The sequence below is a fragment of the Physella acuta genome, unplaced genomic scaffold (assembly GCF_028476545.2).
Source record: "Physella acuta isolate Inbredline_101_S28 unplaced genomic scaffold, ASM2847654v3 ptg000191l, whole genome shotgun sequence".
Classification (NCBI taxonomy): domain Eukaryota; kingdom Metazoa; phylum Mollusca; class Gastropoda; family Physidae; genus Physella; species Physella acuta.
In genome coordinates, this window is record NW_026731710.1 from 262,081 (window position 1) to 406,259 (window position 144,179).

General features: G+C 34.1%; 1 protein-coding gene and 1 non-coding gene across 2 annotated transcripts; one reads left to right on the plus strand and one right to left on the minus strand.

Moving 5' to 3' along the window:
- Positions 1–7,643: 7,643 nt before the first annotated feature.
- LOC131936849 (myosin-4-like) lies at positions 7,644–102,021 on the minus strand. Its single transcript, XM_059293948.1, has 2 exons — positions 101,467–102,021; positions 7,644–8,953 (listed from the first exon to the last, which is right to left on the minus strand). The coding sequence occupies exons 1-2, from the start codon at positions 102,019–102,021 to the stop codon at positions 8,066–8,068; spliced, it is 1,443 nt and encodes a 480-aa protein (XP_059149931.1). The 3' UTR covers positions 7,644–8,065.
- On the plus strand, positions 100,204–100,397 carry LOC131936860 (U2 spliceosomal RNA). Its single transcript, XR_009386105.1, has one exon. It is a non-coding gene; the product is annotated as a U2 spliceosomal RNA (small nuclear RNA).
- Positions 102,022–144,179: the final 42,158 nt, after the last annotated feature.

The following is a 144,179-nucleotide window of genomic DNA, read 5'->3' on the forward strand; positions in this document are numbered from 1 at the left end:
GAAATATTTGTATGTTTTTAAGTAGGCTTATAAATATTCATTCATATTTAAATCTATTTATTTTAAGGGGGCAGTATCACCCAGACTAAGGGAGGGAAACAAAAACTATCACCAAAACAAAACTATTTGACATTCACATGTCAAAATTTTACAGCAGTGGTAACGCTTCTTCTGCTATAATACAGAATATAAATTGTAGGGTATATGTATAGCAACATGTTTTCAAAAAATTATTTTGTTAATATTTTGATGCATTTTTAATTTGTTTGTAAACAATTTTCCGAAACCATAAGTAAAGTACTTAAAATTTGGTATATATGTTCCTTGCGTTAATGTCTCGGGTAGGAACTAAAATCATAGCATTCTATTGAAGGATAACGGTTTTAGAAATTTTCAACATTTTCTGAAGATGACTACTGTGTTTAATAGCAAATTCACTATCTCGAACAGGTTTGATAAAAATAAATTTCAGGATATTTAAACTGATTTAACCATCAATAATAAAAATGTCAACACCTGTATTACATGATAATCAAGTTGGGAGCTGCCTTTTTTGCCGTATAGCACACAACCAAGAACCAAACTCCAGACTGTTGTATGATAAAAATGACATTGTAGTTTTTAAAGACATTAGGCCAGCATCAGAACATCACTTTCTTGTTGTTCCAAAAAACCATGTAAAAGATCCTAAACAGCTAGGGCCGAAGGATATTAAACTTGTTTAAAATTTAGTTACGGTTGGCAAGGAAATGCTTAATGAAGTAGGAGGTGATCTCTCTGATGTGTGCATAGGCTTTCATTGGCCACCATTCAACACAATTTCCCATCTCCACTTGCATGTTATATCTCCAACCAAAGCCATGGGCTTTATCTAATCTCTTATTTTTAAACCAAGATCCTTGTGGTTTGTCACAGCTGACTGGCTTTTAGAGAGACTTAAGAAAATGGAGAGCAGTTAGAAACTGGCTTCAACTGTTTTATAATGTATTGGTTCTGTATATTAAATAAACAACTTAAGAACTGAGAACATAACTGATAAAGTAATACCAGTTATATAATTTCTGTTTATTTGAGCTATTAAAAGGTAAAAGTTAAAAAAAAAATGTCAAAATTTGTCGCTGTGAATATCTCCTAGTTCCAGACTTAGGCTACCCTGTTATGCATCTCCTAGAGTATTTTCAGCAGGAAGGGCCTAAATGTTGGAAAACCGCAGCCAAAAAAAAATTTTGGTAAAATTATTTATAAAAATTGTTTGCATCATACGTTAACTTTCTTTTATGTGCTGTTTTATAGCTCCTTGATATTTACTATTATGGTAAAAAATGTATGTGTGTATGTATAATAGTTTTTTTTTTGGCAAATGTTTTCGTCAATTTTCAAATGTCTGGGTGATACTGCCCCCTTAAATAAAAATTCAAATGTATGCATCTAATCCTAAACAAATGCCAAAATATTGAATACAATGTTAATGGCTCTTTAAAACTGGGAACTTTTGTAACTTTTCCCTTTTCCGACTAAAAGGGTTGCCGACCCCAGATCTCTATGATTTTTTTAGGTTATAATATATTTGCGTAATCAACGCAAAAAAAAACATATTTCTGAATACTTCCAGAAACCGACAAGAGGAGCGAATCATTGTTAATGTGGAACAATTTTAATAATTAGGGTTAATTATTTAATATATTTATTGTATGAACCATATACACTAACGCTTAAAAAAAGCTTAACTAAATATATATGAGTTTGTTTTAAGTTTTCTTAACATATAAAAATAAAATTATTTTTACCCAATATTTTAATTCATTTTGTTAAAGTGTATTTCAATTTTATTTACATTTCATGACAATTGTAAGCAACTTTAAGGTAGCATCCCTTGTATTAACTCTGACTGTAGAATGGGAAGTAACTAACACTGTGTCTTTTTATTTTTTTTTTAATTTATTCACATATGTAGTTTCTAAACGACTGGTACGTGGTATTTACATACTATGTGCGAAACTGGGAGATACAATAAGCATAACCACATCAATATAGAAAAGAGACCTAAGGGCAAACTGTTTACACATATTTTGTTACTACGCTGCTATTGTTATAAGATCTGAGACTCTAAATTCCTACATAATATATTAAAATAAAATTGTGGAAAAAAGTTAATATATGTGTGTTTAAACAAACAATATTATATTTTAATTGCTTACTATATAAATACTATATTTAATATAAGAAACATGTAAAAAAATTCAAAAGTTACAAGAAAAAAAAATCTTTAACTGTGGAACTTAGACCATTAAATTAAAAGAATGAAATAACCTGCGAAATGCTGATACAATGGAAAGGTCCAATAGAAAAGTTGAAGGAAACTGCACCAGTTGATGGCCTCTACCTTGTCAGTTTTGTTTTATACCAGGCCATAACTCAGGTCATTACGACCCAAATACAAGCATCTTCACTGCACCAGTTGATGGCCTCTACCTTGTCAGTTTTGTTTTATACCAGGCCATAACTCAGGTCATTACGACCCAAATACAAGCATCTTCACTGCACCAGTTGATGGCCTCTACCTTGTCAGTTTTGTTTTATACCAGGCCATAACTCAGGTCATTACGACCCAAATACAAGCATCTTCACTGCACCAGTTGATGGCCTCTACCTTGTCAGTTTTGTTTTATACCAGGCCATAACTCAGGTCATTACGACCCAAATACAAGCATCTTCACTGCACCAGTTGATGGCCTCTACCTTGTCAGTTTTGTTTTATACCAGACTGACAGTGGCGCTTTAAACGATCACGTGATGCCGCAATTCTGCAATAATGAAAAATATGTTGGTGTATTGTGTACTACAAAAGACTATGCTAGTGCTTCAAATATGTGTGTTTTACATATAAAGACTGGGGAGAAATTATTTCTAAAACTGTACAAAACAACAGATTCTGCTATCATATTAGACTATAAAAAATTTTCTTGCTTTCTAATCAGTTATTAAATAATTTGTTAAACCTTTTTACATAAATAAGTATATCACTAGTTTGCCTATATCTAACAATGCGATGTATTGGTCAAGTGTTCAACTGACTTTTCTTGGGTTCAGTTCTTATGTTAGAACAAGCAGGACATACTTGGTTCCACCTAGTGTAAAGGACAACACCGTATATATAGTTATTAAAGAAAATCAATGACGACTTTATCATAGTTTAGATCGCATAGAGACACATGTTAGACTATTTTCCTCCAATAAATTTAAAGTTTAATTGTATATGGATATATATACATTGACTTTAATATACTGACAGCTTGTGTACGTGCATTTGACCTTTGTAAAACACATCTAGTATGTAGCTTGGTAATATAAATAGTGATTGGCGTGTAAAATGGTTGTGGCGCTTCATTAACGTTAAACTAATTAAACTTATTAAATCGATTGCAGTAAGTCATTAATCTATATAGTTAAATACATAATTTATTATTGCACATGTCTGTTAACACTATCGTACCACCACAATAGCAGGAAATTGTTGGCTTTATTTTACTGTTCTATAATTTTAACTAATCCATGTTTTTATAGATAAGTGATTTCTCACAAGTTCATTGAAGCGTTACCTCAAATATACATTTTGTGGTTGTAGGGTCCTAGGACCTTTGACCACAGGTGCTTTGACCATAGGGCTTTTGACCATAGGGGGTTTGACCACAGCGGAGCTTTGACCATAGGGGCTTTAACCATAGGGGGTTTGACCACATCGGGGCTTTGACCATAGCGGTGCTTTGACCATAGGTGGTTTGATCATAGGGGGTTTGACCATAGGGGGTTTGACCACAGGTGTTTTCTCAGCAGAGGGTCTTTGATCACAGGTGGTCTATCAACTGGTGATTGATCACAAGCGCTGTGTCCGGCTTTGATCATAGGTGTTTTGTCCACATAGGGTCTTTGATCTCAGGTGGTTTGTCCAATGCTGTCCATATACGGTAAGGATTTATTCTAAAAGTTGCTAAATTATATTTTAAATTTCGACATGATGTAATAATATGGTCAAACAGATAGCACTTGTTTGTATATTTCTTGAAGACAGTTGTGATTTTATACTTTAAAGATTCGTTAAAGTACACGCAACAACAGTCAAAGTTCACTTTTGTCGTATTATCAAATTAAATTATCTTTTTGTTTGAGCTTTTTTTAATACTATAAAAATACAGTTACAATAACATTATATTAAAGTGTATTATGTTGTTTAATTATCTCACTAGCAGTTACTTCTCGAAAGTATAACATTATTTCTATTATTCAACTTATTGTTTTTATTCTAGATAATTATAACTAAACAAACATAATAGAAAAAAAAATAAGATTTTTTTTTTTAAAAAAAAACATAAATTTAAAATTTGACAACATATAGATGGGTGCATCTTTTATTATAGCATATGCTTTAAACATATGTAAAATTCAATAATGTGGCAAATGATCAGTAACGTGAAGGTTTTGTTAAAATTTGGTATCTAGTGTTGTGTTGTGTCAAGCAGTGGCGTCGCTAGGTTGGGTATCACCTGGTGCGGCACCTCATGGTGTCACCCCCCCCCCCCCCCCCCGAAAAAAATAGATATATAACCCCAAGGTCTATATAGGCCTATATATATATATATATATATATATATATATATATATATATATATATATATATATATATATATATATATATATATATAATAGCCATTGGTCTTACGACCCTCCCATTTTACCTAATGACGTCATTTTGTGCGCACGTTATATTAACAGTTTCCTTCATACATTATTAGATTTCGGTGTCACCCCCTTACCGGTCGTCGGTTGACTTAACAGTTATATAAAATTCTCAGCAAAACATGTTTCTTTGTAAAGTTTATAGTTTTGGTGTTACTGTCCACCCCCCCCCTCTCCCTTCTCCTCCATTGGTGATAGTTTTAAAGTGTGCACAGTTAATGGTTAAGATGTTTATCTGTATTTATATAGGTGGGTTACATCCAATTGACCATTACTTGAACTGGCAAAAAGCATATTTCTTTTATATATTTTGCAACTTTCGCCATGGTGTCACCCCCCTAAATGGTGTCACCCCCCTAAATGGTGTCACCCGGTACGGTCCACAACCCCCCCCCCCCCCCCCCCCCCCCCCGCCCCCGCCTCACAACACCTCTGGTGTCAAGGCATGTTCTGTTTTATCTTAACGTTTTAAAACTCTCGATCACATTTTGAATATACTTGTGTGCTGTAACGAGTAACATATTTATTTCCCCGACACGTATTTTCAGCTTAAGTAGGATCTTTTTTTTTTGATTTGTTAATGAATTGTAAATGTTAGGTTTAAGTTTAATTTGAAATGTTTAATTATAATTCTAAGTTAATAATAATTTGCTTAGGATAAATTGCTTTTTTTTTACAAATGTGCGTTAAGTATATTTAGTACAATGGAATTAAGAAAATAAAACTAATTTGCTTTTTTCATTATTGCTTTGGTTGCTAAAACTATGCTTATCGTTCGATATGTGAGGACTGTTGTAGATTTGCATTGATAGCTATTTCTTTGACTCTCAGGTTTTTAGTTTCGTGAAGTATGAGTTCACTATCTGAAAAATATATTATAAGTCGGAGAAGAGAGAGTTGTGTATGAATACTTGGAGGAGAGGTGAGAGTGGTATACATACCTAAAGGGGAGTTGCGAGGTGGGGTGGGGGGCGGAGAAGTAAAATTGGGGTGCCCTGTCAAATTGGCCCGGGACAAATCGGCCCCGTCAAAACGGCCCCGTTAATTTGACCCCGTCAAATCGACCCCCGACAAAACGACCCAGTCAAAATAGCCCCTTCAAAAAGGGCTCCGACTTATTGGCTCACGTCAAATGGGCTCCCGTCATATTGACTTGCGACATATAGGCTCCCGACAAATGGGCTCCCGATATTTAGGCTCCCGTCAAATGGACTCCCGACATATTAACCCCTGATAAATAGGCTCACGACATATTGACTACCGACAAATGGGCTCCCGACATATTGGCTCCCGGCAATTGGGCTCCCCACATATTTGCTTTTGACAAAATGACTCCCGACATATTGGCTCGAGACCAATGAATGGCATGACCACTATTGACTTAAAAGTAACCATTTTGTCTTACCTCCAATACCACTATAAACTCTTTTAAATGCCCGAATGAAATTGTTTTTCGTGAACCAACATTAATTCACAAACAAATCGAGCCCTTAACAGCTAAATTCCACCAATTCTAAAGTGTTGATTATGTTTAATTTACAACAGAAAAGATCTGTTGCTTAAAAGCGAACACAGAAGTGTAAATGTATGATATACATGATAACAGCATTTTGTTATGATAACCTACAAGCATACTGCAGGTAGGAAGGTACAGCGTGGACCCTTCTCCCCACACACTGAGTTCGAACAGCCTATAACCGACTCATGTATGGAAGTCATAGATAGATGACCCTTAAATTAAAACATACTATATTTTATAATAGATAAACTAATATAAAAATAGTGCCTGTCGAACAAGAGATGCACGCGTTATATTACATAAGAGTGTTGGATAAGCTAACTCTAAAGAATATTGATAAAGGGGTCCCATTGGCAGGTGTCATATTCAATGAGACCGCTTTGCCGGGAGACTTAGTCTCTACAGAAACGGTATTGTCAGTGGCCCTTTTGTCTGGAGCCAAATTGACAGGAGCCTATTTGTCGTGAGGCAAAATGACGCTAGTCGTAATGACGGGGGTTGTTTTGTGGAGAAACTAAATGTCGGGAGCCTATTTGTCGGGAGCCAAAATGACGGGAGCCTATTTGTCAGGAGCCTTATTGACTGGAGCCCTTTTGTCCGGAGCCTATATATCGGTAGCCTATTTGTCTGTAGCCTAAATGACTGGAGCCTATTTGCCGGGAGCCTTATTGACTGGAGCCTATTTGCCGGGAGCCTATATGACGGGGTCCATATGTCGCTGGCCATTTTGACGGGGTCAATTTGACGGGGCCGATTTGTCGGGGCCGATTTGTCGGGGTCGTTTTGACGGGGCCGTTTTGTCATTGGCCGTTTTGACGCCGCACGTAAAATTGACCTTATAAATGTATACAAAGATGTTAGTTTAATTAAATGTGTAAGGTATACTATTCCAGATGTCGGAATGTTGTAACATATTTAAGGGTGACTTTTGAAATAAGAGAGTTAAGAAAAAAAAAACAAAAACAAAAAAAAACATGTCCTTGCATTATGATCACATATCTAGTCAGAAAAAAAAAACAACAGCAGACATTCCATACTACATTAAATTAAATTACAAAGACCAAACTCAACTAACATCGCAAACAACAACACGGAATGTAATCACGCCACAGCTTGACACTACAAACCTCAAACATAACAACTGAACAGCAACCACAGCTAACACCACCACACCAGACGTACCTCATACCAAGGTCACACAACCACAGACTGGTATGGAAACAAAAACAGCAATACCCAAAGTGAACACGTTGTAGCAATGGTTATTACACGTCTTTAAAATAGACGCCTTTGTAAACCAATAGTGATATTGTAGTTACATATATAGATATAAGGTGTCGCATATTTTTTTTTTTTTTTTTTTTTTTGATTTTTACAATAAATCAGTTTATATTACATGAAAAATACAATATTTGAAAACAATGATCAATGAACTTTAATCACATTTGTATGTTAGTTTAATAGAAAGTAAGTAATAACTGTGAATTTCGTCAAAGAATCACATATTGCAAACAAATGCTGCTTTCCTTCAAAATTCAACAGCGATGTGTGTTAATTTCAGCTGCTAAATGTCTGTTTGGTTTAAATTTTTTAATTGAGACTAATATGGTCAATAACTTCAACTTCGTTTTTCAGCTGCTAAATGTCTGTTTGGTTTAAATTTTCTAACTGAGACTAATATGGTCAATAACTTCAACTTCGTTTTCCAGCTGCTAAATGTCTGTTTGGTTTAAATTTTCTAACTGAGACTAATATGGTCAATAACTTCAACTTCGTTTTCCAGCTGCTAAATGTCTGTTTGGTTTACATTTTCTAACTGAGACTAATATGGTCAATAACTTCAACTTCATTTTTCACAGCAGCATTGGGTGGCAAAATATGCTGTAGCGGTAAACTTGAGAAGTGGTTCCTTAAATGCTCCAACCCTCTCTTGGATGCGTTGTGGAGCTTCCTCTCCTCTTGTAGCTCTAGCATCAGATCACGCACCACTTCCTGCAAGTCTTTTATCTCCGCTTCGTACTTAGCGGAGATGTTCCGCTCCAGCAGAGATTTTTCACGTTGCAGATTTTGTTCGGCTTGTAAGAGTTTGGCCTCCAGGTCGTTCCGGATGAGCCGTTCCTTGTCAAGTTCCATGTGGGAACATTTTGTATCTTCCATGGCTTTCACCTTTTCAGCTTGTATCTCATGCCACATGTCTGTGAGGGCTGCCAGTTTGACTTCAAGCACAGCCAAATCATTCTGCAGACTGTCTCTGTGTATGACCAGTCGTTTGTTAGATTTTGAAGCCTCCTTTAGTTTTTCTTTAAGATCTTCTATCTCCAATCGCTGTTTTAACACTGTATCTTGTAAGGAATTACTGTGGGCTGTTTGTTCTCTAAGTGCAACCTCAAGCTTGATGATTTCCCCTTTAGCTGATCTATAGACATTTCGAAGAGTGCTGATTTCATCTGTGTTCCAAATACTTGAACTGCGTGGGTCTATTTTCTTTTCTAGTTCTTTTTCTTTTTTTTCTTGTAAGGCATTAAGCTTTTCCTTTTCTGCCTCGACGATGCGACTATGTACTCGTTCAAAAACTTCCCTTATTGCGACAGGGTCAAGAATGGGGACAGGTTTTATTTTACTTTCCTCTGTTTGGTAACCATCTTTTGCCACTTTGACAATGTCATCAAAGTCATAAAATGGTGTAAACAGTTCCTTGATCTAGTCACCTGCTGCTGGGGTTTTACATTCTTGATTAGCACTCATTTGGCTGCTGTCTTGCCCACTTTTTAATTTATGATTAGGTAAGTCATTTAGATCCATTGAGATTTACCTTGGCAGCAATGCTAGTTTTAAAAATTTCTAGACAATGAAAAAGGTGTCGCATATATATTGAGATCAGTATAATCCAGAATGAACTCTTAATACTGAGTAATGTGCATAATTACTAATGTACATATTATTTAAGAGATATTTCCAATGTTTTCTTTTTATTCAAACATACACATATTTTATTTTTTAATAGTATAAAGCATACATAAATACGTACAACATTACTTTTGAAAGTAAAAATATTAATTTATCCCAGGCATTGTTTTCATAGTTTTAAATAGGAATTATTTTTTTTTCAGTACATGTTAATACGTCTTTTTGTAACTTAAGGTAACGTCCCTTGGAATTACTTTAATGTATACATGGGAAGTAACTAGCACAATGCTAAAATGTTTTTCACACCTCCAATTTAAAACACAAACTTAAAATCAAAACATTTTATGTAGGTTTACAAGCACAGGGTAACATTCTTACATTGTGTATGGGATAAGAAATACAGAATGTATGGCAACATGGCTTTGGAAAGTTGTGAGTTTATTGCAATACAATGACATTAAAAGCTAAATGAGTGTTCTTGGCAGTTTTAGGGGAAACATTGATACATTGTGTGTTAGAATGTACCAGTCACGTCCAAACTTGATTTATCAAAATTAAATGTGTTTCCCGATGGTGGGTGGGGGTCTAATATATGTGCTCAAATAAAACTTTGTTTAAAGATCGTTTTCCCATAGGCCACTTTTCCAAAGGAAGATAGAATGAATGTAAGCTACTTTTCCAAAGGAAGATAGAATGAATGTAAGCTACTTTTCAAACGGACACTTGTCAGACCTACATGGATAATTGCAAACACATAAGGTAAGGATCAAAATCATGGTCTATATTTCGTTGTTAATGAATCTATACATTTTGAATGTATTATTCATACAACAGAAACAAACATGTGTAGTTTAAAGAGGATAGGACATTTTTAAAAAAAAAAAGAATTTATTTTCTTTTTAACTATCAATCGCCAACGTTCTTCATAGACACACAATTCGCTTCAATTTAAAAGTAAATAAAATTAAAATGACTAGATCTATATTATGTAATGACTAATTTCGCAATATATACTTGTGGCTCTCACTGTGATGCATATGTCAAATGACACATACTATAATATACAATACAGAAATTATGGCTTGTTCTAGTAACCAAGAGCTTGGTTCAAAATTAAAACATTGTTTGGATCTAAACCTTTGTTTTCCCTGTCATGTCTAGTACAAGAAAGCTAAATGGTAGACTTAAACAAGTGTATTGTCTTGTAAGCATTTAAAACATTGTTTGATTCTAAAAAAAGTCGGACACAAGAAAGATAAATGTTAGACTTAGGTTTAAAGAGGTAAATAGTCCTGTAAGTCATGTTAGTAGTAAAGCTTAATATTGTGGCAAAACATAGCCAGCTCGTGTGTTGTAGCAAAAGAGGTAGAACTGGTACAGCTTCTCTGATTGATCGACTTATATGTATTCTAGTTACTGCTTGGTTAATGAAGATAAACTCTGAACCAAACACTTGGGTTCAACACATATCCCCCTGACTTTGTCTCAAGTAAAACTTTATAGATAGTTATAATTGTAATACAGTATAAAGACTACTTAATTAGGTAATTGACATGGGACGTTAAGGTTGTATAGTAGAGTATATGACTTCTAAACTGATAGTCTGAAGTTCGAATCGGGATAAGAGTTTCTTTCAGGCATCTCTTCGAGGGGGGGGGGGGGGGGGGAGAAAGTCTACCGCCCCCCCCCCCCCCCCCCCGAACGAAATAAATTTAATTTATATATTTATATAAAGAAAATATATGCTTTTAACAGTGTCCGCCCCCACCCCCCCCCCCCCCTCCCCGAAAATTTCCTGGGTCCCTCGGAGAAAAAAGTCTGGAAGAAACACTGATCGGGATTCAAGTCCGTAGATTTTCCCTGAGTCCACCCAGCTGATTCGAGGTAGAGAAAGTTGTTCGTAAAAAAAAAGAACTGTAGAGCAACAATAATATATATTTTAATAGCATCCTATTTACAATTAACGAAACATTAAAATATATTTATTCATATTTATTGTTTAATTATTAATGAATTACAATGGACAAAATAATTTGAACGATGCTCAACCTACCATCATGGCGGCACACTATATGTTTATAAGAGGAGCATATCAAGTTTATCACATTTAACAGTACACACAAATTTTTAAATCTTTCACAATACATGTAATATTGTAAACAGGTGTGCTGAGTTTTATTTAATGAAATCTCGTCGTCTCTCGCCCTCTAACACTATTGAGACCTTACAAGATGAAATAAAATATAAAAGAAAATTTATATTTTATAATTTATATAATATAAGGGAAAATGTATTAGCTAAGGAAACAATACAGCGAGAGATTCGTCTCGACGTGTTCAAGTGTTATGATAGATTATACATATCTATCATGGTGTCTCCCATTCCCCCCCCCCCCCTTCTTGTTACCCCACAGGTAACGGTACACACCTGAGCCTGAGTCCACCGGTATCGTAAGGCTGACCGGGCCTGGACCTCGGACTGCGGTTATGGGGGCGGAGCCAGTGGCGGAACTAGAAAAAATGGGCCACCCCGCAAAAAAATAATTTTGGGCCCCACTCTTATATATATATATATATATATATATATATATATATATATATATATATATATATATATATATATATATACAAACACATAACTTATAAATTAGATTTTCATTTCTGGCCTGATCGGGTTTTGAAAAACATATTTTTTTATTTTTTTTTATTTAAACAAATTACAACATGTCATGTGTGTTTGTGCATTGGTCTGTTTTGAGTTTATTTTTATTTTTTTTTAAATTTAGAACTAGTTTATTCAATATGTTTGCTGTAATTCAGCCGACCCTCTAATATTGAGCCGGTCAAAAAAAAAAAAAAAAAACGTGAAAGCTTTGTATGTGTAATTGTTTCTCGTGTTATGTTTATTTTTATGTTTTTTTCTATTCATATTATTTGTTTTAAATATATTTCCCTTTTATGCTATGTCAGTCTTTAACTTTTATTCTTTTATTTTTTGTAATAATAATTAAGAGAAGAAATTGCTTTTTAATTTGTTTAGTACAAATATATTAAAAGGAGCTTATGAGTACCCCTATTTAACTATTTAAAAAAGGGACATAAGTCATGGAAGAGTTTTGAACGTTTGCCTATCTTTCACACGACAGATCACACATGTATATTTTTTTACGCAACAGCATGTGTTAGCTACTGTATAACATCACAACTGTAGTAGATCTGTTTGTTATTTACAAAAGCTTTTACCGTCAAGTCAAAAATGCAAGAATTTTTTTTTGGAACTATAAAAAATTTATTATGGTCGGCTATGGGCCCCTAAAATGGCTTAAGCCCCCCCCCCCCCCGCCTCATTGCGGGGTCTGGCGGCACTGTAGTTCCGCCCCTGGGCGGAGCCTGAAGATAGGGACGCCACAGTCCGGTCACTCTACCTTCTCCCCTCTTCGGAGGTACACGTTTTTTTTGGGTGTTAAGGCACTAGCCATTTTAACATTATATTTATTTTGGCGCTACGACACTTGTTCTCCACGGATAAATTAAACGTACGTTTGGCAACGTGTGTAGAGGATTGTGTGGCTTCATTGGAAGGTAATTGACACTTACTTTTGTTTACTGTACTGTTATATATATATATATATATATATATATATATATATATATATATATATATATATATATATATATATTCTAATTAATAAGTATGGGACGCGTATAAAAAATGTATGAATGAAAAATATATTTCTAGTAATGTTTATGCCTTATGTAAAGCTAATGTAAATGTATTCGTAACAATTGTAAAATTGTGTGTGTCTGAAGACTGAATGAATGTGAATATCACACATATGTTAGGAAGATTGTCAAATGTATTTTACAGCCGTTCAGCTTGGGGTGAAGAGACACTACATAGGCCCGTGTGTTAGCAAGTGTGACCACGCCGCCCTGGAGACCAGTCGCCCATTTCAGGCTGATCTGACTAAGTTAAAACGTTGCTCCTATGTCAATTATTCTTTTTAACTTCATGTATTAAAAGTTAAATGATTGTTAAACTGAGTTACTTATTTAATAATAATTTTAAACCTTTTTACTAAGTCAAATATCGGCAATCAGTCAATAATAATAACATAACATTAATAAAGCACAATACTAATATTATTATTAAAGGACGTCTTGTCCAACGAGACAAACCTTAGACTAAACAAGTCATTCTGTAGCTGCGGCTATATATTTATGTGCGGTATGACTCGATAGAGAGTATTTGCCACATCAAGGAGGATCATAATAGTTGCATTCACTATTATTTTCTTCTTTTTTAATTAGTCTTTTTTTTAAATAATTCAAACACAAAATTACATATGTCTTCCCTCTAGAATGTTCTTTTTTGATTGTGGCTTTACTCGAATATACATTCCTGACGTTCCTGAGACCACCCAGCTCTGATGTTATTGCAATTGTGTAAGTCGGCTAAAACAATTAAAAAAAAACATTTCACTTAATTTCAACATTGTAAAATACATTGACGCCTCCATATCCTACCTTCTTCTAATGTATTATATTATTTTAACCCAAGATAAAATAAGTAGAATTAGCAATACTAATTGGAGAGGAAAAGATAACACTAGTTACATATATAAGTAGTTATTTACAAAGACGGTCTGCTTTGTTTGTAAAATCAGAATTTTACCTTAATAGTTAGTGAGAATATCTGTACTTTCGGTTCTGCTAAATTATAATTATGTGAGTTTTTGAGGGGAAAAATTATAGGAAAGGTATTAGAAGCTCAAAACAATTCACGGACTATATCATAATTTTTCAAGATTAAAAGTATAAGAAATAATATATAACTTATCTAAGGTGTTACAATTTAACTATATTTTTAACACACACAAAATAGTTTAAAGAAGTAAAAAAAAAAATTACGTTGATCATACTGATTTTGAAATATTTGTTTTACTTAACATGTTTATAAATGTGTACCTACATAAATGTAAATGGTTTTAATTTGAATAAATAGTTTAATAAATAGGTGTAGGTTGAGTCCCTTGGGTACATTGAAAGCTGAAAGGGAAGTAACACATGCTTGTCATTTATGTCAGGCACCTCTACTTTAGACACCATTCATTAATAGCGACTTTTTTAAAGTTAAGATCACACGGAGACAAATGCTAGTCTATTCCCAACCAACTCCTTTAAAGTTTGATTTAACATGAATCAACTTAATTGACTTCTCAAGATAGATAAGTTTATTATACTGATAGCTTCTATATGTGATTTTGACATTTGTATAACACATCTAGTTTGTAGAGACATTTGGTAATAATAAATTGATTGGCGTGTAAAATGGTAGCGGCGTTTCGCCAACGTTAATCTAATTAAACGGTATTTTCGTTAACTTATTCAATCGATTGATGTAAATCATTAATTTAGAAATTTGGTATTTGGTTCGTGGAAGAAAGCTTTGAATCCCGGTATGCAGTCGTCAAAGAATAAGCCATCTTCATCCATTCTTTGTTTTTGTGTTTTGGCCCCACCAGGACCAAAATACACTCAACAAGTTTCAATTGTTTTTGTTTAGTATGAAAATTTACTTACAAATGAAGTCCACAGGCAGAATTAAAAACACGCAGACTAAATTAAGATAACAAGGGTATCTCGATTCAATCAAAATGAAGTCCACAGGCAGAAATAAAAACACGCAGACTAAGGGTATCTCGATTCAATCACTGTCATTAAAATCCAAATTTTGAAAATAAGAAAATACAAAATTGTCACAAATAATACATTAAAAATGGAAATATACGGAGCACTATTTTCAAACACATGCTACGGCGGCCATTTAAAATTAATATATTAACATAACATAAATTTGTAAAATAATGCCATATCTAATATATAAAGCTCAATTCTGTGTTAAAACAAAGTTATATTTAGAGGAATCGGTAATAAGGCAGAAGCATTACTTAAATCTGAAAAAATAAATTCTTATAAGAAATAATTTGTAATATATATATGAGTTTTAATTTAAGTTTTATATAAATAAATAAATAACCGATTGTAAAAAGTAAAATACACTAACAGTTTTCTTATTAACGTTGACATATTTGTTTTGTTTGTTGTTTTTATAAATGTATAAATATATAAATGGAAATGTCATTTTTTTTAAGAAGAATATTTATAAATACTTTTCGGTTGTATCCCTTGGTTTTTTTTATCGCCATAAGGGAAGCAACAAACGCTGTCATGTTTTCGAAGAAAAAAAATACAACATAAACTTTCTTAATGACATTAAATTTTTTTTTTTTGCTTAGCACTTTTCTAAATGTGTACTTTTGTTGATGGCAATGTGCGTTATTTAAAGAAATAGTTTTTATGTTGGTTTAAGTTGTATTCCTGGGTTATATAGATTGTTATCAGGGAAGTAACACACGCAATGTCAATTGTGTTAGGCACCTCTATTTTAAACACCACAAGTGCAATTACAAGTTATTATATTTTCTGTAGGTGTAAATGCTTAGGACAGGGGTCGGCGGCTCGCTAGCCGCATTCAGCTCTTTTGATGTCACACCATTTTGGGGGTGATGCCAAGTCAAAAATTTAGCAAAATATTGGGACGAAAAATTGCTTTGTTTTGTGAAACATGTGTGTTTTTTTATATGAATAAATATTATTTTAAATTTATGTATCTAATCCTAATCAAATACCATAATATTTGTAGTGTGGTTTAGTTTGATTTTTGCTTTGGGTGGTAATGAGTATGTTGATGGAAATGTGGTAGAAATTTATTTCAATGCAATTAGGGATGGTAGCATTTATTGTGTGTTCTTTTTGTGTGTGTTGTCGATGTTGTTATTTTTACGTTGTGTATTATGTAGCGTGTACAACCCGTGAGTCGAAGTTGTGGTATTGAACTGTTACGCCAAAATCTATCAGATGAGATATAGCAAGTATCTGATGTTCAGTATTTTAATAGCAGAGAATTTTTATGACTTTTGAGTTGTCTAATGGTACGGCCTTGAAGTCTCTGTTGTCCTTATGCCGTGATGTCGACTTGCATGACTAGTGTTGACGCTGTGGTTAAACAAAGATCGTGTGGGTCCATTGGTTTTATTAAGCTCCTCGCTGTGGTTAAACAGAGATCTTGTGGGTCCATTGGTTTTATTAAACTCCTCGAGCTGAGTCTCAAGTGGCTTCTCTCTACAATCTTCTCCAGGGGAAGTATAAGTAAGCATAGCCTTACAAATGCTGGTGTTAATTAATGTTTTGCAGATTTGCTGTTTATGAAGCCATTTCAGAGTGAAAGGAACTCTAGATTGATCAAGGTGTCCCGGTGTCAGGTAGAAAAATAATATATTTTAGATTTGTTCAGTATAAATACATTTGAATTAAGGCTTGTAAGGTTAAAACAACAAACACATTCCTATTCAAAATTAGACAGACACCATAATAATATGTTTTTTGTGTGACATGCATATTTAGTTGATGCCGGTAACATTTATTACACTCGACTAAGATAAACTCAAAAAAAAAATACTTATATAGACAAGCGGATCGTTCTATAAAATATTAAACTATCATGTGTTGTGTTTAATTGGCGTGTTTAAATTGTATAATTTTTTAAAGATGTTTCTATTAAGTTTAAATACTTGTGTAAACTTTGTAAAGTATGTATCTCTTGTATATATATATATTATGCAGTATTGTAGACATCTTATCGACTCCTACCATAACTAAAGCATGACATTCTACTAACACTATCTAACTACACTTAACACTTGACTTCTCCATACACGCTCCCATGACCATCCCTAACACTATCTACATTCTAACTCTCTACATCTTTCTTCTAGCACTACCTATCTCTAACTCAACATTTCAACTCTCTACATCTTTCCTCTAGCACTACCTATCTCTAACTCAACATTTCAACTTTCTACATCTTTCCACTAGCACTACCTATCTCTAACTCAACATTTCAACTCTCTACATCTTTTCTCTAGCGCTACCTATCTCTAACTCAACATTTCAACTATCTACATCTTTCCTCTAGCGCTACCTATCTCTAACTCAATATTTCAACTCTCTTCATCTTTCCTCTAGCACTACCTATCTCTAACTCAACATTTCAACTCTCTACATCTTTCCTCTAGCGCTATCTATCTCTAACTCAACATTTCAACTCTCTACATCTTTCCTCTAGCGCTACCTATCTCTAACTCAACATTTCAACTCTCTACATCTTTCCTCTAGCGCTACTTATCTCTAACTCAACATTACAACTCTCTACATCTTTCCTCTAGCCCTACCTATCTCTAACTCAACATTTCAACTCTCTACATCTTTCCTCTAGCACTACCTATCTCTAACTCAACATTTCAACTATCTACATCTTTCCTCTAGCACTACCTATCTCTAACTCAACATTTCAACTCTCTACATCTTTCCTCTAGCGCTACCTATCTCTAACTCAACATTTCAACTCTCTACATCTTTCCTCTAGCACTACCTATCTCTAACTCAACATTTCAACTCTCTACATCTTTCCTCTAGCGCTACCTATCTCTAACTCAACATTTCAACTCTCTACATCTTTCCTCTAAATAAATTGAAAGGTTGAGGGGGGTGAAAATCGAAAGTTTGAGGGGTGGGGGTGCAAATGGAAATCTCGAGGGTGGGGGTGCAAATCCAAAGTTTGAGGGGGGGGGGGGGGTGCAAATAGAAAAGTTTGTCCCCGGGCGCCGGGAAGGGTAGCTACGCCTCTGTTTTTATCACAGATTAATCCGAATGAATCAAACATCTACTAAAGTAATATTCAGTACAGCATTAGTTTAACATTTAAACTAAAATAAAACAATTGGTTCAGGTCAGGGGTCGGCAACCTGCGGCTCGCGAGCCGCATGCGGCTCTTTTGATATCAAGATGCGGCTCTCCAGCTCTTTGAACAAATACTAATAATCTTAATAAAAAAAAAATATTTGAAATAAAAAAATGTTAGTGGCTCTTTAAAACCAGGGAAATTTTTAAAATTGTAACTTTTGGCTCTTCCGCTTCAAAAGGTTGCCGACCCCTGGTTCAGGTAATCAAAAAGAGCGAAAACAGGAATTAATGATGATTATTTGAATTTTCAAGCATCTATAAATTACACAGTTATTATATCTAATGTATTTATCTGAAAGCAAAATAAAAAAAAAATAAAAAAGACGTTTTGTAAATGCACATAAAATTAATTTTTTCGCATTATCTGTAAAAATTAATTTAAAAAGAGCAAAATAATATCTTTTAAATAAAGTATTCAAGTGTGTTATTATGAACTACTTAGAACACACATCCGAGGTCGTCACATCCATGACGTTAATAAAACTACAGAAATGTATTGTTTACATTTTGGGGCTTTGAGTCAAATACAGACGATTGGTGTAGGTTAAGCTTCCATGAACAGAATCACAGTTTACTGTCTATTCTACATTGTAGTCACCCAACAATGTGATGTTTCCAAGATAGTCTCCATATGGACTGGACCACATAAAACATCAGTCAATGTCACTGGAAAGTGTCGTTACAGCTGAGAAGCGATACAGAAATCTAAACTAAAAAGTAGAACGTTCTTATCAGAAATCTGGTAAATCAGATGCACTGGCATATAATGTTATTAAAAGTTAACGATAATTGGCGTAAAATTATGATTAGATTTTTACAATCTTTAGTTTAAAGTAGATCTTTAAAAATTTATTTTAAAATGGCCATTTAGTTTCGTATTTTATAGTTTTTTTTTTATTAATAACAAATCTAGTAGGTTTATGTGGACATAATGGTTGCATGCAAAAAAAATTAATAATTCCTGACTCACTATTAAGTTTGGCGGTTTAAATTGGTTAAAATAATTATAGGTAAGGAAATCCAGTTTATTGTAACGTTGTAAGTCATCTATAACAGAAAAAGAAAATATCGCATTTGAAACCAAACATTTTGTAACATTAGCACCATTATAAAATATCTAGGCGTCCTCTATTCCTATACGATTGTAATGTGTTAGATGATTAGAAATCTTACTATTTTAAGAAAAGATAAACTAAGTAGAATAAAAAAGAAAAAAGAAACCTAATTCATGAGGAAAGGAAACAACCTATTATATATATTTATATATACATATATATATATATATATATATATATATATATATATATATATATATATATATATATATATATATATATATATATATATATATATATATATATATATATATATATATATGTATATATATATATATATATATATATATATATATATATATATATATATATATATATATATATATATATATATATATATATATATATATATATATATATATATATATATATGTTTATTAAAAAGGAAGCTTTGTGTGCCACTAAAGATCAGCAGTTACTTTAATTGGAAGCCAGAAGCTCTGTACATTTGGTAGTATCAAAAAATAGTTTCTATTCTGAACGCAAAAACAGAAAAATAATTATGAACATCCAATAACCTTTCAACGAGTATAATGGTGGTTTAATTATAAAAAAAAAATCTTCTTAGAAATAATCTGTAATGTATCTTCGAGGTTTCATTTGAATTAAATTTTTAAAAAAATGTTTGCACGAACCAAAAAAAGCACCATAAACTTTCTTACTGCTAATTACATGTTTTGATTGGTTTGCTTGGCATTTTTACTTTCACGTATATACGAAGTATAGAGAAAGTCTTGTAATCGTGCAAAAAAAAATCGAGATTGTTACAAATCTCGACGTTTTATACCTCACTGATACGGAAAAACATAATTTTGCAATCTTGTCCGTAAGTCTGTATGTCTGTCTGTGTTTCTGTGAGTGTGTGTGTAAACACGATAACTTGAGTACCGTTACAGCTAGGTTGATGAAATTTCATATATAAGTATTATATCAAAATCGTAGATCCGTATCAACTTTTGAGCAATTTCTGGTAACCGGAAGTGGTACTTTTTCTACTTTGAATTTTTCAAAAGCCTAAAACTTGAGTACTATTTCAGACAGATAGATGAAAATTCACATTTAAGTAATTTTGAGTAATTTTCGTTGACCGGAAGTACTAATTTACGCTATTTCCGATCTCTTAAAAAAAACGCATGTAAATTTATAAAGTACTAATAATATTGCGCACTATTATGCACATCTTTATTTGGCATTCTCTTGGTGCGCAGTTCTTTTTTTCTACTAGATTCTATTATATTTTAAAAAGTTTATGTAAACAAAAATCATGTCTATATTCCGAGTTGCCATCACACTTAGTGTTATATTAGAATATTCGAGAAAGTTTAAGGGGAGATCACTCCCGGTTTATTTTAAATGTGAACCAACATTCATGTACATTATCTTAATTTGAATAACTAATTTTAGTTAAATAGGTTTAGGCTGCATCCCATAGGAACATTCATTTACAAAAGGGAAGAAACAAAAGATGTGTCGATTTTCTTAGGCACGTCTATTTTAGACGCCAAAAGTTAAATTGCAATGGACTATGTTTGTTGTATTTTTAAAAGATTAGAGCAATATTAATACATTATAATATGGTGATGCAACGCTTAACTAACTGATCCAATTTAGTGTGAAAATAGGTATGATAGTTAAGAATTAGACGCGTATAACAACATTATAAAACTGTCTGTGGAATGAGAAGTATAGAGTGTATCTCAACATTGTAAACATTGGGTGAATATTAAAGTTTTTGGTAACATTATCACATTTGTGAAAGTTAAGAGCAATTTTATAACGCTGGAAGTTGAATAATGTATCCTAGGCAGCATTATAACACATTTTAATTATGATGGTTTATGTAGAAGGTGTTCAGAGGGCTGTATAATCAAATCTTAGTTTGAATAGTGTTTCTATGACAACGTTGTCACATTTTGTTTTAAATGGAATGTACACATCAACACAATATAAATAGCAAAGAAAAAAAATAATTAATGACAACTTTCTAATAGTTTATGTCACAAGAAGACAAATGCTAGACTCTTCTCCACCATTTCCTTATCCCATATTATCCCAAGGTCTCAATTTTTTAAAATTTTTTGATATGGTTTAGCTTTTGGGCACTGAATGAAGGAATGACTATGGATTTTTTTTTTTTTAAATCAATAATTTTTTAAATATCGATTTTTTAAAAAACGTCCCATAAATGGGACGCTAGCAACGAACGGCCCCATGTACATTTATTGAAAAATAAAATCATTTTTCACGAAATATGGCTAATCACGTGAAAATTAAGCTGTGTACTGATTTTGTATTGTTAGACCAATGATTTAATGTTTAGGACAGCTAAAAATACTGATAATGATCAATTGGGTTAGCCATACCATGGTCTAAAATGCAGAAATTATGTTCAAAAGTCTAGTTTTCTTTCAATCTAGCATCCATCAAAGTGAACAACACTTGGAAATAAGTAAAGCTGTGACTAGTACATCTAATTATACACACTTGATCACAAATATTGTTATTATTCATCGAAACTGTAATATAATTAAATATAAATAATTGATTTTTTTTGGGAGGCGTACTTGAAATTTTCAGGGGTGGGGACTTAAATTTCAGGGGAAGGGTGGACATTGGTAAAAGTATGTTTTGTATTTAAATTCCATTTTCTTCTGGGGGCAGAGCCCCCCCCACCCCCCCCCCCCCCTCCCTCCTCCGAAATGATGCCTGAAAGAAACTCTGCCCTTAGTGAAAAAAAAGTGCAAAAGATGTTCCGGTCCAGTCCCAGATGTCATCCAGCCATCTTCTCTTTTGTTGCCCTCGCCATCCCCCCCCCCCCCCACAGGCGTACATTAGGACATCAGACACCTTATTTCTAGGGCACGGATCCGTCTCTGGGGGCTTGTATTGAGTGTTCATGGCTCTCATCCATGTATGCACCTCACTATGCGAACAGCTCCCAATCTAACACCAGGAATCTCCTTAAAAAGTTAACAAAGTAAAACTGGTATTGGGAACCTTTGAAGGGGGAATATTATTGGGGCATGACACTAGTACACAGCTAATTCACATTTCTGCTATATGTAGCTTAAGCTCTCTTATATGAAGAGAGTTAACCAACCCCCATGACTGAATCATTTCACCTAAATCGTGGCCATTGTTATTATTCTGGTTTGTTATAATTTTAATACCACGCACTAGTAAATTTACAGCAATACTAAATTAGTTTGTATTCAATGGTATTAAATACTTCAGTAAGTGTAATTCTGAAAACTTAAAAATAAAATGTAAGTTTTTCAATATTTGCAATTTTTTAATACAATAATATATAAGAAAATATAGCTCAAGGTCATAATTAAATATCTATAAATACCACTTAACACCCCAAAGTCAACAGTTAACAAAGTAAACAATTGTTTCACCATAAATTACCATTTAACATAAATATTTGCATCTGTGTTTCTCGCTAGTGTCCTATAAATGTGACGTTTGTGTAACAATCTGCATAAATGTAGGTCAAGGTCATAATTAAATATATATAAATACTACTTAACACCCCAAAGTCAGCAGTTAACAAAGTCAACAATTGTTTCACCATAAATAACCATTTAACATAAACATTTGCATCTGCGTTTTTCGCTAGTGTCCAATAAATGTGACGTTTGTGTAACAATCTACATGGGGCCATTCGTTATGGGACGCTTGTTGTACACTTGATATAACGAAGTAGTTACTAAAAATTGTTACTCTTAAATTTTTATCAGATAGAAATATGGTACTGCTACAAGTTTCAAATGTATGTTGCACTTAAAATGTTAATATTTTAGAAGATATGCATTTTCCTGAGCGCATGTTTTCTTTTTTCCGCCATTTTGACAAGTCCTGCAAAGCCGGCGCTATAACATTTTTCTAAATTAATTTTTTTCACAAAACACAAACAAATTCAATAGTCTAACCATTTTCAAATACAATGAAACATAATTTGTGTTTTTACTAGTTTTTAATAAATTTTAGCATTTTTTTTTTACAAGCGTCCCAAAGGTGGGACGCTAGCAGAATATGGGTTAATGTCGTCATATTCTCAAGTTGATGTACCAACTTTCTTGTTGAGTGTGGTCAGTGTGTACTCGAATTGGCAAGAAGATGACTGGGGTGAAAACATTGATATACAAACAATGGTTTCTTTTAGACATCTTTGTCTCGGGGGTGGGGGGGTGTCACTTGAAACTATCGAGAGACACTTGAAACCTTCAGTGGGTCAGACACTGGCTAAAGCATATATACACTAATTTTGTTCCTATTTTGTCTCAGGTAGTGGATGGTGTGCAGTGGTCGCACTTTGTATAGAGTTGGCTGAAAGAAACACTGGTACAAACGTACTGGTCATATCCTGGTATTTATGTAGTGACGGAGATTCATTAAGGGATAAGTTAGGGAAATTCAATAAAGCTGAATGTAGCTCAAACTGATTCAATAGAAACTTAGTTTAGACTATGTCGTGTCTAACGAGTGGCTTATTCCTGGGTCACCTGCCATCCTGGTCATTTCCTGGCTGGACTCTACAGAACATTAATCTTTTATTTCTCTTGCAACAACTGTAGCTAGTAATATGCTGGGTAGTGCGGGGTGGTGTGGTGATAGTGGGGGTGGGGTAGGGTAGTCAGCTAAAGACGTGGACAGTGTGATGTGTAGTAAACAAAAAAAAAAAAAATATATCACACACAGGTGAGTCAGTTGAGTTTACACAGCTAATTAGAGATGTTATATGTTTATATTTAGATAACTTTTATTTCATGATAACTAAAATAACACAATAACATGCAGTTAACATTTTAATACTGTGTAAATGTGATAATACTTCGAAATACATATATATATATATATATATATATATATATATATATATATATATATATATATATATATATATATATATATATATATATAGGATCAAAAAGAAGAATGTTATAAAGATAGAGATAGCGTGGTCGTTGTGTACTTATCATGGTGTGGTGGACACTGATGTGAGTATATTTTTCCTATATAAAAGGTAAGAGACGCATGAAAGAAGCTGTGAGATGTACTAACATACAAGCGTGCAAATGCATATCCGACATTAAGTTTAACAAAAATACATACACCCCCCCCACCCTCAATCTTTCGATTTGTTTTTCCAACCCATTTTACCGCCCCCCTACGGGAAGCGCCCTAGGCAACCGCCTAATTCGCCTTATAGGTAGCGCCATCCGTTTCGTTGGTTAAAAAGCTTAGAGCAACATTAGTATTTTTTGTTGCGATGTAACGTTTATGAAACATTCTCACATTTAGTGTGTAAATAGGGCTAATATACAACAGTTATTTTATTCCGTAATAAGAATATCCATACTTTTGGTAAAGTTCAGATAATTTTTCTCTTCTGCACACACACATCTTTTTTTTTTTTCCGTCCACACAGTTTACTCCACTCGAGCAAGGAGTTCACTTTGCGGATAGGTCGCATTTTTATTGCATGAAAGTTACATAAGGTAACAGACATTTACAATCTGTTTTACGTCTTGATTCTTGACTCTTCCTGATGTCTTTACTTTCTTGCCTTTGGACTTCAGTTTCTTTTCTTGAAACTGCTTTTCCGTCTTGATTCTTGTTTCTTCCTGTTTTCAAAAAGTCTTTACTTTCCTTCCCTTTGTCTTTTCTTGCCTTTTAGTATCTTCAATGAGTTTGCTTCTTTTCTTTCTTCTTTTAATTTTGCTTCTATATTTTCTCTTTTGATTTATCATTTCTTTTATTGAGTCCTATAGAGCTTTAAGTATAGGTTCAATGGTGTCGAGACGGAACATCCTACCTAAGATTGCTCCTAGGTAGGCGTCGTTAAGCTGAAAAGATTTGATTATTAGCCACTCGTACATTGAAGCCACCATAGTGCAGGTACTAGGTGGCTCTTCTCGAGAGCTGTGTTGCTAGCCGACCAAATGACTAGGATGTATGTAGTTCCATATCAGATACTACGCTTTGATCTTAGCCAAAAGGCTGAGAAGCGATATGTGGTTGCGTAATCAAACGCAAAAAAAAATACTTGCACCAAAAAGAGGGCCCGTATGGAACATTGATCAGATTAAATAATTATTTTAGTTAGGGTTAATTATTTAATACATTTATTGCGTTAACCATATAAATTAACATTGAAAAAAAATTGAAAAAAAGATGCATGACTTTCTTACAAGATTTCTTTCGAAATAAAAAAATAAGAATTTTACTTTGAACATCTATTTTAAGACGTTTTGTTAAAACATATTTCAATTTGCTTTTCATTTTAAGACAATCAAAAAGAATGTTTAGGTAGTATCCCTTGGATTATTTCTGACTAAAAAATGGGAAGTAACTAACACGATGTATTTTTTTTTCTTTTTTCGCACATGCAATTTCTAAAAAACATTTACATACTATATGCGAAATTGGGAAATAAAATCAGCATACTTGAATCACTAAACAAAAGAGACCTAATGGCAAACTGTTACTATGCTGCTATTGTTCTAAGATCTGAGACATTAAATTCCTAGAACATTAACAAAAATTGTGGAAATAAAAATTAATCTATGCATGTTTAACAAACAGATACACATTTTAATTGCTTACTATCAACTGAGTTATTTTACAAAAGCAGTAACAGTTCATTGAATAACTCAGCTCTTTAAATATATTATAGAAAATTTTGTACTAACATTTATTTCAAGGCTTGTTAGTCTAACAAAAATAGCATGCAATTAGCAGTTTACGACATGTTAGATGGAAAGGGGAAATGGTGGAGAGACAGCTATTGCTAGAGGGGAAGCCTCTTAGTGATAAAACGTGGGGGTTGGTGGGAGGGGCTTGCTAGTGCTAGATGAGTAGCGACTTAGTACTTGATCAGGTGACAGGGAAGCAAGCTGATCTTAATGGAGACACGGACAAGTGCTAGGATCGGACCTAGTTTAAGGCTGAAGATTTCACGTGTTAATTTGTTCCATTACTTAAACATACACAGTTCTCTGTGTTAACCTTAGTATATTATGCTTATATACAGACAGCTCAGACGACACGTCCTGTCTCTGACTCGGCCTTTCGTTAATTGCCTCACACATCCGCTACACATCCGCTACACATCCGCTACACATAAATACTCAGTATACAAGGGACGTCACTACGGTATACCTAATAATATGGGGCATAACGATACTAACAAGACATAACGTAACATTTTCCTGGCTAACGATTTTACTAAAATACATTGTTTTATAGACTTCTGTGAACACATTTTATACATGTGTTCAGCTTGTTTATTCATGAATTTAATCCAAATTGAGAGTCTTCAAAACAAACAGACACAATACACATGTCATCATTAACAACTGACTTTGATTCTGATTCAAATTCTGAAATAGGACAGGCGGGATATAGTGTCTAACACAGCCATGTCTAGCAGGTCAAGATAGGAGAACATGTCAATACAGATAAGAAGATGCTTGGAAAATGCTCACACAATATTTTAACACGACAGGCACTTGCTTGAAGCCTCCAGGGCAGGTCAAATCGGTCACCGAAACTTAGCATAATTGATTTTTGAACTATGTTTGTTTACTTTACTGATTGTATTATGTTTAGTAATAGCCATCAACACAATACAAACCACCAATACAGCTCAGACATTTTTTTTTTTAAATAATTGCACAAGTATTTGTGATGGTTTCTTTATCACTTTGTATATGTTTTATATTAATCACTGCCTCTGAATAATCTCACAACACAAATACAATTAATCGTGTACGCTTTAAAAAACTTTCCAAAGTTCCAACCCCCCCCCCCCCCCCCCCCCCCCCCCCAAAAAAAAAAAAAAAAAAAAAAAACTTTATTCTCTATTTTTTCTCCTCAAAACATAACCAAACACTCATTCTAAAAAATTTTCCTGTCATTTATTTGTGACATTAGAAGAGATAAGTTAATACATGACGGCTACATTCACGAGGGATAGTCGTCCTTCACGAGCTACTGATAGTGTTTTAAAGCGAAATATTTTCACTCGCAGCATTGGTAGTATCAAATTTACAAATTATAAATAACTGTAAAGTATAGAAGATAATAAACCGGCTTATGCTACGCCGCGGTTTGGCTCGTATTACTATATTTGTTTTTTTGTTAGTTGATTCCAATGTGGGCAGTGATTGATCCCTTTTAACCAGCGCATTTTATTCCTAGATAATTTTTAAGCGATCAATGTAATTCTCATCATAAATGTTTGGGATCTACGTTTTAGGGGAAGCACAAATGAAATATATCGTAAATTAAAAAGAAAATTAAACAAATGTATTTAAATACACCAAACGTAAAACTATTTAGGCCTGAAAGATTAAAAAAACAAACTAATGCGGTATAAAAAGAAGAAGAGCACTAATTAATCTAAATGTGTGACATACCTAAACTTATGTATTTGATACCGCTAATAGTTTTTATATTCAACTAGCATACACATTTATAAAATAATCCCATTCAGAGGGGTCGCCAGGCGGGGGCTGGGGGTGCGGACAGCACCAGGTGACACCATTTACGGGGTGACATTTATACAAATAAATTGCAACATATATACAATACTCTTTTGGCCAGTTAAACTAATGATGAAGTACAGTTAAAAAGTATTTTAAGTACATAATGACGATTAAAACAATGGGGGTGGGGGATGATACTTTGATGTAACCTGCTAAATATAGAAAACAATGTTACATTCAGCTGTATTAACAACCGATATTAGATACCATCATTAAATGAAATGTGAACACTTTAAAGCTTTTACCGAGGGGGGGGGGGGGGGGGTGAAACTAACAGCAACATTTTACAGAGAGAAAAAGGCGTTGGATGGGGGGGGGAGGTGACACCTTGAGGTGCCACTGCCATTACAAAATATCTAGGCGCATCCAATTCTTAGCCTTTTATAAGGTGTTATATTTTACGAAATTTACTAATTTAACGAAATATAAAAGAAGTAGAATTTAATTAAAAAGGAAAAGTTAATTGATTAGGCAAGTATAAAGTCTATATGTGCAGGGCTTTACAAAGAATGACTGCTGTGGGCATATAAAGATAAACCGTTAGGTTAATCGGTAGTCAGAATCTCAGTAAATTTAGTTGTGTTAAAATAAAGTTGATTTTTTTTTTTAATTTAATAGATTTCTCTTCCACACAGTTCACTCCAATGTTCATTTCTTTACTTTTCTCTTGTAGTTTTTCTTACAATTCTTATAACGTTTTTGGACCGATTCTTGTGTTTGAAGAATCTTCAGTGGACAGTGGTTGATCTTCGTTGATAGTTGTAATTGAGTCGTTATAAAAGTCTTAAAGTGGTGTTACTTGAGTTTGGGAGTTGGTAGTTGTACTTGAGTGGTTCTGAAGTCTTAAAGTGGTGTTACTTGAGTTTGGGGTATCGATTTGAAGTTGGATTTTTTTTTTGAGTGATCGAGATTTAATTCTTAGCTGGTTGGTGGATGAAGGTTGTGTAATCGTTGGTTGGAAGTCGCACGTTGAAAATGTCAAGTAGAAGCGTTGTCAGTATAATTTATTTGTATATTATGTATAATTAGTCGAGAGATGCATAATTGGGCGATATGAAAATTTGAGTCTTCGAGATTATCGGAAGTTAAAAGTATATTAGTTTAGAGTGTTCGAAAGTTGATTATTTGCTTCTTGATAGATGGCTTAATCGTGTGTTGGAAAACGCTAGTTGAGTGTCACATAGCAATGTTGGTAGGATTTTTTATTTGGGTAATACTTTTAATATACGCTTACTTTTAAAAAGTAAAATAGGTTATTTTGTATTAATTTTTCTAAATTTTAAGTTTAATTATTATACATTAATTATGCATTACCTATAAATCATGTATCAATATTTCTTAGATAGCATCCATTGGTTGTTTTTTTTTTGTCGTTTTACTGGGAAGTAACTACCTAAGTGTCTTTTTCTTTTTTTTTTTTGCGACATTGTGATATTGTAGTACCCATCACATCTTTTTAAGAAAAGAGACCTAAGGGTAAAAGGTTTACAAACATTTTGTTCTCGCACTGCTATTTTTTTATGATAGGAGACCTTTAATTTATTTTTTTTAAAGAATTAAAAGTTGAAATAAATACTAAAATGAAAATGTGTAATGAAATGTTTTTTAATTATTTTTGACTTGTATCAAAATGAATTATTTTTTTTTCTGGCCTCTTGTCGCATTCAGGCAAGTGTCCACTCTGGTGTTTGTTGTCTTCGTGCACGTGTCTATTCTAGAAAACGGCCTAAAGGCACACGTCATTTGGGCAAGTTCCTTGACGTAATTTGTCTTAGAGCCCTTTGCTGACTCTAGCCTAAAATGTTTACACCCAGAAATAATGGTCAGTTATCAGTTCAAACATGTATCAATAATACATCACCATAACACATAAGTTGAGATAATTAGAGAAATATTCTGTAGACGAAAACCTGATAAGAAAAGGAAATGTAGTTTATAATATGTGTTTAACTCTTCTAAAACAATAAAGCAATATCGCACGTAAATCCTAACATTTTTTTTTTACTTCAGAACATTATACAATATATTTGCGCACTCTATTCCTACCCTCTTGTAAGGTGTTATATACTTCTTCATCTTCGTTCTTAAGTTTAGTGTGGGAAGAGATTGCCTCCAACACAGTTAAGTACAAGTGTCAACTGGTTATGCACAATACAGACCATTATTCCGATTGACAGCCTACTTTTCTTTCTGGATTTGCTTCCATAGTCTTTGTCCAACCAAGAATAAACTACAAGACAGAAGTTGTTTGATTTTGGTGTTGTCTCTCCTAGAAGAGTTGCTGTCCCCAGATATCGAGCCTCATCTGCCCGAGAGTTCAAACTCGTGACTTAACAGTTTAGCAACAATAAGCTTTACCGACTCGACCACGCTGATTAAAAGCTTACTAAGTGAAGGAATGATAACATACGTAGAATTAAAGGTACACTTTTTATTGATAAGGAAAAAAAACCAATAACAAATATGAGCATACATTTTTATAAACACGGCCTGCTGTGACCTCTCAACAGTTACTTTAGTCCGTAATAAGAATATCCATACTTTTGGTAATGTTCAAATAATTGTGCGCTTCTGCACACACAAAACAAAAATAATATCCGAATAACTATAGTATACACAGCGTTAGAAAAATTCAAATATTTAACGTCTAAGAAATAATTTGTAACAAATCCAAGGTGTTTTATTTTTATTAATTATTTAATATAAAAATTGATTTTACGAACAAACAAAAATAGTTTCAAAATCTTTCTGAGTAAAAATAATTATTTATTTAATATGTTTATATAATTATACCATCATATATTATGTAAATGACCTCTATTTTAATGCATTGTTTCGTTGATCTGTTAAAATTGTATCCCTTGATTCTATTAATTTGTATAAGGGAAGTAATAACATACATATCAATTTTGTGAGGCGCCTCTATTTTAAACACCACAAGGCATATTGCAAGTTAATATATCTTTCGTAGGTTAAAAAGCTTAGAGCAACATCCGTATATTTTTGGCTATCCAACGTTTATGCAACATTCTCAAATTTATTGTGTAAATAGGGCTGAGAGTTTAGGGTAACTTTATAACGTATGTATAGAATGAGATACTTATTGCAACATTATATAATCAATTTTAATTGATTGAGAGGTACAGAGTGTACTAAACATTTTCAAAACTGTGTGAATCTTTAAAGCTTTTGGTGCCATTGTCACACTTGTGTTGAGTGGAGAGTGTAGCTCAATTTAATAACATTGTATGTGGAGTGGATTATCCTAATCAGCATTTTCACAAAGATTGTATAAGATGGTTAAGACATCTTATCACATTCTATGTTGAAGGAGATCAGATAGATGTATTGTCAATTCTTAGTTTGAATAGTGTTTCTAAGAAAACGTCAGACGGTTTCATAAACTGGAGTGTATAGGACAACACCGTATATATAGTTAAGTAAAGAAAATCAATGACGACTTTATCATAGTTTAGAACGCATAGAGACAGATGTTAGACTATTCTATTACAATTAATTTAAAATTTAATTTATATGCATATATATATATATATATATATATGTATATATATATATATATATATATATATATATATATATATATATATATATATATATATATATATATATATATATATATATATATATATATATAAATTGACTTGTCATGATGAGTTACGTTAAATAAACTTACAGCTTATATATATATATGCTTTGAGTTTGTAGTATGTAGTTTAGTAATAGAAATATTGATTGGCGTGTAAAATGGTTGCGGCACTTCATTAACGTTAAACTAATGAAACTAAATCTTCTTTTTTTACTAATTAAATCGATTGCAGTAAGTCATTAATCTATATAGTTAAATACATAATTTATTATTGCATGTGTCTGTTAACACTATCGTACCACCACAATTGCAGGAAATTGTTGGCTTTATTTAACGATAATGTTTGTATCATTTTAACTAATCCATGTTTTTATAGATAAGTGACTTCTCACAAGTTCATTGAAGCGTAACCTTAAATATACATTATGTGTTCGTAGCACTATTTTTTTTTTCCTGAAGACAGCTGTGATTTTATACTTTAACGAGTCGTTACAGTACAAGCAACATCAGTCAAAGTTCATTTTTGTCGTATTATCAAATTCAATTATCTTTTTGTTTGCATTTGTTGTTTTTTAGTGTTTTTTTTTATACTATAAAAATACAGTTTCAATAACATTATATTAAAGTGTATTATGTTGTTTTATTATTTCGCTAGCAATTACTTTTCGCAAGTATGTAAATCCTTTCTCTTATTCAACTCATTGTTTTTATACTAGATAATTATAACTAAAAATACATAATAGAAAAAAATATACGATATTTTGTTTTATTTTTTTTTAGATATACTTTAATTTAAAATGTGACTGCTTATAGATGAGTTCATCTTTTATTATATCATATGCTTTAGCTTTTTTTTTAAAAAAGTCACGTAAATACTTTACACAATACCGATATATAGATTAAAAAAATTAAAATAAGCATTATTTAACTCCAAAAGAAAAAGGACAAAAAAAAACATTATTTTGGTTAAATCCAATTCAGAAACAAAATGGCTGAACCATTTGTGTTCAAAGCACAATTTATTCCAATTAGTGATCAACGATTTCATTAAAAGAATATTAATCAAATCTCAAATTAAATGGTATGTACTAAAAAGTAGGAAAACAGTTAATATCGCCTTTGAACTCTAACTTACAGGAATCTGAGTTTTTTTAACATTTCGTTGTTCGTCTCCATTAAAAAAAAAAATAAAAAAAAAAAATACGGCGCCTCACAAACCTCGACCCTTTAATCATACATGAATGTGTTCTATGAACAGAGACCTTGCTAGAGAGAGTAATGCGGTAACATTAAATAGTAAATTTATTATTATTAAACGAAACATCGATATTTAAGTGTGTGCATGTATGTGCAAGTTGCTGCTTTATGTGTATGTGCATGTATGTGCAAGATGCTGCATCATGTGTCACTACAAATGGGCAGTAACTGTTTGTGTAAGCCATGTCGTCAAGTACCTACAACAAGAGCCGGCAACCTGCGGCTCACGATCCGCATGCGGTTCTTTTGATATCAAGTTGCGGTTCTCCAGGTCCATTCACAAATCTTAATAATTATATTATTTTATTTTTCAATCTCATTCAAAAATATTATAAAGAAAAACAACTTTAAACAAGATAAAAACACTCATCAGAGAACATTGAGAATAGGTGAGGTAGAAAGTATACGGAAAGCTACAGCCGCTTGGGAACTAGGTCCAGCCCCACAGTCGTGTAGTGACCAGCCCAACAGTCGTGTAGTGACCAGCCCCACAGTCGTGTAGTGACCAGCCCCACAGTCGTGTAGTGACCAGCCCCACAGTCGTGTAGTGACCAGCCCCACAGTCGTGTAGTGACCAGCCCCACAGTCGTGTAGTGACCAGCCCCTCAGTCGTGTAGTGACCAGCCCCACAGTCCTGTAGTGACCAGCCCCGTGGCAACAATTCAATGCTTGCCACTGCCCAAGTGCCGACTTTTTTAATACCGAATGCATCTCTCTCTGTCAGTAATCATTAATTTAACGAATTATTTTTTTAGTTATTACTTCCTACCGTTGAGCCGTGTACTGGACGGTGGGGTACGACTTTACCCTGCGTTCAGTGGGGTGGTAGATAAGCCTGGTGAGAACCAAAGGGCAGAAGCGACAGATACAAGGTCATCAAAGCGATACCCAAGCCAGTTAGTCGGAGTTTGTCGTGTTGAGGGCTGCCTGGCTAGGGAGCCTGAGCCGGTGGTGTCCGTAAAGAAAGATCAAACAGAATTATTGGCTTGTAAAGTGGATCGGGGTAATCACATAGTTTTATGATTTGGTTACTAATTGTATCGCACCTGAGCGAGGTAAAATACTTTAATATGCTTTGTGCGAAATATTTGTATGTTTTTTAAGTAGGCTTATAAATATTCATTCATATTTAAATATATTTATTTTAAATAAAGAATCAAATGTTTGCATCAAATCCTAATCAAATGCCAAAATATTGAATACAATGTTAATGGCTCTTTAAAACTGGGAACTTTTGTAACTTTTCCCTTTTCCGACTAAAAGGGTTGCCGACCCCAGACCTCTATGATTTTTTTAGGTTAAAATATAGTTGCGTAATCAACGCAAAAAAACATATTTCTGAATACTTCCAGAAGCCGGGAAGATGAGCTAAACATTGTAAATATAGAACAATTTTAATAATAAGGATTAATTATTTAATATATTTATTGTGTGAACCATATTCACTAACGCTTAAAAAAAGCTTAACTAAAGATGTATGAGTTTGTTGTAAGTTTTCTTTCCATATAAAAACAAAATTATTTTTATCATATATTTTAATTCATTTTGTTAAAATGTATTTCAATTTTATTTACATTTCATGACAATTGTAAGCAACTTTAAGGTAGCATCCCTTGTATTAACTCTGACTGTGAAATGGGAAGTAACTAACACAGTGTCTTTTTATTTATTTTTATTTATTTACATATGTAGTTTCTAAACGACTGGTACGTGGCATTTACATACCATGTGCGAAACTGGGAAATAAAAGCAGCATAACCACATCACCATAGAAACAAGAGCAAAGGGCAAACTGTTTACAAACATTTTGCTACTACGCTGCTATTGTTTTAAGATCTGAGACTCTAAATTCCTAGATAATGTATTAAAATAAAATTGTGGAAAAAAGTTAATATATGTATGTTTAACAAACAATTTGACATTCTTATTGCTTACTATATCAATACTATATTTAATATAAGAAGCATGGAAAAACATTCATAGGTTACAAGAAAAAAAAATTTCTTTACCTGTAGAGCTTAGACAATTAAATTAAAAGAATGAGATGACCTGCGAAATGCTGATACAATGGAAAGGTCCAATAGAAAAGTTGAAGGAAACTGCACCAGTTGATGGCCTCTACCTTGTCAGTTTTGTTTTATACCAGGCCATAACTCAGGTCATTACGACCCAAATACAAACATCTTCACTGCACCAGTTGATGGCCTCTACCTTGTCAGTTTTGTTTTATACATGGCCATAACTCAGGTCATTACGACCCAAATACAAGCATCTTCACTGCACCAGTTGATGGCCTCTACCTTGTCAGTTTTGTTTTATACCAGGCCATAACTCAGGTCATTACGACCCAAATACAAGCATCTTCACTGCACCAGTTGATGGCCTCTACCTTGTCAGTTTTGTTTTATACCAGGCCATAACTCAGGTCATTACGACCCAAATACAAGCATCTTCACTGCACCAGTTGATGGCCTCTACCTTGTCAGTTTTGTTTTATACCAGGCCATAACTCAGGTCATTACGACCCAAATACAAACATCTTCACTGCACCAGTTGGTGGCCTCTACCTTGTCAGTTTTGTTTTATACCAGGCCATAACTCAGGTCATTACGACCCAAATACAAGCATCTTCACTGCACCAGTTGATGGCCTCTACCTTGTCAGTTTTGTTTTATACCAGGCCATAACGCAGGTCATTACGACCCAAATACATGCATCTTCACTGCACCAGTTGATGGCCTCTACCTTGTCAGTTTTGTTTTATACCAGGCCATAACTCAGGTCATTACGACCCAAATACAATCATCTTCACTGCACCAGTTGATGGCCTCTACCTTGTCAGTTTTGTTTTATACCAGGCTGACAGTGGCGCTTTAAACGTTCACGTGATGCGGCAATTCGGTAATGAGGAAAATATGTAGGTATATTACGTACTATAAATGACTATGCTAGTTCTTCAAATATAAGTGTTTTACATATGAAGACTTGGGAGAAATTATGTCTGAAACTGTACACAAAAACAGAACCTACTAATCATTTTTTTAATTATTTAATACATAATGTGTTAAGCCTTTTTAAATACATAATTATATCCCTAGTTTACCTATATCTAACAATGTGCTGGCATGGTCAAGTGTTCAACTGACTTTTCTTTGTTTCAGTTCTTATGTTAGAACCAGTAGGGCATACTTGATTCTACCTAGCTCTGATAAGCATATGAATAGTGAGTAAAATGGCTGAGCAGTATTAACCGCAAATGTGTATGAAAAAACCATCAACTTGTGTATTGTATTTATCAGCTATTAACAGTTGTAAGTAAATGTTGAATGTTTTGTTTGTTTTTAAACCATAAATCATATAGTAAACTATTATATTACGTTATACGGTTTACTATTGATAAGTTTTATTAACTTGCATTGTGTTAAAAATATTTTACTTAATAAAATAAACCGGGAGTGATCTCCCCTAAACTTTCTGGAATATTCTTATATAAAATAACAGGGGATGGGAACTCGGGCTATAGACATGATTTTAATCCATTTTAAATACTTAAAGTTTTAAAAATAGAATAAAATCTCGTAGACAAATTAATTGCACACCAAGTGAACGCCAAATAAAAAAGCGCATAATAGTGCGCAATATTATTAGTACTTTTAAAATTTACATTAGTTTTTTTGAGAAATCGGAAGTAGCATAAATTACTACTTCCAGTCAACGGAAATTACTCAAAATTTTACAGAAGGTAGAGAATCAGATATTTCACTTACATGTGAAATTTCATTTATCTATCTTAAATAGTACTCAAGTTATAGGCTTTTGAAAAATTCAAAGTAGGAAAAGTACCACTCCGGTTATCGGAAATCGCTCAAAAGTTGATACGGATCTACGATTTTGATAAAATACTTATATATGAAATTTCATCAACCTAGCTGTAACGGTACTCAAGTTATCGTGTTTACACACGGACACACAGACACACAGACACACACACAGACATACGGACAAGATTGCAAAATTATGTTTTTCCGTATCAGTGAGGTGTAAAACGTCGAGATCTGTAAAAATCTCGATTTTTTTTTTTTTTGCACGATTACAATACTTTCTCTATAGTTCGTATATACGAGAAAGTAAAAAAGCATGAATTATTTCTTGTAAAACAAAAATACTTTCAATTAGGGCAATTTTTTTTATCTAAAACACCAACAGTTCATTGAATAACTCAACTCTTCAAATGTGTTATTCGATATAAGAAACGATTGTATGTTTTATTTCGAGTCTTGTTAGACTAACAAAAATAGCATGATATTATCAGTTTACGACATGTGAGGAGGAATGGAGAAATAGTGGTGAGCTAGCTAGTGCTAGAGGGGAAGGCTCTTAATGAGAAAACTTGGGGGGAGGGGGGGTACATTACTTACAGGTTGTTCCGCTTGATAATATGTATGCTAGTTAATGGGAAATAATTACTGATAAAAATGTTTTAAATTTTAGATTTAAATTAAATAAAAATTGCAAATAAAAAACCGACTGTTCAATTTTATTTCTAGAAATAACATTGTTGTAACTAGGGCAGTAGCGTAATTAGGATGTGAAATTGACAAGTTTATGTTAGGACAATTACGTAGCGTTGTTAGCGTAAGAAAGTAGCGTAAAAAGGGTAGGAGAGTAACGTTATTAGATGAAATGTAGTGTAATTACGGTAGGTAAGTAAAGTTTGGAGCATTCTCAAACCTGACGGTCTACGACCTGTTTCTGTGACCTCGGCATATGAAGGGATAGCAGTGTTAGCACTATGCCCAGCCACCTTAACTTTCCCTAACGTGTGAGGTACCCATCAATACTGGGTTCTACTGACTTAAACTCGGATTGGATCTCGAAACTTTCGGGTTAGTTCTCTACCGCTAGGACACCCCGTCCCTGGATACTCCAGGACAGTAACGTAATTAGGTGAAATGTAGCGTAGTTACGGTAGGAAAGTATCGTAGTTTGGTGAACGGATGTTCTGGTTCATTAACACAATAAACCAGGACAGTAGACTTGTGTATTGTAGGTTTTAATCAATTAATTCTTGAGTTAAATAGCAAGTAGTATTTCAGAAAATGACGTCCTATGATTAAGTTGAGCATGGAGCTGAAGAGTCGCATCTTGACATCAAGAGAGCCGCATGCGGCTCGAGAGCCACAAGTTGCCAACCCCTGCATTAGGGCTGTAATACATATTAATCAAACCCGTGAAAATAGGTCAAAATATTTTTTTTTCTTTTGCCGTCTGGCGTTTAATAGTCTTCCTTCCACATGTGGATAGGTTGCATGTTAAAAAATTACAATGTAATACATAGTATGACATTAATAAGATTTACAATGTCTTAATATCCCTTCTGATTTCTTTGTTCCATGTTTCTTTGATTTCTTGGTTCCGATTTCTTCCATTTGATTTCTTGATTTTGTTTCCGGTTTGCTATGACATAAAGTACAGGACAATACAACATGATCGCTTCTCTGTTTTTGGCCGTGCTTCTTGTGATTAATAAGCTCTTGGTTGGGTAGTGGTTGATTCTTAGTTGATATTTGTAGTTTGAGAATGTCAATGAGAGATATTCTGTTGTTGAAAGGGCGAGCTTGTGTCCTGTTGTTGATGGTAGAATGGTGTAGAACTTGGAGAGGGTGGTTGAGGTGGTGTCCTTGCGTTGAAGTATGGTTTTTCCTAGGTTGGTTGAGAGATCGTTCGAAGTGAGTTGCTTTGAAATATTGTGATTTCGAAGAAGAGTGAAGTTGTGGCGTAGTCGAGTAATTGAAGTGGGCGAAATGACGTTGGAGAGTGAAGTTTGCTGATGTTGCTGAGTCGAGGGTTTTGAGTTTGGTGAAGTAGTTGAAGTGAAGCTGTTGACGATTGTTTATTTTAGGTAAGTTGAGTAGTTGGTCTTTGGGAGATAGTTAGTTGCTTTGCTAGTGTTTGACGGAAGCCTCCCACCTAAGATTTCTCCTAGGTGGGTGTCGTCAGAGTGGTAGTGAGTTTGTTGGGAGCGAGGTAGTTGTGTTTGACGTAGTAGATGAGTCGATTGTGACAGACCTCCCATCTAAGATTTCTCCTAGGTGGGTGTCGTCAGGCTGAAAAAAAAGATTGAAAAGTTAGCCACTCGTACATTTGAAGCCACCCAATACAAGTACTGGGTGACTCATCCCGAGGGCATGTGCGTTCGAGGGATGTGTGGGAGCAACCCCACAGCGGTTGTTGGCGAGATTTGCAATTGATTGCGTGAGTTTGAGTAGTAGATTTGACCGCCTCTCGGCCCCGGCAGCCAGCCCTAAAAAGGGCTGACCAACCAAATGGCTAAGAACCATGTAGATCCATAACAGATATTACACTTTGATGTTAGCCAAAAGGCCGAGAAATCTACCAAAAACAATACAATTATGGGTCAATGTTGCGCCATTTTCAAAGATGATACTTTTAAAAAATAATGTATAAAATATTAAATGTGTTTCTATTTAATTATATTTTTAACAAACAAAAAATGGTTTAAAAAAGAAATAAAAAGGTATCACTTTTACTAATAAACAAATATTTATGTTTTGCTTACGTTGTCTATAAATGAGTACCTACATATAGGTCAATGATATTAATTTTAATAAATTTTTTTATAAATAAGTTTAGATTGTATCCCTTGGGTATATTGAAAGCTGAAAGGGAAGTAACAATTTCTTGTAATTTATGTCAGACATGTCTCTATTTTAGACACCACATTCGAGTCAAATTGCAAGTTATTATATTTTTTGTTGGTTTAAAAGCTTAGAACAGCACTACTACAGGTTGTGGTGTTGTAACTCTCACACAACATTATGCAGCTTAGGGCTGAGATTTTAGGATAACTTTATAACGTCTGTTTGGAATAAGGCAACGTTTAGGGCAACATTTTTAAATTAGTCGTGGAATGAGATGTACAGAGTCTAGCGCACCATATTTAAAGAACATGATGAATCTTTTTAAGGTTTTGGTGTTAAGTGGAGAGCTTAGGACCATTTTATAACATTGTATGTGAAATAGAGTATCATAGGCAGCATTATCACAAAGATTAAATAAGATGGTTAAGACAGCTCTATCACATGTATATAGAAGGTGATCAGAGGGCTGTATTATCAATTATTAGTGTGAATAGTGCTTCTAATAAAACAATGTCATATGTTATGTAAAATGGAGTGTATAGGGCAACATAGTATAGGCCTATAAAATTAAGTACGTGATGTTGCAGATCCATCGTTTGTTTCAATCTAAAAATAATTAGAACATCTACGTCAGATCCATCGTGTGTTTAACCTTTAAAGTCTACATAGTGCCATTGCAGATCCATCGTTAGTTTCAATCTAAAAGTCCTCAGTACATCTACGTACTTGCTATTGCAGATCAATAGTTTTTTTTTTCAATCTAAAAGTCTTCAGTACATCTACGTACGTGATATTGAAGATGCATCATTTATTCCAATCTAAAATTGATGTCGCTTACTTCATCAATATTAAACATTGTCAACATGTTTTAGACTTTTATTTTTCGTGTACATTGCTTTTAAAAGTAAAAATATTAATTTAACTAATGATATTTTTATGATTTTCAAATACAAATTCATTTTTACTACTTGTTAATACGTCTTATTGCATTTCCAGGTAGCATCCCTTGGAATAAATGATTATATACATGGGAAGTAACTAGAACCATGTTAAAATGTTTTTCCCACCTCCAATTTAAAAGCACAAGCTTAAAAACAAAACATTTTCTGTAGGTTTACAGGCATAGAGAAACATTGTTACATTGTGTTTGGACAAAGAAATACAGAGTGTAGGGCAAAATGGCTTTGTAACGTTGTGAGTTTATTGCAATATAACGTCAATAAAGCTAATTCGTTTTATTTGAAACTTTGCTACTTTGTATTTCATAATTGAGAGTTTTGAATAGCCCATGATGTTTTGTTTATCTAAGAGCTATTGCTGACATCACCTCACTAGGAAACTTAATAGGCAACATAAACATCTAATTATTTAGTAAACTCATTTAGCATCCCTTGGATTCTTTTCACAGTTAGAATAGGAAGTACTTAGTACTCGATCAGTTGAGAGGAGGCTTGCTAGTGGAGGAGGGGGGGGGGGGGGGATTCAGGCAAATTTTAAGGGAGACATGGTCAAAAGCTTCGGTCAGACCTAGTTGTATGTCTGGAAATTTTACGTTTTTTTTTTCCTGGTCGATGATTTTACTAAAATACTTTGTTTTATAGACTTTTGTGAACACATTTTATAGATATTTTCTCGTTGTTTATGCATATATTAAATCCAAATACAGAGTGTTCGAAACAAGATACATAACATTATTAACGCATATCTTGGAAACAGGGTCGGCAAGGCAATATATTGTCTAACATAGACATGTCTATAAGGAAAAGGCAGGAACCCATGACATTAATGATCAGGAGGAAGTGGCGGTGGGTGGGGCACACATTTAGAAAGTCTCACACACATGTGACATGACAGTCACTCGGGTGGAGCACACATTTAGAAAGTCTCACACACATGTGACATGACAGTCAATCGGGTGGAGCACACATTTAGAAAGTCTCACACACATGTGACATGACAGTCACTCGGGTGGAGCACACATTTAGAAAGTCTCACACACATGTGACATGACATTCACTCGGGTGGAGCACGCATTTAGAAAGTCTCACTAACATGTGACATGACAGTAACTCGGGTCGAGCACACATTTAGAAAGTCTCACACACATGTGACATGACAGTCACTCAAGTAGTGCACACATTTAGAAAGTCTCACACACATGTGACATGACAGTCACTCGGGTGGAGCACACATTTAGAAAGTCTCACACACATGTGACATGACAGTCACTCGGGTGGAGCACACATTTAGAAAGTCTCACACACATGTGACATGACAGTCACTCGGGTGGAGCACACATTTAGAAAGTCTCACACACATGTGACATGACAGTCACTCGGGTGGAGCACACATTTAGAAAGTCTCACACACATGTGACATGACAGTCACTCGGGTGGAGCACATATTTAGAAAGTCTCACACACATGTGACATGACAGTCAGTTGGGTGGAGCACACATTTAGAAAGTCTCACACACATGTGACATGACAGTCAGTTGGGTGGAGCACACATTTAGAAAGTCTCACACACATGTGACATGAGAGTCAGTTGGGTGGAGCACACATTTAGAAAGTCTCACACACATGTGACATGACAGTCACTCGGGTGGAAATAATAGTTGCGTGAAAAAAAAAATTCTAACGCACTATTTATAACGGCGGTTTAAAGTGGTTAAAAATATAGGTAAGGAAATGCTGTTTATGGTAATTTTGCAAGTCATATAAAAACAAGTTGTAAATGGTTTTTTTAGTGTTTGGTTGGGTTGTTTTTTATATCTACATTAGTTTTCGAAGATTGTGTATCTTGTTTGTTGTGTAGTTCAACTATTGTCTTTTCTTGTTTTGGCCTCATAGCTGTCTTTGCTTGTGTATCTTTTGGACTAGACACATCTTACTTCGGTTTGCTGGTGGTCGTTGTCGTTGTGTGGTGTTACTTGTGTGGCTTGTGGTGTCTGGTTGTGTCTTGCTTAGGTTCCCTTTTGTTGCTGACGTTGTAGTTGTACTGTAGTGGTTACTTATAGAGGTGTGTTTGGTTTGGTTGCATTGGTTTGTCCAGTGTTGTGTAGATAAACAATGTTGGAAGGCTTGTTTTCTGTTTATGATGGCTATTAGGATATCCATAAGTGTTAGGTTTAGTATGGAATGTCCAGAGGCGTAGCGACCCTTCCCGGCGCCCGGGGACATACTTTCAATTTGGCGCCCCCTTGGGAGCAAATTTTCGATTTGCACCCCCCCTCGAACTTTTCATTTGCACCCCCCCCCTCAAACTTTCGATTTGCACCCCCCCCCTTCGAACTTTTCATTTGCACCCCCCCCCCCCTCAAACTTTCGATTTGCACCCCCCCCCCCTCGAACTTTTCATTTGCACCCCCCTCAAACTTTCAATTTAGCGCCCCCCTAAGGTCGGCGCCCGGGGACATATGTCCCCCCCGCCCCTCCCCCCCCCCCCCCCTCGCTACGCTACTGGGAATGTCTGATGTTTTTTATTAGTATATGTTAATGTTATCGTTAGTTCTTAAAACAATGGTTAGTTTTAACGTATCCTTTTAACTTTCTTTTTATACAGAGTGTAGAGAAACAAGTGTAATTGTGCACACGAATGTAATCGAAATCAAGTTTTTGACGATTTTTATGCGTGTGTATGTTTGTGTGTGTGTGTGTGTGTGTCTTCGTGTCTATAAAATTAATATGTGATAAAACGTTACACGGTTTAAGTTTTCTAAAAATATAACTAGACGAAATTACTTTCATAGTTTTACTATTTCATTTGTTGAATTCTTTAAAAAATTTAGTCATCTCCGGTGACCAGAATTTGTTGCTTTACGCCATTTCCGATTTCTCAACAAAAGGTAATCATTATTTCTTTTATAAAGTACTAAACCTCCGCTCTATTCTACTTATACAGTTTGTTTTCATTTGGTGGAAATAGTTTTTTTCTGCTCGATTCTATTAGGTTTAAACAAATTAAAGTATTAAAGGAAATAACAAAATTATATATTATGAGGGAAAGTTCGAGAGAGGTCACTCTTGCTTCATTACTCAAGTGCCCTTAGTGATGAGTGTGTTACAATTAATGGTGGTGGGGGTGGGGTGGCTATCATAGCGTTATATCCATTTGGATCTTGTCTTACTTTGCAAAAATGTGTGTGCATGCTCTATATGTCACCGTTCTAGTGTACATCGTGGAGACATCAAACGTATCATGGCTCAAAAACACATGTACCAGATATTCTGTTAATGATGAATTTACTGTCTGATGACCTGGGCTCTAAGATTAGATAAACATCTTGTATTTATATTGACTTACATCGTGTTGTCTGATGGCCTCTAAGATTAGATAAACATCTTGTATTTATATTGACTTACATCGTGTTGTCTGATGGCCTCTAAGATTAGATAAACATCTTGTATTTATATTGACTTGCATCGTGTTGTCTGATGGCCTCTAAGATTAGATAAACATCTTGTATTTATATTGACTTACATCGTGTTGTCTGATGGCCTCTAAGATTAGATAAACATCTTGTATTTATATTGACTTACATCGTGTTGTCTGATGACCTGGCCTCTAAGATTAGATAAACATCTTGTATTTATATAGACTTATATCGTGTTGTCTGATGGCCTCTAAGATTAGATAAACATCTTGTATTTATATTGACTTACATCGTGTTGTCTGATGGCCTCTAAGATTAGATAAACATCTTGTATTTATATAGACTTACATCGTGTTGTATGATGGCCTCTAAGATTAGATGAACATATTGTATTTATATTGACTTACATCGTGTTGTCTGATGGCCTCTAAGATTAGATAAACATCTTGTATTTATATTGACTTACATCGTGTTGTCTGATGACCTGGCCTCTAAGATTAGATAAACATCTTGTATTTATATAGACTTACATCGTGTTGTCTGATGGCCTCTAAGATTAGATAAACATCTTGTATTTATATTGACTTACATCGTGTTGTCTGATGACCTGACCTCTAAGATTAGATAAACATATTGTATTTATATTGACTTACATCGTGTTGTCTGATGACCTGGCCTCTAAGATTAGATAAACATCTTGTATTTATATAGACTTACATCGTGTTGTCTAATGGCCTCTAAGATTAGATAAACATCTTGTATTTATATTGACTTACATCGTGTTGTCTGATGACCTGGCCTCTAAGATTAGATAAACATCTTGTATTTATATAGACTTACATCGTGTTGTCTAATGGCCTCTAAGATTAGATAAACATCTTGTATTTATATTTAATTACATCGTGTTGTCTGATGACCTGGCCTCTAAGATTAGATAAACATCTTGTATTTATATTGACTTACATCGTGTTGTCTGATGGCCTCTAGGATTAGATAAACATCTTGTATTTATATTGACTTACATCGTGTTGTCTGATGACCTGACCTCTAAGATTAGATAAACATCTTGTATTTATATTGACTTACATCGTGTTGTCTGATGACCTGGCCTCTAAGATTAGATGAACATCTTGTATTTATATTGACTTACATCGTGTTGTCTGATGACCTGACCTCTAAGATTAGATAAACATCTTGTATTTATATTGACTTACATCGTGTTGTATGATGGCCTCTAAGATTAGATAAACATCTTGTATTTATATTGACTTACATCGTGTTGTCTGATGGCCTCTAAGATTAGATAAACATCAAGTATTTTTTTTATTGAGTTACATCGTGTTGTCTGATGGCCTCTAAGATTAGATAAACATCAAGTATTTTTTTTATTGAGTTACATCGTGTTGTCTGATGGCCTCTAAGATTAGATAAACATCTTGTATTTATATTGACTTACATCGTGTTGTCTGATGGCCTCTAAGATTAGATAAACATCTTGTATTTATATTGACTTGCATCGTGTTGTCTGATGGCCTCTAAGATTAGATAAACATCTTGTATTTATATTGACTTACATCGTGTTGTCTGATGGCCTCTAAGATTAGATAAACATCTTGTATTTATATTGACTTACATCGTGTTGTCTGATGATCTGGCCTCTAAGATTAGATAAACATCTTGTATTTATATAGACTTATATCGTGTTGTCTGATGGCCTCTAAGATTAGATAAACATCTTGTATTTATATTGACTTACATCGTGTTGTCTGATGGCCTCTAAGATTAGATAAACATCTTGTATTTATATAGACTTACATCGTGTTGTATGATGGCCTCTAAGATTAGATGAACATATTGTATTTATATTGACTTACATCGTGTTGTCTGATGGCCTCTAAGATTAGATAAACATCTTGTATTTATATTGACTTACATCGTGTTGTCTGATGACCTGGCCTCTAAGATTAGATAAACATCTTGTATTTATATAGACTTACATCGTGTTGTCTGATGGCCTCTAAGATTAGATAAACATCTTGTATTTATATTGACTTACATCGTGTTGTCTGATGACCTGACCTCTAAGATTAGATAAACATATTGTATTTATATTGACTTACATCGTGTTGTCTGATGACCTGGCCTCTAAGATTAGATAAACATCTTGTATTTATATAGACTTACATCTTGTTGTCTAATGGCCTCTAAGATTAGATAAACATCTTGTATTTATATTGACTTACATCGTGTTGTCTGATGACCTGGCCTCTAAGATTAGATAAACATCTTGTATTTATATAGACTTACATCGTGTTGTCTAATGGCCTCTAAGATTAGATAAACATCTTGTATTTATATTTAATTACATCGTGTTGTCTGATGACCTGGCCTCTAAGATTAGATAAACATCTTGTATTTATATTGACTTACATCGTGTTGTCTGATGGCCTCTAGGATTAGATAAACATCTTGTATTTATATTGACTTACATCGTGTTGTCTGATGACCTGACCTCTAAGATTAGATAAACATCTTGTATTTATATTGACTTACATCGTGTTGTCTGATGACCTGGCCTCTAAGATTAGATGAACATCTTGTATTTATATTGACTTACATCGTGTTGTCTGATGACCTGACCTCTAAGATTAGATAAACATCTTGTATTTATATTGACTTACATCGTGTTGTATGATGGCCTCTAAGATTAGATAAACATCTTGTATTTATATTGACTTACATCGTGTTGTCTGATGGCCTCTAAGATTAGATAAACATCAAGTATTTTTTTTATTGAGTTACATCGTGTTGTATGATGGCCTCTAAGATTAGATGAACATCTTGTATTTATATTGACTTACATCGTGTTGTCTGATGAGCTGGCCTCTAAGATTAGATAAACATCTTGTATTTATATAGACTTACATCGTGTTGTCTGATGACCTGGCCTCTATGATTAGATAAACATCTTGTATTTATATTGAGTTACATCGTGTTGTCTGATGGCCTCTAAGATTAGATAAACATCTTGTATTTATATTGACTTACATCGTGTTGTATTATAACGAATACAGGTAGTCATGCTCAGAGAGGTCTCAGGTGAATGTAGTTGCTGAATGAGGTTGGGGGGAGGGGGAAGAGAGGGACTAATTTTAATTTAGCTTTTCATTTAATTTTTAATGTTTTTAAAACATTCTTGCGATTGGCGAATTAGAAAAGACAATAGCCGATGTTTATCATGAAATTAGCAATTACATTTAACTAAATATCATACCTATACAAATTATCTAGTAAGTAAAGTTAAAGGTTTCAAGTGTTAATGAAGTTCTTTATATTTTAAATGACGATTACAACATATACAATCTATATATGTCTTCTAAAACAATATATTATTATTCTAATTTTTTTTTAAATATAAGTTTAAATTGCTTAAGTGTAAGGATACACTATTGTTTCTATTTCTTTGTGAACATTAATTATGAGTTGTAACCCCTGTTAAATATTATGTAAGCTAATGGGAACAAATTATAGGTAAAATATGTTTTATTTTTAAGATTGAATTTCAATTTAAAATAAAATATTTAATTGGTTAATTATATTCTAGAAAGGTGAAACATTGTTTTAGTTAGGGAAGTAGCGTAGTTAGGATATGACTGGGCGCATTTATGTTAGGACAGTAGGGTGGCTAGAATATGAGAGTAGCGTTGTTAGCGTAAGAAAATAACGAAACAAGTGTAGGACTGTAACGTGATTAGGTGAAATGTAGCGTAGTTTGGTGAACGGATGTTCTGGTTCATTAACACAATTAGCCAGGACAATAGACATTTGTATTGCATATTTTAATCAATTAATTATTGAGTTAAATAGCAAATAGTAATTCAGAAAATGTCGTCCTATGCTCAAGTTGTTGTACCAGCTTTCTTGGTGAGTGTGGTCAGTGTGTACTCTAATAGGTCAGAAGATGACTGGGACGAACACTTTAATATACATAGTGTAAATCTGGTTGTTTTCAGGACCTTTCTCGTGGGAATTTATATAAAAATACCCCCCCCCCCCGGAGAATAAAAAAAGTCTGAAAGAAAGACTGTATAAAGCCTTCAAGTTTGAAACACTGGTTAAAACTTATATTATACATTTTTTTTGTATTTTGTATGTCAGGATGAGAGGGCGAAAGATACACTGGTACATGCGCACTGGTCATTCATAAACGGATAAGTTAGGAAAACTTGATAAAGTGTGCTATTGTATATCCGACTTTAAGGTTAACAAAAATACACAATATACATAATGTTATAGATTTATGTTTGCATGTTCAAGGTTAAGCTTTATGTGTCACTACTCACAGACATTCCTTTTTGTATAACCGATGTTGTCAAATATCTACATCCTTTGTAATATTTAAAAAAAAACATAAAAGCGTACAAAAACGCTGTAAAAAAAATTATGTACCTTAAAAAAGGTAGTTTCAATACTAAAGTGGTATTTGAAAGGTGATTAAACACAATAATTATAATTTTATAAATTAGTTATTAAATATCTTTAACATTTTTGTTTAAAATTTTGCATAAACAAACTAAGTTTAATTGAGCTAAAAACAAACCTACAAATTTTAATTTTTCAATGTTAGAATGTTTACATCGAAACCTTACTTTTGTATTTTGTGTATAGAAAAGTAATACATTACATTTACTTTGTAATATCTGTTATTGTATTTAATTGGTAGCATCACTTAATAATGTGTATTGTATACATGGAAAGTAACTAAAACAAAGATAATTGTCTATTTTAAGCAAACATATAGGGCAACACTGCAGAATTATGTGTTCACAATTGATAGAACGGTAAATCATGTTTTGTTAGGTAAGAAAAATATCAATGACATTATTGCATTTGTATTGATGGAGGTATTTTAAAGGGAACAGAAACATGTAATCAGTGGCGTAGCGAGGTCGGGTGTCACCCGGTGCGGCACTTAATGGTGTCACCCCCCCAGAGGCATAGAGACCCTTCCCAGGGACAAACTTTCAAATTTTCGATTTGCACCCCCCCCTCAAACTTTTGATTTGCACCCCCCCCTCGAGTTTTTCTCTATATATTTTGCTATTTTTTGCCTTGGTGTCACCCCCCTAAATGGTGTCACCCGGTGCGGTCCGCACCCCCCCGCCCCCCCCCTCGCTACGCCCCTGCATGTAATTAACATCTAATTATTAGTTAAATCATTTAGAAAGCATAATATTAAATATTATATTTCTTTGTCCCACCAAATATTGCAAGTTGATAAATACAGTAGAAATTTTTATTTCCAGTACTCAAACGTTAATGCTGCCTGTAGAGAAGTGGCTTATTTCCGATTCCTCAAAAAAAAAAAAAAAAGAAAGATACGAATACATTTAATTCCCCAAATTGTTTTCCAAAGATCTGTTTTCCAAATTGACCACACCACAAATTCAAATGTTTTCCCAATGGATAATTGCCTGACTACAAAATAAATCAAAAGCCACTTCAAGTGTGGACAGTTCTACTACAATATTTTATTCAAAAGGAAATGTCAAGCAAGTATGATAGCGATATAAATTAGTGAAAAATAATTAGTTGAAAAAAAAAACAATAGTTTTCGTATTTTTATATTGACATCTGTAAAGGCAGAGGATTAGAAAAAAATCATATTAAAAAACAAATGAATCATTAAAAAGTAATAAAACCTCTAGAAAATAACGTTTATTTCTAGTTTTAAATGCTCTGTTATTATTATCTTACATTAATTATTAATTATTTTATTCATGCAAGACGCATTTACTTAAAAGAAAAAAAAAAAGTGACTATATTAAATATCTAAGAGTCGTCTGGCAAACTTCTGGCTCCCAATGCGATACAAAAGTTCAATAACTTGAATGCAGAGTTTCTTCCAGCCATATCTTCGGGGGGGGGGGGGGGCGGTTAGAACCCCCTAAACCAAAGAGAATGTAACCCCTCCCCCCAAACGAAATGACACATATATATATATATATATATATATATATATAATATATATATATATATATATATATATATATATATATGTATATATATATATATATATATATATATATATATATATATATATATATATATATATATATATATATATATATATATATATGTATATATATATATATATATATATATATATATATATATATATATATATATATATATATATATGTATATATATATGTATATATATATATATATATAATATATATATATATATATATTATATATATATATATATATATATTATATATATATATATATATATATAATAAATTAATATATAGGCTACTTTTAACAGTGTCCGCCCCCCCCCCCCGAATAAAGTCTACCGCCCCCCCCCCCCCCCCCCCCCCATAAATATTTCAAGTGCCGCCTCCGGAGAAAAAAAGTCTGGAAGAAACACTGCTTGAATATAGAGAATATATACACTATTGAGTAAAAGGCCTGATCTAGTGACTCGGAGTTTGACTCAAATTTAAATGAGATGTTAATATAAGTCAAGTCTGGTACCAGAAAGTTAACGGTTAGACTTGGTCTTAATGGCCACCCCATGTATATGTGTCCCAATAACTCTATTGTTGAGAAAACGTTACTATTGTATTGATTAAGAATATCCCCTTCCATTATTTCTTTTGCAGTTCTGTTGTTGAGTATTACAAGTTGCTCTCCAACATTGTTGCTGCATGTTGTATTTACATATGTTCGTCATTACATGTTTTTATTGGATATGTGTATTGCTAAATGATGTTGCATGCTGTTAAGGCATATTGTCATAGCATGTTATTGTTGCACTTGTTTTTGCATATTGGTATTGCATAATGGTATTCCCTGCGGTAATTGACTTATGTCATCGCATGTTGCTTTTATGACATTTCGCTATTTTGTAGTATTTGTGTTATATGGTTCTATTAAATTTTGTAAGTGCGTATAAATATACCATTGTATGTTGTCATTGTATGATGTTATTGTATGGTGTTAGTACATGTTGTTATTAAAGTTGTTTAACTCATCTTTGTGTCAAAATGAATAATAATAGATGCTAGTAGATGCTGTTGAATGCTGTATCGATGTCGACTTTGTAGTCGGCTTTGTCTAGTTGTAAAGTGATTTAGTTTGTCTTCACGAAAGCCACTTGCCCGAAAGCCGTTTTCTCTAATGGAGTATCCTACAGTGTGGAGAAAACATTCTCTGAAAGGTGTATACATTACTTCTTTAGAAAATACACATGGACGCCTTAGGTTAGGACAGTAGGTTAATTAGGATATTACGTGTGGGTAGTTATGATAGAACAGTAACATAGGTAGGGTAGGACAGTAGCACATTTAGGCTAAAACTGTAGGTTAGTTAGGGTATGCCAGTTGCGTAGTAATGATAGGACATTATCTAAGTTAGTAGAAACATATGTAAATCTTCAACTTATTCAATCAACGTCCATGTTTATCAGTTCAATTAGCTAAGACAATGGACATGTGTATTGGAGGTTTAAAGTACCATTTACACAGAAGTGCAATAAGTGACGTATCTAAGTGGTGGGAAATAAAGAAACAGCTGCTACTTCCCCTGTAAGTAATTTTAGGACAATCGCACTTTTTTTTTTCTCGAATTTGATTTAATCAAGTAAGATAAGTCAGTGAAGAATAACTAATTTGATTAAAGTAAAATATACATTTTGTTTTTATAGTCAGCGTTTGTATTAGCTATTGCTTAACAAAGGTGCCTATCTTAAATACTTGTAACAGCTTTTGTTACAACTGGGTCTGTTTCCATAGCAGTCTGTAGTTGTGTGAACTTGGTATGAGGACGTCTGGTGTTGTGGTGTTAGCTGTTGTTGCTGTTCAGTTGCTATGTTTGAGGTTTGTGGTGTCAAGCTGTGACGTGATTACATTCCGTGTTGTTGTTTTCGATGTTAGTTGAGCTGTTAAGATTACCTGTTGAGGTGGGTTGATGTATAGTTGGTTACATTGGTTTGTCCAGTGTTGTGTAGATGACCAGTGTAGGCAGGCTTTTTTTTACGTAGGATGGGCGGTAAGATATTTATATATGTAGTTTTGTCTTTGTAATTAAATGTAATGTAGTATGTAAAGTCTGCCGTTTTTATTTTTATTTCTGAATACATTCTAGATATAATTATTATATTGCAAAAATATCTAAAACATTTTTGGAAGTTTGTCGGAACGCTGATTAATAAGACTAATTACAAATGTACAGATTGTTTAAAGGGTATTCCCATTGTTTTATTCAAATAAAGCATACACATATTTTTTTTAAGTTATTATGAATATATAAATAAGTACATGACTTCTTTTGGAAGTAAAAATATTAATTTAACTAAGGCCATTTTTTTCATAATTTGTGAATGAGAATTCACTTTTAAGTACGTGTTAAAACGTCTGATTGCCATTCCAGGTAGCATCCCTTGGCACTTTTTAATTGTGTACATGGGAAGTAACTAGCACCTCCAATGTAAAAACAAGCTTAAAAAAAAACATTTTATGTAGGTTTACATGCACAGGGCAATATTGTAACATTGTGTATGGAAAAAGAAATACAGAATGTAGGACAAATTGGTTTTTATAAAGTTATAAGTATATTGCAATACAATGACATTAAAAGCTAAATGTAGAGTTCTAAGAAGCTTCACAGGAAATGTTGTTATTGTGTATTTCATAATTGAGAGTTTTAAACAGCCCATGATGTTTTGTTTAGGTAAGAGTTTTAGGTGACATCATCATAATAAGTCGTTTATTAGGCATCTAATTAACTCCTAGTTATCTGATGACTTTATTCATCAGGGGAATAAATACAATATGTAAGTTTTTGTTAACCAAAAATCCATATTTAATATACATAATGGATGTGTAGATCGACTGTAAAAATGTGACTTATTTTCTATTCATTTAAAGAAAAAGTGCTTTGAATTTTACCTGCTAAAAATCGTCTATTGCCTTAGAGTGTAATTATTGTTTATTCACCATGTGGGATCCAAACTTGATTTATCAAAATTAAATGCCTTTAGCTATAATGTGATGGGATCTAATATAAATGCTCAAATACAAGTTTGTTTAAGGATCGTTTTCCTAAAGGTCAGTATTCCAAAACATATAAATACATAGAGATTGAAAGTAAGCTACTTCTCGATAGGACACTTGCCCGACCCGTATCAAAAATTGCACACATATAAGATCAAATCAAAGTCTTGGTCTATATTTCGTTAAAAGTGTATCAATGCATTTTGAATTTATTATTTAGAAAACGGAAGCAACAATGTGTACTATAAAGAGGATAGGAAATTAAAAAAAAAAACGAATATAGTTTTATTTTTTAAACAATCAATCGCCTACCAGTGGTGGAACTAGGAAAAAAAGGCTCCCCCGCAAAGAAAAAATTAGGACCCCATATATATATACATATATATATGTATATATATATATATATATATATATATATATATATATATATATATATATATATATATATATATATATATATATATATATATATATATATATATATATATATATATGTATATATATATATGTATATATATATATATATGTATATATATATATATATATATTTATATGTATATATATATATGTATATATATATATATATATATATATATATATATATATATATATATATATATATATATAATATATATATAATCTATATCCTGAGCAATTATTGCAATATATAACCATTCTGAGAGAACAAACCCAAAAAATATTTAATCCAAACTCATTTTGAGCTAGAAACGTAAAAAGTACATGCTGGTTTCTCGCGTTATGTTTATTTTTTTTTATTTTTGGCTTTAATAATATCAATTTTGAAAACATTGATTTTTATAGCTATACTATTGTAAAGTACGTCTTATATAAGTAACCTTCTTTGATGCACATCGTTGTGAACTCCAGCTTCGGAAGATCATTCCTGAAGTACATATTAGCACTTCTTTTATAACGAATAGATTTACATAACTATAAATAAAGCAATGTCACATGTGTAAGTGTGATTATTTTAATTAATGTACTGTAAGAATTTGAACTTATACATCCATAGAATAGTTTATTCAATTTACAAAGCAATCTGAAGAAAAGCTATAGAAATATATCATCCTTTAAAAAAAAAGAAGTCTTTGTCGCTGTTCAACTCTGTCAAAGTTTTATCAAAAGGAATGGCATCATTTCATGTGTATGGTTAGCAAAACGAGTCGACTGACCACTGCATGGTTAGCAAAACAAGTCGACTGACCATGTGTATGGTTGTAAAACAAGTCGACTGACCAGTCCAGATGCTTCCTGCCGTTCAATAAAACAAGTCGACTGACCAGTACATATGCTCCCTGCCGTCCAATAAAACAAGTCGACTGACCAGTACAGATGCTCCCTGCCGTCCAATAAAACAAGTCGACTGACCAGTACAGATGCTCCCTGCCTTCCAATAAAACAAGTCGACTGACCAGTCCAGATGCTCCCTGCCGTCCAAGAAAACAAGTCGACTGACCAGTACAGATGCTCCCTGCCTTCCAATAAAACAAGTCGACTGACCAGTCCAGATGCTTCCTGCCATCCAAGACGTCCTTGACCTCGTCGTAAATCCTCTCCTGGTGCACTGGGCAGAGGCGTAACGACCCTTCCCGGCGCCCGGGGACATACTTCCAATTTGGCGCCCCCCTTGAGAGCAATTTTTCGATTTGCACCCCCCCCCCTCGAACTTTTCATTTGCACCCCCCCCCCCCCCTCAAACTTTCGATTTGCACCCCCCCCCTCGAACTTTTCAATTTGGCGACCCCCCTAAGGTTGGCGCCCGGGGACATATGTCCCCCCCCCCGCCCCCCCCCCCCTCGCTACGCGACTGGCTCTGGGTGTTTGGCCAGCTCGTACAGTGTCCACGTCATCCCGCTGGCCGTCGTGTCGTGGCCTGGTAGATGGAGGGGATACGTAGGTAGATGGAGGGGATACGTGGGTAGATGGAGGGGAGTACATGGGTAGATGGAGGGGATACGTGGGTAGATGGGTAGCCAGTGGCTACATTCTAGCTAGTAGTTGTAGGGGAGTACATGGGTAGATGGAGGGGATACGTGGGTAGATGGGTAGCCAGTGGCTACATTCTAGCTAGTAGTTGTAGGGGAGGTCGTGGGTAACTGGGTAGCCAGTGGCTACCTTATAGTTAGCAGTTGTAAGGATATGTATAAAATGTAGCCATTAGCCTACCCCCAAACAAGAAAGTGTCCACCTCGTTTCGTAGTGGTGTATTATTAAATATTGAAGGCGATTCTTCACCATCCGCCATTTGTATGGAACCCATTTGTTTACTTCCTGTGTCTCTTGATGTACTTCTCTCCTACTTGTCTCCTATAACATCATCTATTTTCCTCTTCAGACGCTGTTCTCCTCACGCCGCGCTAGTGATGATCTCCTTGCTCTTTCTATTAATTTGTATAAGGGAAGTAATAAAATACATGTCAATTTTGTGAGGCACCTCTATTTTATACAACACAAGTTATACTGCAAGTAAATATATCTTTCGTAGGTTAAAAAGCTTAGGACATTATTAGTATATTTTGTGACGATGTAACGTGTATGCAACATTCTCAAATTTAGTGTGTAAATAGGGCTAATATTCAACAGTTACTTTAATCCGTAACAAGAATATCCACAATTTTCGTAGTTTTCAGCATTTTTCGCTTCTGTACACACACAAAAATAAGCATAATAACTCTATTTTTCCCCACACGGCTAATATTTTACATTTTCAAACATTAAACGTCAAAGAAATAATTTGTAACATATCTAAGAGGTTTGATTTGTATTAATTTTTTATGAAAAAATATTGATTTTAGAAACAAAAAAAAAATAGTTTCACGATTTTACTAATATAAAATATGTATTTTGTTTGTCATGTTTATACATTTGTTCCATCATATATTATGTAAATGATCTTTATTTTAATACATAGTTTCGTTGATATGTTCAAGTTGTATCCCCTGGTTCTATTAATTTATCTAAGGTAAGTAATAAAATACATGTCAATTTTGCGAGGCAACTCTATTTAAACAACACAAGTTAATATATCTTTTGTAGGTTACAAAGCTTAGAGCACCATCCGTATATTTTTGGCGATGTAACGTTTATGCAACATTCTCACATTTAGTGTGTAAATAGGGCTGAGAGTTTAGGATAACTTTATAACGTCTGTATAGAATGAGACCCTTATAGCAACGTTGTGCTAAACATTGTCAAAACTGTGTGAATCTTTAAAGCTTTTGATAAATAACATTGTCACACTTGTGTTAAGAGGAGAGTGTAGCTCAATTTAATGACATTGTATGTGGAGTGGATTATCCTAATCAGCAATATCATAAAAAATTATATAAGCGGAATAAGACATCAGTATCACATTTTATGTAGAAGGAGATCAGATAGATGTGTTGTCAATTCTTTGTTTGAATAGTGTTTCTATGAAAATGTCAGATGGTTTTGTAAACTGGAGTGTATAGGGCAAGACCGTATATAATTAGTTAGATAAAGAAAATGAATGACGTCTTTATCATAGTTTAAATCACATGGAGACATTGCTAGACTATTCACCTCCAATTCAATTAGTTTAATTTTATATCGATATGTATATATATATATATATATATATATATATATATATATATATATATATATATATATATATATATATATATATATATATATATATATATATACATTGACTTGTCAAGATGAGTTACGTTTAATATTCTGACAGTTTCTATGTGTGCTTTTAACCTTTATAAAAACACATCTGGTTTGTAGTTTGGTAATAGTAAAATTGCTTAGCGTGTAAAATGGATGTGGCGATTCATTAACGTTAAACTAATTAAACGTTATTTCTTTAGTTTGCTTATTAAATCGATTTCTAAAAGTCGTTGATCTATCGTACCACTACAATTGCACGAAATTGTAGGCTTTATTTAACTGTTCTATAATTTTAACTAATCCATGTTTTTATAGATAAGTGATTTCTCACAAAGTCATTGAAGCGTAACCTAAAATGTGCATTTTGTTGTCGTAGCACTAGTTTGTACGTTTATGTTTCCAGTGAGTTTAGAAAAACAAAAATGTTTCGGTTGAAAGTCAAAAGTTTAATGTAGCCAATGTTTTTTTCCAAAGTAGTTACATATCCATATTATGTTCACGAGTTCATCTCTAGTAGAAAAAAAAACAATTAACAACGCCTCTTTCTTACCCACTCAAAAAAGTGTAACTTGAAATTTTACTGTGATTGTTGAATTATCCCAGACCAAGTTTGTTTGAATACATTGTAATTAGATCACATTTCGAATCCAGTTGGTCTAGAGGCTGTCTACTTGTGTGAGAGATTTGCTGCTTTGTTAAAAATATTTTCTAAAGACAGTTATGATTTTACACTTTAAAGATTAAAGTAAACATTGCATAATTCAAAGTTCACTTTTGTCGTATATTCAACTTAAATTGAAGTCCGTAAATTGTTATCTTTTCGTTGGCATTTTTTTATAATACTATAAAAATACAGGTTCAATGACATCATATTAAAGTGTATTCTGTTTTTTTTTAATTATCTCTATAGGAGTTACTTCTCGCAAGTATGTAGATTTTTTTTTTCTTATTCAAACTCAATGTTTTTATTCCAGTTAAATTATAACTAAAAGGCATAATAGAAAAAAAAATAAGATATTAAAATAATTAAAGTTGATTTGCTTTAGTTTACTTATTACGCCGATTGCTGAAAATCGTTAATCTATATATTCAAATAAATATCATTTTATTATCGCGCATTTATGTTAACACTATCGTACCGCCATAATAGAAAGAAACATGTTGGTGTATGTAACGGCAAATTTTGTATCATTTTAACTAATCCATTTTTTTTCAATAAGTGACTTCTCAGAAATGCAATGAAGCGTTACTTCAAATATACATTTTGTGTTCGTATCACTAGTTTTTTCGCATGTGTTTCAAGCGAGTTTAGAAATATTAGTTTTGGTTTAAAGTCACAACATAGCAAATGTTTTTTTTTTACTATGTTGTCATATACCCATATTATGTTCTCAACATGAGTTCATGTCTACTAGAAAAAAAAATAAATCAACAAAGAAATACTCTTTTCCTATACTCCACAAGAAGACTAAAAATATCATTACGTCTACAATGCTCTTTTCATCCTCATTCAGCAATGTGTCACGTAGAATTCTACTGTGAGTGTTGACATTTTCCAGACCACTTTTCTTTAAATAAATTGTAATTTGATCCAATTTCCAATCCAGGCTGTGTGCGTGACAGATTTGCTGGTTGATCAAAATATTTCCTGAAGAGAGCTAGTACTTTATACTTTAAAGATACGTTATATGTAATATTTGATATTCACACATCACATTAGTCAAACTTCACTTTTTATGTTAAATAAATTGAAGCCTGTAGACTACGAAAACAAAACAGTTGCATTGTTTGTGTTTGTAATTATATTTTATATTTTAAACACTATAAAATATTTTCAAAGAGAAGATATTAAAGCATCTATTTTTTTTCGTGTTTAATTATCTCACTAGACACACAGTACAGAAGCTTGGCCTACAGCTTGTGTAGGGCGTACATTTCATAAACAGAAGCATCAGAGATAGCCCGGATAGCGGCAGCTTGTGTAGGGCGTACATTTCATAAACAGAAGCTTGTGTAGGGCGTACATTTCATAAACAGAAGCTTGTGTAGGGCGTACATTTCATAAACAGAAGCATCAGAGATAGTCCGGATAGCGACAGCTTGTGTAGGGCGTACATTTCATAAACAGAAGCTTGTGTAGGGCGTACATTTCATAAACAGAAGCATCAGAGATAGCCCGGATAGCGGCAGCTTGTGTAGGGCGTACATTTCATAAACAGAAGCATCAGAGATAGTCCGGATAGCGGCAGCTTGTGTAGGGCGTACATTTCATAAACAGAAGCATCGGAGATAGTCTGGATAGCGGCAGCTTGTGTAGGGCGTACATTTCATAAACAGAAGCTTGTGTAGGGCGTACATTTCATAAACAGAAGCATCAGAGATAGCCCGGATAGCGACAGCTTGTGTAGGGCGTACATTTCATTAACAGAAGCTTGTGTAGGGCGTACATTTCATAAACAGAAGCATCAGAGATAGCCCGGATAGCGGCAGCTTGTGTAGGGCGTTCATTTCATAAACAGAAGCATCAGAGATAGTCCGGATAGCGGCAGCTTGTGTAGGGCGTACATTTCATAAACAGAAGCTTGTGTAGGGCGTACATTTCATAAACAGAAGCATCAGAGATAGCCCGGATAGCGGCAGCCTCAACAATGTTCCTGATCACACATTTCTTGAAGGCTTTGTCTTTTGGGACACAGCGTGCACTGTTTGTGCAACGTACATTTTTAACATGGCCTCGACCTTTCTTGTTGCGTCCGTTGTTTCTTCGCTGTACAGTCATATATAAACGCAATAATAAAACTAAAGATTTTAATACCATAAATATTTTAAGTTAGCAACCCTTGATTTGTTTTGACCATTAAAATGGAAAGTAACTGCTTATGTGTCTTCTTGGGAAATAGTAACAACAAAATTACATATTTTGAAAGAAAAAAAAACAATAGGCAAACGCTGCTATTGTTCTAAGATAGGAGAACTTTAACTTCGTGATTTATTAAAAAAAAAAACTTAAAACAAATATTAAAATGAAATTGTGCAATAAAATGTTAAATATTTTATTTAACTCGTATCAAATAGGGATTTGTTTTTCTTCGGGAGACGTCTATAAGGGCATATGTCGCATTCAGGTAAGTGTCCGATCTGGTTTTTTGTCGCATTCAGGTAAGTGTCCGATCTGGTTTTTTTTGCATTCAGGTAAGTGTCTGATCTAGTTTTTGTCGTATTCGGGCAAATGTCAAATCGGGAAAACGGCCATGAGCAAACATTTGGTCAAATGTTTTTCGAGACGTTGTTGTTAAGCTATTTGACGACTCTAGCCTTAAATGTTTGCTCCCTGAAAAATGTGTAAGTACATGTATCGATAACTATGCTAATTAATCAACATATGTGAACTGTTGTAAATTTACATTGATAGCAATTTATTTGACTCTCATATCGAATACATGGAGGGGAGAAGAGGAGTGGGGGTGGGGGTGACATTTGCGGGCAATCTAAATGTAACAATGTATGTTAGTTAAATTAACATTGTGAGATATAATATTTCATATTGTCAGAAGGGTGAACACGAAATAAAGTGTTACTACTGAAATAAGAGAGTTAAGATAATACATGAATAAAGACATATCCTTACGTTCTGATCACCTAAGTGTCTTGATTTATCCCAATTGTTTTATTTATGTTGTTTTTTTTAATTATTATTATTATTGTTAATTACATAATTTGAATTGATTTGGTTAATGTATTTATTCAAAGTTGAAAAATGTCAAAACAATGTTTCTTAGGCCCAATTTTTCATTTAGCAAATAGTTTAAACAATTTTCTTATAATCGTATAATATAATTTCGTCAATGCTAATAGCAAATAATTTATAGAAACGTTGTTCAATCAGAATTATCACACATTATGCAATTACTTATTTAAAATCGCCAAAGTTTTCAACTAAAATGCTTTTAAATTAATTTTTATTATTAATGGACATAGATAAAAAACGTTGTTTTCTTTTTACTTAAATTAAGTATTCATAGTATAAAATATATTCAGTTTTACATTTTTTATTAAATTGAGAATAATATATTGACATGTTTATTTTATTTCTAGAATGATGAAAGATCGCTGTAGTTAAGACGGTAGCGTAGTTAGGAATTAACATAAGCGCACTTAGGTTAGAACAGTGGTGTAGCTAGAATATGAGAGTAGCGTTGTAACCGTAAGAAAGTAACTTAAAAAGGGTAAGGAAGTAACAAAAGTAAGTGAAATGTAGTGTAGTTACGGTAGAACAGTAGCGTTGTTTGATGAACGGATGTTCTCGTTCATCAACACAATAAACCAGGACAATAGACTTGTGTATTGTAGGTTTTAATCACTTAATTCATGAGTTAAATAGCAAGTAATATTTCAGAAAATGTCGTCCTATGCTCAAGTTGATGTATCAGCTTAATTGGTGAGTGTGGTAAGTGTACACTCTGGTTGGTAAGAAAATGACTGAGGTGCAAGCACTGATTTACATATTGCAAGTCATGTTGTTTTCAGGCATTTTTCTCCAAGATACTTGAAACTACCGAGAGACACTCCAAACCATCAGTGGGGCAGACACTGGCTAAAGCATTTAGAAACTTTTTTTTTTATTTTCTTTCTGGGGTGAGGGGGCGGAGTTGATTGAAATAAACACTGGTACAAACGTACTGGTCATATCCTGGTATTTACGTGGAGAGGGAGATTTATTAAGGGAAAAGTTTGGAAAACTCGATAAAGCTGAATGTAGCTCAAACTGATTCAATAGAAACTTAGTTTAGACTATGTCGTGTCAAACGAGTGGCTTATTCCTGGGTCACCTGCCATCCTGGTCATTTCCTGGCTGGACTCTACAGAACATTAGCCGACTGTAGAGTGAACAACATTGTAGAAGGTCGGGGTATTAAAGGGAACAATTACTGTGACAGTTAATGTAATGTCTTGAATGTTGATAGAAGCTCATGTTGTATCAAAGATGGCTGGGGTAAGTGTGCAGCAGGTTTGTAAGTTGTAGGCATACACATTATGGGACATTTGCTATCGGCACACATATTATGGGACATTTGTTGTAGGCACACATATTGTGGAACATATTTATAGAGACGCATATTATGGGACATATGTTTTAGGCACACATATTATGGGACGTATGGTGTAGGCATACATTGTGTGGGATGTATGTTGTAGGCACACATGTTATAGGCATATGTTTTAGGCACACATATTATGGGACGTTTGTTGTAGGCATACATTGTGTGGGATGTATGTGGTAAACACACATGTTATGGGACATATGTTGTAGCCTGACATATTATGGTACGTTTGTTGTAGGCAAAAATATTATGGGACATATGTTGTCGGCAAACATATTGAGGGACATATGATATAGGCACACATATTACGGGAAACATGGTTTTAGGCACACATATTATTGTATGTATGTTATAGGCATACATATTATGGGACATATGATTTAGGAACACATATTTTGGGATATATGTTGTAATCTGACATATTATGGGACATATGTTGTCGGCACACATATTATGGGACATATGTTGTCTGTAACATATTAAGGGACATATGTTGTAGGCATACATTGTGCCCACCGTTCTACACAAAACGTAACAATATTTTCCTGTACACTACCAGAGCATTGTATTATGTTATACAACGCTACTACTGTGTGATTCACGCTAAGTGTCTAGAAACGATGGTATAGTTGGTAGACATCCAAATAATAAAGTTGTTAGAATAAGGACATTGTGATCATTCGAGCATCTTGTTGTTATAGTACTTTAAAATGTTACATTGTCCTTGGCTCATTTATTTAATGTTGACAGCTTACTGAAGCGATATTTTAGTAAGTCCATGCTTAATGTGCTAAAGTTTTCCTGTTTTCGGACTGTCTACCTGTAAAGTCTTTAGTCTTATTGTGGTCATATCCTGGTATTAGCGTAGTGAGAGAGATTCATTAAGGGATAAGTTAGGAACACTTGATAAAGATGAATGTAGCTCAAACTCAAGCACGTATTTAAAATGAGCTATGATCATCTTAAAGTACAAGTTACAAGGAAGTTCAGGACGTGACGTACCTAAGTGGTGGGGAATAAGGTACTGCTGCTGCTTCCCCTGCAAGTATTTTTAGGACATTGATTAAAACAAGCAAGAAGAGCATTGAATTATAGCTAATTTAATTAAATACACATCTCATATTTGATAGTCAACGTGTGTACTAACTATTGATTAACAAAGTTGTCCATTTTAAATACTTTTAATAGCTACTGCTACAACTTGTTTCTGTTTTATATTGATGTTTCTGTTTCCATAACAGTCTGTAATTGTGTTACCTTGGTATGAGGACTTCTGGTGTGGTGGTGTTAGCTGTTGTTGCTGTTCAGTTGCTATGTTTGAGGTTTGTGGTGTCAATCTGTGACGTAATTGCATTCCGTGTTGTTGTTTGCGATGTTAGTTGAGCTGTTGAGATTACCTGTTGAGGTGGGTTGATTTGTGGTTGATTGCATTGCTTTGTCAAGTGTTGTGTAGATGACCAGTGTAGGCAGGCGGTAAGATATTTATATAGATTATGTGGTTTTGTCTTTGTAATTAAATGTAATGTAGTAGCTTTTATTTTTATTTCTGGATATTTATAGTTATTATATTGCAATGTTTTTTCGCCTCAGGCATTTAATTTACAGCGTCACTTTGCCTTGCATGTTCGCTTTAATATTACAGTTTTCATCGTCGGCTTGTGAGGACTGATACAGGTTTTCAATAGCAATATTTCTTTTTTACCTGTGGCCTACTTTCATTTATTTAAGATGGTTTACTTATACATTGATCTAATACAAGAAAAAGAAAACAAAAATAACCTAAAAATGCAAATGTGTAATTAAATGATTATTCAAGGGATTTTTTTCCCTCGGCGTGTTGACCTGGGGGTGGGGGGGGGGGGGGATTTGGGTTTTTTAATTATGATATTGCAATAATATTAAAAAGATTCAATTTAATCATCAATGGAACTCCAGATAATCTGAATAATTACATATTTTCAGATTGTTGATGAGATATTCCCATTGTTTTTACTTTATTTAAAGCATACACATGTTTTTAAAAATGTATCATTTATACATAAATAAGTACAGCATTTATTTTTAAGATAAAAATATTAATTTTAATTAAGCCTTTTTTTTCATAATTAGTAAATAGGAATTAATTTTTTCATTATTTGTTACTACGTCTCTTTTGCATTTTTAGGTACCCTCATTTGGCATTTTTGATTGTATACATGGGAAGTAACTACCACAATGTTATACTGTTTTTCACACCGCCAATATGAAAAGCATAAGCTTAAACAAAGCATTGTATGTTGTTTTACAAACATAGGGCAACATTGTGACACTGTTTATGGAGAAAAGAAATACAAAATGTAGGGCAAAAAAGTTGTGTATACTTGTGAGATTATTGCAATACAATGACATCAAAAGCTAAAGTACAGTTCTAAGAAGCTTCACAGGGAACGTTGTTACCTTGTATTTCGTAATTGAACGTTTTGAACAGCCCATGATGTTTTGTTTAGGTTAAAGCTATCGATGACAACATCATAATAGGACGTTTAATGGGAAACATAAACATCTAATCAACACCTTGTTATCTGATAACGTTATTCATTTATTAAGGATAATAAGTATGATAATAAATATAATCTGTATGTTTTTATTAATCAAAATTCAATATACAAATTGAACGTGTAGATGCGTAGTAATCGTACATATTGTTTCTGTAAAAAGTACACACAAGAAAAAGTAAGATCGTCTGTAAAAATGTGACTTATGTTCTAGATATTTAATCTCTAATTTCGACTTGATCGACTTATATGTATTCTAGTTACTGATTGGTTACTGAAGATAAACTCTGAACCAAACACTTGGGTTCAACACATATCCCCCTGACTTTGTCTCAAGTAAAACTGTATAGATAGTTATAATTGCAATACAGTATAAATACTACTTAATTAGCTAATTGGCAAGAGATTTTAAGGTCGAATGGTAGAGTTTATAACTTCTAATCAGAAAGTCTCGAGTTCATATCGGGATTCAAGTCCGAAGATTGTCCACCCAGCCCTTATGATCACCTTATTCATGTTAGTGAAAATTGCGAGTAGAAATAAATGGAACTATAGAAAACAATAGAATATGTTAAAACGACATCCTATTCACAATTAATGAAACATTAAAATATATGTATACATATTTATTGTTTAATTAATACTAAATTACAGCAGAACAAAATACTTTGAACGAACGATGCTTCTCCTACTATCAAGGCGGCACAATGTGTGATTTTAAGAGGGGCATAAAGTTTGTCGCATTTAACAGTACATAACAATTGTTAAATCTTTCACAATATTTGTAATATTGTAAACATGTGTGCTGAGTTTTATTTAATGAAATCTCGTCGTCTCTCGCCCTTCAACACTATTGAGACCTTACAAGATGAAATAAAATAATAAGAAAAAAATAATTTAGGGAGAACGTATCAGCTGAGGAAACGATACAGTCAGAGATTTGTCCCGATGTGTTCAAGGAACATCTGCTTTTTGTTTCTTGGTTGAAAGCTATTTCATTCTTGTATAACATATCAGTTACCTACATACTGTTGTTTATATCTAACTGTATTTTTATTTGTTAAGGCTGAAGAATAATGTGTTAACACATTGACGAGCAGTGGACTTTCATCACAAATTAATCCTAATAAATCAAACGTTCACAAATAGAATATCCATAACAGCGATAGTTTATCATTATATTTAAAAATAAATAATTATCAAAAGTATGTCCAAACAGTTAAAAATAAAGTATAACGATGGTAAATATGAATAATCAAAGGTCTAAAGTTGCGCACTTATTATAGCTAATGTGTTAACTTTAAAGCAAAATGGAAACAAATACATGACATTTTTAACAGACATAACGTCAAATTCCAATTCTAAATAATAGTTATTATTTTTTATGAAATAAAGTAATAGCATTTACATTTATAATTCAAGTGTTTCACTAAGTATAAACATTTAACCATTATTTATTTTCAAAGGTTGCATCCCTTGAAAGCTGTCATTTGTTACAATGGGAAGTAACTCGGAAAAAAATAATGATTGACATGTTCCAGTGTTCGGGGTGTATGTTAAACTAGACAACAAAACAACAACAAACATAAATGTTTGGCATGCTTGTTTTCTTCCTGGGATGGTTATGAGAATGTTAATAGATTTGTTTTCTTCTTGGGATGGTTATGAGAATGTTAATAGATTTGCTTTTGTTATTGAATGTTGTAGTGAGGGATGGTTGACGGTTTGTCTGTAAAGATGGTAAAACTTCAAGTGTCGGTGTGTGGAATTATGTTGACTCATGGTTCTGTTTTGCTAATTATTCTTAGTCCTTTGAGCAGGGTGTCGTTTTTGAGTGCGGCAGGGACCCATCTGAGTGTACCTTTGATTTTGTCCTTATGGTAGATTGTATAGTGTAGTGAGTAAGTTCCGTATTGTTTAGTTGTGTTATTCAGTTCTGCCACGTTAAAGCTTTCTAACGAGAAGAACCATGTGTCTCCTCGTCCGTAGTTCATTAGCATTATTTGATGTGGGCTGATGTAGTTCATTAGCAATATTTGGTGTGAGCTGATGTAGTTCATTAGCAATATTTGATGTGGGCTGATGTAGTTCATTAGCAATATTTGATGTGGGCTGATGTAGTTCATTAGCAATATTTGGTGTGGGCTGATGTAGTTCATTAGCAATATTTGGTGTGAGCTGAGGAGTTTTTGGATGATGTGTCCACGCAGACTGACATGACCATTAGTTTGAATTACCACCTGCATGACTGTGCTGGAGTTGGTTGGGTGGAGAAAAGATCTGGGCTTTCATCTTCAGGTAGTTCAATTGAGAGAATTGTTGAGTTTGTGGCATCTGAAAAGGTGGGGCTCAAGATTTCATTAAGCCACCCGAAACGTAGTCATTGTGGCTCCTCTCCCAGGCTCTCGCCTTAGAGGGAACATCAAAGGGCGCAATCTCTTTGTTGGTGCTGAACATTTGTGCATATGGCAACTTTTGAGACGGAAGAGCCAAAAGATACAATTTACACATCTCACCCAATGCGCAATCACCGAAAGGTCTGTTAGACACTAGAGCCTTATTTTGACTTCCTTTGTTAAATGCCTTGTTTATCCTTAACCTAATTTGCTTTAATGTATGTAAACGTTATTGAAACTTAGAAGTAGTATATATATATATATATATATATATATATATATATATATATATATATATATATATATATATATATATATATATATATATATATATATATACCTATAAATAAGTATGTATATACGCATGTGTATATGTATTCACATATATTTTTTTTATGTTCGACACAACAGACAACCCCCATAAGAAATGGGTGTGTTACTTCTGTAGAGCCCAGATGTTCGACACAACAGACACACCCCCATAAGAAATGGGTGTGTTACTTCTGTAGAGCCCAGATGTTCGACACAACAGACATGGACAGACACACCCCCTTACACACAGGTAGGTTCGGCTTTCTTACTAACATTGTAAAACAATGTTTCTGTCCTTATTTTAAACGTGTATAAAAGACTGTCTGAAAATAGCTATTCAATTACATAATAAGTTTATTGGATGTTCTAATACAACATATAGTTCAAAATATCTGCTTCATTTATGGTTTTAATACATGTGTATTACTTGTCTCTGTTCAAGGTTTAAAGGTAATTGACATGGTATGGTAAGGTCAAATGGTAGAGTTTATAACTTCTAACCAAAAAGTCTTACGTTTGAATCGGGATTCAAGACCGTAGATTGCCCCTGAGTACCGGGTTCAAGTTAGGGAAGGTTGCGAGTAGAAATAAATAGAACTATAGAACAACAATAAAATATGTTGAAACGACATCCTATTCACACTTAACGAGTCATTACAATATATGTATACATATTTATTGTTTAATTAATACTAAATTACAACGGACACAATAATCTGAGCGATGCTTCTACTACTTTCATGGCTGCACAATATATTGAATATATGGTTATAAGAGGAGCATATACAGTTTATCATATCGCATTTAACAGTACACAAACATTGTCAAACTTTCACAATACGACATTGTACTATTTTAAACATGTGTGCTGAGTTTTATTTAATGAAATCTCATCGTCTCTCGCCCTCCAACACTATTGAGACCTTACAAGATGAAATAAAATATTAAAGAAAAAAATAAAAACATAAGGGAGATTGTATCAGCTGAGGAAACGATACAGTCAGAGATTTGTCCCGACGTGTTCAATTGAGATCTGTTATTTGTTTCTCGGCTGAAACCTTTTTTTTTGTATAATATACCAGTTACGTGCATAATGTTATTAAAAGTAATTTCATTGTTAAGGCTGAAGAATAATTTGTTAACACATTGACGAACAATGGACTTTCATCACAGTATAATCGGAATAAATAAAACGTCTACAAATGGAATATTCATTAAATAAATAATTAATACTTAGATTAAAACAAAAGTTACCAATATAATTCATCCGACGAAGGCAGACATAATAGCGCTCAACAGTGTGAATTATCATACCTCTATAAGTTGCCCACTTATTATAGCTCATGTGTTTATAAAAAAGAAAAATGGTAACAATAAATGACATTTTTAATAGACATGAAATCAATTCCAATTTTTAAAAATATTTATTATTTTTTTTTTAAGAAATAAAATTAACACAACTAAACAATACGGAACTTACTCACTACACTATACAATCTACCATAAGGACAAAATCAAAGGTACACTCAGATGGGTCCCTGCCGCACTCAAAAACGACACCCTGCTCAAAGGACTAAGAATAATTAGCAAAACAGAACCATGAGTCAACATAATTCCACACACCGACACTTGAAGTTTTACCATCTTTACAGACAAACCGTCAACCATCCCTCACTACAACATTCAATAACAAAAGCAAATCTATTAACATTCTCATAACCATCCCAAGAAGAAAACAAATCTATTAACATTCTCATAACCATCCCAGGAAGAAAACAAGCATGCCAAACATTTATGTTTGTTGTTGTTTTGTTGTCTAGTTTAACATACACCCCGAACACTGGAACATGTCAATCATTATTTTTTTCCGAGTTACTTCCCATTGTAACAAATGACAGCTTTCAAGGGATGCAACCTTTGAAAATAAATAATGGTTAAATGTTTATACTTAGTGAAACACTTGAATTATAAATGTAAATGCTATTACTTTATTTCATAAAAAATAATAACTATTATTTAGAATTGGAATTTGACGTTATGTCTGTTAAAAATGTCATGTATTTGTTTCCATTTTGCTTTAAAGTTAACACATTAGCTATAATAAGTGCGCAACTTTAGACCTTTGATTATTCATATTTACCATCGTTATACTTTATTTTTAACTGTTTGGACATACTTTTGATAATTATTTATTTTTAAATATAATGATAAACTATCGCTGTTATGGATATTCTATTTGTGAACGTTTGATTTATTAGGATTAATTTGTGATGAAAGTCCACTGCTCGTCAATGTGTTAACACATTATTCTTCAGCCTTAACAAATAAAAATACAGTTAGATATAAACAACAGTATGTAGGTAACTGATATGTTATACAAGAATGAAATAGCTTTCAACCAAGAAACAAAAAGCAGATGTTCCTTGAACACATCGGGACAAATCTCTGACTGTATCGTTTCCTCAGCTGATACGTTCTCCCTAAATTATTTTTTTCTTATTATTTTATTTCATCTTGTAAGGTCTCAATAGTGTTGAAGGGCGAGAGACGACGAGATTTCATTAAATAAAACTCAGCACACATGTTTACAATATTACAAATATTGTGAAAGATTTAACAATTGTTATGTACTGTTAAATGCGACAAACTTTATGCCCCTCTTAAAATCACACATTGTGCCGCCTTGATAGTAGGAGAAGCATCGTTCGTTCAAAGTATTTTGTTCTGCTGTAATTTAGTATTAATTAAACAATAAATATGTATACATATATTTTAATGTTTCATTAATTGTGAATAGGATGTCGTTTTAACATATTCTATTGTTTTCTATAGTTCCATTTATTTCTACTCGCAATTTTCACTAACATGAATAAGGTGATCATAAGGGCTGGGTGGACAATCTTCGGACTTGAATCCCGATATGAACTCGAGACTTTCTGATTAGAAGTTATAAACTCTACCATTCGACCTTAAAATCTCTTGCCAATTAGCTAATTAAGTAGTATTTATACTGTATTGCAATTATAACTATCTATACAGTTTTACTTGAGACAAAGTCAGGGGGATATGTGTTGAACCCAAGTGTTTGGTTCAGAGTTTATCTTCAGTAACCAATCAGTAACTAGAATACATATAAGTCGATCAAGTCGAAATTAGAGATTAAATATCTAGAACATAAGTCACATTTTTACAGACGATCTTACTTTTTCTTGTGTGTACTTTTTACAGAAACAATATGTACGATTACTACGCATCTACACGTTCAATTTGTATATTGAATTTTGATTAATAAAAACATACAGATTATATTTATTATCATACTTATTATCCTTAATAAATGAATAACGTTATCAGATAACAAGGTGTTGATTAGATGTTTATGTTTCCCATTAAACGTCCTATTATGATGTTGTCATCGATAGCTTTAACCTAAACAAAACATCATGGGCTGTTCAAAACGTTCAATTACGAAATACAAGGTAACAACGTTCCCTGTGAAGCTTCTTAGAACTGTACTTTAGCTTTTGATGTCATTGTATTGCAATAATCTCACAAGTATACACAACTTTTTTGCCCTACATTTTGTATTTCTTTTCTCCATAAACAGTGTCACAATGTTGCCCTATGTTTGTAAAACAACATACAATGCTTTGTTTAAGCTTATGCTTTTCATATTGGCGGTGTGAAAAACAGTATAACATTGTGGTAGTTACTTCCCATGTATACAATCAAAAATGCCAAATGAGGGTACCTAAAAATGCAAAAGAGACGTAGTAACAAATAATGAAAAAATTAATTCCTATTTACTAATTATGAAAAAAAAGGCTTAATTAAAATTAATATTTTTATCTTAAAAATAAATGCTGTACTTATTTATGTATAAATGATACATTTTTAAAAACATGTGTATGCTTTAAATAAAGTAAAAACAATGGGAATATCTCATCAACAATCTGAAAATATGTAATTATTCAGATTATCTGGAGTTCCATTGATGATTAAATTGAATCTTTTTAATATTATTGCAATATCATAATTAAAAAACCCAAATCCCCCCCCCCCCCACCCCCAGGTCAACACGCCGAGGGAAAAAAATCCCTTGAATAATCATTTAATTACACATTTGCATTTTTAGGTTATTTTTGTTTTCTTTTTCTTGTATTAGATCAATGTATAAGTAAACCATCTTAAATAAATGAAAGTAGGCCACAGGTAAAAAAGAAATATTGCTATTGAAAACCTGTATCAGTCCTCACAAGCCGACGATGAAAACTGTAATATTAAAGCGAACATGCAAGGCAAAGTGACGCTGTAAATTAAATGCCTGAGGCGAAAAAACATTGCAATATAATAACTATAAATATCCAGAAATAAAAATAAAAGCTACTACATTACATTTAATTACAAAGACAAAACCACATAATCTATATAAATATCTTACCGCCTGCCTACACTGGTCATCTACACAACACTTGACAAAGCAATGCAATCAACCACAAATCAACCCACCTCAACAGGTAATCTCAACAGCTCAACTAACATCGCAAACAACAACACGGAATGCAATTACGTCACAGATTGACACCACAAACCTCAAACATAGCAACTGAACAGCAACAACAGCTAACACCACCACACCAGAAGTCCTCATACCAAGGTAACACAACTACAGACTGTTATGGAAACAGAAACATCAATATAAAACAGAAACAAGTTGTAGCAGTAGCTATTAAAAGTATTTAAAATGGACAACTTTGTTAATCAATAGTTAGTACACACGTTGACTATCAAATATGAGATGTGTATTTAATTAAATTAGCTATAATTCAATGCTCTTCTTGCTTGTTTTAATCAATGTCCTAAAAATACTTGCAGGGGAAGCAGCAGCAGTACCTTATTCCCCACCACTTAGGTACGTCACGTCCTGAACTTCCTTGTAACTTGTACTTTAAGATGATCATAGCTCATTTTAAATACGTGCTTGAGTTTGAGCTACATTCATCTTTATCAAGTGTTCCTAACTTATCCCTTAATGAATCTCTCTCACTACGCTAATACCAGGATATGACCACAATAAGACTAAAGACTTTACAGGTAGACAGTCCGAAAACAGGAAAACTTTAGCACATTAAGCATGGACTTACTAAAATATCGCTTCAGTAAGCTGTCAACATTAAATAAATGAGCCAAGGACAATGTAACATTTTAAAGTACTATAACAACAAGATGCTCGAATGATCACAATGTCCTTATTCTAACAACTTTATTATTTGGATGTCTACCAACTATACCATCGTTTCTAGACACTTAGCGTGAATCACACAGTAGTAGCGTTGTATAACATAATACAATGCTCTGGTAGTGTACAGGAAAATATTGTTACGTTTTGTGTAGAACGGTGGGCACAATGTATGCCTACAACATATGTCCCTTAATATGTTACAGACAACATATGTCCCATAATATGTGTGCCGACAACATATGTCCCATAATATGTCAGATTACAACATATATCCCAAAATATGTGTTCCTAAATCATATGTCCCATAATATGTATGCCTATAACATACATACAATAATATGTGTGCCTAAAACCATGTTTCCCGTAATATGTGTGCCTATATCATATGTCCCTCAATATGTTTGCCGACAACATATGTCCCATAATATTTTTGCCTACAACAAACGTACCATAATATGTCAGGCTACAACATATGTCCCATAACATGTGTGTTTACCACATACATCCCACACAATGTATGCCTACAACAAACGTCCCATAATATGTGTGCCTAAAACATATGCCTATAACATGTGTGCCTACAACATACATCCCACACAATGTATGCCTACACCATACGTCCCATAATATGTGTGCCTAAAACATATGTCCCATAATATGCGTCTCTATAAATATGTTCCACAATATGTGTGCCTACAACAAATGTCCCATAATATGTGTGCCGATAGCAAATGTCCCATAATGTGTATGCCTACAACTTACAAACCTGCTGCACACTTACCCCAGCCATCTTTGATACAACATGAGCTTCTATCAACATTCAAGACATTACATTAACTGTCACAGTAATTGTTCCCTTTAATACCCCGACCTTCTACAATGTTGTTCACTCTACAGTCGGCTAATGTTCTGTAGAGTCCAGCCAGGAAATGACCAGGATGGCAGGTGACCCAGGAATAAGCCACTCGTTTGACACGACATAGTCTAAACTAAGTTTCTATTGAATCAGTTTGAGCTACATTCAGCTTTATCGAGTTTTCCAAACTTTTCCCTTAATAAATCTCCCTCTCCACGTAAATACCAGGATATGACCAGTACGTTTGTACCAGTGTTTATTTCAATCAACTCCGCCCCCTCACCTCAGAAAGAAAATAAAAAAAAAGTTTCTAAATGCTTTAGCCAGTGTCTGCCCCACTGATGGTTTGGAGTGTCTCTCGGTAGTTTCAAGTATCTTGGAGAAAAATGCCTGAAAACAACATGACTTGCAATATGTAAATCAGTGCTTGCACCTCAGTCATTTTCTTACCAACCAGAGTGTACACTTACCACACTCACCAATTAAGCTGATACATCAACTTGAGCATAGGACGACATTTTCTGAAATATTACTTGCTATTTAACTCATGAATTAAGTGATTAAAACCTACAATACACAAGTCTATTGTCCTGGTTTATTGTGTTGATGAACGAGAACATCCGTTCATCAAACAACGCTACTGTTCTACCGTAACTACACTACATTTCACTTACTTTTGTTACTTCCTTACCCTTTTTAAGTTACTTTCTTACGGTTACAACGCTACTCTCATATTCTAGCTACACCACTGTTCTAACCTAAGTGCGCTTATGTTAATTCCTAACTACGCTACCGTCTTAACTACAGCGATCTTTCATCATTCTAGAAATAAAATAAACATGTCAATATATTATTCTCAATTTAAGGGGGTAGGCTCCAGAAAAAACCAACTTCTTAAGTAAAACCTTTTATTGATTCATTTGTGTATATCCAACTTAGGGTACTTGAAGGAAAATATTTCCATGCATCAGGGACTTTTTTGAAAATATGGTTGCCATGGCAACGGCGGCCATCTTGAAAAAAACATCATTTTCTGGAGTTCTAAAATTTCATAAACTAACATAAATATCGGCTATATAACCATTGATCCTTCTTGTACTAACGCTAATAGAGTCAGCTGGCTAGTTTTTGTAACAGAAATCACTCTAGAAATATTTTTTTTTAATTTTCAAAGTTTGGTGTGACGAAATTCCAATAAAAATAATGCTAAATTCAATGGAATTTCACCACAATTTTTTTTTGAAAATTTGAAAAAAATATTTCTAGCTGTTTTTTGGTTACATAAATTAGCCAGCTGACTCTATTGGTGTTAGTACAATAAGGATCAATGATTATATGGGTGGTTTATATGTTACTTTTGGAAATTTTAGAACTCCACAAAAGGTAGTTTTTTCCAAGATGGCCGCCGTTTCCATGGCAACCATATTTTCAGAAGAGTCCCTGGTTCATCCAAATATTTTTCCTTAAGTACCCTAACTTATACATACACAAATAAATGAAAAAGGCGTATTACTTAAAAAGTTTTTTTCTCCGTTTTTTTCGGGAGCCTATCCCCTTAATAAAAAATGTAAAACTGAATATATTTTATACTATGAATACTTAATTTAAGTAAAAAGAAAACAACGTTTTTTATCTATGTCCATTAATAATAAAAATTAATTTAAAAGCATTTTAGTTGAAAACTTTGGCGATTTTAAATAAGTAATTGCATAATGTGTGATAATTCTGATTGAACAACGTTTCTATAAATTATTTGCTATTAGCATTGACGAAATTATATTATACGATTATAAGAAAATTGTTTAAACTATTTGCTAAATGAAAAATTGGGCCTAAGAAACATTGTTTTGACATTTTTCAACTTTGAATAAATACATTAACCAAATCAATTCAAATTATGTAATTAACAATAATAATAATAATTAAAAAAAACAACATAAATAAAACAATTGGGATAAATCAAGACACTTAGGTGATCAGAACGTAAGGATATGTCTTTATTCATGTATTATCTTAACTCTCTTATTTCAGTAGTAACACTTTATTTCGTGTTCACCCTTCTGACAATATGAAATATTATATCTCACAATGTTAATTTAACTAACATACATTGTTACATTTAGATTGCCCGCAAATGTCACCCCCACCCCCACTCCTCTTCTCCCCTCCATGTATTCGATATGAGAGTCAAATAAATTGCTATCAATGTAAATTTACAACAGTTCACATATGTTGATTAATTAGCATAGTTATCGATACATGTACTTACACATTTTTCAGGGAGCAAACATTTAAGGCTAGAGTCGTCAAATAGCTTAACAACAACGTCTCGTAAAACATTTGACCAAATGTTTGCTCATGGCCGTTTTCCCGATTTGACATTTGCCCGAATACGACAAAAACTAGATCAGACACTTACCTGAATGCAACAAAAACCAAATCGGACACTTACCTGAATGCGACAAAAAACCAGATCGGACACTTACCTGAATGCGACATATGCCCTTATAGACGTCTCCCGAAGAAAAACAAATCCCTATTTGATACGAGTTAAATAAGATATTTAACATTTTATTGCACAATTTCATTTTAATATTTGTTTTAAGTTTTTTTTTTAATAAATCACGAAGTTAAAGTTCTCCTATCTTAGAACAATAGCAGCGTTTGCCTATTGTTTTTTTTTCTTTCAAAATATGTAATTTTGTTGTTACTATTTCCCAAGAAGACACATAAGCAGTTACTTTCCATTTTAATGGTCAAAACAAATCAAGGGTTGCTAACTTAAAATATTTATGGTATTAAAATCTTTAGTTTTATTATTGCGTTTATATATGACTGTACAGCGAAGAAACAACGGACGCAACAAGAAAGGTCGAGGCCATGTTAAAAATGTACGTTGCACAAACAGTGCACGCTGTGTCCCAAAAGACAAAGCCTTCAAGAAATGTGTGATCAGGAACATTGTTGAGGCTGCCGCTATCCGGGCTATCTCTGATGCTTCTGTTTATGAAATGTACGCCCTACACAAGCTTCTGTTTATGAAATGTACGCCCTACACAAGCTGCCGCTATCCGGGCTATCTCCGATGCTTCTGTTTATGAAATGTACGCCCTACACAAGCTGCCGCTATCCGGACTATCTCTGATGCTTCTGTTTATGAAATGAACGCCCTACACAAGCTGCCGCTATCCGGGCTATCTCTGATGCTTCTGTTTATGAAATGTACGCCCTACACAAGCTTCTGTTAATGAAATGTACGCCCTACACAAGCTGTCGCTATCCGGGCTATCTCTGATGCTTCTGTTTATGAAATGTACGCCCTACACAAGCTTCTGTTAATGAAATGTACGCCCTACACAAGCTGCCGCTATCCAGACTATCTCCGATGCTTCTGTTTATGAAATGTACGCCCTACACAAGCTGCCGCTATCCGGACTATCTCTGATGCTTCTGTTTATGAAATGTACGCCCTACACAAGCTGCCGCTATCCGGGCTATCTCTGATGCTTCTGTTTATGAAATGTACGCCCTACACAAGCTTCTGTTTATGAAATGTACGCCCTACACAAGCTGTCGCTATCCGGACTATCTCTGATGCTTCTGTTTATGAAATGTACGCCCTACACAAGCTTCTGTTTATGAAATGTACGCCCTACACAAGCTTCTGTTTATGAAATGTACGCCCTACACAAGCTGCCGCTATCCGGGCTATCTCTGATGCTTCTGTTTATGAAATGTACGCCCTACACAAGCTGTAGGCCAAGCTTCTGTACTGTGTGTCTAGTGAGATAATTAAACACGAAAAAAAATAGATGCTTTAATATCTTCTCTTTGAAAATATTTTATAGTGTTTAAAATATAAAATATAATTACAAACACAAACAATGCAACTGTTTTGTTTTCGTAGTCTACAGGCTTCAATTTATTTAACATAAAAAGTGAAGTTTGACTAATGTGATGTGTGAATATCAAATATTACATATAACGTATCTTTAAAGTATAAAGTACTAGCTCTCTTCAGGAAATATTTTGATCAACCAGCAAATCTGTCACGCACACAGCCTGGATTGGAAATTGGATCAAATTACAATTTATTTAAAGAAAAGTGGTCTGGAAAATGTCAACACTCACAGTAGAATTCTACGTGACACATTGCTGAATGAGGATGAAAAGAGCATTGTAGACGTAATGATATTTTTAGTCTTCTTGTGGAGTATAGGAAAAGAGTATTTCTTTGTTGATTTATTTTTTTTTCTAGTAGACATGAACTCATGTTGAGAACATAATATGGGTATATGACAACATAGTAAAAAAAAAACATTTGCTATGTTGTGACTTTAAACCAAAACTAATATTTCTAAACTCGCTTGAAACACATGCGAAAAAACTAGTGATACGAACACAAAATGTATATTTGAAGTAACGCTTCATTGCATTTCTGAGAAGTCACTTATTGAAAAAAAATGGATTAGTTAAAATGATACAAAATTTGCCGTTACATACACCAACATGTTTCTTTCTATTATGGCGGTACGATAGTGTTAACATAAATGCGCGATAATAAAATGATATTTATTTGAATATATAGATTAACGATTTTCAGCAATCGGCGTAATAAGTAAACTAAAGCAAATCAACTTTAATTATTTTAATATCTTATTTTTTTTTCTATTATGCCTTTTAGTTATAATTTAACTGGAATAAAAACATTGAGTTTGAATAAGAAAAAAAAAATCTACATACTTGCGAGAAGTAACTCCTATAGAGATAATTAAAAAAAAACAGAATACACTTTAATATGATGTCATTGAACCTGTATTTTTATAGTATTATAAAAAAATGCCAACGAAAAGATAACAATTTACGGACTTCAATTTAAGTTGAATATACGACAAAAGTGAACTTTGAATTATGCAATGTTTACTTTAATCTTTAAAGTGTAAAATCATAACTGTCTTTAGAAAATATTTTTAACAAAGCAGCAAATCTCTCACACAAGTAGACAGCCTCTAGACCAACTGGATTCGAAATGTGATCTAATTACAATGTATTCAAACAAACTTGGTCTGGGATAATTCAACAATCACAGTAAAATTTCAAGTTACACTTTTTTGAGTGGGTAAGAAAGAGGCGTTGTTAATTGTTTTTTTTTCTACTAGAGATGAACTCGTGAACATAATATGGATATGTAACTACTTTGGAAAAAAACATTGGCTACATTAAACTTTTGACTTTCAACCGAAACATTTTTGTTTTTCTAAACTCACTGGAAACATAAACGTACAAACTAGTGCTACGACAACAAAATGCACATTTTAGGTTACGCTTCAATGACTTTGTGAGAAATCACTTATCTATAAAAACATGGATTAGTTAAAATTATAGAACAGTTAAATAAAGCCTACAATTTCGTGCAATTGTAGTGGTACGATAGATCAACGACTTTTAGAAATCGATTTAATAAGCAAACTAAAGAAATAACGTTTAATTAGTTTAACGTTAATGAATCGCCACATCCATTTTACACGCTAAGCAATTTTACTATTACCAAACTACAAACCAGATGTGTTTTTATAAAGGTTAAAAGCACACATAGAAACTGTCAGAATATTAAACGTAACTCATCTTGACAAGTCAATGTATATATATATATATATATATATATATATATATATATATATATATATATATATATATATATATATATATATATACATATACATATCGATATAAAATTAAACTAATTGAATTGGAGGTGAATAGTCTAGCAATGTCTCCATGTGATTTAAACTATGATAAAGACGTCATTCATTTTCTTTATCTAACTAATTATATACGGTCTTGCCCTATACACTCCAGTTTACAAAACCATCTGACATTTTCATAGAAACACTATTCAAACAAAGAATTGACAACACATCTATCTGATCTCCTTCTACATAAAATGTGATACTGATGTCTTATTCCGCTTATATAATTTTTTATGATATTGCTGATTAGGATAATCCACTCCACATACAATGTCATTAAATTGAGCTACACTCTCCTCTTAACACAAGTGTGACAATGTTATTTATCAAAAGCTTTAAAGATTCACACAGTTTTGACAATGTTTAGCACAACGTTGCTATAAGGGTCTCATTCTATACAGACGTTATAAAGTTATCCTAAACTCTCAGCCCTATTTACACACTAAATGTGAGAATGTTGCATAAACGTTACATCGCCAAAAATATACGGATGGTGCTCTAAGCTTTGTAACCTACAAAAGATATATTAACTTGTGTTGTTTAAATAGAGTTGCCTCGCAAAATTGACATGTATTTTATTACTTACCTTAGATAAATTAATAGAACCAGGGGATACAACTTGAACATATCAACGAAACTATGTATTAAAATAAAGATCATTTACATAATATATGATGGAACAAATGTATAAACATGACAAACAAAATACATATTTTATATTAGTAAAATCGTGAAACTATTTTTTTTTTGTTTCTAAAATCAATATTTTTTCATAAAAAATTAATACAAATCAAACCTCTTAGATATGTTACAAATTATTTCTTTGACGTTTAATGTTTGAAAATGTAAAATATTAGCCGTGTGGGGAAAAATAGAGTTATTATGCTTATTTTTGTGTGTGTACAGAAGCGAAAAATGCTGAAAACTACGAAAATTGTGGATATTCTTGTTACGGATTAAAGTAACTGTTGAATATTAGCCCTATTTACACACTAAATTTGAGAATGTTGCATACACGTTACATCGTCACAAAATATACTAATAATGTCCTAAGCTTTTTAACCTACGAAAGATATATTTACTTGCAGTATAACTTGTGTTGTATAAAATAGAGGTGCCTCACAAAATTGACATGTATTTTATTACTTCCCTTATACAAATTAATAGAAAGAGCAAGGAGATCATCACTAGCGCGGCGTGAGGAGAACAGCGTCTGAAGAGGAAAATAGATGATGTTATAGGAGACAAGTAGGAGAGAAGTACATCAAGAGACACAGGAAGTAAACAAATGGGTTCCAAACAAATGGCGGATGGTGAAGAATCGCCTTCAATATTTAATAATACACCACTACGAAACGAGGTGGACACTTTCTTGTTTGGGGGTAGGCTAATGGCTACATTTTATACATATCCTTACAACTGCTAACTATAAGGTAGCCACTGGCTACCCAGTTACCCACGACCTCCCCTACAACTACTAGCTAGAATGTAGCCACTGGCTACCCATCTACCCACGTATCCCCTCCATCTACCCATGTACTCCCCTACAACTACTAGCTAGAATGTAGCCACTGGCTACCCATCTACCCACGTATCCCCTCCATCTACCCATGTACTCCCCTCCATCTACCCACGTATCCCCTCCATCTACCTACGTATCCCCTCCATCTACCAGGCCACGACACGACGGCCAGCGGGATGACGTGGACACTGTACGAGCTGGCCAAACACCCAGAGCCAGTCGCGTAGCGAGGGGGGGGGGGCGGGGGGGGGGACATATGTCCCCGGGCGCCAACCTTAGGGGGGTCGCCAAATTGAAAAGTTCGAGGGGGGGGGGGTGCAAATCGAAAGTTTGAGGGGGGGGGGGGTGCAAATGAAAAGTTCGAGGGGGGGGGGGTGCAAATCGAAAAATTGCTCTCAAGGGGGGCGCCAAATTGGAAGTATGTCCCCGGGCGCCGGGAAGGGTCGTTACGCCTCTGCCCAGAGCACCAGGAGAGGATTTACGACGAGGTCAAGGACGTCTTGGATGGCAGGAAGCATCTGGACTGGTCAGTCGACTTGTTTTATTGGAAGGCAGGTAGCATCTGTACTGGTCAGTCGACTTGTTTTCTTGGACGGCAGGGAGCATCTGGACTGGTCAGTCGACTTGTTTTATTGGAAGGCAGGGAGCATCTGTACTGGTCAGTCGACTTGTTTTATTGGACGGCAGGGAGCATCTGTACTGGTCAGTCGACTTGTTTTATTGGACGGCAGGGAGCATATGTACTGGTCAGTCGACTTGTTTTATTGAACGGCAGGAAGCATCTGGACTGGTCAGTCGACTTGTTTTACAACCATACACATGGTCAGTCGACTTGTTTTGCTAACCATGCAGTGGTCAGTCGACTCGTTTTGCTAACCATACACATGAAATGATGCCATTCCTTTTGATAAAACTTTGACAGAGTTGAACAGCGACAAAGACTTCTTTTTTTTTAAAGGATGATATATTTCTATAGCTTTTCTTCAGATTGCTTTGTAAATTGAATAAACTATTCTATGGATGTATAAGTTCAAATTCTTACAGTACATTAATTAAAATAATCACACTTACACATGTGACATTGCTTTATTTATAGTTATGTAAATCTATTCGTTATAAAAGAAGTGCTAATATGTACTTCAGGAATGATCTTCCGAAGCTGGAGTTCACAACGATGTGCATCAAAGAAGGTTACTTATATAAGACGTACTTTACAATAGTATAGCTATAAAAATCAATGTTTTCAAAATTGATATTATTAAAGCCAAAAATAAAAAAAAATAAACATAACGCGAGAAACCAGCATGTACTTTTTACGTTTCTAGCTCAAAATGAGTTTGGATTAAATATTTTTTGGGTTTGTTCTCTCAGAATGGTTATATATTGCAATAATTGCTCAGGATATAGATTATATATATATTTATATATATATATATATATATATATATATATATATATATATATATATATATATATATACATATATATATACATATAAATATATATATATATATATATATACATATATATATATATATACATATATATATATACATATATATATATATATATATATATATATATATATATATATATATATATATATATATATATATATATATATATATATATATATATATATACATATATATATGTATATATATAGGGGGTCCTAATTTTTTCTTTGCGGGGGAGCCTTTTTTTCCTAGTTCCACCACTGGTAGGCGATTGATTGTTTAAAAAATAAAACTATATTCGTTTTTTTTTTTAATTTCCTATCCTCTTTATAGTACACATTGTTGCTTCCGTTTTCTAAATAATAAATTCAAAATGCATTGATACACTTTTAACGAAATATAGACCAAGACTTTGATTTGATCTTATATGTGTGCAATTTTTGATACGGGTCGGGCAAGTGTCCTATCGAGAAGTAGCTTACTTTCAATCTCTATGTATTTATATGTTTTGGAATACTGACCTTTAGGAAAACGATCCTTAAACAAACTTGTATTTGAGCATTTATATTAGATCCCATCACATTATAGCTAAAGGCATTTAATTTTGATAAATCAAGTTTGGATCCCACATGGTGAATAAACAATAATTACACTCTAAGGCAATAGACGATTTTTAGCAGGTAAAATTCAAAGCACTTTTTCTTTAAATGAATAGAAAATAAGTCACATTTTTACAGTCGATCTACACATCCATTATGTATATTAAATATGGATTTTTGGTTAACAAAAACTTACATATTGTATTTATTCCCCTGATGAATAAAGTCATCAGATAACTAGGAGTTAATTAGATGCCTAATAAACGACTTATTATGATGATGTCACCTAAAACTCTTACCTAAACAAAACATCATGGGCTGTTTAAAACTCTCAATTATGAAATACACAATAACAACATTTCCTGTGAAGCTTCTTAGAACTCTACATTTAGCTTTTAATGTCATTGTATTGCAATATACTTATAACTTTATAAAAACCAATTTGTCCTACATTCTGTATTTCTTTTTCCATACACAATGTTACAATATTGCCCTGTGCATGTAAACCTACATAAAATGTTTTTTTTAAGCTTGTTTTTACATTGGAGGTGCTAGTTACTTCCCATGTACACAATTAAAAAGTGCCAAGGGATGCTACCTGGAATGGCAATCAGACGTTTTAACACGTACTTAAAAGTGAATTCTCATTCACAAATTATGAAAAAAATGGCCTTAGTTAAATTAATATTTTTACTTCCAAAAGAAGTCATGTACTTATTTATATATTCATAATAACTTAAAAAAAATATGTGTATGCTTTATTTGAATAAAACAATGGGAATACCCTTTAAACAATCTGTACATTTGTAATTAGTCTTATTAATCAGCGTTCCGACAAACTTCCAAAAATGTTTTAGATATTTTTGCAATATAATAATTATATCTAGAATCTATTCAGAAATAAAAATAAAAACGGCAGACTTTACATACTACATTACATTTAATTACAAAGACAAGACTACATATATAAATATCTTACCGCCCATCCTACGTAAAAAAAAGCCTGCCTACACTGGTCATCTACACAACACTGGACAAACCAATGTAACCAACTATACATCAACCCACCTCAACAGGTAATCTTAACAGCTCAACTAACATCGAAAACAACAACACGGAATGTAATCACGTCACAGCTTGACACCACAAACCTCAAACATAGCAACTGAACAGCAACAACAGCTAACACCACAACACCAGACGTCCTCATACCAAGTTCACACAACTACAGACTGCTATGGAAACAGACCCAGTTGTAACAAAAGCTGTTACAAGTATTTAAGATAGGCACCTTTGTTAAGCAATAGCTAATACAAACGCTGACTATAAAAACAAAATGTATATTTTACTTTAATCAAATTAGTTATTCTTCACTGACTTATCTTACTTGATTAAATCAAATTCGAGAAAAAAAAAAGTGCGATTGTCCTAAAATTACTTACAGGGGAAGTAGCAGCTGTTTCTTTATTTCCCACCACTTAGATACGTCACTTATTGCACTTCTGTGTAAATAACCTCCAATACACATGTCCATTGTCTTAGCTAATTGAACTGATAAACATGGACGTTGATTGAATAAGTTGAAGATTTACATATGTTTCTACTAACTTAGATAATGTCCTATCATTACTACGCAACTGGCATACCCTAACTAACCTACAGTTTTAGCCTAAATGTGCTACTGTCCTACCCTACCTATGTTACTGTTCTATCATAACTACCCACACGTAATATCCTAATTAACCTACTGTCCTAACCTAAGGCGTCCATGTGTATTTTCTAAAGAAGTAATGTATACACCTTTCAGAGAATGTTTTCTCCACACTGTAGGATACTCCATTAGAGAAAACGGCTTTCGGGCAAGTGGCTTTCGTGAAGACAAACTAAATCACTTTACAACTAGACAAAGCCGACTACAAAGTCGACATCGATACAGCATTCAACAGCATCTACTAGCATCTATTATTATTCATTTTGACACAAAGATGAGTTAAACAACTTTAATAACAACATGTACTAACACCATACAATAACATCATACAATGACAACATACAATGGTATATTTATACGCACTTACAAAATTTAATAGAACCATATAACACAAATACTACAAAATAGCGAAATGTCATAAAAGCAACATGCGATGACATAAGTCAATTACCGCAGGGAATACCATTATGCAATACCAATATGCAAAAACAAGTGCAACAATAACATGCTATGACAATATGCCTTAACAGCATGCAACATCATTTAGCAATACACATATCCAATAAAAACATGTAATGACGAACATATGTAAATACAACATGCAGCAACAATGTTGGAGAGCAACTTGTAATACTCAACAACAGAACTGCAAAAGAAATAATGGAAGGGGATATTCTTAATCAATACAATAGTAACGTTTTCTCAACAATAGAGTTATTGGGACACATATACATGGGGGTGGCCATTAAGACCAAGTCTAACCGTTAACTTTCTGGTACCAGACTTGACTTATATTAACATCTCATTTAAATTTGAGTCAAACTCCGAGTCACTAGATCAGGCCTTTTACTCAATAGTGTATATATTCTCTATATTCAAGCAGTGTTTCTTCCAGACTTTTTTTCTCCGAAGGCGGCACTTGAAATATTTATGGGGGGGGGGGGGGGGGGGGGGGCGGGTAGACTTTATTCGGGGGGGGGGGGGGCGGACACTGTTAAAAGTAGCCTATATATTAATTTATTATATATATATATATATATATATATATATATATATATATATATATATATATATATATACATATATATATACATATATATATATATATATATATATATATATATATATATATATACATATATATATATATATATATATATATATATATATATATATATATATATATATATATATATATACATATATATATATATATATATATATATATATATATATATATATATATATATATATATATATATATATATATATATATATATATGTGTCATTTCGTTTGGGGGGAGGGGTTACATTCTCTTTGGTTTAGGGGGTTCTAACCGCCCCCCCCCCCACCCCCCCCCCCGAAGATATGGCTGGAAGAAACTCTGCATTCAAGTTATTGAACTGTTGTATCGCATTGGGAGCCAGAAGTTTGCCAGACGACTCTTAGATATTTAATATAGTCACTTTTTTTTTCTTTTAAGTAAATGCATCTTGCATGAATAAAATAATTAATAATTAACCCATATTATCCCAAGGTCTCAAATTTTTATAATTTTTTGATATGGTTTAGCTTTTGGGCACTGAATGAAGGAATGACTATGGATTTTTTTTTAAAATCAATACTTTTTTAAATATCGATTTTTTAAAAAACGTCCCATAAATGGGACGCTAGCAACGAACGGCCCCATGTACATTTATTGAAAAATAAAATCATTTATCACGAAATATGGCTAATCACGCGAAAATTAAGCTTTATACTGATTTTGTATTGTTAAACCAATGATTACATTGTTTAGGACAGCTAAAAATAATGATAATGATCAATTGGGTTAGCCATACCATGGTCTAAAATGCAGAAATTTTGTTCAAAAGTCTAGTTTTCTTTCAATCTAGCATCCATCAAAGTGAATAACACTTGGAAATAAGTAAAGCTGTGACTGGTACATCTATTTATACACACATGATCACATATATTGTTATTATTCATCGAAACTGTAATATAATTAAATATAAATAATTGCTTTTTTGGGGGGGCGTACTTGAAATTTTCAGGGGGGGGGGGGGGACGTACATTTCATGAGAAGGGTGGACATTGGTAAAAGTATGTTTTGTATATAAATTCCATTTTGTTCTGGGGGCAGAGCCCCCCCCCCCTACCCCTCTCCGAAATGATGCCTGAAAGAAACTCTGCCCTCAGTGAATTTGCAAACGATGATCCGGTCCAGTCCCAGATGTCATCCAGCCATCTTCTCTTTTGTTACTCTCGCTATTCCCCCCCCCCCCACAGGCGTACATTAGGACATCAGACATCTTATTTCTAGGGCTCTGGGGGCTTGTATTGAGTGTTCATGGCTCTCATCCATGTATGCACCTCACTATGCGAACAGCTCCCAATCTAACACCAGGAACCTCCTTAAAAAGTTAACAAAGTAAAACTGGTATCGGGAACCTTTGGATGGGAATATTATTGGGGCATGACAACTGTACACAGCTAATTCACATTTCTGCTATATGTAGCTTGAGCTCTCTTATATGAAGAGAGTTAAGCAACACCCTTGACTGAATCATTTCACCTCAATCGTGGCCATTGTTATTATTCTGGTTTGTTATAATTTTAATATCACGCGCTAGTAAATTTACAGCAATACTAAATTAGTTTGTATTCAATGGTATTAAATACTTCAGTAAGTGTAATTCTGAAAACTTAAAAATAAAATGTAAGTTTTTCAATATTTGCAATTTTTTAATACAATAATATATAAGAAAATATAGTTCAAGGTCATAACTAAATATCTATAAATACGACTTAACACCCTAAAGTCAACAGTTAACAAAGTCAACAATTGTTTCGCCATAATTAACCATTTAACATAAATATTTGCATCTGTGTTTCTCGCTAGTGTCTAATAAATGTGACGTTTGTGTAACAATCTGCATAAATATTTTGACAAGTCCTGCAAATCCGGCACTATAACATTTTTCTAAATACATTTTTTTCACAAAACACACACAAATTCAATAGTCTAATCATTTTCAAATACAGTAAAACATAATTTGTGTTTTAACTAGTTTTTAATAAATTTTAGCAATTTTTTTTACAAGCGTCCCATAAGTGGGACGCTAGCAGAAAATGGGTTAATGTAAGATAATAATAACAGAGCATTTAAAACTAGAAACAAACGTTATTTTCTAGAGGTTTTATTACTTTTTAATGATTCATTTGTTTTTTAATAGGATTCTTTTCTAATACTCTGCCTTTACAGATGTCAATATAAAAATACGAAAACTATTGTTTTTTTTTCAACTAATTATTTTTCACTAATTTATATCGCTATCATACTTGCTTGACATTTCCTTTTGAATAAAATATTGTTGTAGAACTGTCCACACTTGAAGTGGTTTTTGATTTATTTTGTAGTCAGGCAATTATCCATTGCGAAAACATTTGAATTTGTGGTGTGGTCAATTTGGAAAACAGATCTTTGGAAAACAATTTGGGGAATTAAATGTATTCGTATCTTTTTTTTTTTGAGGAATCGGAAATAAGCCACTTCTCTACAGGCAGCATTAACGTTTGAGTACTGGAAATCAAAATTTCTACTGTATTTATCAACTTGCAATATTTGGTGGGACAAAGAAATATAATATTTAATATTATGCTTTCTAAAAGATTTAACAAATAATTAGATGTTAATTACATGTTTCTGTTCCCTTTAAAATATCTCCATCAATACAAATGCAATAATGTCATTGATATTTTTCTTACCTAACAAAACATGATTTACCGTTCTATCAATTGTGAACACATAATTCTGCAGTGTTGCCCTATATGTTTGCTTAAAATAGACAATTCACTTTGTTTTAGTTATTTCTCATGTATACAATACAAATTATTAAGTGATGCTACCAATAGTGTGTATTTTTGTTAACCTTAAAGTCGGATATACAATAGACCACTTTATCAAGTTTTCCTAAGTTATCCGTATATGAATGACCAGTGCGCATGTACCAGTGTATCTTTCAGCCAACTCCGCCCCCTCATCCTGACATACAAAATAGAAAAAAAAATGTATAATATAAGTTTTATCAAGTGTTTCAAACTTGAAGGCTTTATACAGTATTTCTTTCAGACTTTTTTAATTCTCCGGGGAGGGGGGTATTTTTATATAAATTCCCAGGATAGAGAAGGTTCTGAAAACAACCAGATTTACACTATGTATATTAAAGGGTTCGTCCCAGTCATCTTCTGGCCTACTAGAGTACACACAGACCACACACGCCAAGAAAGCTGGTACAACAACTTGAACATAGGAGGACATTTTCTGAATTACTATTTGCTATTTAACTCAAAAATTAATTGATTAAAAAATGCAATACAAATGTCTATTGTCCTGGCTAATTATGTTAATGAACCAGAACATCCGTTCACCAAACTACGATACATTTCACCAAACTTCTTTACTGTCCTACACTTGTTTCGTTATTTTCTTACGCTAACAACGCTACTCTCATATTCTAGCCACCCTAATGTCCTAACATAAATGCTCTCAGTCATATCCTAACTACGCTACTTCCCTAACTAAAACAATGTTTTACCGTTCTAGAATATAATTAACCAATTAAATATTTTATTTTAAATTGAAATTAAATCTTAAAAATAAAACATATTTTACCTATAATTTGTTCCCATTAGCTTACATTAGATTTACCAGGGGTTACCACTCATAATTAATGTTCACAAAGAAATAGAAACAATAGTGTATCCTTACACTTAAGCAATTTAAACTTATATTTTTAAAAAAATTAGAATAATAATATAATGTTTTAGAAGACATATATAGATTGTATATGTTGTAATCGTCATTTAAAATATCAGAACTTCATTAACACTTGAAACCTTTAACTTTACTTACTATATAATTTGTATAGCTATGATATTTAGTTAAATGTAATTGTTAATTTCATGAAAAACATCGGCTATTGTCTTTTCTAATTCGCCAATCGCAAGAATGTTTTAAAAACATTAAAAATTAAATGAAAAGCTAAATTAAAATTAGTCCCTCCCTTCCCCCTCCCCCCCCCCCAACTTCATTCAGCAACTACATTCACGTGAGTCCTCTCTGAGCATGACTACCTGTATTCGTTATAATACAACACGATGTAAGTCAATATAAATACAAGATGTTTATCTAATCTTAGAGGCCAGGTCATCACACAGTTAATTCATCATAAACAGAATATCTGCTACATGCGTTTTTGAGCCACGATACGTTTGATGTCTCCACGATGTACACTAGAACGATGGCATATAGACCATGCACACACATTTTGGCAAAGTAAGACAAGATCCAAATGGGTATAACGCTATGATAACCACCCCCCTCCACCATTAATTGTAACACACTCATCACTAAGGACTCTTGAGTAATGAAGCAAGAGTGGCATCTCTCGAACTTTCCCTCATTATATATAATTTTGTTATTTCCTTTAATACTTTAATTTGTTTAAACCGAATAGAATCGAGCAGAAAAACTATTGCCACCAAATGAAAACAAACTGTATAAGTAGAATAGAGCGGAGGTTTAGTACTTAATAAAAGAAATACTAATTTCCTATTGTTGAGAAATCGGAAATGGTGTAGAGCGAAAGAATTCAACACATGAAATAGTAAATCTATGAATGTAATTTCGTCTAGTTAAATGACACAATACTCAAGTTTCTTGGCATTTTATTATATTTTTAGAAACTAGAACCCGTTAAAGAACCAGTACTTTAGTTTAGTTGACACGATCACACACACAAACACACACACACCGAAACACACACACACACAAACACATACACACACACGGACAGTTTTGCGATTGCGACACGTTAAAAATTGTCAAAAATTTTGATTTCGATTAAGTTTGTGTGCACAGTTACACTTGTTTCTCTACACTCTGTATTAAAAAAAAGGTAAAAGGAATCGCTAAAACATACCATCATTTTAAGAACTAACGATAGCATTAACATATACCAATAAAAACTTCAGACATTCCATACTAACCCTAACACTTATGGATATCCTAATAGCCATCATAGGCAGAAAACAAGCCTACCAACATTGTTCATCTACACAACACTTGACAAACCAATGCAACCAAACCAAACACACCACATTAAGTAATCACTTCAGCAAAACTAAAACGTCAGCAATAAAAGGTAACTTAAGCGCGACACAACCAGACACCACAAGCCACACAAGTAACACCACACAACGACAACGACCACCAGCAAACCGAAGTAAGATGTGTCTAGTCCAAAAGATACACAACCACAGACAGCTATGAGGCCAAAACAAGTAGAAAATAGTTTAATTACACAACAAACAATATACAAAATCTTCGAAAACTAATGTAGATATAAAAAACAACCCAACCAAACACTAAAAAAAAACATTACAACTTGTTTTTATATGACTTGCCAATTTACCATAAACTGCATTTCCTTACCTATATTTTTTAACCAATTTAAACCGCCGTTATAAATAGTGCGTTAGGATTTTTTTTTTCACGCAACTATTATTTCCACATAAAACCTACTAGATTTATTATTAAAAACATACTACAGGAAACAAAATGGACATTTCAAAATGTAAGCTTTAAAGATCTACTTTAAACAACACATGATAAAATCAAATCATAATTTTACGCCAATTATAGTTAAATTTTTAATAAATTATGTTTAACTTAATAAAGGATCAGCAATAGCACACAGTTATGCCAGTACATCTGATTTACCAGATCTCTGATAAGAACGTTCTGCTTTTTGTTTAGATTTCTGTATCGCTTCTCAGCTGTAACGACACTTTACAGTGACATTGATTTATGTTTTATGTGGTCCAGTCCATATGGAGACCATATCAAACGTCACATTGTTGGGTGACTGCAATCTAGAATAGACAGTAAACTGTGATTCTATTCATGGAAGCTTAACCTACAACCAATCGTCTGAATTTGACTCGATGCCCCAAATGTAAACAAACCAGTTCTGTAGTTTTATTAACGACATAGATGCGACAACATCGGGAGTATGTTCGAAGTATCTTAGCACCACGTCTGTTTGTTATTTTTTTTTGTCAACTTTAACGAGCCAAGGTTTTTAACATACACCCCGAGTCAACTTTTAATTTAGCCAAGTTACTTCCCATGACATCAAGTCAATAATTTCAAGGGATGCAACCGATAAAAAGAAAAAAGAATGGTTTCACGTTTATGCTTAGTGAAACACTTGAATTATAAATGTAAATGCTATGATATTTTATTTTAAACAAAGTAACTGTTATTAAAAATTGAAATTAATTTATGTTTTTTAAAAAAAGTCATTTATTTTTCCATTTTGCTTTTAAATCAACACATTAGCTATAATAATTGCGCAATTTATAGACGATTGATAATACAGTAAAATCAACTCTTCAGCGTCGTTCGTTATGATTGCATTTTAAATTTAAATTATACGATGCTTTGTGTTGTGGGGTGTTAGCATGTGTTGTGTTATTTGTTGACTAGTGATGTGTGTGTAATTGATGTGTTAGTGTGTAAGGTATTTACAAGTGATGTGTTAGCATGAAATATGTAAGCAAATTTGTTAGCACATTATTAGTTAGCAAGTGTTACATTAGAAAAAAAAGCTGTTGGTACGTGTAAGTTTATTCATAATTTGAAGATCAAAACTGCTTATACAATGCTTTTCATATTCCATTCGGATTCAACTGTGATAAAAGTCCACTGCTCGACAATGTGTAAACAAACTATTCTTCAGCCTTATCATATAAAAAATTCTTTTAGATATCAACAACATTATGTACGTAACTGATATAAATTAGACAATAAATAGGTATGATTATATGTTAATTTTTCGTTAGTTGTTAATCATTTTCTCCTATTGTGTGAGAGTATTTTTTAATTGGCTTTTTTTAAGGCGACTTCATATTATGCTTACACTAATGATGTGTGACAACTTCCTGTTCGATCAAGTATCTGTCGTTATCAAATAACTTCATGCAGACGAAAGAACTCCCTAACTTTTTGGCGTGTTACGAATGTCTCGTCTCAAAATGACGTTTTAGTTTTGAAGGTTTCATAGACTCGTTGATGAGAACAACTTTGGACAGTGAGCATTGTTTCTTTTCTGTTCCATTTCCAGTGATGTAAGTCAGGCCGAATTTCAGATATTCTTTCAGATATTGAGAAAACATGGATTAGTTAAAATTATTCAAATAGTAACGTTAAATAAAGCCAACAATTTCCTGCAATTTTGGTGATACGATACTGTTGACAGACATGTGCAATAATAAATTATTTATTTAACTATATAAATTAATAACTTACAGAAATCGATTTAATAAGTAAACTATAGAACATTAAGTTGGATTAGTTTAACGTTAATGAAGCGCCACAACCAATTTACACGCCAATCAATATTTATATTAACAAACTACGTACCAGATGTGTTTTACAAAGGTCAAAAGCATATATATATATATATATATATATATATATATATATATATATATATATATATATATATATATATATAAGCTGTCAGTTTATTAAACTTAACTCATCTTGACAAGTCAATTTATATATATTCATATACAATTAAAGTTTAAATTAATTGGAATGGGGATAGTCTATCATATGTCTTCATCTAATCTAAACTATGATAAAGTCGTCATTCATTTTCTTTACCTAATTATTTATATACTGTGTTGCCCAATACACTAGTTTTTAGAAAACGATCGGACGTTTTCTTAGAAACACTATTCAAACTAAGAATTAACAATACATCCATCTGATCTCCTTCTACATATAATGTGATACAAATGTCTTAACCATCTTATATAATCTTTGTGATAATGTTTACTAGGATACCACACCACATACAGTGTTATTAAATTGAGCTACACTCACAATTCAACACAAGTGTGACAATGTTACCAAAAGTTTTAAGATTCACACAGTTTTTACAATGTTTAGCACAATATTGCTGTGAGTATCTCATTCTATACAGAAGTTATAAAGTTACCCTAAACTCTCAACCCTAAATTTTAAATGTTGCTTAAACGTTACATCGTCACAAAATATACTTATGTTGCTCTAAGCTATTTACCTACGAAAGATATATTAACTTTCAATATAACTTGTGTTGTTTAAAATAGAGGTGCCTCAAAAAATTGACATGGATTTTATTACTTCCCTTATCAAAATTAAAAGAATCAAGGGATATAAGTTAAATATATCAACAAAACAATGTATTAAAATAAAGATCATTTACATAATATATGATAGTGTGACTGTATAAATAGAATAAAAATAAATATGTTTTTTAGTAGAAATATCGTGAACAGTTTTTTGTTTCTTTCTAAAATTAATTTTTTAATCAAAAATTGATAAAACTCAAAACACTTAGATATGTTACATTTTTTTTCTTAGACTTTAAATATTTGACATTATATACCAATTCGTGAATTTTGAACAAGTGCTATTATTCTTGCTTTGTGTGTGTACAGAAGCTGAAAAATAAAATAAATCACAATCTGGAAAAATACCAATACTGCAATACAACCATTTTTGCCAGAGCTGCATTAGTAAACAGATATATCATTCCAAAAATAATTTTCGTAGCGACGAACTCTACAATACCCAACTCATTTATTAAAAAAACAAACAAGCACATTAGAGAGTTCATTTTCAAAAATACGATTAAAAACATTAGCCACAAAACCTTAATACAAAATAAATTAAATGGAGGTATAGGGCTACACGACATTCAAACTAAAATAAACACCTTCCGATTAAAACACCTGGATAGAATAAGGATAGAACCACATTATCATCCATTAGCACAATACTACATTGGGTTAAACATAAAGAGCATTTTAAAATTAAACATCATAACACCACACTATGGGGGAAATGACATAGGCAGCTTTTATAAAGAAACGCTAGCAACATTCCAAGGAAACAAAAGCATTATTGGGGAAGACACAAAAAAAATATACGACATCCTAATCAAACAACAAGCGACACCCTTATACACGAGAATTAGTTGGGCCAGGGAACACAATATAATAGACATTAAAGATACATTTAGAAACCTACATAATAAACGCATTACACCAAAAGAAAGGGAAATAGCATACAGACTGATTTTTAACACAACTCCAGTTTCACGAAATACAAAGTCAAATCAAAATGTTAAAATAACATGTCAAACGTGTAAACAAAATATACAAGAAACTGAGAAACACATTTATTTAGATTGTATATTAGTACAGAAAACAAAGCAAACACTTGCGAAAATATTAAACACCACCAATCAAACAGCCACAACAAATAAAGCAATCACACTTAATTTAATTAACACGACTAGACAAAGAACAGAAGACGAAAACAGACTAGTAGCAATGGCTATTTATAGATCGACTATATGGCAAATTAGGAATAAAGTCAGATATTTTTTCACAAAATACACGGACATCGAGTTAAAAGAAATATGTCAAGCAAAGCTAAGACATAGACTGGGAACTCTCACTTAACTGAGAAAAAAAAAAGAAATATACAGGAAAGAAATAAATAAAGTATTAATTTTAATTTAGACAGTCTCAAGCCAAACATCACTCGATCAGCCCCCGAGTAAATTAACATTAGAACAGTCTTCTGTTTCCCGGGTTTTAAAATGCACAACCTGAATGGTAGAAAGAGATTTCCACCTCAACCCCCCCCCCCCCAACACACACACATACACTCCCCCCCCCCCCCCACTCAACCGGACTGGCGGACATTTCAAGGTAGCGTGCCCTCATTGCCAAGGGTCATTTTTATGTCATGGAAAGTTTTGGAATGATAGATCAGTACGTGATTACAGAGTCACTTCTCCCACAGTCGTTTCTATTTCTGTCCATGGGTGGCTACAGTGTGAACTTTTGACTCCGCAGCACACTAAACTAAGCAGTGAAGAGAAACCTAGTTTGCACACCTTATTTTAATTTAGTTCTTATGCCATTTTATTTTTTCCCTTTGATTATTATATATGCAATTGATGTTCATTGTTCATGTCTTTGATGCTATGAAAAATCTATCAAATATATTATTATTACTGATTTAAATGTTTAAAACAATTGAATTAATAAAAAAAAAAAAATTTAAAAAAATCTACCCCCTCCTCTCTCCCCCTCTATCCACTTTACCCCCAGACATGATAACCCCACAATGCCTTTAACTGTTCCAACGACCCCACCACCCACCGCAACATCAATATCCAGAACTTATTTAAAGTTCTAAATCTTGTCTCTCTCCCCTCATCTTTCACACTGCAACCTTTTGAAAACTCAATGCGACCACTATAACACCCTTTCAACTAGTCAACTTAAGTTGTTTCCCTACATAGAAAATGCTTCACTGTCCCATTGACCCTCTCTGAAAAATGTCCTTTCCTCTCCCCACCCAGACGTCTGACACTTTCATTTGACCTTCACCCCTTTTACTGTCATCCTTTGCAGTTTTTTTTTTATATATCAAATACATGACATCATGTAAATATTCATTATGTACATTTGCAAAACCTTTTGTTTTCATTTGGTGTTCAAAATTATGTTAAAAAATTCGATGCTGATGTACTTGTTTTAATTGCAAATAAAAGTATTTAAAAAAAAAAAAAAAAAAAAAAAAAAAATTGATGATTATATTATACTAATTTTGTTCTATCCCTGCGACTGACCAGCCGCATGCCTCTTTTGATGTCAGTATGCGGCTCGCCAGTTCCTTAATAATGATATTATTTTATTTTTACAATACAAATATTATACTGAAAACCAAACACGATAAAAACACTAAGAAAATGTGGAGTAGAGCGTATACAGACTGCTGACAGCTGCATGGACACCAGCAGGGCGGTAATTTTATTATAGAGTATCGATGAAGAATATTCTTTTGAGTTGGGGAGGGGGGGGTGGGGGCTCAGACGTTCTTACGCGGGGGTGGGGCATCGCCCCTACCCGAAGAATTGTATGAATGAAACTCTCCACGCAACTCACTTAGATTAGACAAAATTGCCTTTTTATTCAATGTTTACTCGAGAATCAATGACGTCATATTACTGTGTGCACTCTCCGGCTTGATATTATTTTCTACTTCATTCTGAATATGACGTCATATTTCGTTTTCGTTTAACTATGCATGTTTTTAAATTGCTTGTGTTTTCTCTATAGCGTTCTTGTCAGATAGATACACAGATAGATACATAGACAGCGAAACTATTATTATAGATGCCCACAGCAGCCATTCTTTTTAAAGCCCTTAACAAATATAGGCTTTATACTTTCCTAATCAATTAATTTTTCTTTTTTAATTAAATTATACTCTTTTATATTTCGTTAAATTAGTAGATTTTCGTAAAATATAACACCTTATAAAAGGCTAAGAATTGGATGCGCCTAGATATTTTGTAATGGCAGTGGCACCTCAAAGTGTCACCTCCCCCCCTCCAACACTTTTTTTATCTCTGTAAAATGTTGCTGTTGGTTCCCCCCCCCCCCCCCCTCGGCCAAAGCTTTAAAAAGTTCACATTTAATCTAATGATGGTATCTAATATCGGTTGTTAATACAGCTGGGTGTAACATTGTTTTCTCTATAGTTAGCAGGTTACATCATGGTGTCACCCCCCCCCCCATTGTTGTAATCGTCATTATGTAGTTACATTACTTTTTAACTGTACTTAATCATTAGTTTAACTGGCCAAAAGAGTATTCTATATATGTTGTAATTTATTTGTATTGATGTCACCCCCGTAAATGGTGTCACCTGGTGCTGTCCGCACCCCCAGCCCCCGCCTGGCGACCCCTCTGAATGAGATTGTTTTATAATTGTGTATGCTAGTTGAATATACAAACTATTAGCGGTATCAAATACATACGTTTAGGTATGTCACACATTCAGATTAATCAGTACTTTTCTTCTTTTTATACAGTATTGTTTTTTTTTTTTTACTTTTCAAGCCTAAATAAAAATGCATACCAAACGAAAACTAAACAAATGTATTTAAATACACCAAAACAAAACTAAACAAATGTAAAAAAAAAGTGTATTATATATGCTTTAGCCAGTGTCTAACCCACTGAGTGTCTCTCGACAGTTTCAAGTGCTTCGTATAATATCTGAAAGAAACCCTCGTTTGCAATTTGTACATCAAATCTTGCAACCAGTCTTCTTCTAATCAATCAGAGCGTACGCCAACCACACACCAAGAAAGATGGTACTGCAACGTAATCAAACGACAACATTACCGAAAAAACTACTTGCTATTTAACTTAAGAATTAATTGCTTAAAAACTTCAATACACATGTCTATTGTCCTGGTTTATTTTGTTGATGAACCAGAACATGCGTTCACCAAACTACGTTACTGTCATACCTAACTACGCGACATGTTACCTAATTACGTTACTGTCCTTCCCTTTTTACGTTACTTTCTTGGGCTACCAACGCTACTCTATTATTCTAGCTACACTACTGTCCTAACATAAATGAGCTAATGTCCTATCGTATCTACGCTACTGTCTCAACTACAACAGTTTTTCACCATCTAGAAATAACATATAAAGTTAATATTTTCTTATTAATTGAAATTTAATCTAAAATGTAGAACATGTTTTATTCTTACTTATTTCCCTTTCTCTTAAATCATAACGTTAGGGGCAACAACCAGTAATTAAAGTTAACAAAGCTTCCAACAAAAGAGACTTTTTAAATTTAAAAAAAAAAATTGTAGCCCTATATCAATTTGAAATAAAAAAAAAGGAATAATAAACATGTTAGAAAACTGAATTAATTGTGTATGTTGTGATAGTAATTTTTAAATAACCGTAGCTTGGTTAAAAAAGCTACTATTGAATTTATTAACTGCATTATTGGAAAACGCTTGATGAATCAGATTATGCAATTGTTATGAATCTCTTATTACTAGAGAAATAAAATAAACCGGGAGTGGTCTCCCCTAAACTTTCTCGAATATTCTTATATAACACTACGGGGGATGGCTAATCGGGATATAGACAATATTTTAAATCCTTTTTTAATTACTAAATCTAATACAAATATGCATAATAGTGCGGAATAGTATTAGTACTTTATAAATTAACATGCGTTTTTTGAGAAATCGGAAATAGTGTAAATTACTACTTCCGGTCAATGGAAATTACTAAAAATTTTACAAAAGGCAGATAATTATATCTTTTACTTTTATGTAAAATGTCATTGATCCTCATGAAATAGTACTCAAGTTATAGGCTTTTGAAAGTAGAAAAAGTTCTCCTTCCAGTTACCAGTTATCTACACATTTTATATAATACTTATATATGAAATGTCATCATCATTGCTGTAACGGTACTCAAGTTATCGTGTTTACAGACACACATACACAAACACACGTGCATAAAAGATAGTGACATGGAAGGTAGAGAACGTTGTTGCTATAGAATGAATGCTGGGTAGTTTGGTTATGTTGTTTGTACGGAAAAAAATCTGTTTACTATAACTGGCCAGTCTACTTGGATACTAAATTAACGGTGTTAGTACTTTTGAATAAAAACACAAACAAAGAAAACAGAAAGAAAAAAGTATATTGTCTAGTATATCCATATAACTGGCCAGTCTACTTGGATACTAAATTAACGTTGTTAGTACTTTTGAATAAAAACACAAACAAAGAAAACAGAAAGAAAAAAGTATATTGTCTAGTATATCCATATTGTCTGTGACCAAGGAATTTGGTTGTGGAACGCCCACAATAACGGTTTGGAAAGGTCAAGGCCTCTCACAGAAATCTTAACAGGGTTGGAGGGGAATAGTCTAACGTCTGTCTTCCTGTGATCTAAACTATGCTTAAGTCGTTATTACTTTTTTTTCTTAACTGTTTAGGCCTATACTGTGTTGCCCTATAAGCTCCATTGTTCACACACACACTATGACAACGTTTTACAAAAAAAAAAAATCAAAATAGGAATTGATAAAACAGCCCTCTGATCTCCTTCTACATAAAATGTGATAAAGATGTCTTAACCATTATAGATAATCTTCGTGATAATGCTGTCTAGGATACTCCATTCCACATACAATGTTATAAAATTTACCCTAAATTCCCCATTCAACACACGTGTGATATTGTTACGAAAAGCTTTAAGATTCCCCCAGTTTTTACAATGCTGTGCTACTACACCTTACCTCTCATTCCACGAACATTATGTTGCTATATACATTTTTCAAAGCCCTATAACTTGAGTACAGTTTCAGTTAGATACATGAATGCCACATGTAGGTAAACGATCTAATTATCTGCATTTTACTTAAATCCGGTTGACCATAAATTTTAATTTACGCTATTTCTGATTTCTCAAAAAACGCATGTCAGTTTATAAAGTACTAATAATATTCCGCACTATTATACACAGATTTTTTTGCGCAATTTTTTTATACGGGATTATATTATATTTTAAAACATTTAAGTAATTAAAATGGATTACAAATCATGTCTCTATCCCGAGGTGTCATTTCCCGTAGTGTTATATAAGACTATTCGAGAAAGTTTAGGGGAAATAGTTCCCGGTTTATTATTTTTTGAATTAGGTAAATGAAAACAAAATCCTGCAAGAATGAAAAAAAATCTATCATCCTAATGATATTTTACTTTTCGTTACACTATTTGTTTATTCGCTTCTCGGTCTTTTGGATAAGAACAAAGTGTAGTATCTGTTCTTCATTCTGCTCTGATGTCGGTCTTCTTTAGGTTCGATAAAACGATATACTTTCAACTCATGATAATTTTGAAGACCTATACTCAACTATCAACTCGATCACTCAAATGTTCATATCGTCTGTATTTGACTCAATGCCCTAAATGTAAACAATGCATTTATGTAGCTTTATAAACGACACAGATGTGACGACCTGGAAAGTGTGTTCGAAGTATCTTAGCACATGTCTATTTTATTTCTACTTTAAAGAGCCAAGGTTTTTAACATACACCACGAGTACTGGAACAATTCGACTATTATTTTGCCGAGTTACTTCCCATCATTATAAGTCATAGTTTTCAAGGGATGCAACCTATACAAATAAATAACTGTTAATTGTTTATGTTTAGTGAAATACTTGAATTATAAATGTAAATGTTATCAGTGTGTTTTTTCAAGGTTATTGAAAATTGGAATAAATTTTATGGCTGTTAAGAATGGTCATTTTGCTTTTAAATGAACGCACTAGCTATAATAAGTGCGCAACTTATAGACTGTTGATAATTCAGATTATCCATCAGTGCACCGCTACCTACAACTCCAACTACTTTTGTTAATTATTTTTATTTGATCGCTTCTCGGCCTTTTGGCTAAGATCAAAGTGTAGTATCTGTTATGGATCTACATAAATCTTGGTCATTTGGTCGGCTAGCCCAGGGGTCGGCAACCTTTTGAAGCGGAAGAACCAAAAGTTACGATTTTCAAAATTTCCCTGGTTTTAAAGAGCCACTAAATTTTTTTTAATTTCAAATATTTTATTTTTTATTTAGATTATTAGTATTTGTTCAAGGAGCTGGAGAGCCGCATCTTGATATCAAAAGAGCCGCATGCGGCTCGCGAGCCGCAGGTTGCCGACCCCTGGGCTAGCCCTTTTTAAGGCTGGCTGGCGGCGGGGTTGAGAAGTTGGTCATCGAGGCATTGTTACGTCCAGGTTAGATTCGAATTCAAGAACGACTCGGGTTAACGTTCGATACGTTTATTAGGTCTCACATATCACATTACAACATAGCCCTCGACCTAACCCTGCCAACTAACTAACCCTGACAACCATTCACTCCAGCTTTTATACCGCATTCGACCTTAGGATAACAATACACAAACACACCGGGGTTAACAAAATTCTAGGGTAAACTCAACTCACACACTCACTCTTCCCTAATTCTAGATCATTCTATCCTATTCTAGTCTAACCTACAACTGACCCGTAACACTACCCCCCACCCAAGTATTTGTAGTACACACTACAAATACTAACTAAATCCCCAAATCCTAAGTTAGCCTAGAGGGCGAAAACAAACAGAGACAAAATAGATAAATAAATAAATAAAATAATTTAAAAAAACAAACAAAAAAATAAAAAAATAATGATTTGACAGGTATACTACACCAAGAGGAGAGTAAATAAATAATGCATTTATACATCTCTTTGTACATGAATCAAAGACAAACAACCGAGTAAAAATAACCGAAAACAAAAACAGCAAAAAAAAAAAACAAACCAACAAATCTGTGGTTTAAATTACAATTTACATCTCAGACTCCCGATTTAAAATTTCTTGACAAAAAATCCGCTAGAAGATTATCCCTCCCCGGAATGTGTTCTATAGTAAATGTATATTCCTGTAGCAGTAAGGACCAGCGTGTCAGTCTGGCATTATTGAACCTACATTTATGAAGGTATTTTAGAGCACGCTGGTCCGTCTGTAGTACAAAGCTAGCGTTGTATAAATACAACGCTAGTTTGCCTGTGGCCCAGACAATTGCTAGGCACTCTCTTTCTATAGTAGAGTACCGAGTCTCTCTCGGTTGGAGTTTTCTACTGATGTATTTTACTGGTCTTAGGACCCCATTTCTCATTTGCATCAAGGCTGCCCCGATACCTCGTGACGAGGCGTCGGTCCTGAGAATAAATTGCTCATTAATATTAGGTAAAATAAGAAATGGTTCTGAGTTCAAGTGTTTCTGAAACAGTCTTAAAGCACGGTTACATTCATCTGACCACACGACCTTTTCAGGTTTACCCTTTGCTAACAAGTCTGTCAGTATTGCGTTGGCCTCGCTGAATTCTGGTATAAATTTAGCATAATACCCTATAAGACCCACTAATGATCTTACCTCTTTCTTTGTGGTGGGTATTGCTACGTTTAAGATTTTGTTTACCTTGTTTCTCTCTGGTGTCAGTAGCCCCCTCCCCACTATGTGCCCTAGGAAATTAATTTTTTCAAACCCTAGCTCTAATTTGGCAGGTCTTACTGTCAGGCCCGCGTCCTTCAATCTATTGAACACCGCCTTTATTGCCATAAGGTGTTCCTCCCATGTCTCGCTGTAGATACAGATGTCATCAAAAAATGACACCACATTTTCCAAGTCTTTTAATACGACTCGCATTAATCTGGCGAATGTGGCGGGTGCCGTGCATAGGCCAAAGGGCAGGTAATTAAACTGAAATAGGCCCCAGGGTGTGACAAATGCGGTGAGTTTTTTTGCTGTCATTTTGCATGGGGATCTGCCAATACCCTTTTGTGAGGTCGAGTTTAGTAAAATATTTTGCCCTATTTAATTTAGCGAACAGCTCATCTGTATCTGGGATGGGTTCCGCGTCGTAGACAGTGACTGCGTTAAGTCTCTTATAGTCTACACAGAACCGTGTCGACCCATCTTTTTTCTTAACTAGCACTACGGGTGCGCTGAAGTCGGAGTCGGACCTCTCTATTATCCCCAGTCTCTCCATTTCGTCCATCTCTTTCTTCATAAGCTCTCTTCGGGCGTATGGTATGCAGTAGGGTTTCGTTCTTATTGCTCTGGTGTTGGTCAGTTTTATTTTATGTTCTAGTAAACTTGTTTTACCAGGTAAGTTGCTAATTACAGCTGTGTACTCTTGGATAATTTTGTCTAGATCCGTCCGCTGTGTTTTTGTCAGGGTGTCTCCTATTTTGATATCACTTAACTTTGTTTCCTCCAGTATGTCAGGAGTTTTTATTGTGTCCAATGGAATACCCGGTTCCATGTCCTCCTCATCTGTTAGTGATACTTGGTTTTCTTCTTCTGCCTCCACCACTCCTGACACTGCCGCTAACATGGGGTGTCCCATGCTGTCGTCTGGTTTTTGTCTGTGATGGTACAGCATCATCCGATTTACATGGACCACCTTAGTGCTGTCCCCTGTTTTAATAACATAGTCCAAGTCTCCGATTTTTTTTAAGACTTCGTAAGGTCCCGCCCACCTTAGCTCAAGTTTGTTTAATAGTTGGGGCTTCAGTATCAGCACATGATCCCCCACTTTGATATCTTTGGTTGTGGCTGATCTATCGTAGTAGCTCTTTGCTTTATCTTTCTCATTTTCTGATTTGCGGGTTGCATAACTGCATGCCGTTTGCAACTACTGCTTAAGGTCCAGCATGTAGTCATATGCAGCTCTTGTCTTATATTCCCTTACTTCTCCTGTGAGGATATCCTTTAGGATGCTCATCGGGCCCCTCACTTTCCTGCCGAACATAAGTTCGAATGGCGGGTAACCAGTGCTTTCGTTTGGAACTTCTCTGTAGGCGAAAAGTGCTGCTGGGATGAACACGTCCCAATCGTCATCCTTGTCTATAGCTACTTTCTTTAGCATTTCCTTTAAAGTTCCATTCCATCGTTCTACCGCCCCGTTGGCCATGGCGTGATATGCCGAAGCGTGAATGATTTTAACCCATATTCTGCTAGCGTCCCACTTATGGGACGCTTGTAAAAAAAATTGCTAAAATTTATTAAAAACTAGTTAAAACACAAATTATGTTTAATTGTATTTAGAAATGGCTAGACTATTGAATTTGTGTGTGTTTTGTGAAAAAAATTAATTTAGAAAAATGTTATAGTGCCGGATTTGCAGGACTTGTCAAAATGGCGGAAAAAAGAAAACATGCGCACAGGAAAATGCATATCTTCTAAAATATTAACATTTTAAGTGCAAAATACATTTGAAACTTGTAGCAGTACCATATTTCTATCTGATAAAAATTTAAGAATAACAATTTGTTTTTACTACTTCGTTATATCAAGTGTACAACAAGCGTCCCATAAGTGGGACACTAGCAACGAATGGCCCCATGTAGATTGTTACACAAACGTCACATTTATTGGACACTAGCGAGAAACACAGATGCAAATGTTTATGTTAAATGGTTATTTATGGTGAAAAAATTGTTGACTTTGTTAACTGCTGACTTTGGGGTGTTAAGTAGTATTTATAGATATTTAATTATGACCTTGACCTATATTTATGCAGATTGTTACACAAACGTCACATTTATTGGACAATAGCGTGAAACACAGATGCAAATATTTATGTTAAATGGTTATTTATGGTGAAACAATTGTTGACTTTGTTAACTGTTGACCTTGGGGGGTTAAGTAGTATTTATAGATATTTAATTATGACCTAGAGCTATATTTTCTTATATATTATTGTATTAGAAAATTGCAAATATTGAAAAACTTACATTTTATTTTTAAATTTTCAGAATTACACTTACTGAAGTATTTAATACCATTGAATACAAACTAATTTAGTATTGCTGTAAATTTACTAGCGCGTGATATTAAAATTATAACAAACCAGAATAATAACAATGGCCACGATTTAGGTGAAATGATTCAGTCATGGGGGTTGATTAACTCTCTTCATATAAGAGAGCTTAAGCTACCTATAGCAGAAATGTGAATTAGCTGTGTACAGTTGTCATGCCCCAATAATATCCCCCTCCAAAGGTTACCGATACCAGCTTTACTTTGTTAACTTTTTAAGGAGATTACTGCTGTTAGATTGGGAGCTGTTCGCATAGTGAGGTGCATACATGGATGAGAGTCATGAACACTCAATACAAGCCCCCAGAGACGGATCCGTGCCCTAGAAATAAGATGTATGATGTCCTAATGTACGCCTGTGGGGGGGGGGGGGAATAGCGAGGGTAACAAAAGAGAAGATGGCTGGATGACATCTGGGACTGGACCAGATCATCTTTTGCAAATTCACTAAGGGCAGAGTTTCTTTCAGGCATCATTTCAGAGGAGGGGACGGGGGGCTCTGCCCCCAGAAGAAAATGGAATTTATATACAAAACATACTTTTACCAATGTCCACCCTTCCCCTGAAATTTAAGTCCCCATCCCTGAAAATTTCAAGTACGCCCCCCAAAAAAATCAATTATTTATATTTAATTATATTACAGTTTCGATGAATAATAACAATATTTGTGATTATGTGTGTATAATTAGATGTACTAGTCACAGCTTTACTTATTTCCAAGTGTTGTTCACTTTGATGGATGCTAGATTGAAAGAAAACTAGACTTTTGAACATAATTTCTGCATTTTAGACCATGGTATGGCTAACCCAATTGATCATTATCAGTATTTTTAGCTGTCCTAAACAATGAAATCATTGGTCTAACAATACAAAATCAGTATACAGCTTAATTTTCGCGTGATTAGCCATATTTCGTGAAAAATGATTTTATTTTTCAATAAATGTACATGGGGCCGTTCGTTGCTAGCGTCCCATTTATGGGACGTTTTTTAAAAAATCGATATTTAAAAAAGTATTGATTTTAAAAGAAAATCCATAGTCATTCCTTCATTCAGTGCCCAAAAGCTAAACCATATCAAAAAATTATAAAAATTTGAGACCTTGGGATAATATGGGTTAATCCCCAACATTTTAGACACGGTGCAGAAAATTTCCGACGTGAACTGGGTCCCGTTATCTGAGAGTATGACTTCCGGGAATCCCATCCTCGTGAAGATGGAGAGTAGCGCATCTTGGATCTCTGCTGCCGTTACACTTTTCAGCGGTACGGCTTCTGGCCACCGTGTGCATATGTCTACGGCTGTGAGTATGAATCTGTTCTTTTTTTTTCGTTTGAGTTAGTGGCCCCACAATATCTACGGCGATTTTCTCAAACGGTTGTCCCACTACCTCAGTTTTACCCAGAGGCGCCTTGCCACCAACATTCTTTTTGCTTTTCTGGCAGACATCACAACTTTCGCAGTAACGCCTGATATCCTCCCCTGCCCCTGGCCAGCTAAATTGTGACAGAATTCTGGCTTTCGTTCTTGCTACACCCATGTGCCCCGCCATAGGTGTGTCGTGTCCTAATTTCAGGATGGTGGGCCTAAGTCCCCTTGGGATTGCTAGTCTAATCTGATCTTCTGTTTTGCTGTGTTTTATGATCTTATATAATAACCCATCTATCGTTTTACATTGTTTGCCCTTTTCCGCGAGCTTCCACCACCTAGCTAATGTTTTGTCTTCGCTCTGTTGCGTTTTAAAATCTTTCGATGTCGTTATTTGGTCTAAAATCTTATGCCCCGGCTCATTTCTCTGGTTGCCCCCTGCTCTAAGTTGTCCTCTGGTTTCTACCGCCGCTAATGTTAGCGAATCTTCCCTCGGTAATTTCGCGCCTGCTACATTCCCTATTATAAGTTCAGCGGGTGGATCATCTAAAAGGACGGCAAAGAACTCTCCCGTAAGGTATGGTGTTTCTATGTTGACTACAGCTCCTGGTACTCTTTTCTTATCTCCATCCGCGGTCTTTATGGTTATCCATTCTTTTGTCCATCTATTTCTTGGGACTAGAGCTTTTCGACAAGCTACGACTACTGAGCCCGTATCCCGTAGGACGGTCACCGTCCTCCCATCCAGTTTTCCTGCAACTATAGGAAGTGACCCTCTGTCGCTTATGAATCTACGATTAGCTCCAATGTTCCCTACAGGGACAGCGCCCTTTACTTGACTTAGGCATTGTCCACAGTCGCCGCACTCCCCGCTGAACTCTGGTACTAGTCATATGTCTTGAATGTCCCTGAAGCCTACCCTTCTCCCTCTGTACTCATGTCCAATTTGTCTACGATTGGACCGGCACCCCGCCGCTATGTGCCCCTCAGCCCCACAGTTAAAGCATGTGATTGGGCTTCTTCTGGGACTAATATTACTACTCGGCCTAGGTTGGACCGGGCTTTGTCCTCTTCTCTCCCGTTGAAGGGTGACTTCATTTCTTGTGCCCCATTCCTCTCTAATGGGGCTCTTAGATCTAGGTCTTAGGGTTCGTTTGTCCTTGTCCTCTCTAAAGGGATTCCTAGATCCTGATGCAAGTGCCATGGGGGCAACAAATGCGTCCTCTGTCACGTCGATCGGTTTTAATTTTCTGTCTGGGTAGATGTCAAAGTAGTTGTCACAGGCATTTTCTACGTCTGCTATTGTCCTCGGGTTTTGCCTGAGGATGTGCTGTCTTACGTCTTGTCCGACTGTTCTCTCTATTTTGTCTTTTAAGAGTAGGTCAAACAGTCCGTCAAATGTTTTGTCACACTTGCTAGCTTCGACCCATCTTCTCAAGTAGTGTCGTACCCTCCTAATGTAACTCCCTGCTCTATCTTGTTCTGGTGGTTGGGCGCTATTAAACTTATCACTGTATCCTTGCTCCGTCAAACCAAAGTGTTTTAGGACCTTTTCAGCTTCCCATAATTCTCTTCTGCTCCCAATTCTGTTAACCACGATTCGCAGCCTATATCTAGCAGAACTTTCCTAAACTCGTGGCACCAAAACTTATCTTCTAAACCTATTTCTCGGGCTTCCCTTTCAAAAATGTCAACCACCACCTCCATATCTGTTTGGTCCCTACTGTTTCTCAGACCAGTCAGCTTAATTCTTGGGGTCTGTGCCCTACCCCTGTCCTTTATGTCTTTCTCCCTTGCTATTTCCAGCTCCTTCAATTTTAGCCTTTCTTCTGATTCAATTTTAGCCCTATTTAGTGCCCTGTCTGCAGCCCTCTCGTCCCTTTCAGCCTGCTGCCTAGCCTTAGCCTCCGCCTCTAACAATTTAGCCTCAGCCCATTCCAACAGCTCCCTTCCCTCTAGTTTACATCTTTCCCCTAACGCTATAAAATGCTCTAGCGTTAAGCCTTCGCTAGCCATCTCACCTTATCCACTTAGGATTGGATGCCAAAATTGTAATACCCAATATATATGTTAGGCAAAGGGTAATCCCCGGTTGTGAGTACCGTGCCAAAGACAAATGCAAAAACACTTACCTCAAGTACAGATCTGTTGTAGTAGTCCCTTCCCCTACTTTAGCCCTTCGAAAACAATGGTAAATCCTGTAATGGCCAGGTCATGTGAAGACAAAGACCTGGATCGAAAAAGACAAAAGTCCTGTGACGGCAAGGCTCTGTGCTGGTAAGGTCCCAGGATGGTAGAGTCCAGTGATGGCGACTTTCTGTTCTGATAAAGTCCAAGGATGGTAGAATCCCGTGATGGCGACTTTCTGTTCTGATAAAGTCCAATGATGGTAGAACCCAGTGATGGCGACTTTCTGTTCTGATAAAGTCCTAGGATGGTAGAATCCCGTGATGGCGACTTCCTGTTCTGATAAAGTCCAATGATGGTAGAACCCAGTGATGGCGACTTGCTGTTCTGATAAAGTCCTAGGATGGTAGAATCCCGTGATGGCGACTTTCTGTTCTGATAAAGTCCAAGGATGGTAGAATCCAGCGATGGTGACTTTCTGTTCTGGTAAGGTCTCAGGATGGTGACGTCTAGTGGTGGTGACGTCCAGTGGTAATGACGTTCTGATTGCGACTTTCTGTTCAGGTAAGGTCCCAGGATGGTATAGTCCAGTGATGATGACGTCTAGTGATGGTGACGTCTAGCGATGGTGACTCCCAGTGGTACTGACGTTCTGATGGTCCCAGGATGGTATAGTCCAGTGACGATGACGTCTAGTGATGGTGACGTCTAGCGATGGTGACTCCCAGTGGTACTGACGTTCTGATGGTCCCAGGATGGTATAGTCCAGTGATGATGACGTCTAGTGATGGTGACGTCTAGCGATGGTGACGTCTAGTGATGGTGACATCCAGTGGTAATGATGTTCTGATGGTCCCAGGATGGTATAGTCCAGTGATGATGACGTCTAGCGATGATGACGTCTAGTGATGGTGACGTCTAGCGATGGTGACGTCTAGCGATGGTGACGTCTAGTGATGGTTACTCCCAGTGGTACTGACGTTCTGATGGTCCCAGGATGGTATAGTCCAGTGATGATGACGATGGTGACGTCTAGTGATGGTGTCATCCAGTGGTAATGACGTTCTGATGATTGCGCTATCTTTACTTTAATACTGGCCACCAGTTGTTACGTCCGGGTTAGATTCGAATTCAAGAACGACTCGGGTTAACGTTTGATACGTTTATTAGGTCTCACATATCACATTACAACACAGCCCTCGACCTAACCCTGCCAACTAACTAACCCCTGACAACCATTCACTCCAGCTTTTATACCGCATTCGACCTTGGGATAACAATACACAAACACACCGGGGTTAACAATATTCTAGTTCTAAACTCAACTCACACACTCACTCTCCCCTAATTCTAGATCATTCTATCCTATTCTAGTCTAACCTACAACTGACCCGTAACACTAAGGCTGACATTTGGTGCTATGGCCGGGCTGTATGGACACGCCGTTGTTGGCACCATAGCCCACGATATTGCAGTCGCTAAGGCTGGCATTTGGTGCTATGGCCGGGCTGTATGGACACGCCGTTGTTGGCACCATAGCTCACGATCTTGCAGTCGCTAAGGCTGGCATTTGGTGCTATGGCCGGGCTGTATGGACACGCCGTTGTTGGCACCATAGCTCACGATCTTGCAGTCGCTAAGGCTGACATTTGGTGCTATGGCCGGGCTGTATGGACACGCCCCGCGGGCCACACATGAAGGCCGACCAGTTACCAGGTTCTTGTAGAAGTCAGAGATGTCCAAGAGAGCCACGTCATTAGGGCCGTAGTGCATATTGATCAAACCCGCCAAAATAAGTCTAATCTAAAAGAAAAATTACACCAAGACTATGTTTCAACGTTGATCATTAACAAAGATTCTAGTTGTAAGAAGTAATGTATAAAATATTAAAAATTACAGGGCCTAAGTGAATGCATATCAACTATCCCATCTAGTATTTACATTCGTTGCTAGCACACCCTATACGGAGAGATGGGCATACACATTAAAACATATGTCGTATACAGTCCGGTGTAAAGCCTGATGAACGCGTTCAAGCCTTTCACAGCATGCCGTAACAATATTATAAACCGGCCGTAGGTTGATTGGCGAGAAGGGGATGAGGGGGATAAAGAGACAGTATATTCTTCAAACTGATAGACATGTCCATGACGCAATGTTTCAGCTTAGTATGAAGCGTACGAAACAGTGTTTGATAGTGTTCCAGTGACAATCAACAGTACATTTCTAGGCAAAGTTTCAATGATTAAACTTAATGTTGTTGTATAACTTTAAAACAACAAATAGAAGAGTAAATTACGCAAATGAGGTAAACAAGCGAGACAGGCGATTGTTTTGTTTATCTAGAAACAAGAAGGCTGCTTAGCACACGTGGTTAGTTGCAACCTATCGTAGATTATTTTGATTTACTATACTGTTGTATGATTAGTCAAACGTATCAATGAATCTCTTCCCATTCATTATTTTTTACGTGCATGCCCTTATATGGAGTTTGACATCAAATTTTGCTTGGTAGAAAACAACGTTTATCCCACTTGTTTGTAGAACAAAATAAAGATCGCTACACCAGAGTGTACACGAGTGCTTGACCGACAGGTTGTCGTATACTTTACGTTGCCGTGAGGGCAACAGAACACGTAATACACGCTCGAAGATAGCCGCTGTCCGCGTAGTAGTGTGAAAATTTGATGGGGGGGGGGGGGGGTTCCATGTTTCACATCGCAATACACGGATTACCGTTGGCTGTAGAGGTTGGAGGATTAGGTAACTAAATTGGATTTGTTTTTTTTAAAATAACAAGCGGTTTATATGAAATAGTATTAATTCAGATAAAAAAACATACACATGTGTCGCCATAAAAATACAATTATAAATCAAATAATAGACTATATCAATCCACTTTAGAAGCTGTTAATTATCATTAGTAACGCAACTAATTTGTTTATAATAATTATTTTGTATCTAGTGTTGTGTTATTTTTCAAGGCGTGTTCTATTTGTTATGAATGTTTTAAAACTCTTACACATTCTTAATACAGTTTTGTGCTGTAACAAGTAAGGAAGTACTTATTTTATTCAATTATATTTTCAATATAAATGAATAAAATTCGTACGTGTGTGTGTGTGGGGGGGGGGGGGGGGTGGAGGGGTTACGAATATTTAATTCCTATCTCCAGCCATTATTTTCAGTTTTAGTAGGATGTTTCATTTAATGTTTTAATGCATTGGTAAGGAAATGTAGCAAAAAAGCAATATCGCACTGAAATCCTAATTTTTTTTTTTTACTTCAGCACCCTTAGAAAATATTTTTCTTTTATTCCTTTATTCCTACCCTCTTGTAAGGTGTTATATAATTTGTATTCTTCGTTCTTAAGTTTAGTGTGGGAAGAGTTTCCCTCTAACACAGTTAAGCATAAGTGTCAAATGTATTTGCACCATATAGGCCATTGACTCTGATTGACAGCCTGATTTTCTTTCTGAATTTGCTTCTACAGCAATTTTGGAACCAAGAGAAAAAACAAGACAGCAATTGTTTGATTTTGGAGTTGTCTCTCCTAGATGAGTTGCTGTCCCCAGATATCGAGCCTCATCTGCCCGAGAGTTCAAACTCGAGACTTAACAGTTTAGCAACGATAAGCTTTACCGACTCGACCACGCTGATTAAAAAAAACTTACAAAGTGAAGGAAAGATAACTTAAGTAAAGTTAAAGATACAATTGTATTGATAAGTAAAAAAAAACCAATAACAAATATGAGCATGTTTTTATAAAGACGGGCTGCTGTGACCTCTCAACCGTTACTTTAATCCGTATTAAGAATATCCATACTTTTGGTAGTGTTCAAATAATTGTGCGCTTCAGTACACACACAAAATAAGAATAATAACACTGTTTTCGAGCGTAGAAAGAAGTACTATAAATAATCAAACATTAAACGTCGTAGAAATAATTTGTAACATATCTAACAGGTTTGATTTTTATTAATGTTTGATGAAAAAATGAATTTTAGTAACAAAAAAAATCGTTTCACAATCGTTACGATAAAAAATATGTATTTTGTTTGGCATGTTTATACAATTATAACATCATATATTATGTAAATGAGATTTATTTTAATACATAGTTTCGTTGATATGTTAAAGTTGTATCCCTTGATTCAATTGACTTGTATAAGGGAAGTAATAATATACATGTCAATTTTGTGAGGCATCTTTATTTTAAACACCAAAAGGCATATTGCAAGTTAATATATCTTTCGTAGGATAAAAAGCTTATAGCAACATTAGTATATTTTGTGGCGATGTAAGGTTTATGCAACATTCTCAAATTTAGTGTGTAAATAGGGCTGAGAGTTTAGGGTAACTTTAAAACGTCTGTATAGAATGAGATACTTATTGCAACATTATAGAATCAATTTCCGTGGATTGAGAGGTACAGAGTGTACTAAACATTGCCAAAACTGTGTGAATCTTTAAAGCTTTTGGTAATATTATCACACTTGTGTTGAGTGGAGAGTGTAGCTCAATTTAATAACATTGTATGTGGAGTGGATTATCCTAATCAGAATTATCACAAATATTATATAAGATGGTTAATTTAAGAATGTATTTTTACATTTTATTTAGAAGGAGATCAGATATATGTATTGTCAATTCTTAGTTTGAATAGTGTTTCTAAGAAAACGTCAGATGGTTTCATAAACTGGAGTGTATAGGACAACACCGTTAAGTAAAGAAAATCAATGACGACTTTATCATAGTTTAGATCGCATAGAGACAGATGTTTGACTATTCTCCTCCAATTATTCTATAGTTTAATTGTATATGGATATATATATACATTGACTTTAATATACTGCCAGCTTATGTACGTGCTTTTGACCTTTGTAAAACACATCTAGTATGTAGTTTGGTAATAAAAATAGTGATTGGCTTGTAAAATGTTTGTGGCGCTTCATTAACGTTAAACTAATTAAAGTTAATTATCTTCAGTTACTTATTGAATCGATTGCTGTAAGTCATCAATCTATATAGTTAAATACATAATTTATTATTGCACATGTCTGTTAACACTATCGTACTACCACAATTGCAGGAACTTGTTGTCTTTATTTAACTGTTCTATAATTTTAAATAATCCTTGTATTTATAAATAAGTGACTTCTCACAAGTTCATTGAAGTGTAACCTCAAATATACATTGTGTGGTCGTAGCACTAGTTTGTATGTATATGTTTTAGGTAGGTTCAGAAATATTTGTATTGGTTGAAAGTTAAAAGTTTAATGCAGCCAAGGTTTTTTCCTAAGTACTCACATACCAAATTACGTCCACGAGTTCATCTCTAGTAGAAAAAAAAAAAACAATTAACAAAGCTTGTTTCTTGCCCATTCAGGAAAGTGTGACTAGGAATTTTACTATGAGTGTTGACATTTTCTAGACAAATTTCGTTTTAATAAATTGTAATTAGATCTCGTTTCCAATCCAGATGGTCTAGAGGATGTGTGAGAGATTTGATGCTTGACTCAAAATATTTCATGAAGACCGATATGACTATATACTTTAAAGATTCTTAAAAATAAAACACCTGAAAATGCAAATGTGTAATTTATTGACAATTCAAGGAAATATTTTTTGACATCGTCTAAGTGGGCTCAGTGTAGGGGGGGAGGGGGGGGGGGGTTAGGTTTTAAAGTAGATCTGAAATAAATTTGGGATTACAGAGAATTAAAATGATACACATTTTAATTAACCGGAAAACTTATGTTATTTTAATGAGACACGTCAAATCAAACATTCTTCCCTTTCAAACATCTATAGCTGTAGCAGTCCACAAACATTATATTTATTTATTTAAATTTGTTTTATTAATTCCATTGTTTTAAACATTTAAAATAGTAATAATAATCTATTTGATGGTTTTACACAGCATCAAAGACATGAACATCAATAGCATATATAGTAATTAAATAGAAAAAATATAAAATGGCCTAAGAACTATACAAAATTAAAGTGTGCAAACTCAGTTTCTTTTGATTGCTTAGTTGACTGTGCTCCGTCCTTAGCTGCGGAGTCAAACGTTTACGTTGTAGCCACCCATGGACAGAAATAGAAACGACCGTAGGGGAAGGGTCTCTGTAATACACATACCGATCTATCATTCCAAAACTTTCCATGACACAAAATTAACACCTGGCGATGACGGCACGCTAGGCTTACCTTGATATATCAGCTAGTGGGAAGTGGGCGGGGGGGGGGGGGGGGCGAGGACGAGGACGAGGTGTGCTTCTCTTTCTACCGTTCAGATTGTGCACTTTTAAAACTTGGGAAACAGAAGACTGTTCTAATGTAAATTTACCTGAGGGCTTATCGAGTGATGTTTGGCTTGAGACTGCAATACTAAAAAGCTATATCATTCCAAAAATAATTTTCCTAGCGACGACATTCTTCGGTAGACATTCTTGGTGGGGGGGGGGGGGGGGGGGGTTGAGATAAATTCTGCTAGCAAGGAGAAAAAAAAATGTCGGATTTTGAAACTCATTTTAAAGATCATCATTAATATCTTTATTAGCGTTAGCAGATGTCCTTTTGTTGATATGGATACATTATAAAGGAAACCAAATAGAATACCATGTTGTTCTAATTGTAGAAACCTCTCTTTCAAAGCCTGCATACCCATATCCAAGATATTGTAGTAGAATTCTACATTGAAATTCTGTTTAGGATCTTGTGGTGCCAACTTTTAATTTAGTATGGGAATCTAAATGTCTCCCTGGCTAACGAGATTTCTAGCTCAAAGTAAGAGAAAGTGAGGCTGACAACCCTATTAAAAATCAAAATTGCTCGTGTTTTACAACATCGCGTCATGCGCTAGAGCGATCAATAAATCAACATTAAAATTAGACAATCGTCTGAAATATTCGGAATTAAAAGATTTAGATTACATGCAGTAATTATTTTATTATATTAACAGAGGCGTGTCTAGGGGAGGGCGGGTGGGGCGCCAAACGTGGTAGATAATAATATAAAAAGCTAACTACTGAATTACAGGCTTATACAGTCGAAATAAAGAACGGTAACTGCTACTTGGCATTATGGGCCTATTTAATTGTTTTCTACATCAATTCTTAGACACCAAAATAAAAAGGCAAAGTGACTGGTTAAAAACACCCCGACATTTCCAAATGATGGAAGTGGGGTGGGGGGGGGGGGCATTTTAACCAACTCGAATATATAGTTATATGTAGGCCTACTTTGAGGAGAGGGCGCAAAATTGATAGTTGGTTCTGGGCACCGAAATAGATAGCTAAGCCTTTGTATATTATTGTGTCTATAATATAATCAAAGTTATCAATTATTAGCTACTTTTTAATAATGGCGATTACACATTTTTACGCCCCCCTATGGATAGAGCCCTAGGCGACCGCTTAGTTCGCCTTATAGGTAGCGCCGGCCCTGCTGGTGTCCATGCAGCTGTCAGCATATACGCTCTACTCCACCTTTTCTTAGTGTTTTTATCGTGTTTAAAGTTGTTTCAGCAGTCTGTATACGCTCTACTCCACCTTTTCTTAGTGTTTTTATCGTGTTTAAAGTTGTTTCAGCAGTCTGTATACGCTCTACTCCACCTTTTCTTAGTGTTTTTATCGTGTTTAAAGTTGTTTCAGCAGTCTGCATACGCTCTACTCCACCTTTTCTTAGTGTTTTTATCGTGTTTGGTTTTCAGTATACTATTTGTATGAGTTATGAAAATAAAATAATATCTTTATTAAGGAACAGGCGAGCCGCATACTGACATCAAAAGAGGCATGCGGCTCGATAGTCGCTGGTTGCCGACCACTGGTATATAACCACATTATCATCCATTAGCACATTATAATTATCAAAAGTATTTAAACACAGCGCAAAATATTGCCGACAACATTGATCAATCTGAATTATCAAGCGTCTTTAGGTTAAGCTGTTTTTATAGCTAACGTATTTGTCAAAAAGCAAAATGGAACAAAAAAAGGGACCTTTTTTACCATAAATAAAATCAATTCAGATTCGTAATATCTGTTACTATGCATTAAAAACAATATAAAAACATTTAAATTTAACATTCAAATGTTTTATTATTCATAAACATTCGAGTATTATTTACTTTCATAGGTTGCGTCCCTTGAAAACAATGAATTGAGGAAATGGGAAGTAACTAGGCAAAATTAATGGTTTCCCCCCCCCCCCCCCCCCCCCCCCCCAAAAAAAAAAAAAAACAACAACATAAAAACAAACAGACGTGGTGCCAAGATACTTCGAACACACTTTCGAGGTCGTCATATCATGTCGTTAAAACAAACTATATAAATGCATTGTTTGCATTTAGGGCATTGAGTTAAATACAGACGATTGGTGTAGTTTAAGCTTCAACGAACAGATTCACAGTTTACTGTCTATTCTACATTGCAGTCACCCAACAATGTAACGTTTCCAAGAATGTCTCTACATGGACTGGACCGCATAAAACATAACTCAATGAAAATGGAAAGTAGTGTCCGGTCAAAAACTCTTTAGACATAAACCCCTTGGACAAACCCTCCCCCCCCCCCCCCCCCCTCCCAACATAAGCCACCTGGACACAAACTCCCCGCGACACGAATCCCCTGGACAAAACCCTATCGCGATATAAACCCCCTGGACAGAAACCCCCAAATTGAGGTTTATATAAGGAAAAAACAAAAGATGATGAGAACCAAAATTAATAATTAAAAACAAAACACAAACATTAGAATTTTTAAAAGACTGATTGTGAGCGATGTCTCGCAAATACTCTATAAATGTGGGCTCATTAAAATTTGTTAACAACTGTTGAAATTCCAGCGCTGCTATCAATATATTTTTTTCTGTTTTGGTAAACAGTGACCTGAATTTATCTGTGTACAATAAACCTCTTGGTTGGCAACATCACATATTGGACTGGAAACTTCTGTGCCAGCTTTCAAATGAGTTGTTTGACTTTGGCATATGGTCTTCAGCACGTGTGTGCATGTTCCACATATCAAATGGAAATATGTTGTCTCCGACGTCTACGTTGTGGTCTGCCAATATAGTAGTCCTTGAAACAGTCTGCAATCGGCATTGCTTCAAGGGGGAAAATTTCCGATAATTTATTAAAGACATAACTAATGTGTTAATGGCCACACACGCCAACACAGGTAGCATTCTGAGCTTGATAGCAAATTTGCTTTCAATTTGGGAACGTTGTTGAAGACCAGAGTCCTGTATTTTTCTGTTTATGTTTTGGCTAAGATGGGAAAAGCATCCATTTATCTCACAGTCTGGAAATACCCTTTCAACACGTGTTATCACAGCCATTTCAAGGCCAATCATAATAGAAATTCGTTGCAGGTTTATATTCAAGACCGTTAGTTGCTGTAAGAGTAATGTGTATCTTTCCTGTGTTTCGTTTTATACTAAAGCATAAACACATGGAACAATCCGTCCATTGACCAAAACATGGACTGTGTACAGTTGTGAAACAAGGCAGTAGCTGATTTACCTCCAAACAAAAACATACTTCTTTGACCAGTGGCGAAAATAGAAAAAAAGGGCCACCCCGCAAAAAAAATGTTTAGGCCCCCCCTATATATATATATATATATATATATATATATATATATATATATATATATGTATATATATATATATATATATATATATATATATATATATATATATATATATATATATATATATATACACAAACACAAACACAAAATACGAATATAGGATACTCCTTGCTGGCCTATTCGGGTTTTAGAAAAAAAAATGCCGTTTTTTTCAACTAAAACAAATTACAACATCATGTCATTTGTGTAAGTGCATTAATCTGTTTTGTGAAAATCAGTTTTATTTTATTTCTTCTACAATACCTCTTAACCTCAAGTCGGTCAAAAGAATATAAGAAATGCAAGCTTTGTATAAAAAATGGCGTCTCGTGTTATGTTTATTTTTATGTTTTTTTGTATTTATTTTATTAATTTTAAATACATTTCCTTTTTATACTTTCTTCTTCTTGTTTTTCGTTCTTAATTATTAGTGTTGAAAGGGATCGAGATTAATCTGCCAGTGGGTTTGAACTAGATACTTTGTTCGAATTTATCAACCATGAGCTTTTTACCGACTCGACCACGCCTCCAACACAATTAAGCGTTACGTGTCAACTGGTTATGCGCCGTTGAGGCCATTGGCTCATTTCAGCCTGCTTTTCTTTTGATTTGCTTCCATAGCCTTTGTCCAACCAAGAACAAACTACAAGGCAGCAGCTGTTTAATTTTGGAGTTGTCTCTCCTAGAAGAGTGGCTGTCCCCAGCTAACGAGCCTCATATGCCAGAGAGTTCAAACTCGTGACTTAACAACAATAGGCTAAACTTTACCGACTTGACCACGCTGATTAAAAACTTACTAAGTGAAGGAAAGATAACATAAGTAGAATTAAAGATAACAATTTTATGATAAGGACAGCAAAACAATAACAAATATGAGCATGTTTTAAAGAGACGAGCTGCTGTGACCTCTCAACTTTTACTTTAATCCGTAGTAAAAATAGCCATACTGTAGGTAATGTACAAATAATTATGCGCTTCTGTACACGCACAAAGCAAAAATAATAGCACTTGTTCAGAATGCACGGAGTGGTAAATAGTGTCAAATATTTAAGGTCTAAGAAAAAACATGTAACATATCTAAGTGTTTTGAGTTTTATCAATTTTCGATTAAAAAATTGATTTTAGAAAGAAACAAAAAACTGTTCACGATATTTCTGCTAGAAAAACATATTTATTTTTATTCTATTTATACAGTCACACTATCATATATTATGTAAATGATCTTTATTTTAATACATTGTTTTGTTGATATATTTAACTTATATCCCTTGATTCTTTTAATTTTGATAAGGGAAGTAATAAAATCCATGTCAATTTTTTGAGGCACCTCTATTTTAAACAACACAAGTTATATTGAAAGTTAAAATATCTTTCGTAGGTAAATAGCTTAGAGCAACATAAGTATATTTTGTGACGATGTAACGTTTAAGCAACATTTAAAATTTAGGGTTGAGAGTTTAGGGTAACTTTATAACTTTTGTATAGAATGAGATACTTACAGCAATATTGTGCTAAACATTGTAAAAACTGTGTGAATCTTAAAACTTTTGGTAACATTGTCACACTTGTGTTGAATTGTGAGTGTAGCTCAATTTAATAACACTGTATGTGGTGTGGATTATCCTAGTCAGCATTATCACAAAGATTATATAAGATGGTAAAGACATTTGTATCACACTATATGTAGAAGGAGATCAGATGGATGTATTGTCAATTCTTAGTTTGAATAGTGTTTCTAAGAAAACGTCAGATCGTTTTCTAAACACTAGTGCAGGGGTCTCCAAACTACGGCCCGCGGGCCGGATACGGCCCGCACTGTCCTCTCATCCGGCCCGCGGAGATCTTTCTGTCCACGGAAAAACGTTTCTTGCTGATGTCTGAGGAAATTTCCCAGAAAAATCAAATATATGCCTGGAAGAAACTGGCCCCCGAACTGAAATTTGATAGTTAATGCGGCCCTCGGACTGAAAAGTTTGGAGACCCCTGCACTAGTGTATTGGGCAACACCGTATATAAATAATTAGGTAAAGAAAATGAATGACGACTTTATCATAGTTTAGATTAGATGAAGACATATGATAGACTATCCCCATTCCAATTAATTTAAACTTTAATTGTATATGAATATATATAAATTGACTTGTCAAGATGATTTAAGTTTAATAAACTGACAGCTTATATATATATATATATATATATATATATATATATATATATATATATATATATATATATATATATATATATATATATATATATATATATGCTTTTGACCTTTGTGAAACACATCTGGTACGTAGTTTGTTAATATAAATATTGATTGGCGTGTAAATTGGTTGTGGCGCTTCATTAACGTTAAACTAATCTTACTTAATGTTCTATAGTTTACTTATTAAATTTCTGTAAAGTATTAATTTATATAGTTAAATAAATAATTTATTATTGCACATGTCTGTCAACAGTATCGTATCACCAAAATTGCAGGAAATTGTTGGCTTTATTTAACGTACTACTTGAATAATTTTAACTAATCCATGTTTTCTCAATATCTGAAAGAATATCTGAAATTCGGCCTCACTTACATCACTGGAAATGGAACAGAAAATAAACAATGCTCACTGTCCAAATTTGTTCTCATCAACGAGTCTATGAAACCTTCAAAACTAAAACGTCATTTTGAGACGAGACATTTGGAACACGCCAAAAAGTTAGGGAGTTCTTTCGTCTGCATGAAGTTATTTGATAACGACAGATACTTGATCGAACAGGAAGTTGTCACACATCATTAGTGTAAGCATAATATGAAGTCGCCTTAAAAAAAGCCAATTAAAAAATACTCTCACACAATAGGAGAAAATGATTAACAACTAACGAAAAATTAACATATAATCATACCTATTTATTGTCTAATTTATATCAGTTACGTACATAATGTTGTTGATATCTAAAAGAATTTTTTATATGATAAGGCTGAAGAATAGTTTGTTTACACATTGTCGAGCAGTGGACTTTTATCACAGTTGAATCCGAATGGAATATGAAAAGCATTGTATAAGCAGTTTTGATCTTCAAATTATGAATAAACTTACACGTAACAACAGCTTTTTTTTTCTAATGTAACACTTGCTAACTAATAATGTGCTAACAAATTTGCTTACATATTTCATGCTAACACAGCACGTGTAAATACCTTACACACTAACACATCAATTACACACACATCACTAGTCAACAAATAAAACAACACATGCTAACACCCCACAACACAACGCATCGTATAATTTAAAGTTAAGCATCGTATAATTTAAATTTAAAATGCAATCATAACGAACGACGCTGTAGCGATGATTTTACTGTATTATCAACCGTCTATAAATTGCGCAATTATTATAGCTAATGTGTTGATTTAAAAGCAAAATGGAAAAATAAATGACCTTTTTTAACAAACATAAATTAATTTAAATTTTTAATAACAGTTACTTTGTTTAAAAAAAATATCATAGCATTTACATTTATAATTCAAGTGTTTCACATAAACGTGAAACCATTCTTTTTTTCTTTTTATCGGTTGCATCCCTTGAAAACAATGACTTGATGTCATGGGAAGTAACTTGGCTAAATTAAAAGTTGACTCGGGGTGTATGTTAAAAACCTTGGCTCGTTAAAGTTGAAAAAAATAAATAACAAACAGACGTGGTGCTAAGATACTTCGAACATACTCCCGATGTTGTCGCATCTATGTCGTTAATAAAACTACAGAACTGGTTTGTTTACATTTGGGGCATCGAGTCAAATTCAGACGATTGGTTGTAGGTTAAGCTTCCATGAATAGAATCACAGTTTACTGTCTATTCTAGATTGCAGTCACCCAACAATGTGACGTTTGATATGGTCTCCATATGGACTGGACCACATAAAACATCAGTAAATGTCACTGTAAAGTGTCGTTACAGCTGAGAAGCGATACAGAAATCTAAACTAAAAAGCAGAACGTTCTTATCAGAGATCTGGTAAATCAGATGCACTGGCATAACTGTGTGCTATTGCTGATCCTTTATTAAGTTAAACATAATTTATTAAAAATTTAACTATAATTGGCGTAAAATTATGATTTGATTTTATCATGTGTTGTTTAAAGTAGATCTTTAAAGCTTACATTTTGAAATGTCCATTTTGTTTCCTGTAGTATGTTTTTAATAATAAATCTAGTAGGTTTTATTTGGAAATAATAGTTGCGTGAAAAAAAAATCCTAACGCACTATTTATAACGGCGGTTTAAATTGGTTAAAAAATATAGGTAAGGAAATGCAGTTTATGGTAAATTGGCAAGTCATATAAAAACAAGTTGTAATGGTTTTTTTAGTGTTTGGTTGGGTTGTTTTTTATATCTACATTAGTTTTCGAAGATTGTGTATCTTGTTTGTTGTGTAATTCGACTATTGTCTTTTCTTGTTTAGGCCTCATAGCTGTCTGTGGTTGTGTATCTTTTGGACTAGACACATCTTACTTCGGTTTGCTAGTGGTCGTTGTCGTTGTGTGGTGTTACTTTTGTTGCTTGTGGTGTCTGGTTGTGTCTTGCTTACATTTTATTTTTAGCTGACGTTGTTAGTTGTGCTATAGTGGTTACTTATTGCGGTACTTTGGTTTGACTGCATTGGTTTGTCCAGCGTTGTGTAGATAAACAATGTTTGCAGGTTTTTTTCCTCATATGATGGGACGATTTGGCGTGTGACGATTTGGTGCCCCGGGCTTACCCGTGAGCACCATGTTCATTTTCGATACAGTGGGTTGCTATTGTTGCTCACTAAATCGAATTAGGCGCGTCCCCCGGCGATTTAGCTCCCAGGTAAATCCGTGCCCTAATAAATATGATCCAAGCAAAGGCATTGTTTACACTTAAATAACTCCGTTTTAGAAAACAAGGAAGTACATTGAAAAATGGAGTAACTAATAGAATAGCGAGTGTTTATTGGTTATATGTATTATTATATCGTTTATTATTGAGTGTTGCAGACTAATATATTCATGAGTTTATAAATATAATAATTATTAATATTTGTGCATGGTGCCGTCCCCTGGTATATGTTAATGATATCGTTAGTTCTTAAAACAATGGTTGGTTTTAACGTTTTCTTTTTAACTTTCTTTTATACAGAGTATAGAGAAACAAGTGTACACGTGTAACTGTGCACACACATGTAATCGAAATCAAGATTTTTGACAATTTTTATGCGTGTGTATGTGTTTTTGTGTGTGTTTGTGTTTCGGTATGTGAGTGTGTGTGTATTCGTGTATATAAACTTAAGTACTGGTACTTTACCCGGTTTTAGTTTTCTAAAAATATAATACAATGCCAAGAAACGTGAGTACTGTGTCATTTAACTAGACGAAATTACATTCATAGTTTTACTATTTCATTTGTTGAATTCTTTAAAATTTGTATTTATTTCCGGTGACCAGAATGTGTTGCTTTACGCCATTTCCGATTTCTGAACAATAGGTAATCAGTATTTCTTTTATAAAGTACTAAACCTCCGCTCTATTCTACTTATACAGTTTGTTTTTATTTGGTGGCAATAGTTTTTTCTGCTCGATTCTATTAGGTTTAAACACATTAAAGTATTAAAGGAAATTTTAAAAAATATATATTATGAGGGAAAGTTCGAGAGAGGTAACTCTTGTTTCATTACTCAAGTGTCCTTAGTGATGAGTGTGTTACAATTAATGGTGGGGGTGGGATGGTTATCATAGGGTTATATCCATTTGGATCTTGTCTTACTTTGCCAATATGGGTGTACATGTTCTATATGTCATCGTTCTAGTGTACATCTTGGAGACATCAAACGTATCGTGGCTCAAAAACACATGTACCAGATATTCTGTTAATAATGAATTAACTGTCTGATGACCTGGCCTCTAAGATAAGATAAACATCTTGTATTTATATTGACTTACATCGTGTTGTATTATAACGAATACAGGTAGTCATGCTCAGAGAGGTCTCAGGTGAATGTAGTTGCTGAATGAGGTTGAGGGGGGGGGGGGGAGGGACTTATTTTAATTAAGCTTTTCTTTTCATTTTCCCACGTTTTCTTTAACTTGCTTTCGCGTCTATCCAATCAAATCTTGCGATCGAAATTTCGGGCACTTCCCAGTTAGCTAGCGCGCTGAAATTTTCAACGACGCTTTGTTTCCGATGACAATAGAATATTCAATTGTTATTATTACTTAATTGATCCATGGAAACATTTTATTGATCATTTTAGACCGCTATATAATTGTAAAAAAAAACCTGGGGAAAAAGGGACATAACCCAGTAATTGTAATTTGATGAAAACAAGGTTCGGTAATCTTCCTCTTTTTGCTTACTGAGTAGTTGTCACGCGGTGTTTGTGTACAAACAAGCAGAACGTAACAACTGGTGGCCAGTATGGGGGAGACGATATGGTCGAGTGGTTGGGCACACGATTGCTAACCCACTCGACACGGGTTCAAGGCACGTGTTTTTTACGAGTTGTCTTAGTTTACCCAAAAAAAAAGTGAATGCGAAAAGATAAAATCGATAGCAAGATTTTAAAGCAAACAAACAGACAAAGACTAAAAAGTAGAAAATAATTATCATTAAAAAAGTTTTTAAAAACCCACGTTTTCTGATTGAACTAAAAAGTAGAAAATAAATGCTATACATCACAATAATGCAAGCGATCACTCTACTATAAGCGATGAAAAACGTGGGGCGCCGTGATTTTCTTACAGTTTCTAATACTGTTGACTCTCTACAAGCTCCCTAATAAAAGTCAATAGTATTATCTAATCAATAGTAATATAACTTTTACATCTTATATTAACAATGACCGATAAAAAACATTTACCTCGGCGTGGGTTTTTTTTAAACTTTTTTAATGATAATTTTTTTTTTTTTTGAATGGAATGGCGATTTAAAAAGACAATATACAATTATTCACCATGGAGTAGCATTTACATTACACTAAACTTCATACCTGAACAAATTATTTTGTTAGTAAAGTTAATGGTTTCAAATGTTAATCAAATTCTGATATTTTAAATTACAGTTACACCATATACAATCTATATGCTGTCTTCTAAAATATAAAATTATTGTTTTTATTTTTTTATTGATATATGTTTAAATTGCTTAAGTAAAAGGATACTCCATTGTTTTTATTTTCTTATGAACATTTATTACGAGTTGTAACCCCTGTTAAATATTATGTAAGTTAATGGGAAATCATGAAAGGTAAAAGATGTTTTATTTTTAAGACTAAATTTCAATTGTAAATAAAATATTTAATTGGTTAATTATATAGATAGGTGAAATATTGTTTTAGTTAGGGAAGTAGCGTAGTTAGGATATGATAGTATCTTTGTTAGCGTAAGAAAATAACGAAAAAAGTGTAGGGTAGTAACGAAATTAGATGAATGGATGTTCTGGTTAATTAACACAATTAGCCAGGACTATGGGCATTAGTACTGCAGATTTTAATCAATTAATTATTGAGTTAAATGGCAAATAAGTAAAAGTAAAGTTCCCTTTTCAAACTTAACGGTCTATGGGGCAAGTGAAGTACAGTTCACTTGTTTATGTGACCTTGGCATATGAAGAGATAGTGTGGTCAGCACTATGCCCAGCCGCCTTTACTTTACCTAACGTGAGTTAGGTACCCATCAGAGTTGGGTGGACACAGGGACGGTCTACTGGCTTGAATCCGGATTCAAACTTGAGACTTACAGGTTAGCAGTCCAGCTCTCTACCGCTAGACCACTCCGTCCCAAAATAGCAAATAGTAATTCAGAAAATGTCGTCCCATGCTCAAGTTGATGTACCAGCTTTCTTGGTGAGTGTGGTCAGTGTGTACTCTAGTAGGCGAGAATATGACTGGGACGAACCGTTTGATATGCATAGTGTAAATCTGGTTGTTTTCAGAACCTTTTCTTCTGGGTATGGGGCACTTGAAACTACAGAGAGACACTTGAAACCAGAGATTTTTTCAGACATCTCCCAGAACGAAACCGAGATCATATATAAAATATCCCACCGGAGAAAAAAAGTCTGAAAGAAACACTGTTTAAAGCCTTGAAGTTTGAAACACTGTACATACCATTAATCTGTTATTTCTCTTGCAACAACTGTAGCTAGTGATGATGGGTAGTGCGGGATAGGGAGGGGGAGAGAGCTAAAACACGAGTTTTATTTCATGGTAACTAAAACACCACAATAATATGCAGTAAACATTTTAATACTGTGTAAAATGTGATACTATTTCTAAATATAAAAAATATACATTTTGTTTGTATTGAAAAGAGAACAAAGAAAGAGTTTAGCGAGGTCGTTGTGTACTTATCAGGGTGTGGTGGACGCTGACGTGAGTTTATTTTTCCTATATATAAGAGAAAAGATGTCTGATAAAAGCTCTGAGATGTACTGACATACATGAATGCTATTGTAAATGTGACGTTAAGTTTAACTGAAATACACACAATACAAAGTGTTATAGATTTATGCATGCATGTTCAAGGTGATGCTTTATGTGTCACTACTCACAGACATTACCTTTTGTATAACCAATGGTGTCAAATATCTACATATCTCTGTAATGTAAACGCTGGAAAAAAATTAAGTACTTTAAAATAGGTAATTCTAGCATTAGTAACACATGATGGATTATTAAACATAATAATTTTAAAATCATGAATAAGTTATTTAATATATTTAACATTTTTTTTTGTTTAAAATATTGCATTAGCAAACTAAGCTTAATTGAGCTAAAAACAAACATACCATATTTATTATATGCGTTGTAATATTTACATAACAACAACACTTTTGTATTTTATTTTTATAGAAAAGTAATACATTAAATTTACTTTTTACTATTTGTTATATTATTTACTTGGTAGCATCCCTTAGTTTACTTGGAAAGTAACTAAAAACAGTGAGTTGTATATTTTAAGCCAGCATATAGCGCAATACTGCAGCATTATGTGTTCACAATTGGTAGTTAAGAACGGTAAATCCTGTTTTGTTAGGCAAGAAACATATAAATTACATTCTTGCATTGGTATTGATTGAGAGATTTTAAAGGGAGCAGAGTAATCTAATTAACATCTAGTTGTTTGTTGAATTAAATCATTTAGAAAGCGTAATATTAAATATTAATTGTTTTGTCCCACCAAATATTGCAAGTTGCTAAATACAGTAGGTATGTTGATTTGCAGTACTCAAAGGAAAATGCTGCCGGTAGAAATGTGGCTTGTTTCCGATTCCCTAAAAAATAATACAAATACATTTAATTCCCGACATTCATTTGCCGGAATGTCGTTTTCCAAAGATCCGTTTTCCAAATTGGCAATACCACACATTCCTATAAATTCCCAATGGATAATTGCCTGAATACAAAATAAATCAAAAGCCATTTCAAGTGTGGACAGTTCTACAACAATATTTTATTCAAAAGGAAATGTCTTCTGACAAACGTCTGTATCCCAATGTGATACCACAGTTCAATAACTTGAATGTATACACTATCGAGTTTAAGGCCTGAGCTAGTGCCCCCAGAGTTTGACTCTAATTGAATTTTTTTTTTAATCTAAAAGATGGTTTTCATTTTCAAGTCTGGTACTAGAAAGCTAACAATTAGACTTGGTCTTAATGGCAACCCCATGCGTATGTGTCACAATAACCCTTTTTGTTTAGAAAACGTTACTATTGAATTGATTAAGAATAGAGCCCTTTTATTATTTCTCTTGCAGTTATGTTGTTGAGTATTACAAGTTGCTCTACAACATTATGTTACTGCATGTTGTATTTGCATATGTTCGTCATTACATGTTTTGTATTGGATATGTGTTTTGCTCATCGATTTTGCATGCTGTAAATGCATATTGTCGAAGCATTTTATTGTTGCATTTGTTTTTGCATGCTGTTGTTGCATAATGGTATTGCCTGTTGTAATTCATTGTTTCATTGCATTATATCATCGTATGCTGTTTATATTTAATTTCGCTATTTTGTAGCAATCTTTGGTTGTGTGACCTTTGTATGAGGTACGTCTTGTGTGGTGGTGTTAGCTGTGGTTGCTGTTCAGTTGCTATGTTTGAGGTTTGTGGTGTCAATATGTTACGTAATTGCATGCCCTGTTGTTGTTTGCGATGTTAGTTGAGCTGTTGAGATTACCTGTTGAGGTGGGTTGATGTGTGGTTGATTGCATTGATTTGTCAAGTGTTGTATAGATGACCAGTGTAGGCAGGGTTTTATTTTTACGAAGTATGGCCGGTAATATATTTATATAGATTATGTGGTTTTGTCTTTGTAATTAAATGTAATGGAGTAGCTTTTTTTTTATTTCTGGATATTTATAATTATTATATTGCAATGTTTTTTCGCCTCAGACATGTAATTTACAGCGTCAGTTTGCCTTGCATGTTCGCTTTAGTATTACAGTTTTCATCATCGGCTTGTGAGGACTGATACAGGTTTTCAATAACAATATTTCTTTTTTACCTCTGGCCTACTCCCATTTATTTAAGATGGTTTACTTATACATTGATCTAATTAAAAAAAAGGAAACAAAAATAACCTAAAAATGCAAATGTGTAATTAAATGATTATTCAAGGGATTTTTTTCCCTCGGCGTGATGACCTGGGGGGGGGGGGGGATTTGGGTTTTTTAATTATGATATTTTTTTTTTTTTTTTTTTTTTTTTTTTTTTTTTTTTTTTTTAGTCTCAGTTTGTAGATTTGCATTTTCAGCTTGCCCAGCCAATGTGTGGTGGCACTGGCTGATTATTCTACTTCATCATTCGACTTTGAAGACTGTCGCAGATTTACAAAGTTTTAACTATCCTGAAATTTTCGTACTTAGTCATTCATTCTGTTATTTACATATTATGTACAAGTATATAATGATAAAAATTGGAAGGAAAAGGGGGGATCGAGAAGTTGGTTTCCAGGAGCATGAGATCTTGCTAGTTCTGAAAAGGTGAAAATTCATGAAATGTATGAAATTTGGATATGATAATAAGAGTTTGGTAAAATTCCGTAATGTCGAAATTGGCTTCGAAAGTTGGTATAGGTTTCCTAAAGAGGGAAGAAGCGAAAGCTGTCATTTATACAAGATATATACATGAATTACAATTATTATATACATTAGGTAATTAAAAACATTCACACTTTGCATTTGTACCTATCATCTGCCAACAGTCTTCTTTGCTTTATCTTTTTTAAGTTTTTTTTTTTTGTTTATAGTTTTATTTGTTTAATTTATTAACAGTATTCAAAATTTGAACAAGTATCAATTCAAATAAAATTTGAAGTTAATTAAACATGTAAATAAGGTGTATGTGATGAAATTAAATAACATTGCAACATATTTATAGCATTAGTAAACGAAAGTGATATCAAGGTAAATAACTCTATTTCCTTAGAATCTGTAATATTAAATAAGTTATCTCCCTTACTTGTGATTTAGTTAAAATAGTGAGTTGTAGAAAAGGGTACGCAACTCAAGTTACCTAAACATGTGCAGTATTTATTTGGTTGTCTCCCCTACTATGACCACGCCGTTAAGCTTAAATTTACCGAGATATCACATGAAATGAATGAGTTTTAAATTAGTTAAAGTCTTAGAAAACATGTTAGTTATCGAAAATAGGTTAAGTGGCGACAAAAGAAAACCTTAGCAATTTGTAGCCAACAAAGTAAGTTGAAATAAGTGAAAATTAGTTAAAATATTAGAACAAACATGTTAGTTATCGAGAAAAGGTTAAGTAGCGACAACAGAAAGCTTTAGCAATTTGTAGTCAACAATAAGAGACCTTAATTGCTGAAAATGTGTTAGTTGGGGTTATAATTAGTATTGTTAGTTGGGTATTTAAGTGGGGGTAAAGGTTAATAACTACATGCAGATTAAATAACTCACTATAAACTTGTTTAATTCCCCTGTAAATGGAGAGATAGTGAAAAACCAATTAGATTTGTGTGGGTTTCCCCGTTTCAGAGAGAAAGTAACTGACTGTGTATACAAGTGAGAGACAAAAAGGAGAAATCATAATTAAAGTAAAATGTAAACATAATCGATAAGAGGTTATTGACAAATCATTTTATGTGTCCCCAACTCAAACCTAAAACATTAAAGGAATGAGATTAGTATAGAAGGGGGGCATATAATATACTTAGGTTGTAAATATGTCACCAATTCTTTTGGTAACTACTGCTCGAAATATGGCATCTATGTCCGTGTCGCTGTACGTCTTTGATTCAAATTTACTTTTGTTTCTCGTGGTCCATACTGTCTGTCTAAAAATAGCTGTAGCGGTAATTTTGTTGTCATTGTCTATTTTATTGTTGGATTTCTGTATGTAATTTAGGGTGATTGCTTTGTTTAAGGTATCTATATTGGAAGTTTCTAGGATAGATCCTAGGGCTTGTCTGGCTTTTAGTAGTGTTGGGCACTCTAGGTATATGTGTTTTTCTGTTTCTTGTAAATTTTGTCTGCACATTTGGCAGGTTATTTTTTTGTTAGTGTTGGCCTTAGTGTTTGTTGAAATGGGTGTTGTATTGTATGTAAGTCTGTACCCTATTTCTTTCTCTTTGGGTGCAATGTGTTTTCCGTGCAAGTTTCTAAAGGTGTCGCTAATGTCTATGGTGTTGTACTCTCTGGCCCACTTAATTCTATTGTATAAAGGTTCTAATTGTTGTTTGACCAGAGTGTCGTAGATTTTCTTTGAGCTTTCTCCTATGATGTTTTTATTTGTTTTAAAGATCGCTAGAGTGGCTTTGTAGAATTGGCCTAAATCTGTCCCTCCGTAATGTGGTGTAGTGTTTGTTTGTTTTAATATTGTGTTGATTCTTTGTCCTATGTAGTATTGTGCTAGTGGGTGGTAGTGTGGCTCTAATCTAATTCTGTCTAAATGTTTGAGTCTAAATGTATTGATTTTGGTCTTAAAGTCGTGTAGACCAATTCCTCCGTCTAACTTACTTTGTATAAGAGTTTGGTGGTTGATGTTTCTAATAGTATTTTTAAAAATGAATTCCCTAATGTGTTTGTTTGTTTGTTTTATAAAGTGGGTTGGTATTGTACTAACTGTGGCTATAAAAATTACTTTAGGTAGAATGTACCTGTTAACTAGCGCTGCTCTACCAAAGATGGTTGTGTTGTAGTTTTTGTATTTGTCCAGTTTCTGTATGATTTTGTCGTTCAGTTTCGTCCATGTGTCTTTGTCTTCTGTTGTCGGGGTGTCGGTAAAAGTGATTCCGTAAATTTTCAGTTTGTCTACTACCGTCATTTGGGTGTTGTAAGTCTTCTTTCCTCGCCATCTGCCGATGCCTAGAATTTTGGATTTATCCGCATTGATTTTCCCTCCACTGCCTTTGCCGAAGTCTTGGAAAATGTCTATTATTGTCTTGATTTCTTTTTCTGTCTGTAGTAGGAAGTTGGTGTCGTCTGCGTATGCAATAATTTTCTTGGCTGTCGTGTTTGGTAAAGGCAATCCTTTTATCCGGCTGTCCTGTCTAATTCTTTCTAACATGGGTTCTATACTGAGAATATATAATAGTGGGGATAGTGGACAGCCTTGTCTAACTGATTTTTTAATTTGTATAGCTTTGGTGACTGCATTGTTGATCAAAAGGTGGCTTTGAGCTTCTGTGTAGATGATGTTTATCCATGTTTTGAAATAGGGCCCTAAGTTGTATGCATCTATTGTTTTCATTAACCATGTGTGGTCTACTCTATCGAAAGCTTTTTGCTGATCTATACTAAGGATTGCCAGTTGGGTGTTCTTTTGAGTAGAATATAAAACTATGTCTCTAATAAGATGTGTGTGGTTTTGTATGTTCCTGCCAGGTATACTGTATTGTTGGTCTCTATGGATTAAGTTTTCCAAGTAAGGTTCTAATTTCCTAACTAGTGTTTTTGTCAAGATTTTATAGTCGCTGTTGAGTAAGGATATGGGCCTGTAATTCTGGGTTTTCGTTCTGTCTGTGTCGGGCTTGGGAATTAAAGTAATGTAGGCTCTGTTGAAGTCGGTCGCGCTAAAGCCTCTGTCGTGTGTGTCTTTTAGGGCTGAGTACAAAATCGGTATTATGTCATTTTGGAAGGTCTGATAGAACTCGTTGGTGAGTCCGTCTGGTCCTGGGGCTTTGTTCGGCTTTAGCGAGTCAATAGTCTTTCTAAGGTCGTTTTCCGTTATGGGATTGGATAGGATGTCTCTGTCTTCGTCGTTTAGTTTCTTCGCGTATTTTAGATAGTTGTCTTGGGTGTCGTTGTCGGCGTTTTCTTTCTCGTAGAGGTGTTGGTAATACTCAGTGAAGGAGGCTTGAATTTCGTCTGGGTCGGTCGTTTCGGTTCCGTCGTCTTTCTTTATTTTGTTTATCTGTTTGTTGTGTGCGTGTATTTGTTCTAGAGTGCAATTGTAGTGAGAAGGATCTTCGATCCCTATCATATCCACTCTGCTTCTGATGCCCGCGCCCCTATATTTTTCTGCCTGCATAGCTTCCAGTTGTGTTTCTATGTGTTCTATTTTATCTTGAGATTCTTTTTGTTCTATGAGTTTATCTAGGGCTGCTTCCAGAGTTTCTTTTTCCTGCCTGTATGCTCTACTTAAGTGTTTTGCGAAGGCGATGGTATGGTTGGTGATTTCTGTTTTGAAGTCTTCCCAGTATTCTAGTATGAATTTGGGAGGGATTGTCTGTGTATACATGTGGGCTATGTGTCTAACATCTGCTTTATACTCTTCGTTACTCAATAGAGAGTTGTTAAATTTCCAATATCCTGATCCTCTTTTGTGCGTGTGCGCATTGGATACTTGTGTCATGACTGCTTTGTGATCTGTGAATCTCAGTGCTTGTGTGAGATGTTTTGTTTTGCTTGTGTGGATGTTTACGTGTGTATATATTCTGTCCAGCCTAGCTGAGCTGTTGTATGGTGTGCTATAGTGTGTGGTTTCGTTTTGTTGGTTTATTTTCCCTACGTAAGCGTCTTTCAGTTTGTTACTGTCCAAGATGTCCTTCAGTATGTTTATTTGTTCTTTGTCGATGGTCAGCCTACGGGTCGCGTTATCCCTCCTCCCTGTCACGTCGGCTATGTCCGTCACTAGGTTAAAGTCGCCTGCAATAATTAAGTTCTTGTCGGTAAATTTTTCGTTGATCATCTGCTGTAGTTCTCTGTAGAAATGTTTCTGTTCTTGTTTCCGGGTGGGTGCATAAATATTTATGATGTGTAACTCTGTGTCTTCATACTGTATTGTGGCGTATGCTAGTCTACCCTGTGTGTCAGTGGACGTGTGATTGAGACTGTACTTGTCTGCTCTGCAAAGGATACTAGTACCCCGGCAGCGATTTAGCCCAATGCTGTGTACAGCGTGGAATGACCCTAGTGTGTTGCTGTAGTGTTGGGCGTGTTGTAGTGTTTTGAAGTTTGTTTCTTGTAATAATATGATGTCTATTTTGTGTTTGTTGATGAGTGACTGTAGGGCGGGTATTTTACCTCCCGCGCCCTTTATGTTGAGTGTTAATATTTTTGTTTGTGTAGCCATTCTTGGTATGAGTGCAGAGAAGGGGAGGGGTTGTTCTAGACGTCTGATATGGCGAAGTGTGCTGTTTCCAGTGTTTCTTGGATTCTTTCCAATATGTCCATTGTTGGCGACGACTGGACGTCGGCTATTATCAACTTCCTATCGTCCTCGTCATCGCTTGCCGAGTCATCGTTTGAATAATGTCCTTTCTGTCCTGTCGGTTTTTCCCCGTTATCCTCGTCAGAGCTGAGTTGCACTATTTCAGGCGTGCTCCTCAAACTAGAGATCTGGGATGAGGGTTCCGGGGATGTGTGTTTTTGTGCTTTTGTTTTTGTGTCTTTTTTCCCTTCTTTCACCTTACTTGCGTAAGATGGTGTAGGATTGTTGCTATCTATACTTGGGTTGCTGGAGACTGCGGCGTGCTTTTTAGGTGGTGGTGGCCTTATGGTTGGGGGCCCGAAAATGAAAATCGGATCCTCCTCCAGACGGGGCCGGAAGGACGGGTGAGAGAAGCTTGTAGCTTCCCCTTCCACTCCCCTTTTCAAACCCCGGGACTCGCTGGTGCTTCTTGCCACTCTTCCCTCCTCGTCCCAGCGATCCATGGCACCCCTATCTTCCTTCAGCCTATCCTTCTGCCTCTTACTGTCTTCCTCTCCCCAGTCCTGAATTGCCTCATACTTGTTGTCTTTTTTCCTAATGCCGTCCATGTACCGGTAGTACAGCTGGTGGCACAATCCTGGAAAATGGCGGTCCGTCAGGCACTGGGGGCAGATCATTCGCCTGTCCTTTACTTGCAAGATCGCCACCACCGGCTCGTACTCCCCGTTCTCAATTTCCAGGAAGTGTGGTAGGCCTTTCACTCCATCTTTGGGCTTAAATATAAGGTTATAGGCCGTGCCATTTTCTTTTTCAATCCTGAAGACTTTAGGCTTGTGTTTCGGGTCGCACAAGGGCTCCAAAACCTTTTCTACCATTTCCCCGGTGTAGTAGTAGGGTACCCCTCTCAGGGTCCCCCTTGTATGATCTTTTTTGTCCAGGTGGGTCACCGACAGCTTGAAAAGGCGTTGGGTGGCCTCTGAGCCGAGGGTGGCCTGGAAGTTAAGTTCAGTAGCAGCCAAGCGTTCATATTGCTTGGCTGATTTTAGAACAGCGTACCAGACTCCTGGTACGCCGTTAGTGTAAACATGGGATATGTCCGTCTCCTGGAGACCAGCCAACGAAGCGAACTGCTTCTTGAAATCGGCGTTACTTATTGTAGTCATCCATCTCCCGTGGATTACAGTTATCTCCACGATACGATTGCCGTTTAGTTCCTCGTTGTGGGGGCCTTTGTGACCCTCCAATTGAATTTTGAAGAAATAGTTTGCCATGGCTTAAGGCCTATGGAAAAACTATTACACTATCAAATGTTAAAAGAAAAATAGTACTTACATAATATGAAGAAAAGCCAAACAACTAACACAAAACCATCCAAATGAAATACACACACACACACAGTAGTCCACAGAAACTAAATAGTCAAAAGAAACACAGTAGTCCATAAGAAAACACAGAAATAACATGAAACAATAATCCAATGATAATCAAATGAAAACTGCAGAGAAAAACACGTCCTATCGCTTTGAATGTTACATAAACGTTCCAACTGTTATCAGACTCTATGCCAACAACGACGTGGTGCTAACATACTTCCAACACACATCCGAGGTCGTCACATCCGTGTCGTGGAGAAAACTACAGACCTGTCTTGTTTACATTTGGGACTTGGAATCAAATACAGACAATTGGTGATGGTGTAGCTTCCATGGACGGTATCACAGTTTACAGTTTACTGTAGCCACCCAACTGTCTGGCGTTTCTAAGTTGGTCTCTGTTTGTAATGGACCGCATAGAAAGTAAGTCAAGTTTCCTACAAAGTATCGTTCAAAAAGCGAAAAAGTTTAAATCTAGACATTATTTTTTTTTATTTTTTTTATGGTTTATTTTATTTCTACAGAATAGAGAAGTAAAAATAAAATATACTGTTACAATGGCTGAAGCTCATCAATACTTGATTGATTCATCTACCGTCTACTAATAATGAAGTTAGTAAAGTCAATAGTTACTAATTTTAACACCGCTATGGTTATTCTACAATGTCACCCAACAATGTTAGTTTATATGATGGTATCCATATAGGCTAGACCAGGGGTCGGTACACTTTTGAGCCGAAAAAGCTAAAAGTTACATTTTACAACATTACCCGGCTGTTAAAGAGCCACTAACATTTTATGTCAATAGTATAATTGTTTAGGATTATATATATATATATATATATATATATATATATTTATATAATATATATATATATATATATATATATATATATATATATATATATATATATATATATAATCCTAACCAAATATCATACTATATATATACTTTAAAATAAATAGCTTTGAATATATGAGATAATCTCATTTGAATGTGTGTTGAGAGGATCTACTATGTAAGACAGAGTACTTGCATTTGTTTTGAATAGCTCAAATCTCTCAGCGAAAACACCCTTCATTTGGTTTATAATAATGCTGAAGTGATTGAGTGGTAGCATTGGTTTTATAAGGATATTTTTTCTGACTTTTTCGTAATTAATAATTTACCGCTCACCATGTATTCAACAAAAAAGTATTTTCGAAACACACCACTTCTTTAAGCAAGACATAGGCTGGGTTTTCCTTTCAGTTTTACACTTCAGAGGCGTAGCGACCCTTCCTGGCGCCCGGTGACAAACTTTCGATTTGCACCCCCCCTCAAACTTTCGATTACATTTTCCAACCCAGGTCGGCGCCCGGAAACATGTCCCCCCCTGCCCCCCCCCCCCTCCATCGCTACGCCTCTGTTACACTTAGCTGGTTTAGTTTTTTTGTGATATCCACTATGAAGTTGAATGTTTTAATTCGGAATGGACAATTTAATAATTTAATAGGAAGTACATTCAGATAGGGTGTAACTAAATAATCTAACATAATAGTGAATGTTTATTGTTTATATCTTATGTTTTATCGTTTATTGCTGAATGTTGCAGACTAATATTTTATGAGTTTTGAAAAAAAAATATTTTTAATATTTGGGCATGGACTTGAAGAGCCGCAACTGGACACCGAAAGAGCCGCATGCAGCTCGCGAGCCGCAGGTTGCCGACCCCTGGGCTAGACTGTATATAGCAGATGTTAAGTTTTCTGGAAATTGTCGTTACCGCTGAGAAGTGTTATAGTTTAAATTAAGCTTTTTTTATTTGTATCCGCAGAGTAGAAAAGAAAAATGAATGCTTAATTTAGTTACTGATTGGCTGATATGGACAGCTTAAGATTAACAATAATAGTAGAAAAGCTAGGGATTTCTAAAAGTTACTGTTAAAATATACAGAATCCATACGGTTTACTAAAATATTTATTAATATCTTTTTATTTTAAATTAATATCGGGTAAAATTATTCAAATTTAAATACTCTAAATTGTTACACGCTTTGTCACTTTTAATGTCTGGTTGTTGCCCTTGGTGAAAAATGTACGTTAATGGGAAATAATCAGAAATTAATTTCACGGGCTAAAGCATATATTCACTAAATTTGTCCATATTTTATCGCAGGTAGTGGAGGGTGCGCGGTGGTCGCACTTTGTATAGAGTTGGCTGAAAGAAACACTGGTACAAACGTACTGGTCATATCCTGGTATTTACGTAGAGACGGAGATTCATTAAGGGATAAGTTAGGAAAACTTGATCAAGCTGAATTTAGCTCAAACTGATTCAATAGAAACTTAGTTTAGACTATGTCGTGTCTAACGAGTGGCTTATTCCTGGGTCACCTGCCATCCTGGTCATTTCCTGGCTGGACTCTACAGAACATTAATCTGTTATTTCTCTTGCAACAACTGTAGCTAGTAATATGGTGGGTAGTGCGGGATGGGGTGGTGATAGTGCGGGTGGGGGTGGGGGAGAGAGCTAAAGACGAGGATCGTGTGATGTGTAGTAAACAAAGCTAAAACAACAAAGACTGTATCACATACAGGTGAGTCAGTTGAGACTACACAGCAAATTAAAGACGTTTTTTTTCTTTATATTTAGAAGATACTTTTTATTTCATGGTAACTAAAACAACACAATAATATACAGTAAACATGTTAATATAGTGTAAAGTGTAAAACTAGATACATAAATATACATTTTTTTAAAAATTAAAATAAAGAACGATGTTATAAAGAAAGAGTTTAACGTGGTCGTTGTGTACTTATCAGGGTGTGGTGGACACTGAAGTTAGTATATTTTTCCTATATAAAAGAGAAAAGATGGTTGAAAAGAGCGTGTTTTTGTAGATCCGAAGTTAAATTTAACAACAATACATGCAATACAGTCACAGATACTGTAACAGTGTATGTAAGAAAATGTAATAGTGTTGTATAATATATTGAACTATTTTTAATTTTAAATCATTGACTTTGATGTATATTGATATATTTTCTGTGGAATTTAATGTTAATTGAGAAATTATCATTACCGTAAAAATGGAAACAACGACAATTTTTACTGAAGAGCATTTTATTTTTTGTAGAATGGAGAACTTAGTTGAACTTTAATACAAGTAAAGCTAAATGTAAAATGTGCATTGTTTATCGACACAAACATGAATCATTATAAATGAATAATTTTAGCATGGTATCATAGAACTATAAAACCAGCTACACAGACATACTGTTGTACTACTGCAGATCTGTCGTTTAGTTCACCAAATATTTCACTTGATGCCTATTTGGTGTTCATTTTATCTCCAAGAAAAAATTTAGCAGGCTTTACGTGGACCTGAAGCAAAAGTGAAAAAAGCCAATCTGTGGGCGAAAACAAACATCCAATGGTCAATCACGTGTGGTCACAGCACAGTGTATCCCATTTAGAGACTAACGGTTTATAAATATTATTTCACTGGCAGCATATTAGCAATGAGTGTTGAACTTGTTCTCAAATAAAATGTTATGTCTTCCTAAACTGTAGGAACAAAAGTAACATTCGCCTTCGAAACCTGAATGATTTAAACATTTTGTTTCTTCATCTGCATTACAAAAATAAAAAATTTAAAAAAATGGAAAAAAAAAGCGACTCGCAAACTCTTTTCTCTTAAGGTTTTTTTTTTTAATTTTTTAATATCTTTTTTAAATTTTTTATGATCAGAGACTTTACTAGAAAGTGTAAAGTTGTAAAGTAGAAAAATTTAAGAGTAAAATAAAATTAAGTTAACGATACTGTGCAGTAAGTTTGTGTATAACCTTGGTCGTCAAGTATCTACATAGTTTTGGATTAATAAAGTTTAGTTGCGTTTTAAAAGCGCGTCGTGCAGTCACTCGGGTGGAGCACACATTTCGAAAGTCTCACACACATGTCACATGACATTCAAAACTGACAAGCAGGTGGAGTCCTCTTTAAGAACTAAAGACATCATTGATATATTGCGGAAGAATGTTATAGTTGTAATATGGCTATTCTAATGGGTACCTAACTCACGTTACGGAGAGTAAAGACGGCTGGGCATAGTGCTGACCACACTATCTCTTCATATGCCAAGGTTACAGAAACAATTGAACTCTACTCCACTTGCCCAATAGACCGGGGTCGGCAACCTGCGGCTCGCGAGCCGCATGCGGCTCTTTTGGTGTCTAGTTGCGGCTCTTCTGCTCCATGCACAAATATTAATCATTATTTTATTTGCAAAACTCAATAAACGATATAACATAAGATATAAACAATAAACATTCACTATTATATTAGAATATTTAGTTACTCCCTATCTGAATGTACTTCCTATTACATTGTCCATTCCGAATTGAACATTCAACTTCACAAAGAAACTAAACCAGCTAAGTGTAAAACTGAAAGGAAAACTGAGCCTATGTCTTGCTTGAAGAAGTGGTTTGTTTCGAAAAAAATACTTTTTTGTTGAATAAATGGGGAGCGGTAAATTAATTACGAAAAAATCGGAAAAAAAATATCGTTATGAAACCAATGCTACTATTCAATCACTTCAGCATTAATATAATGAACAAATTGAAGGATGTTTTCACTGAGAGATTTGAGCAATTCAAAACAAATTCAAGTACACTGACTTACATAGTAGATCCTCTCAACACAAATTCAAATGAGATTATTTCATATTTTCAAAGCTATTTATTTTTAATTATATATATAGTATGATATGTGTTTAGGATTTTATATATATATATATATATATATATATATATATATATATATATATATATATATATATATATATATATATATATATATATATATATATATATAAATGTTTAATGGCTTTTTAAAAACCGGGTAATGTTGTAAATTGTAACTTTTGGCTCTTTAGACTCAAAAGGTTGCCGACCCCTGCAATAGACCGTCATGTTTGTAAGGGAAACTTTAATGTGGCTATTTACTAGTAGATCTAGTATGGTATTGCAAACATATTAAAGACATTGAGTCAGAAGAGTAAATACAATAACTAATTATACTCAAAAATTACTTATTAACAGATTATTTAAGGGATATCACCATTGTTTTTATTATAATTAAAGCATAAACCCATTTACGTATTTGTAAGTATTAAGCATACATGGATGTGAACAATGTTACGGTAGGAAGTAAAAATGGCAACTTATCGTTGGTTTCTTTTTATAATTTTGAATACTAATTAATTGTTTCAGTATTTCTACTTGTTAAATCGTCTTGTTGCACCTCCAGGTAGTAGCATCCCTTGCCAATTTTTAGTATATACATGGGAGGTAACTAGCAAAATGTTAAATTGATTTTTACACCTCCAGTTTAAAAAAACAACAATAGCTTAAAAAGAAAACATTGTATGTAGGTTTACAAGCACAGGGCAACATTGTTACATTGTGTTTTGACAAAGAAATACAGAATGTAGGGCAAAATGGCTTTGTAAAGTTGAGATTTGATTGCAATACAATGACATTAAAAGCTAAATGGAGAGTTCTAAGTAGTTTTACAAGAAACGTTGTTATTTTGTATTTCATAATTGAGAGTTTTAAACAGCCCAGGATGTTTTGTTTAGGTAAAAGGTATTAATGACATCATCATAATAGGAAGTTCCATAGGCAACATAAACATCTAATTAGCATCTAGTTCACTGATGACTTAACTCATTTACCAAGCAGAATATTACTTGTATGTTTTCCTTTAGCAACAATTAACGTAGACCAAAAAAAAAACAAATATAAAAATTAAAAAAAAAAACAGACGTGCTGCTAAGATACTTCGAACACACTTCCGATGTCGTCACATCGATACAGCAAACTAAACTGTAATGTGTATACGCGGAGGTAAAAAAAAAACATGAAGTATTTTTTTGCAATAATGATAAACAACCGTTGCTTACTTTGAATTATGACAAATTAAACATATTATTATTTAACATATTTAACAGTTTTACATTTGTCTTGTGTGATGTAGATCCCTGTTTATTCCCTACCTGCCTGTTACATGGCCCCATGTTTGCTAACTGCTCCATGTTTGTTGTACGGATGTTTCAGCTGGACACTCACCCTTTGAGCACTCGGAATCTGCGAGTGTTTTGTGAGCGTCAGTTTTGTGTTCGTAACTTTTCTGTGCGTCAGTTATGTGTGCGTCAATTGTGTGTGCGTCAGTTATGTGTGCGTCAATTTTGTGTGGGACTGAAACCATTTAACAAGGAGAAGATGATGTGTATGTTTTTGTTAACTAACAAAAAACTATTTAATAAACACAGTATGTGCTTAAATGCTTGGTAACCATACATATTGCTTGTCTGTAAAAATTTGACTTATTTTCTATTCATTAAAAGAAAAAGCTTAGTGTTTGACCGGCTATAAATCGTCTGTTGTCTTAGAATATAAGAGTATGTTTATTCACTATGTATGTACCAGTCGAGTCCAAACTTGATTTATCAAAATTAAATGTGTTGTCCTATTATGTGATGGGATCTAATATAAATTCTTAAATACATTTTTATTTAAATATCGTTTTCCCAGAGGCCACTTTTTTTCTAAATAGAAGATAGCATGAATGTAAGCTACTTCTCGATAGGACACTTTTCCGACACATATTATAAGGATTAAAATCACGGTTTAAATTTCGTTGAAATTAAATCAATATATGTCGAATTTATAACTTAGATAATAGAAACAAAATGAGTAGCATAAAGAGGACAATAAATTAAAAAAAAACGAATTTATTTGTATGTTTTAAACGGCACATCGCCTACATACCTTGTCTACACACACTTCGCTTCAAGGTAAAAAAAAAATCAAATTAAAATGACTAGATATAATTTTAATCTCTAATTTCGCAAGAAATACTTGGGGCTACTACTGTGATCCGTATGTCCGATAACTCAAACTATAATGTACGAGCCGGCCCGCGTAATAACATACGCCGCTATTTAGTTGTTTCTAATTTTCAATAATTCATAATTTGTGAATTCGACAGTACCAACGCTGACACTGAAAATATTTCTTAAAAACACTATAAGTAACTCGTTAAGGACCATAACCCCCCCCCCCCCCTTCCTTCCCTCCCCCCCTCCTCCCCCCCCCCCCCCCCCCCCCCTACGTTTAAAATCGTTGGCTCTGCTTGTAAACATTTAGAGTGAACACAGCTCACTAAAACCATGCAGGGGTGGGGAGGTAGGGAGAGCGTTTGCAGCTTGTTTTCTAACGGCTCGAAGAAGAGAATTATATATATACGAGCCGGCCCGCGGCATAACATACGCCGCTATTTAGTTGTTTCTAATTTTCAATAATTCATAATTTGTGAATTCGACAGTACCAACGCTGACACTGAAAATATTTCTTTAAAACACTATAAGTAGCTCGTTAAGGACCATAACCCCCCCCCTTCCTTCCCCCCCCCTCCCCCCCCTACGTTTAAAATCGTTGGCTCTGCTTGTAAACATTTAGAGTGAACACAGCTCACTAAAACCATGTAGGGGTGGGGAGGTAGGGAGAGCGTTTGCAGCTTGTTTTCTAACGGCTCGAAGAGGAGAATTATATATATAGATATATATATATATATATATATATATATATATATATATATATATATATATATATATATATATATATATATGTATATATATATATATATATTTAAAGAGAGAGAGAGAGAGAGAGAGAGAGGGAAACAGACGATAAGAGCCTATTTTTTTTTTCATTTGGTGGGTGGGGAGACACCCGACTTAGCGACGCCACTGCGAATAAACACTAAATAATTAAGGATTTTACATGTTCTACTCAAGTCCGTAGATTGTCCCTGAGTCTACCCAGCTGTTATGAGTACCTGAATCAAATTAGGGAAAAGTCGCGCGTAGAAATAAAAAGAACACACATTTAAAATGTTGAATTTCGATATTATATTTTCAGTTAGGGAAAATTAAAATATATTTATACATTTTTTTAAAATTACTTTATAATTTCAAAGAACACAATAATGCGATCGATGGTTTAAGTACTGATATAGCGCCACAATATATGGTTATACAATGAGCACAATAAGCTTATCACACTTAACAGTAGGCTGAAATTGTTCAATCTTTCACAATACATGACAATGGTAAATATGTGTACTGGATTTTATCTCAAGGCTTTTTGTCTAAGAAAAGTAGTGTGAAACCAGCAGTTAAAAACATGTGAGGAGGGAAGGGGAGATGGTGGGGATCTTGCAAGTGTTAGAGTCTTGCTACACATATTACCTTCTATTATGTATTTAGGCTTCTACGGGGTAGTATCTTCGTATTTAGGCAATATTATTTAGGACATATTATACGGTTTTCTAAAGTGTATATTATGTGTTTGCATTTTTACTTTAATATATTGTTTTATTTGTTTAAATTTAAATAGTCATTATTGTTAGACGCTTTGTTTACTTTTAATGGAGGTTGTTCCCCTTTGAAAAATGATGTGAGTCAAAGAGAAATAATTAGGAATAAAACATGTTCTACATTTTAGATTAAAATTGAATTTCAATTAAAATTAAAATAATGACTGGTTAATTGTATGTATGTATTGTATGTATGGTGAAACATAGTTGTATCTTAACTTAGTTTAGACTATGACGTGTCTAACGAGTGGCTTATTTCTGTGTAACCTGCCATCTGTATAAAAAAAAATTATGTTATTTCTCTTGCAACAAATGTAGCTAATAATATGCTGGGTAGTGTGGGGTGGGGTGGTGATAGTGCGGGTGGGGGAGAGAGCTAAAGACGTGGACCGTGTGATGTGTAGTAAACAAAGCTAAAACAACAAAGACTGTAGCACATACAGGTGATTGGAAACTACACAGCAAATTAGATACGTTTTTTGTTTTATCTTTAGAAAATCATATTTATTTCATGATAACTGAAACAGCAGAATAATATACAGTTAACATTTTAATACATTGTAAAGTGTAATACTATTTTTATATACAAAAAAATACATTTTTTAATTAAAAAGAGAACAATGTTATAAAAAAAGAGTTAAACGTGGTCGTTGTGTACTTATCAGGATGTAGTGAACGCTGACTTGAGTATATTTTTCCTATATCAAAGAGAAAAGATGTCTAAAAGAGCGTGCTATTGTAGATCCGAAGTTAAATTTAATAACAATACACACAAAACATTCATAGTGTATGTAAGAAAATGTACTTGTATTGTGTAAGTTTTAATTAGTAAATACTTCAGTATATGATCATCTTAAAGTACATCACATATTTCAACGTTTGTTCTGTTAGTTTACAAAGCGTCTTTCTTATAGACTCGTAAAAAATTGTTTTGCTAAAACTTGTTTCCCTTGAATATTGGTGTTTCTGTTTCCATAACAGTCTGTGGTTGTGTGACTTTGGTATGAGGGACGTCTGGTGTGGTGACTTAAATCATTTACCAAGGAGAAGATGATGCGCATGTTTTGTTAACCAATAATTAATATTCAATAAACACAGTGAGTGTTAAGTAGCGTGATAATTATAATTGTGTTAGCCTGTAAAAATGTGATTTATTTTCTATTCATTGAAAGAAAAAGTGCTTAGAGTTTGACCGGCTAGAAATCGTGTATTACCTAAGAGTGTAATTGTGTTTATTCACTCTATATGTAACAGTCGGGTCCAAACTTGATTCATCAACTACTAGTTTTGATTTTTTTGGAAAAAAAATTGAGCCCATAATAAAGAAAAGCACAATGTTCAATCTCCACTTATCTACGTGACTCTAAGTCATCTGCTTCCTACCAAACTTTTTAATTTGACATTGTTCTAACAACAA

Bases quoted from the DNA above. Each gene is read 5' to 3' on its own strand.
- LOC131936849 (XM_059293948.1), bottom strand. From the start codon at position 102,021: ATGCGAGTCGTATTAAAAGACTTGGAAAATGTGGTGTCATTTTTTGAT. The intron at 8,954-101,466 runs GTAAAATACATC...GCAGGTGACTAG, and splicing joins GAAATGGGGTCCTAAGACCA to ATCAAGGAACTGTTTACACC.